Below are 115,871 nucleotides of genomic sequence, written 5' to 3'. Positions count from 1 at the left end.
GTTATCTACAGTACAGCTCATTCTGTACCCCAATAATATAGAATAGTACAGGTTAGTATAGCATATTACAGTTAGAAATATAATAACCATTAGCAAAAATAATAAAACAAGTACAGGATCTTTCCTTCCAGTTTATAACTTCACTTCTAAGGCCTGAGTAGAATGATGTTGCTAACACTGAAGGTGAGTGAGTAATGAATGCCTGCAAGCCAGAGGTGAAAGGTGGGATATAGCAGACATGTTCCTCCTTCTGTTTTCTTTTTATTCCATTGACTCTTCCCTTTGTAACCTGAAAATCTCTTTTTCTTGATTTCTTTTCCTCCTTTCCTTACAAAGACTTTCACTCACTTCCAACTTGTCAAAAACTTCTCTATGATGACTTTCACTGTGCTATTGCTTTTCTTTTTTGCAATATAACTTATCAAATTGGCCAATATTAAAGAAGAGTTCACCAAACATAAAAATTAATATCTAAATAATCATAAATTTCATATCAATAATTTGAAAATTTTGAAATTAATTTGGTGATATATTGGGAGTTTGCCAATAACTATGGCATGAAATGCAGTGCTTGAAAGTGGTGTATTAAACTGGGGAAGAGAGATGGAACCTCAGTTTCAGTAGCATCACCTTTATACTTTACCTTCTTGATGATGTGAACTTCCTTGAGCATCTGATAGAAACATATTTCTTAACTCATGGTTGACACAGCGGTCATATTTTCCAGTTTCCTAGAATCTGAGCACCTACTCTGTTCTGTGAGTTAATTATTCTCTCTTCAGGCCTTGATTACCTGCCACGCCTTTTCTAACAAGCTTACCTTTTCTTCGCCTTCAGAAGTTTCCTTGTTTCATGTTCCCTGTTGGTGCCACGCATTCCTTGTCTTTCTTTGGACTCGGTTTGCTTTCATTGTGAGCAGCGTTCTTCTCGAATTCTGGTATTTCTGGACGTCCTGAAGGCCTCTGCCCCACACATCTGCCATCTCAGACTCCGTGCGATGCTCATATTTTGCATTTAGGAGGATGCTTTGTAACTGTGGGAAAAACTATGAACAAATTGTGAAATTACTGTAATAGTAGTTATCATTTTATGTCATAGTTTTCTTATTCCGTAAGGTTTTTAGTTTTAACTTCCAGTGTTGACAGAGGGCGATTTCCTGTCATTTATTTCCTATAAACTCTTTTGAGTTTATACATTGCCCGTGTTAAAAATGACACTGTCATTTAGGTTATTAGGAAAAATGGATAACTTAGAAATGTTGATGTGGTATAAAATTTCTTGAAAAAGTCTTAAGCATTTTGCGTCATGTAGTTCACAAAACCAAAACTGTTTTCTGCCTGATGTTAAGAGGCTAGAAGATAGCATAGTTTTTATAGTTTGAATTGGTGGAATCAGAATAGAAAATATGGACTACATTTTTTAAACTTAAAAAAAATATAGAGCCATGACAAAGAAAAAAAGACAAACTTAGAAGCTATTGGTGGCACACGTGATGAAAAAAGTGTTAGTAACTTGAAAATGTAAAAGCTTGGATTTCTCTGGTGGTCCAGAGAAACCATGTTTTAACCATGGTTAAAACTCCATGCTTCCAATATAGGGGGTCAATTTCTGGTCTGGGAAGTTAAAAAAAAATGTAAAAGCCTTTTACAAAACAGACAGATAAAGACAAACATCCCACTAAACAAATAAATATGCAATTTTACAGAAATGTGGCTAATAAATACATTAAAAGGTCAAGTGTGCAAATAATCAAATAATGCTAAAAAATATAATAGAGTTTCAGATTGCAAAATGGCAAACTTTAAATGACTCAATAATATCTTTTAATAATTAGAGAGTGGGAAATGAGCACTCTCATGAGAGCTGATTATGCTTATATACATTTAAGGGAAAAAAAATTTAGGATTTTCTTTCTGAGAAGGGTTAAGATATTTATGTAAAATTTCAAATTATCTATGCCACTTGACTCTATAATTCTGTTTCTGGCAAGTAATCATAAGAAAAGAGTCAGGCAAGTAAACGAACATGATAAGGATATTCATTGTATACCTCTCAATTACTAACTGGAGAAGAATGTAGATCATTATGGGGTAAATTAAGTAAATATGGTCCACCTATGCAGCAGAATGTTACAAAGCCGAGAAAAAGCTCTGAGAAGTTCTGTATCAGTTCACATAAAAAGGCAACCACAATCTATTTTTTGACTCAAAACAAAACCAGAAAACTGTGAACCAGATTATAAACAGCATATGCAATATGCCCCCCATATATATTTTATATATACCTCTATATGCTTGTACAAGGTCTAACTTTATGTATAATGGACAGTGTGTGTATACGGGGGATCTAATTTATAATTTATCTCTATAGGTTCAATAATTGTGATGAAATAAATATATGAAAATTGATATTACCATACACTTCTCTATTCTTATCTATGCATTTGGGTTAGGTTTATGTGTTTATTTCTTTCATTGTAGGTGACTGTCTTTTCAGTATGTATCTCTGATATATTATCTTCTTACCGAATGAAATTAAATAGTAGCTGCATGGGAAGAGTTAAGAGACCATATTTTAAAGTGATGTAAATATTTTAGGAGTTATAATATATCTCAGTGTTGTTAAAGTGCTTAAAACATTTTTTTTTTGGTAGAAGTACTTTAAGATGCTCCAACTCTTCCTCTTTAACATTAATCAGAAGCTGTATTCAGAAGCTGTGGATGCTACCAAGAGTCATTCTTCTAACTTCTATTTGTGTTTCATTTCTGCTCTTTATGTCATTTCTTGAAAAGCGATAAACAGTGATAGTAGATGTGTTGGGTATAAGATGGGGGAGATCTCATCTCCTAATACAGGAAGGCAGAGTCTCTAGAGAATCCTTGCACAGAGGTTTGAATCAGAAAGCACTAAGGACAAATCCTGGCTTTGTGACCTTGGACAACTTCCATAACCTCTTCCAGCTGCAGATTTTTCGCCCCTCATATGGGAATAGTATTACCTCCATATAGAGCTGTATGAATTAGATAAGGTGGGAAAAGGACTTAAGTTATAGCTGGAGCTGAGTTACTATATAGTAACCAATAACATAGTATGGTAAAGTACTTGATAGTTGATAGATAATCATTAACAAAATAAAACATATGCAGAATCTTTTCTTCCAACTTCAACTTCTAAGGAATGATTAGAATGATGGTTACTGATATTTAAGGTGGGTGAGGAAGCAAGTGATGAAAGAAAAGTGAGAGCAAGTGAGAGGTAAACAGTGATTTGTAGCTGGCTTTCTAGAGCCAGTGAGACTGAAAGGCAGGCGGCAGGGATCAGATACCCAAATTGGAGAGATTTCGGGTGTTGGTAAAAGTCCACATCCTGAAATTCCAAAAGCAAGAATACTGGAAGTTAGTGTCTGATTAATTCAGTGACAAACACTGACATGAAGTTATTTCTAGTTTTTATTTCTGACCAGCCTGTCTGAAGGTTCATGCTTTGCTGCAGAGATAACAGTGTTGATGAAAAATGCTTCACATACTTCACCAGTACATTCAAAATATTTAACGGAAGTGCCTTTTTCAATTAAAAAAAAAAATTCCAATTTCCAGAAGTCCCAAGGGTTTCAGATAAAAGATTGTAGCTTGTAGATTATAAGTCCTAGGCTACAACTGAGGTGAGGTGGCAGTGATATCCTGAAAGGAAAGAATTTTATGGAGGCAGCTTCAGCGTGTGGACAGAACACAGAGTTCACTCAGTCTGCCCAGGACTGTCTCCAGACTCTCCCTAACTTTGTAACCTCCGAGGCCTCAGTATTCTCAGCTGTGAAATGGGGATAATAATGCTAGTTCCATTGGAGGCTTACTGTGATGACTATTGAGGTAAGCATTTTTAAAGCACATGGCATAGAACTTAATACAGCAAGTGTTTATGTTTTAAGTATGGTAAATACTGAGAGTAGAACTAGAGAGAATGACAGAGTGCTGGGTATTAAAATTAAGGAGCAAAAATAGAAAGAAGGATGTGTTGACGGTATTGGAGAGAGGCAAGACTGGTAGAGTGTAATGACCTTGGGGGGACTGGGGAGGATGGAGGGTGAATGCTCCACCACCACGAGGAATACAGAGGATGCTCCTTCATTCTCTCTGCCACCAAAGAGCAGAGTCCTCAGGTGAAGACCAGGTTCCTAAAAGTTACAGAGCACCTACATAGAAGGAAACATGTGTGTAAAGTTATACCTCAGTATTTACTCTTTGTAATACTGTCTTTTAATCTTAATTCAGTTATGTTGAAATGCCACTCTGGGAATCAGTGCTGAACTATGGCAAACTTTTCATTGGTCAGAAGGAAAAAATGAGAAAAAAAAAAGAACAGTGAGACACGTGTCTCATAATGGAAAGTTTATTCAATTTACAAGACTGTTGTTTCTTCTTAGATTATGTTCTTCCTGATTTTTGGTATTAAATCACTTTTATAAAATTACGGGAAAGGGCATGAACATTGTTCCCACAGCTATTATTGCTGCTTATCATTATTTGGCAAGTTAAAATTGGGTAATTATCTCTTGGTTCCCCTAATTTTTATCAATTTTTAATTTCTGAAGCTCAAATTTCTTGGAACCAGTTTCCTAACATTAGTATTTTTAATAGCCAAGGTGGTGTTTTCAGCAGGTAAGCCTTTTATTATGCCCCTCAGACAAACCAGGGCAACACTGGTCAATTTCAAACATTACACTCAGTGAAGTAACAATGAGGAGGAATAAACTTAACATGCTCCCAGGGAAGAAGGAGTCCAAGAAACCAGCTGCATAGGAAAAGCAACCTGAAAAGGAAAGAACTGTCCTGCATTTTTCCACTTTTTTTTTTTTTTTGCTACAACTCTGAAGTATATTAAAGGAATCTAGGTTCTTTTACACTTTCATCTTTGGAGTTAGCCTCTAAAGAGAACTTGTGTCATGTTGAGATGAAATGTGAATTGGAGGCTCTTCCTAAGACCATTTTAGGTAAATGCATTTGCATCAGATAAAGATCAAGATTAGGCAGCAGTCAAGTTTCTCAGGGGATTATAGACTAACACTAGGCAGGATTTGGAGTCAAACTTCAGTTGTCTTGCATCATCTACAGTTTTCAGTCTCATATCTACATTAGACCTTTGTTTATAGGCTTTGAACTTCTCTAAGACATTCCTCAAATTAAAGTCTGTCTAATAAACAAATTCCCCAATGGCTAAGAATGTGAGATATTCCTCAGTTATGATGAAAGTGGGAGAAAGATGCATTAACGATGCTCTGTGGTCTTTCCAGTGCCCAAAGTCAGAAACTTGCTAATAAGAAGGGGAGAGACATATTTTGTACTCTTGTCTCTTCAGATTAGAGTCAAGAGGTAACCAAACACAAAGCAGGGTCAGAGTGTTAGACTATAAATAAACAGCCCTAGGCATTGGCCACTTTGATCAATATATCTAATTTACAGTCTAAGCAGTTCTTCAAGTTGGTGCCTTACTGAATCAGTTCTTACCTTGATTCACCATACAGTCCATTTGTATTTAACAAGTATTTCTTAGAAATGTGTATAACTTGAAATAGATCACCAGCCCAGGTTGGATGCATGAGACAAGTGCTCGGGGCTGGTGCACTGGGAATCCCCAGAGGGATGGGGTGGAGAGGGAGGTGGGAGGGGGGATTGGGATGGGAAATACATGTAAATCCATGGCTGATTCATGTCAATGTATGGCAAAAAAGACCACTACAATATTGTAAAGTAATTAGCCTCCAACTAATAAAAATAAATGGGAAAAAAAAAAAGAAATGTGTATAACTGCTTATGGACCACTTTGGGGGTGAGAAACTGTACAAAATTAAATTTCTCCCATCACAGCCCAGTGTGGGTAACATATCTTCCTTCTTTATCCCTTCACTAGATCTCAGGCAGACCCCAGAGCTGTCCAGTCACTCTGCGTGTTAAAAATTTCCATTTTGATCTACACTAATTTAAACCCATGATCTCTTTCAAATCAAGTATCTGCATTCTCGCTGAACCCAGACTAGCCAAGCCTCAGTTTAAAACTCTGGATTTTAGGGAATGGCATGTCTGATCAATTATTCCTTACCTCGCCCTCCTTTTCTGCTCTACCCCATAGACAGAAGAGAAGAAGAAAAAGAGCACAATCATTCTGTGCCCAGTTTGGTTCCTTGGAACCTTCATTCAGTGGCCATGACCTCTGTGTATGAGCTTCTAACAGCATCCCACTCCTGCATCACATATCTGGGGGCCGCAGGCATCCCTGCAGGACGCATCCCACCCCAGCTGCCTCGTCCTTGAGATCAGTGCTGGTTTGGCCTTTCCAGCCTCCTCCTCAAGTCCTGTGGGATGTGCCTGACTCACCCTGAAGTGGGAGGCCTGAGGAAGGGCCAAATCAGACTGGCCTCCCCCTGGTCTCCAGACCTCATGAAACTGATGCATCTTTGGCACCTGAATCATTGACAGTATGGTCTTCTCTCCCCACTGGCCCATTTCTCCTCCCAGGCATCTCTCTCCATTTCTACTTTTCTCTGCTTAACATGGCTTTCCAGGTGGTGTTAGTGGTAAAGAACCCACCTGCCAATGCAGGAGATGTAAGAGACGCAGGTTCAATCCCTGGGCGCAGAAGAACCCTTGGAGGAGGGCCTGGCAACCCACTCCAATATTCTTGCCTGGAGAATCCCACAGACAGACGAGACTGGTGGGCTACAGTCTACAGGGTCGAAAAGAGTCGGACACGACTGAGGCGACTTAGCATGCACGGACTACTTTTACAAACATAAAGCAGGTCAGCAAACAATTGAAGAAGCAGATTTAAAGAGGTAGCCCAGCTTGAATCATCTGGCCAGTACCTTCTTCACTGGAGTAGTTTCCTGAACAAAGGACCCCAGAAGAAAAGTCTGCCTGGAGAGATTCTAAGGAGAAGTCAAGAGAGGTCAGCTGGAGGGGTTCACCCCATGTTAGGGAACTGAACAGTGGGTGGACTTCCCCGAAAGAAGCCACATGTATACCTCATCACTGAGCCTACAGTTGGGCTTCTGTCACAATGAAGACATTGGTCATCAAGACCATGACGCTACAAGGCCTGAGAACAGCTTTCTTGTCTTTATTAGTATTCTCTTTGTTCTTCTTCCATCCTGGAGGTTGGTTGGGGCTCCAAGTAGACACTGGGAGTGAAAGGAAGAGGCCTAGGCCTGGATGGCACTGACTGGGGTAGGAAAGATAAGATGACTTAACAGGATGTGATTTTAAAGTTTTACTGTGAATTAGACCTTATCATGACTTCATAAACTTTGGAAATTGAATGGAAAGTAGTAATACCTTTCCACCTTTCTTAAAAGGTGGAGAAGGGAGAATCAATAGAGTAGATTTGCCTGCTCTAGGAGATAAATAGTAAAGTTTTTTTATGTTTGTGATGCACCAAGTTCAGACTGTCCCAAATCTAGTGACATATTCGATGGGCCAGACTTCCTAATCAGACTAGAAGGAAGGATGAAGCTAATGACTACAGTTCTGTTCCTTCATGCTTTTCCTGAATAATTTGAAACTTCTTCTCATCATCCCATTATACATTTTCAGAAATCTCATTTATTTCTTAGAAAGTAAATAATAATTATTTAAACAATCACTCAGTACTTCTGAGTACATTCTTAATTTTCCCTTATTTAAGTTTTCATGATCAAAAGTAAATGTACTGTTGATGAAGTGCTCTTCAAAAAGTGACCACTTGATTTCTGGGTCAGTATTTAGGGCTGAGATTTCAAAACATGAAAAGATCAATCTGCTAAGACATGAGCAAGGACTGGTCAGAAAGGATGCTCTTTTGAGAGGTAGTTAATCTGTGGAGATGCCCACCTTTGCTTTTGATTGATCTTTCATTGTTGGATCATGTCAAGGCTTGAGAGGTGTAGGAGGCTCAGGTCAACAGATATTTACCAACCAGCATTTAAGCATTTCATCATTTTCACAATGGAATGGTTGAATTGGTACATAACATCTAAAGACTAGCCCTATCAAGATAAGTGAGCCTATAATTTACTTACTTCTGAAATCCCAGTAAGATACCCTAAAGAGTATCTCTGAAAGATAAAAATGAGATAGGGTCAAACAGATGGAAAACCCTAGGGACAGAAAATACAACCCACATTAAACACAGTGAAGTTTGTAAGAAAGGTAAGAGAAATATTCTTTCCACAGGACCTGGGAGAAATTCTTAATCCCAGAAAAAAACAGTCAAAGAATGAGCACAAGAAAATAATAAAAATGATTCTAGAAAAAGTTTTCTCTGGGCTAAAGAATCTAAACTCCAAATGCAAATGCTTACCAACTACAAACAGAAAAAATAAAACAAAAAATACAGGCACTAAATATAAACAAATATAAAGAGAAGTTCCTAAAAATTCCTAGGAACAGAGGCCTGGAATGAATACCATACTGGGACCAAGCTTCTCATCAGTACACTAGGTCCAAGAAGACAATGGAGTTATGCTTTTGAAGTTGCAAGATAATTTATTTTTGGAAATATAATTCTTGTGAAAATTAAAACTGTAATTGAAATCCTATAAAAAATTGTTTTAACTTTTTGGAATTGTTGTTCAATTGCCAAGTCATGCCCGCCTCTTCATGACCCCAGGGACTGCAGCACACCAGACTTCTCTATCCCTCATTATTTCCCAGAGTTTGCCCAAGTTCATGTCCAATGAATTGGTGATACCATTCAACCATCTCATCTTCTGTCACCCTCTTCTCCTTTTGCCTCAAATAAGAGGTAATATATAATGGATAATTACAGATAGTATACATTTCTATATACTATAATATACAATATGGTGGTTCAGATGGTAAGGAATCTACCTTCAATGCAGGAGACCCAGGTTCAATCCTTGGGTCAGGAATATCCCCTGGAAATGGAAATGGCTACCCACTCCTGTATTCTTGCCTGGAGAATTGCATGGGCAGAGGAGCCTGGTGGGTTACAGTCCTTGGGGTCGCAAAGAGTCAGACACAACTGAGTGACTAACATTTTCACCTTTCACAATATAACAAATGTTTTATTATATTAAATTATAAGTCATATTACACATGATTATATAACAAATTTGTAAATAAAACTTGCATTAGTATAAAATAGAGCAAGAAATAGATGGTCATGGATCATCAGAACCAGGCAAGACAAATCTAGGGAAGTAGGGATGAGGCAATTCTTAGAAAGGAGACCTTGTGCCAAGACTAGGGCGAAGAGGGGATGAAAGATTTGTTGGCTTCCCAGCAAGGCCCAATCCATCCAGACACCTGCTGGAGGGGGGCCAAGCCCCCTTCTGTGAATTCACGAGACTCTGGCTATCTTGCTCAAGTCACTTAAGTTGTGACCTGCATCTAGAAAGGGATGGTTCAAACCAAACTTCAGTCAACAGGTGCGATGAGTAAACAAATTGTGCTCAATTCACACAGTGAAATGCTACCCCAATATCACAAAGAAAAAAGACTAAAATACTGATTCATGCTTTGACATGGATTATTCTCCAAATTACTATGCAGAGTGAAATAATTCAGACAAAAATGAGTATATATAAGGTATAGCTGTATTTATATAAAATGCTAGAAGTACAAACTAGCATAGCGTGACATAAAGCGGATCAGCGGCTGCCTGGGGATGGAGGAGGGCTGAGTGTGTAGGGGGGAGCAGGAAGGACATGGCAAAGGACATGAAGGAATTTGAGGAGATATGTATGTTCAGTCTTGATCTTGGTGGTGATTTTATAGGTGTCTACAAATGTCAAAGCTTATCAAATTGTATAGTTTAAATATGTTCAATTTATAGTTCATTATGAAAAATATTAAATTATGAGCTTCTCTATTAAAAAAAATTAAATATGGGGAGTTCCCTGGTGGTCCAGTGGTTAGGATTCAATGTTTTCATTTCCATGGCGTGGGTTCAAAACCTGATGGGCTAACTGAGATTTCTGTGAGCCATGCGGTGCAGCCAAGAAAAATTTAAAATTACTTAATTAATTATTTTAAAGGGATGGTTCAGAATAGATCATCTCAAAGTCACCTTCAGTTTTGTTATTTTGTACATTTATCACAGCAGACTAACAATTGAATGGACAAGAAACTGTGACCAGCTTGATTTTCTTGGTGTGCGAAGTTTTCTGTCTCTGATTTCACCTCCAAATGTCTGACAGAGAGGGATGCTCTTTCCAGAAGTATATCCCAATAACCACAAAATAAGTGTGAAGTGTCTGTAATTTGGATATCACAATAAGCACTATGATGCATAAAGAATTATTTCTTTTATATACTCATGCACATAAATGAGCAGAAGCTTGTGTTTTTAGAAAGAAAGTTATGAAATATTTACCAAAATAGAATGATATGTTGATCTGGGAAAGAAAGGAGTAAAGTTAAGTCATTTGTTAAATATATGTGAAAAGTGACTTAAAAAACAGAAAGACAAGTATAAAAGTATTAAACTATATGTTACAAGTGCTTATGTGAATCTATAAGCTTTAAGATATTCAGCAGATTTTGTAAGCACTTTGTAGCTTTTTCTATTTTTAAAATGGTCAGTATGATTTCTCTATAGCTTGTGGCACAGGATTACAGAAAGTTACTAAATTGAAAGCATTAAATCAAAATATACTGATGATTTTCAGTGTCGGAAGAGTTGTGTATAAACTAATACTAAGCAGTCTAGGGTGCCTTTAAATTATCTGTATCATCTTTAATCATAAAATGAAGATGAGGGAGTTTCACTCAAGCATAGTATATTCAGAAAAAATTCACTGTTTCAGGAAAGGCTTACCAGCTTAAAGCATTTGTTTAATAATAGAAATGATGTGCTAATATATTTCTGATTTATACCAATCAAGAAATTAAAAAAAAATAACAAGAATATTTTGATATGCATTCACTCTTGCCCCAAAGATATGATTCTCTGATTTTTAAATTTTGATATCTGATTACAACAAACCAAATGTTAGAAGAGAATCAAGCAATTAACTCACTCAGTGTATGGGACCCTCCAATCTTAGGACCAAGAACAAGTTTTCATGTCTGAAAAGCTGGTGAATGTTATACAAAGTGAATAGCTTAACTTATCCAATGTGAACTGCTTAAATTAATTCAGTTTCAAATCTGTGGGTCACACAAAACGTGTTTACCAGCCTCTCTATCATCATTTATCACCTTCATTTCACTTTTCTTTTCTTTTGGGTGTTTTTTAATTTGGACATTTCATGTGAATCGTTGAAAGCCCTTATAAATAATTTTGGTACATCTAATCACTATACTTTAATAAAATAAATGTTTAAAAAATAATATTTTGGTACAATGCAAAAGTGAACAAAAATTAATTTAAGATAAAGTACAGTCATGAGTGACAGTCTTAAAACCCATGTTCTAAACATATGTTAACTGGTAAAATTTCTGACCCAAAATGAAATTGTAGGAGTAGACTTAATCAGTATAAAGAAGCTTACTGAATAATCAAATACTGTTAATGACACCAATAACCTTTCCCATAGTAAATAATTAAATGGGTGTTATAGTCACTCTTTCTCTCTGGTTGATTTTACTGACTCTGAGATCTGAGATCGTATTTCTGGACCACAAATCTGAGCCCCTGACAGTGCGGAGTCACTACTTTGCCCTCCCTGAACCAGGATGTCTCTGAGTACGCCCCAGCCACATGTACATTTTAAAGGAAAAGTATTACAACCACAAAAATACAAAGAGAAGTAGTAACCAAGGACTGAACTATTATAAAGCAATAAAGGGGGGATTTAGAATAATAAAGACATAGGTTTTTTTTTTTTATACATTCTTTTTGGCTTCTCTGATAGCTCAGTTGGTAAAGAATCTGCAATTCAGGAGACCCTGGTTCGATTCCTGGGTAGGGAAGACCCACTGGAGAAGGGATAGGCTATCCACTTCAGTATTTTGACCTGTAGAGTTTGGGATGGCAAAGAGTCAGACACGACCGAACGACTTTCACTTTCTTTATATATTCTTTTAAATTTTCTCAAGAATGCTACAAAGGAGAGGTTATTAACTAGAGACATACAGTGATGTTCAGAGAGTGGAAGCAGCCCAAGATTGGTGTTAAGTTGCCATGTTTCTGGCTCCAAGGTCATGCTGTTTCCATTACATACACGGTTTTATGCTGTATACCAAAGGATGATGAAACTGAATTTAAGTGTTTGGGTCAAATTTGAAGCATAATTTATTTTACATTAGAAGAACTTAGACACATATGACTAAATTTTCTACCCAGCATGTGTTCACTGTGAATCTACTATCAATTTCTCAATCTAAAATGTAGACTTACGGAGAAAATAAATTTACTGTTGAGGAATTCTCTCTCAAGACTTTGCCAGTGACAATGAGTTTGATGGCTTTTCGAAACCAAGGATAAAAGAAAGCATAAATCAAGGGGTTCATAGCTGAGTTATAATAAGCAATCCAAACCAGTATTTCACAAACATACGTGGGAGTGATGAAACCTAGGAAGGCGTCAGTGATGGAATCTAGGAAGTAAGGCAGCCAGGAGACCAGAAACGCCAGCACTGCGACGCCCAGCGTTCTTGCAGCCTTTCTCTCCCTCTTGGCCACTCTGCCTTGGTAGCTGTCTGAGCATCGCCCAGTCTCATTGCTCAGACTCTCAATTTGTCTAGCCTGGTGTTTAGCAATGAGGAAAATCTTGGAGTACAGAACTACCATCACAAGGGTGGGGATGAAAAATAAAAGGAAATTCACCAATACCCAACTCTGATTGACTGCAATTTGACAGCCTCCCACACAGGTGAGAGCACTTACTAGATCCTCCAGGCCAGCTGCATTTGCTCCTGTGCCAAGAAGGGAAAAAGTGTAAATAATGGGAAAGAACCAGGAGAAGGCAATACACAAGCCAGAAACAGACACAGTGACCCTGGCTGGATAGACCAGGGGGTCAGAGACGGCAATGTACCTGTCCAGAGAGATAAAGCACAAGTGGTAGATGGAAGCGTAACAGAATGAGCCTTCAAAACAAGAGTGGAGTTGACAGTAACTCTTCCCAAAGTACCAGCAGCTCTCCACGGACCTCACTGTGCTGAAGGGCATCACAGTCACTCCCACCAAGAAGTCTGCACAGGCCAGGGAGGCGATCAAGAAATTGGTTGGAGAATGTAGCTGCTTGAAGTGGAGAATGGAAATCATTACCAGGAGATTTCCAAATACAGCCAGCACAGTTCCAAAGATGAACACCGTGTAGAGGATGAGGCGGGGACCTGGCGAGTAGGGGGTTTTCACACAGGATCCGTTCAGGTGCTCGTAGCAGAGCGGCACGGCTGCAACGCCGGGTGAGCTGCTGTTCATGATGCTGCTGCCCGTAGCTCGTAACATCTGCAGAAGTTCTGCCCCTTTTCAGTCACACAAAATAGAGCAGTTTATATTTCTGGTGGAGACAAAAGATTTCGTTGCACTGATTACCTTTGTTATAGTTACCAAACATTATCCCCATCACATGTCATATATCCGTATCAATCTGTGAATGTATGAAATAACAATATATTCCATTCAAATGTCCATAAATCTTACCTATTATTTTTCTTATAATTTAGAATGTAATTTGAAACAGTAGTCTAAATCAAATAAGAATTTAACAGAAAATAAATATTTCAAATATGCTTTGCCACAAAAGATTTCTTGCCTTACAATTCATCGACAATTGTTTATTACCTGATCTATATATGGAGAATGTTCCTCTTTGCCAAAGGTAGTAAATGTGTGTAATTTATTATTCATTGGTTACCTTTTGCTACCCAACCACCCTCCCCAGACTGTCTAAAGAGTTAATGACAAAACCCCCCAGGAAGCACAGCCAAATCCCATGTCCAAAATTATCCACAGTGGAGTCCCTATACCGCAAGGTGTGAAGAAGAAACTTACACTTAATAATCTCTAGTTAAAATTTATTGTGTCATGCATGGATACAAGGAAAACTCAAGAAAAACAAAGGAACATTCTCACTCAAAAAAAAAGATACAAACTGAAGCCAAATACATATTAAAAGATGATACATCTTGATTAGAGTGTAAGCAAAGAATGGAATTTTTTCTTTAACAATTCTATAATTCATCATTTTAACAGATTAGAATTCTATGACCATCCAATGAAATGCAGAAATGCGTTTGATAAATTTTACCTTTTATTCACTGCTAAAAGAAAAAATTCTTAGCTAACTTAAAAACAAGAGATCTTTTGTATCTGAAGATACAAAAGGATATAAAAGGATCTATCACATATGATATACCCAGCAGTGGAATTTGAGAGAATTCTCCTTAATATGAGGCAAAAGGCAAAGATGCTTCAGTGGGAGAAGATTTATAGGGTATAAGTCATTGCAAGACATCCATAAATTCACCTGCATTCCATTCATTCATGTAGGCAACATTCATATATGTTTATTTATTTAGAATTTATTTGGGTCAAGAGTCTTAAAGATAGGACAGTACACAAGAAACATCCCCTGCCCTTAAAGGGGGTCTTCATGTAATATGAGAGATAGACAGAAAATACCAATAATAATGTGCTTCAAGCTAAAATTAACACATATGAAAGACAAAAAGTGATGAGAAAAAGAACAAAGCAGGAAGTATCATGTTTCTTGACTTCAAATGATACTGCGAAGCTAAAGTGACACAAAAATAGATAACACAGATCGATGGCCTCTGAATAGAGGGCCCCAAGGTAAACTCACACTTATGGTCAGCTCATCTGTGACGGCACAGGCAATCTATGACACAAATGGGGGAAAGGATGGTCTCTTCAGTAAGTGCTGTTGGGAAAACTTCCACTTCTCAGAGAAACTGATCCTTCAGTTATGCTTGTACACATGGGGCCATGGGACACTTGGGGATTTCTAGGACCTGTCATGACTGCATGTGAAAGGTTGTTGCTGAATGATAAGACGCCGGGATTCTTGGCCTCCGGAGGAGATGAATTCAATCCAGGGCCAGAGACGAGGCTGGATCGCTCAGGGCTTTTGTGTAATAAAGTTTTATTAAAGTATGAAGGAGACAGAGAAAGCTTCTGACATCAGCATCAGAAGGGGGCAGAAAGAGTGCCCCCCTGCTAGTCTTCAGCTGGATGTTATATAGTTACTAGCAGTCTGCTAATGAAAAGAAAGGCATGTCTTAAAACTCAGAATGGCACCAGGCCCCTCATCCATAAGATGCATTTTGGGATAATCTTGGCACCAGATGATTTATCCCGAGCCATAAAACGATTGACTTGAATCTTTTAGAAGGGCAGATTACCATAAAAATAGTTTCATTTACATAGATTAGGGGAACAATATCTGAGTATAACATACTGGTTTGTCAAGTAGGTTCTGAGCCATTTGGTGGAACTGACTTGAAGACAGAGTCTGGGGTAAATGCATAGTACATTAACATAGCTTAAGGCAAACATTTCCATAAGAAAAATGTATTGGTTAACTCAAGGTTTGAGAGTAGTTAGCTTCAGGTGAAACCAGGTGTCATTATGGCAACACAGTATTTTAAGAGAAACCTCCTTTTAAATTTGTATAGAGAAGGAAAAAAAATATCGCTAGTTTGTTTCCTCCTGCCGCTTAAAAGAGAGAAAAATGTCTGACACTTGCAGCCTATTTCCTCCATTTGGAGAGCCCTGGCCTTCCTGCTTTTTACCCTCTCACATGCTACCCTCAGTAGCTCAGAAACCTTTTACTGTCCCTCTGCAGTGGCAGAGCAGTGAGATGATCTGTCAGGCTACATCCATAGACAGCCTAGGTGACCATTTCCTCCCTATGGTCTCCATTCTTATTGGCTTCTGTCCAGAAAATGGAGAATGAGCCTCCCCTACACTTGGATCTTCTCCCTTCAAACATGCTTGACTCTATTAGTTTTCTGTCACTGCTACAAGAAACCCCCACAAACTTGGTAGCTTGAAACAACAGTAAGGTATTCCCTGATAGTTCTAGAGGCCAAAATTATAGAATCCCAAATCAAGGTGTTACCAGGACCACGCTTCTTCTGGAGGGTCAAGGGAAGAAACCATCCCCAGACTCCTTTAGTTTCTGCTGACTGCCAGCATTCTTTGGCTTGTGGCCTCATCACTCTAATCTCTGCTCCTGTAATCACATCACCTTTTTCTCTCTGTAGGTAATCTCCTAGTGCCTCTTCCTTATATGAACATGCAGGATGATGCATTTAGTACTCACTCAAATAATCCAGAAGAATTCTTCCATCTAAATGTTCTTAATCACATCTTCAAGAGCTTTCTTTTTTCAAATAAGATTAGCATTGATGGGTTCTAGGGTTTAGGATGTGGATCTCCATATAGGGCTTCTACAACCAATTACACAAGCTTATCATTTATTATCACTCTCAACTCAGACCATATTCAGAGAGATGGGATACTCTTCCCAATAGACCTTCACTATTTTCTTACTTATTTTTGTTCTCCAATTATCCTTCCTATTCTTATTCCTGGATGCAAGGAATGTTTGCTATTGTCCAGAACTACTTCAAATCTATTGAATATCAGTTCTTCCTGTCCCAACAGAGTCTGGCTTTGCATGTCTGAAGTGTTAGGAAAATAATCCTACTTATTCCCCATTTCAACCAAAGCAATCAAAATAGAATAGATGTTCTAAAGAGGTTTTTCAAGTTTCTCTTATTCACAACTTGACTGTTTATTGTATGGAAATTTTAATTTCATTGAAATTATATTGAAATTTAATTTCAAAATATCACATTTTGAAACATGATGTTAAGAGAAAAATAGGAAGAAGAAAATGAGCATTGAAAATAATAGGGAGGTGAGCATGAAGGGTGAAAATACCAAAAAATTTAATCACCAGAAGACTGGGAAATGGAAAAGTGAAAAACCCTAGCAGTAAGGAAGGATGACCAACATGCTTTTGGAAACACATTTCTAGAAGATGGTTGAAGAAACTCACTTTAAACAATGTTTGTTTCATTGAATTTGAGGAACAGCTTTTCCCAAATTTGAAATTATACCCAACACTATATTCTATGCATTAACAATGGAAATTTTTTTAATTAAATTTCCTCATTTTAATTTCTTATCCAGAAAACAAATTTATATTGATAAATTTTTAATCTTGACCAGTTCTATTAAGTTTTAATTCTCCCCTAAACCAAGGGTAAAGAAAGGAATTTAAAGCTGAATTTTTAAAACCCATTTCAATAAGTTTATTATAAATTTGAATGATTACTGTGTATATGTTTAATATGATTGCTGATGTGTTTGGGTTTTTTTTTTTTTTTTACATGTATAAATCCTTTTATTTTTTTTTTTAATTTTTATTTATTTATTTATTTTTGTCATACATTGATATGAATCAGCCATAGATTTACACGTATTCCCCATCCCGATCCCCCCTCCCACCTCCCTCTCCACCCGATTCCTCTGGGTCTTCCCAGTGCATCAGGCCCGAGCACTTGTCTCATGCATCCCACCTGGGCTGGTGATCTGTTTCACCATAAATAGTATACATGCTGTTCTTTTGAAATATCCCACCCTCACATTCTCCCACAGAGTTCAAAAGTCTGTTCTGTATTTCTGTGTCTCTTTTTCCGTTTTGCATATAGGGTTATCGTTACCATCTTTCTAAATTCCATATATATGTGTTAGTATGCTGTAATGTTCTTTATCTTTCTGGCTTACTTCACTCTGTATAAGGGCTCCAGTTTCATCCATCTCATCTGTAATGGCTGAGTAATATTCCATGGTGTATATGTACCACAGCTTCCTTATCCATCATCTGCTGATGGGCATCTAGGTTGCTTCCATGTCCTGGCTATTATAAACAGTGCTGCGATGAACATTGGGGTGCACGTGTCTCTTTCAGATCTGGTTTCCTCAGTGTGTATGCCCAGAAGTGGGATTGCTGGGTCATATGGCAGTTCTATTTCCAGTTTTTTAAGAAATCTCCACACTGTTTCCATAGCGGCTGTACTAGTTTGCATTCCCACCAACAGTGTAAGAGGGTTCCCTTTTCTCCACACCCTCTCCAGCATTTATTGCTTGTAGACTTTTGGATAGCAGCCATCCTGACTGGCGTGTAATGGTACCTCATTGTGGTTTTGATTTGCATTTCTCTAATAATGAGTGATGTTGAGCATCTTTTCATGTGTTTGTTAGCCATCTGTATGTCTTCTTTGGAGAAATGTCTGTTTAGTTCTTTGGCCCATTTTTTGATTGGGTCATTTATTTTTCTGGAATTGAGCTGCAGGAGTTGCTTGTATATTTTTGAGATTAATCCTTTGTCTGTTTCTTCATTTGCTATTATTTTCTCCCAATCAGGGCTGTCTTTTCACCTTACTTATAGTTTCCTTTGTAGTGCAAAAGCTTTTAAGTTTCATTAGGTCCCATTTGTTTAGTTTTGCTTTTATTTCCAATATTCTGGGAGGTGGGTCATAGAGGATCTTGCTGTGATTTATGTCGGAGAGTGTTTTGCCTATGTTCTCCTCTAGGAGTTTTATAGTTTCTGGTCCATTTAGATCTTTAATCCATTTTGAGTTTATTTTTGTGTATGGTGTTAGAAAGTGTTCTAGTTTCATTCTTTTACAAGTGGTTGACCAGTTATCCCAGCACCACTTGTTAAAGAGGTTGTCTTTTTTCCATTGTATATCCTTGCCTCCTTTGTCAAAGATAAGGTGTCCATAGGTCTGTGGATTTATCTCTGGGCTTTCTATTCTGTTCCATTGATCTATATTTCTGTCTTTGTGCCAGTACCATACTGTCTTGATGACTGTGGCTTTGTAGTAGAGTCTGAAGTCAGGCAGGTTGATTCCTCCAGTTCCATTCTTCTTTCTCAAGATTACTTTGGCTATTCGAGGTTTTTTGTATTTCCATACAAATTGTGAAATTATTTGGTCTAGTTCTGTGAAAAATACCGTTGGTAGCTTGATAGGGATTGCATTGAATCTATAGATTGCTTTAGGTAGAATAGCCATTTTGACAATATTGATTCTTCCAATCCATGAACACGGTATGTTTCTCCATCTGTTTGTGTCCTCTTTGATTTCTTTCATCAGTGTTTTATAGTTTTCTATGTATAGGTCTTTTGTTTCTTTAGGTAGATATACTCCTAAGTATTTTATTCTTTTTGTTGCAATGGTGAATGGTATTGTTTCCTTAATTTCTCTTTCTGTTTTTTCATTGTTAGTATATAGGAATGCAAGGGATTTCTGTGTGTTAATTTTATATCCTGCAACTTTACTATATTCATTGATTAGCTCTAGTAATTTTCTGGTAGAGTCTTTAGGGTTTTCTATGTAGAGGATCATGATGTGTTTGGGTTTAAATGGATTGTACTACTGTTTTTTCTAATCATCAAATTTTTTCTTTGTTCTTTTAAGCCTTCTTGACTTATTTTAATTAATTTTTTTTTATTATTCAATCATTCCCTGCTATGAAATTATAAATATCACTTTTATCATTCTGTTGGCAGGTACCCAAGAGTTTCAATATGTATTGTTGATTAATTAAATTCTCCCATAAATTCATAATTTTATGATAATAGATAATATAATAGATTCATCCCAACCCACTGATGAATTTTTCTGGAATCATGTTGCCAACTCTAATGTAGTCATCTAAGACCAAGGAGGTTATAATGTGGTGTCAATACCATCAAGGCATTGTAAGTTTTTATTAGAAAGCCATGATTAGCATATCTGGAATAGTCACATTGAGTAAAGACTATCATGAAGTGTATGACAGAATCTGATCTCTTGTTTTCTTTTGCTGTATTCCACATACTCACTTCATGTTCAAGTGAATTTCATATTTAGAATTGCATTGAGATTTTGGTGTCATTTGTAACAATATAATATTTTGCTTACCCATAGGATAAATTTTTAAAAGTTTAATTTTCCTTTGGCTTTGTCATATACATTATCTATAATTTAATTTAGTAACAGTGCAATTCTCTGTGACATTTATTCAATGGAACTATAATATGATCCAACTCTTTCACTTAATTTTTTCTATTGTCCTCTATACTCTAAAAATAGGGAACATCATGTCTTTCCTTAAAAATCTACTAAGCAAATCTAATTTATTGAGGATAAGAGTGATAGCATGAAAATGTATTTATTGTTACCAGGCCACTCATCTATTCTTCGTAGATTGCCTTCTCTTTTCCCAAGCCCAATCTTCCACTTAAGGAAATTAATCCCACAATCCAAAACAGCTTTCACACTCCAATCTGCCTATACAAGTTTAAACATGCTTGAAGACACCTCAAAAGTTCTTTCTACTCAAAAATAAGGCCTCTTCAACAATTTTATAAGTCCTCATTAACAATTTTTAACAAATTAAAGCCATGGGACCCTATGTGGGTGAGAAGACAATGTTATAGGAAAGATCAATACCAAGTGCCAGTCTGGTAATAGCATCTAGTCCTCTGCTTACAGGATTTAACATCTATGGTACTCTTCTAAGCCTGAAAAATATAATTGAAAATGCATTGTCCATATTACCCACAAAAATTATTTCCCTTGAGGAAAATACCAGACAAAATACATTTTTTTTTTAATCCTTAGCCATCCTTGACACAGGTACTTGCATATAATTAATGTTTAGTATTTGTTTGATAACAGTGAAAAGACTTGGTGAAAACCGATGAGAAAAATTGCTTCAATCATTTTAACTGAAATGACAGCACAGAACAATTCAAAAGAAAAAGGCTTACATACCAGTACTTTATTACAACTTAGTTTCATTATACAAAATATTCCAGAAATGCATTCCAAAAACTCATATTGAATCAACAGTGTAAAATATTCCAGAGATCAACATGTAAACTTATAGCAGCGGCTTACCTGCTGCTCCAAAATCTCCAGGAAGGATCAGAGGAGATAGAGTCACAGCACATATAAACAAGCAACACATTGTTTGTACTCCCATTAATGTGAAAATTTTTGTAAAAAGCGTAAAATTTTTGACCCAACAATATCCCTGAGAAGGAAATACAGACTACATTTAGGTAAGAAAACTGCTGAGAATAAATGGGGTTGTGAATTACACTTTACCTTCAAGTGAGAAAAATTGGTGCAGAAATGGTCACTGTTAGTGATCATTGCTTTCACGTGCAGATTTTACGTTAGCTAATGATCATCATGCCAGTCTTTTTGTGGTACAATTTTTTCACAATTTTCTACTTCTGTGTAATGTCTGTAACTAATATCTGATTCCAAGCAGAATTACTGCTTCCACAATACTGCGAGTGAACATTCCAAGATTCTGCGCAGCCACTAAGAGGAGAGGCTTACCTGCTGCTCTAGAAGCTCCAGGAAGGTACAGAGGAGATAGTCACAGACCCGTGTGTGTGTGTGTGTGTGTTAAGCTCCTTCAGTTGTGACCGACTCTGATACCCTATGTGGGGCTCTGCTGTCCATGGGATTTTCCAGCAAGAATACTGGAGTGAGTTGCCATGCCCTTCTCCAGGGGACCTTCCAAACCAAGGAATCGAACCTGCGTCTCTTAGATCTCCTGCACTGGCAGGCGGGTTCTTTATCACTAGCGCCATCTAGGAAGGCTTATGTAATGTTGTTGAGCCTGGACTGTCTGATATGGGCTGAATCAGGTCCCCTCACCCGTAATTCATATGTTGAAGTCCTAATTCCAACTATTAAGCAGTATAACTGTATTTGGAGACAAGATCTTTAAAAAGGTAATTAAGTTAAAACGAGTTCTTAAGGATGAGCCCTAATCCAACATGACTGGTATTCTTAGAAAAGGAGATTAGGACACAGACTCTCACATAGCAAGGACCATGAGAGAACACAGACAGAAGACAGCCATCTGCAGTCCAAAGAGAGGGGTCCTCATAAGAAGCAAACTGCTGACACATTGCTCTTGGAATTCTAACCTCTAAAACTAGGAGAAAATAATTTCTGTTGATTAAACCACCCTATCTGTTGATACTTTGTCATGACAACCCTAGTAATATAATATAATGTTGCAAAAGACTAAGAAGGACCATTGAAAGCTATATGAAAGTTGAGCATAAATGAGAAAATTATTACAGATTTGACAATGAAAAATGAGATTCAGGACTCGATGAAATGGGAAAAGACAAGTGTGTGTGGTAAGAGCATGTGCAGAGTGTTGAGACAGGCAACACAGGTAAAGCACTTTATCATTTATTATTTAGTGCAATAAATATCTTTACAATGTGAATATCTTTACATCTTAATTAAAATACCTGCCTGCAACTTCTTTCCTGGCTAACTTGAAAAAAAATAAATATTTCCCCAGTTTTGAAAGGCTTTATTCATTTTTTGTATCTAATTTCATCATCAATTCATAATTTTAAAATAGTCCTTCATTTTTCAACATAGTGCTCTCATTCATTCTGAATATAAACTAATGGTTGATGAACTATCTTTAAAAAATCCCCCACTTAAAATAACTTTCATGGCTTTCCTAAACCAAGGGTAAAATAAAGCATAAATCAAAGGGTTCATGGCTGAGTTGTAATAGGCACCCCAACAGCAAATCTCATAAATATAGGCAGGGGTTATGAAACCCATAAAGGCATCAATTAATATATCAATTGTATATGGTAACCATGAAATCATAAATGCTACTACTGTGACCCCCAGGGTTTTAGCTGCTTTTCTCTCTCTCTTGGCCACTCTGGATTTATAGCTCTCTGATTCTGCTTTGCTGCCAGTGTTTTCAATTTTTAGAGCTTGTTGTTTAGCTACAATAAAAATCTTCCCATAAAGAATTACCATAATGAGGGAAGGTATAAAAAATACCAGAACACTTATCAAAACCCATTCTTGATTTACAACAATTTGACAACCGCCTATACAGTTGAGAGCACTTACTAATTCCTCCATCCCGTCGTCACTGACACCCGTGAGGAACACAGCTCCGCTGTACACCATGGGCAGGATCCAGGCGATGCTGATGCAGACCCCTGACACAGACACCGTAAACTTGGTGGGATAGACCAGTGGGTCAGTCACAGCAATGTACCTGTCGATGGAGATGAAGCACAAGTGGAAGAGAGAAGAGTAACAAAATGCCACATCACAGGAGCTGTGAAGGGCACAGAATCTGGCTCCAAAGTACCAGCAGCTCTCCACGGACCTGACCATGCTGAAGGGCATCACGGTCACTCCCACCAGAAAGTCCGCGCAGGCCAGAGAGGCGATCAAGAAATTGGCTGGCGAATGCAGCTGCTTGAAGTGAAGAACTGAAGTCATCACCAAGAAGTTTCCAAAGATAGCCAATAAAGACCCAAAGCCGAACACTGCATACAGAATCACCCGAGATGCAGGCGAGTAGGGAGATTTAATACAAGATCTGTTCACATTCTCATAGCAGAGCTGCACGGGATCAGGTTGGGAAAGATTGCTGGCCATGGATCTGCAACTGGATACTTGCTTTTTTTCTGCCCTTTGGAAAAATGGTTTAATTCTGAAAATTAAATAAATAAAATAAAACTGCATACTTGAATAGTGCTTTTTAAAACTTCCTCATATTACATCTATTTTCCATTTTGTTATGTAAAAAAATTAAAAGAATTTTTAAAATTCTGAAATTTATTCCTTCTGTGTTTATATAATTATTTCTGTGTCTAAATCTCATAGGTAGTTAACTCTAAGCAAATCTACTATGATTATTCAGAAATCACATTATCTGAATAACTGAAGAAATTTAATTTAAATACCTGGCCCTTTACACCTGTGAACTTCTTCCTTGCAAAGGAGTCACATGCAACAATTGCACATTTAAAAAGTCACCTCTTAATAGACCTCCGCCCTCATGTTGTCTGAAAAGTTAACACCTAGGGTGCTTTAGAAAGCCAGCCAATAAACTTTGCCCATTATAAATTCCTCACAAGCAATCCCTGTAGTGTAAGGTGTGACTGATGAAAAGAAACTTACTTTTGTTAATTATAATTTAAAAGTTTTTCTGCAAAACATATTTTTCTGTGCCCTTTTACTTTATCAAAACACTTAGAATTTTCACATCCAAGCAATCTATTTTAATTCAACTGTTCCAAAATAGCCTCCTTCTGTATTTGGCAATAATGTTACCTACTCCCTATTTATAAGACTGGCTGCATAGTTTGCAGGGTCTGGGACAAAATAACAATTTGGAGATCTTTGTTCAAAAATAGGAAAAATAGTGCCCTTACATTCACAAGTTTTTTTCCCTTCTCTGCAGTTTCTTGCCAAGATATTTGATCTTTGCTGTGGAATGCCTCACTCCCTTGGACGTGGAGGTATTAGCAGGTCAAGTGCAGGTCCTCACAGGTGGCTCACAGGTTCCGCAACTCAAAGGCCCACCCACCGCCAGGCTCCCCCTCCCACCAACCGCTGAAACAATAGTCCTGGCTCTGTTTGGGGTGAGGAAGCCGAGCCAGGCATCCGCGCTTCTCCTGGGCCTGCCACCTCAACCAAAGGCAGATAGACAGCCCCCTAGGAGGGCAGCCTCCCCATCAGGACCCACACAGTGCATGAATTAGGGGTAGGTGAGGGGCTTGGCCCGCTGAGTCTCTCCTGGCACGTGCTGCGGCCCTACCAACCTGAGCTGGGATGACACCTGCCTGCCTACAGTGAGACTGCGGGAGTGCGCGCCTGACCACCGCCTCCCCGACGGCACGTCCGGTCCTCGCACAGGGCGGAAAAGGAATGGCAGTGCTAGAAGGTCAGAGTGAGCAAGGAGACGCGGGGCTGGGCCCAAAGGGCCAGGGGGCGAGGAGCAGGTGGATGAAAGCCCCTCCCAGGGAGAAAGGGGCATGATGGAGACCATCATAGGTAATGTGATTCCAGGTTCCAGGCCCCCACACGTGCTCCATGGTCCCTTCCGGCTTCACATACAAAATACAATTCAAAAATAAAATTATTACAAATTCCCAAACTGCAGCAACAGACCTCAAAGCCCGATAGCAGGGTTCAGTGCTGCTGGACTAGCGGCAACCCATGGAAGGGCCCTGTCTGATTTGCTTCTGAAGCTAAATCATCTCTTTGTAACAGCAACTAAATGAAGCAAAGAATGTCAAGCGGAGGCAACTACCAAGCTATCTGATGGGAATTGGGAGCTGAGGGCCAGGCAGTTCTGATGGTAATAGACTTTCTGGACACAGAATTTTGGGGTATCCACAGGAAATCAGAGAATTACAGAGGAAGACTAAAGACTGTAAAGTGTTAACCACTCAGTCTTGTCCAACTTTTTGGGATCCCATGGACTGTAGCCCACCAGGCTCCTCTGTCCATGGAATTCTCCAGGCAAGAATACTGGAGTGGCTGTGGTACTGTATTAATGTACTTTTCAAGGTACTGTACTGTAATATTAAAAATGTTTTCTTTATTTTTTGTGCTTGTGTTTGTTTGCCTTTTCTGTATTATTTCTGTGGAAAGTATTATAAACCTATTACATTACAGTACTATATAACCAATTATGTTAGTTGGGTACCTAGGCTAACTTCATTGGACTTAAACAAATTTTGAATATGCTCTTAGGACAGAACTTGTTTCTATGTAGGAGATTAATTGTAATTGTATCCCTCATCTAAAATAAAAAAGAAAAATGATGTGTTTGTCTACAGAAAGAAAAAAAAAATGGATACTGGAGTGGGTAGCCATTCCCTTTTGTAGGGGATCTTCCTGACCCAGGAATTGAACCCCAGTCTCTTGCATTGCAGGCAGATTCTTTACCGCCTGAGTGGTACCATTCTGAGCCACCCCATTAAAGTATTTCAAGTCTGAGGAAAAAAGCTACCTTTGATCCTTTAAAGCAAATAGGGAGCAACCCTGCAAAATAAATGAGTGATGAAGAATTTTTTCCTTTACAGTATGTTTAACACTTAAAAATAAAAGCATAATCTGCCATTAAGGATAAAAATAGTGAAAATAGCTTCATATAAAAATGAAACAGATATTAAAGATGTGCATGAAAACAATTACTCAGTTAATTGCCATCCTAATTCTTCTGGGTAGTGCTATCTTTTCTTCACTCTCAATTCTCAAACCTAACTTGTTTTCACCCCACTCTTATTCAGTAACCTTGCCTCCCTATTTTCTGATAATATAACATACAGAATTTAAAGACTGAGCGGATATAAAGATTTGGGGTGCATAATGGAAGCAGGAATCAAGGATGATTCCCAGGTTTTTAGCTTGCCAAAAAGAAAGATACAGTATGTAGGACAAAAAGTACATTTGAGGGGGAAGATGATGGATTAAGTTGGGATTGAGGAGGGGGACATAAAGCTGAGGTTCTTCCATGAGTAGTTTAGCCTGCTTACTTTTAACTCAGGAAAAAAATTGTGCCTGATATGATCATGTGGGATTCCTCAACATACTAGTGTTTTTGTGGGCATAGGAGTACATGTGATTGCCTGTTATCATCTGCCATAAAGCGTAGGATATATCTGATGCTCAGTAAGCATACAGAAAAGATCTTCATGACCCAGATAATCACGATGGTGTGATCACTCACCTAAAGCCAGACATCCTGGAATGCAAAGTCCAGTGGGCTTTATAAAGGATCTAGTGGAGGTGATAGAATTCTAGTTGAGCTACTTCAAATCCTGAAAGATCATGCTGTGAAAGCGCTTCTCTCAATATGCCAGCAAATTTGGAAAACTCAGCAGTGGCCACAGGACTGGAAAAGGTCAGTTTTCATTCCAGTCCCAAAGAAAGGCAATCCCAAAGAATGCTCAAACTACAACACAATTGCACTCATCTCACATACTAGCAAAGTAATGCTCAAAATTCTCCAAGTCAGGTTTCAACAGTATGTGAACTGTGAACTTCCAAATGTTCAAGCTGGATTTAGAAAAGGCAGAGGAACCAGAGATCAAATTGCCAACACCCATTGGAAATCATCGAAAAAGCAAGAGTTCCAGAAAAAAACATCTACTTCTTTATTGACTGTGCCAAAGCCTTTAACTATGTGGATCACAACAAACTGTGGAAAATTCTTCAAGAGGTGGGATTACCAGATGATGTAACCTGCCTCATGAGAAATCTGTATGCAGGTCAGGAAGCAACACTTAGAACTGGACATCGAACAACAGACTGGTTTCAAATCAGGAAAGGAGTACATAAAGGCTGTATATTGTCACCCTGCTTATTTAACTTATATGCAGAGTACATCATGAGAAATGCTGGACTAGATGAAGCACAAGCTGGAATCAAGATTGCTGGGAGAAATATCAATAACCTCAGATATGCAGATGACACTACTCTTATGGCAGAAAGTAAAGAACTAAAGAGCCTCTTAATGAAAGTGAAAGAGGAGAGTGAAAATGTTGGCTTAAAGCTCAACATTCAGAAAACTAAGATCATGGCATCTGGTCCCATCAGTTCATGGCAAATAGATGGGGAAACAGTGAGAGACTTTATTTTGGGGGGCTCCAAAATCACTGCAGATGGTGACTGCAGCCATGAAATTAAAAGACGCTTGCTCCTTGGAAGGGAAGTTATAACCAACCTAGACAGCACATTAAAAAGCAAAGACATTAGTTTGCCAACAAAGGTCCATCTAGTCTAGGCTATGGTTTTTCCAGTAGTCATGTATGGAAGTGAGAGTTGGACTATAAAGAAAGCTGAGTGCTGAAGAATTGATGCTTTTGAATTGTGGTGTTGGGGAAGACTCTGGATAGTCCCTTGGACTGCAAGGAGATCCAACCAGTCCATTCTAAAGGAAATCAACCCTGACTATTCATTGCAAGGACTGATGCTGAAGCTGAAACTCCAATACTTTGGCCACCTGATGGCAAAGAACTGATTCATTTGAAAAGACCCTGATGCTGGGAAAGATTGAAGGCAGGAGGAGAAGGGGACGACAGAGGATGAGATGGTTGGATGGCATCACTGAGTCAATGGACATGAGTTTGAGTAAACTCCAGGAGTTGGTGACGGACAGAGAGGCCCAGTCTGCTTCGGTCCAAGGGGTCTCAAAGAATTGGACACAACTGAGCCACTAAATTGAACTGAACTTACCGCTGCTATTGTAAGTTCTTCCTCTGCTCCTTTGAGATGTAAATCTTTTTAATAGCTTCTTCCTATTTTACAACCCACTACTGTCTTTCTATAGTACCTGACAACCACCCCTTTGAAATGTTAGCATCAGCTCCCTATTTTCCATTTCAGTTCACGTCAGTTCAGTAGCTCAGTCATGTCTGACTCTTTGCAACCCCATGGACTGCAGCTAGCCAGGCCTCCCTGTCCATCACCAACTCCCGGAGTTTGGTTAAACTCATGTCCATCTAGTCGGTGATGCCATCCAACCATCTCATCCTCTGTCATCCCCTTCTCCTCCCGCCATCAATCTTTCCCAGCATCAGGGGCTTTTCCAATACTATTACTAGTGTGTTTCTGCTTTTTTCCCAAGTGCAGATGTAACACTGAAGAGTCATCCTTCAAGGCTGATACTTAAGTAGGTTGGAATGTGTCAAAAATGAAGAGTGAAAACGTAATGAAGAGCATTAGAGCTGAAGAAAAATAAACAGCAGCTTCAAAGGTTGTAAACATGGGAATCTGTGAAATTCAGGTAAGCATCAATTACATCAGTAACAGAAGAAGAAATGTTGTTACAGCAGTGACCAGTGACACTGACAGTCCTCCAAGAGAAGCTGTATGCTAACGATGGTCTATTTTGTCTCTGCAATGTGTTACTGATGGATGATTCACTGCCTTGATGCCAATGGATAAATTTGCTCTGATTCCAACCAACACTGAAGCAAATGACAGCAATTGTTCTATAACTTTCTATTTCTGAACACTCCATTTCAATATTTTTTTAATATACAATATTTTTTAAAGTAGCAGCTGTACTTTTAGTATCAACCGATTAAGAAAAATACATGTTAGACAAAAACAATTATGAATTCAATAACGCTTTTGTATAAATGCATGTTTTATTAGTAAAAATAAACATGCATTTTAATAATAGTACATATATGTGAGAGACATAGTTTTTATGAAATCTACAACCTGGGGAATAAATGGATTAATTACATCTTGTAATAAGTGCCTCTTTCCAACTTTGGGGTGTCTTGTTCCAAATATATCCATGTCTCTGCAGCAATTCTGTATGCAGCTAACCGAGAAATTAATCTATTACTTGTATAAATAAATTAGATGTAGAAGAAAGGAGTGGTGCTAAGGTCATCATCGAGATAGTTTGGGGGTACATACCAAGTGTTGTGTTTTTTCAGCCAAAAGACTTTTATGAAGGACTTCTAGGAGAGTAGAAAAATAAACAAAGAGTACATTTGAAGGGCATTCTTCACTTACAAATGTGAATAAGACCTTAAAAACATCACTGGACAGTGTTTATTTCTGCAATCAGTTCATCCAATGATTGCACTCTGCAAAGTGCAAGTGAATACAACAGTGTATTTATATACATATATATTTTTTTAAGTCCCCCAGATCATTTTCCTTATTATATATGAGTGTCACTGTCAGTTTACACTTGCAATCAGGGAAGGAAGGAACACACATCTCTATGAAGACAACATTATTGATTCACTATTGAAGGGACACAGTTTTGAGCTCTTCTTTGGAGAGAGTGTGAAGGACCTTAATTATGATCATTTGAAAGGTGACCTGTAGACCTGTTCAGTGACGTCATGTCTGTACCACATAGGTGTTCTGCCATGAAGACTCTGCATTCCCTTCATCATTTTTTATCTTTATTTTTTTTCTCCTAAATACTGTCAGCTCTATTGAAAAGTATTAATGCATAGATGTGAAATAGCTTAACCTTCTGTAAAGTATTTCACAAAGTTTTTTTTTAATAAAACACACAACATACAATGTTTATATAACTCTGCTTAGTTATCTCTTCTTTTCATCTCATAAAATACGTTTGTTATAGAATAGTATGTGAAAATGAGTGACCTAAATAAAGACTTAAGGCTGTGATTCAAAGATTTAAGAAGGCAAATGACCCTATTCTTGGTTTTTCAAATTTTTCTCCGTCTCAAACACTTGACATACATGTTTAAAATGAATTAAAACTCATGTGAATAAGAAATGTTATCAGATGAGAAAACTAAAGATCTTCCTAGAGTCTATGATACCAACTTGGGTACTTGCTATTTTGAAATAATCCTTGGTTATATTTGGGTAATTTGGCTGTTATTATAATTCAGGTAATGTATATCTCCAAATACAGTGTCTGATACAAAGAATGAACTCAAAAGTGGAAAAAAATGTTCATTTGAATTAGCTTTTGGTGGATCAAACAGTAAGGAATCTGCCTGCAATGTGGGAGACCTGGGTTCAACCCCCGGGTTGGGAAGATCCCCTGGAGAAGGGCATGGCAACCCACTCTAATATTCTTGCCTGGAGAATCCCCACGGACAGAGGAGCCAGGCGAGCCATAGGGTCGCAAAGAGTCGGACATGACTGACTAAGCACATCACAGCTTATCCAGATTGTTAAAAAAGCAGTACCATCTTTTTGTCTACATGTTCATTTGACTGTGATAAATTATATTCTCCAATAGTAAAATGTTCTGTAATCATATAATTACTGTACATGTTTTCTGTGAACCCAGTGTCTATAAAATGGATAGAACGTATGACCAGGATTTAGAAAACACAAAAATTCAATCTTTAATTCACTAGAAAATTTCCATTGCACCTTTTGCTTTTTCCCTTTTTCTAAAGTCCTTTTTAGATTAACAAATTTCAAGAGTTTGTAATCTTACATTAACTCTCAAACAAAATATACTTTAAAGAAGATTTTTGTTCCCAAAATCTAATTTCAAGTTAGGCAGGATTTTTTTTAGCCTCTATATATTTTGGACAACTTAACATTGGTAACAAATAGAAAAGAATCTGCAAAATTCAAATTATTTGAAGAAACAATGAGAAATTTCAGAGGCTAAGGTAGAGAATCAGAAAAGCAGAAAAGAATATGAAATGAGAGGCAACATTATTAGTTTATCACTAAATTCTAAAATAAATGCCAAAATATAAACACATGAACACAGCAATATTTTGGAACAACTAACTTTTAAACATTAATACCCTCCTGGTTGGCAAATGATTATACTTGCATCTCTACACCCAAGTACTTAATTTTGCCCTTGACCTTACTTCCGTGTTAGTTTTAAGTTCCTGAAACAATCTTGTCAATCTATGTCTGCTTCCTCAGAAAATAAATTAATTGTGGATGAATCACTTCTTAAGACTTGGCCACTTATGATAAGTTTTATTGCCTTTCGAAACCATGGATAAAAGAAAGCATAAATCAAAGGATTCATAGCCGAATTGTAATAAACACACCACACTAAAATCTCATAAACATAAGGAGGAGTTATAAAATTCATATAAGCATCAATCACAGCATCAATAATGTATGGAAGCCAAGAGACCAGAAAAGCTGCCACGGCAATACCCAATGTTTTAGCAGCTTTTCTCTCTCTCTTTGCTACTCTGTCCTTGTAACTCTCTGAGGAGCACTGAGCTTGGCTGGCTGTACTTTCTATCTTCCTGGCCTGATATTTAGCCACCAAAAATATCTTACCGTATATAAACACCATGACAACAGTGGGTATAAAGAATAGGAGGAAACAGAGCAGAACCCAATTTTGATTCAACGGAGCCTGGCAGCCTCCTACACAGGAGAGAGCAACTACTAGGTCCTCAATCCCTTCCTCATTGGCCCCCGTGTAAAAGACAGAAAAACTGTATGTGACAGAAAAGAACCAAGAGAGAACAATGCATAATCCTGAAACAGAGACCGTAAACCTGGCTGGATAGGTCAGAGGGTCAGTCACAGCAATATATCTATCGACAGAGATACAGCATAAATGAAATAAAGAGGCAAAACAGAAGGAAGTGTCGAAACAAGTATGAAATTTACAGTAGCTCTCCCCAAAGTACCAGCAGCTCTCCACCGACCTCACTGTGCTGAAGGGCATCACGGTCACTCCCACCAAGAAGTCCGCACAGGCCAGCGATGCAATCAGAAAGTTAGTGGGTGTGTGCAGCTGTTTGAAGTGAAGAACAGCAACGATGACCAGCAAGTTTCCAAACACGGCCAGCACAGCCCCCAAACCGAGGACTGCATAGAGAATTGCCCGAGGACCTGGTGTGTAAGGAGTCTTAACACAGGACCCATTCACGTTCTGGTAGCAGAGTTCCACAGCTTCGGCGTGGGAGAAATTGTTCACCATTGCCTCTTGTTTGAAAGAGTTTAGTGTTCTCCAATCCCCTATTTCAGCAATTTAAAACAAGAAGGAGATGGCAATTTTAAAAGCTTCTGGAAGAAGGAAAAATTTCTGGTTAAAATAAACGAAAGTTAGTAACTTTTCTCCTATTTGGGGAAGCATATGAACTCTAACCTCTTGGTCTTTTCAAAAACTATTCCCAAGTTTTTAATATATTTAGCGTGGAAATTTGTTGCAGAGAGTCATTAAAATACAGTCAGTTTCTTAGTCCAATGATATATTTTGTAGCATGTAATTAGCTAATCGTTAGAAAGTCCCTTTTTTGTGTGTTACTTTACCTTTTGAATGAATACTTGCCTGTAACCTCCTGAGCGGAGAACTATTTACCTTTTGAATGAATACTTGCCTGTAACCTCCTGAGCAGAGAACTAATTAGGCTACCAAAAGCTGAATTTTATCTACTAAGTCATCTCCCCTGATTAGTCCACCTGTAATGATAAACCGTACTTCATTTTTTCAAGAAGGAAGAAGTAAATTACATCACCTTCAAATTATAGCCTCAAAAATCCCTATAGTATAGAGTGTAAAGACTAAGGAAATATTTACTCACAATAACTTGCTAAACTTATTTGGAGAGTGTATTTCCTCCACTGCCTATATTATTAGAGTTTTTTGGGTTTTTTTGTTTTTTTGTACTCCTCCATGGTTTGGATTGCTTGAGATGAATAATTTGAGATTATTCTTCCCAAATTGATACTAACATATAATCAGTGTATAAGTATTATTTTGTCTAACAACCAGTTTTAGAAGTCTAAAATCAGTAAGATTGATTAAAATAAGCAATAACTCACCTAGCCCCTCACCTTTCATCCTTAAGAAAACAGAGGCCTATGTAACACCTGGAATGGTTTGGGTTAGGGTGGGGAGGTAGTTAGATTATCTAGGTCTCTGGTGGGAATGGATTCATTCAAAGGCATCCAAAATTCAAGGAGATACAAAGTTTGTTTCTCCCAGTGTCTGTTTTTATTTGCTTGTTTCTATACTGAAGAATACAGTGTTCAGACACTTTACAAAAGTCACCAAACAACCAAAAAAAAAAGAGAGAAACAAAAGTCACCAAACAATTTAGTTCAGTTCATTCTCTCAGTCATGTCCGACTCTTTGCAACCCCGTGGACTGTAGCATGCCAAGCTTCCCTGTCCATCACCAACTCCCAGAGCTTGCTCAAAGTCATGTTCATCGAGTTTGTGATGCCATCCAGCCATCTCATCCTTTGTCATCCCCTCCTCCTCCTGCCTTCAATCTTTCCCAGCATCAGGGTCTTTTCAAATGAGTCAGTTCTTTGCATCAGTTGGCCAAAGTTTTGGCACTTCAGCTTCAACATCAGTCCTTCCAATGAAGAGTCAGGACTAATTTCCTTTAGGATGGACTGGTTAGATATCCTTGCAGTTCAAGGGACTCTCAAGAGTCTTCTCCAACACCACAGTTCAAAAGCATCAATTCTTCGGCTTCTTTATGGCCCAACTCTCACATCCATACATGACTACTGGAAAAACCATAGCCTTAACTAGATGGACATTTGTCCATAATGTCTCTGCTTTTTTAATATGCTATCTAGGTTTGTCATAGTTTTTCTTCCAAGGAGCAAGCATCTTTTAATTTCATAGCTGCAGTCACCATCTGCAGTGACTTAGGAGCCTGAGAAAATACAGTCTGTCCTTGCTTCCGTTGTCTCCCCATCTATTTGCCATGAAGTGATGGGACCAGATGTCACGATCTTCGTTTTTTGGATGTTAAGTTTAAACCAGTTTTTCACTCTCTTCTTTCACTCTCATTGATACTCTTTAGTTCCTCTTTGCTTTCTGCCGTAAGGATGGAGTCATCTGCATATCTGAGGTTGTTGACATTTCTCCCGGCAATCTAGATTCCAGCTCATGCTTCATCCAGCCCAGCATTTTGCAGGATGTACTCTGGATATAAGTTAAATAAGCAGGGTGACAATATACAGCCTTGATGTACTCCTTTCTCAGTTTGGAACCAGTCTGTTGTTCCATGTCTGGTTCTAACTGTTGCTTCCTGACCTGCAGACAGGTTTCTCATGAGGCAGGTCAGGTGGTCTGGTATTCCCATCTCTTGAAGAATTTTCCACAGTTTGTTGTGATCCACACAGTCAAACGCTTCAGCATACTCAGTGAAGTAGAAGTAGATGTTTTTCTGGAATTCTGCTGCTTTTGCTATTATCAAATGAATGTTGGCAGTTTGATCTCTGGTTCCTCTGCCTTTTCTAAATCCAGCTTGAACATCTGAAAGTTCACAGTTCACGAACTGTTGAAGCTTAGCTTGGAGACTTTTGAGCATTACTTTACTAGCGTGTGAGATGAGTGCAATTGTGCAGTAGTTTGAGCATTCTTTAACATTGCCTTTCTTTGGGATTGGAATGAAAACTGACCTTTCCCAGTCCTGTGGTCACTGCTGAGTTTTCCAAATTTGCTGGCATATTGAATGCAGCACTTTCACAGCATCATCTTTTAGGATTTGAAATAGCTCAGCTGGAATTCCATCACCTCTACTAGCTTTGTTCGTAGTGACGCTTTCTAAGGCCCACTTGACTTCACATTCCAGGATGTCTGGCTCTAGATGAGTGATCACACCATTGTGATTACCTGGGTCATGAAGATCTTTTTTGTACAGTTCTGGGTATCCTTGCCATCTCTTCTTAACATCTTTTGCTTCTGTTAGGTCCATACCGTTTCTGTCCTTTATTGTGCCCATCTTTGCATGAAATGTTCACTTGGTATCTCTAATTTTCTTGAAGAGATCTCTAGTCTTTCCCACTCTGTTATTTTCCTCTGTTTCTTTGCATTGATCACTGAGGAAGGCTTTCTTATCTCTCTTTGCTATTCTTTGGAACTCTGCATTCAAATGGGTATATCTTTCCTTTTCTCCTTTGCCTTTCACTTCTCTTCTTTTCTCAACTATTTGTAAGGCCTCCCAGACAGTCATTATGCCTTTTTGCATTTCTTCTTCTTAGGGATGGTTTTGATCACCATGTCCTATACAATGTTATGAACCTCCATCCATAGTTCGTCAAGCACTCTATCAGATCTAATCCTTTGAATCTATTTCTCATTTCCACTGTGTAATCACAAGGGATTTGATTTAGGTCATACCTGAATGGCATAGTGGTTTTCCCTACTTTCTTCAATTTCAGTCTGAATTTGGCAATACGGAGTTCATGATCTGAGCCACAGTCAGCTCCTGGTCTTGCTTTTGCTGACTGTATAGAGCTTCTCCATCTTCAGCTGCAAAGGATATAATCAATCTGATTTCTGTACTGACCATCTAGTGATGTCCATGTGCAGAGTCATCTATTATGTTGTTGAAAGAGGGTGTTCGCTATGACCAGTGCGTTCTCTTGGCAAAACTCTGTTATCCTTTGCCCTGCTTCATTCTGTCCTCCAAGGTCAAACTTGCCTGTTACTCCAGGTATCTCTTGACTTCCTACTTTTGCATTCTAGTCACCTATGATGAAAAGGACATCATTTTTTTTTTTTGGTGTTAGTTCTAGAAGGTCTTGTAGGTCTTCATAGAACCATTCAACTTCAGCTTCTTCTGCATTAGTGGTTGGAACATAGACTTGAATTACTACCTTGAGAACCCCATGAATAGCACCAATCAATAGTAACTATATATAACTTCATTTAACCATGAAAAGTTACAACCTTGAACCTGAATCTTAATTGAACTAGAGACTAGATTACTTGCTTACTTTACTGCCATTACACTGTCGGCTTTCCAGGTGGCTCAGTGGTAAAGAATCTGCCTGGCAGTATAGGAGACACAGGAGATGTGGATTCGATCCCTGGGATTGGAAGATAACCTCGAGAAGGAAATGGCAACCCACTCCAGTATTCTTGCCTGGAGAACTCCATGGACAGAGGAGCCCAGCGTGATACAGTTCATGGGGCCACAAAGAGTTGGACGCGCCTGAGCGAATGAGCACACACAGCACACCTATCTCGTAGGTAGATTTGGCCTCTGTTGAAAGTGCAGGTTCTTTTTAAAAAAGCTGGGTGAACACACTTGTGTGTATGTGTATCTTCTGTCTATATGTCTATCCTCTGTAGTTCATAAGCTTTGCTAATCTGTGAATTATAAATGTATGTGTGCGGCATGTGTGTATATATGTCTGTGGCATTTTCAGGCCTTACTAGTCCATGAGTTTTAAATCAATTCATTTTTACTTTTATTTCTGACGTTTATCCTTATTTAAGTCCTCACTGGTTCACTGGCATAAATCTAAGTCTCCTCCTTAGAACAGATCTCATAGTTACTCCTTGGATTCCCAAGGTAGGTGCATGCATGTACTCATAAGCCAGTTTACCCAATAAAATGACCATCTGACACATCCCTGTTTCCTTCTTCTGCCACATAATCGAGAAATTGTTCATTTAACAAAAGTATAAATTATGATGCTTGAAATCTAAATCCCTGAAATAGTAAGTAAAAGTATAAGGGGATTGAGGCATCTTAACTCATTATTTCTTGGCAGGTCTTTCTTACTGATCTATTTCAAGGGTGATAATGGCTCCATTCTGTGACACTTTCATTTTTCCCTGTACTCTGCCGCCCCTTAGTGGTCACTCTGAGCAATACTGGGCTGACCAAATAAGATTAAGTTAAAGCCCAGAAAGTGTTTGTTCAAAATGTCACCACCAAACCCCCTCCCCAAAATAAGCTCCACACCAAACACTTTGAAAAGAGTCTCTGTGGTGACTCAGATGATAAAGAATCCACCTTCAGTGCAGGAGACCCAGATTTGATCCCTGGGTGGGGAAGATCCCCTGGAGAAGGGAATGGCAACCTAACCCAGTATTCTTGCCTGGAGAATTCCAGGGACAGAGGATCCTGGCTGACCGCAGTCCATGGTGCTGCAAAGAATCAGACACGATATAGCAACTTAACAACAAACACTTTGAAAGCATGCCAGCTAGAGACTACCCACTTTCTCCCTTCCAAGCTACCCCTCCATACAAACAAGACAAAGAAAGATTTTTGAACTTGTCTTCATGTTCAAAATCACGTGAGGTGCTTAAGATTTCAGGCCTCGCACCCAGAAGTTGTAGGACTGTGGTGAAGTGTGCTTTTTAAGTCATGCACCGCAAATGATTCTGGCATTCCACAGAACATTTCTTGAGAAACACTGCCCCAGGGGAAGCAGCCCCGGTAGAAAGGAAAATGCTCTCAACCCAATCAGAAAAATCAGGTCCATTCTTTCCACTCACGCTTGCTAAGCACTTTCTAGAGCCAGGCATCCATGTTTGTGCTAAGAATGCAGATAAAAGTCACAACCCCTAACCTGCTCGTGGTCTAGTTTGGGAGAGGCCAAGTAAACAGTTACAGAGCTGAGATAAGACCTGGAGAGAGGGAGGAGGAGCATTCTGGGGAACAAGGAGGGGGTGGGGGGGTCCCTGGGAGAGGCAGGTTGGTGTTTTATTGCAGAATGTTCTCCAGTCAGAGACTCTGCAGTGAGTAAGGACAGGTTGTATTCAGGTTTCTAATTTCTCTCACCCTGAACCCATCTTCAAACTCTCTGGCTTTCAGTTTGTTATCTGTATGAGAAAAAGGCAGATTGCACACGTGTCGATGTGCCCATGTGGTTTTACTCACACGTTCAGCTGCTTCTGGCACTTCTCACTGTTACTTCACGGTGTGCTTACACTTAACACTAGTGGCAGTGTTTCTAACAAGTACAGCGACCCCAAGATGTGGTTCACTGTCTCCAAACACCTCCCACCCAGTGTTTTCCGGTCCTATTTATGTGTGTGATCCAGGCGCCTTAGGAAGAACTATTAGGAAGGCTATTCTTTCAGCTAAACCAAGGTCCTATTTTGTCGTTAAGTTGTGCCCGACTCTTTCGCGACCCCATGGACGGTAGCCCACCAGGCTCCTCTGTCCATGGGTTTCCAGGGCAAGAATACTGGAGTGAGTTGCCATTTCCCTCTCCAGAGGATCTTCCCGACCCAGGGATTGAACCTGCACCTCTTGCATGCATCTTGTGCGTTGCAGGCAGATTCTTTACAACTGAGCCACCGGGGAAGCCCAAGGTCCCAAAGGCTCATTGTATTTCATTATTAATTCATAATAATCTAACAGAAATCGATAATGCATTTTTGTTTAATCTAATCATTGATCATGGCACTTCAGTGAATCCCAAGAAAGGTCCAAATGGAAAATAAAATGAGACAACGTGAGATGAGGGGAGATGAGAGTAACAGAGAGCAAAAGGCAAATGATTGATAAACAAAGGAAAAGATGAAAGAAACAGAAAGAGAAGTGATTCCCCGTCCCCACTGCACATTTCAGTTTCTCTTCCTCTTTCACATCCCAGCATCACAAAACCCTCCTCCTCCCGAGGTCTTTCCTGAAGCCAGGTCAACATCTCTGCACGCTGCTTTAATCCTGGCCATGACGCCTACAGTAGCAAGAACTAACACACACAGAGTCCATACCCTGTGCTGGGCCCTCTCACAAATGTTTACATTGTTAATTCATTTAATCACTAAAACAACTGTATGAGGTAATATGATTTCTACTTGACATAAGAAAATAAAGTACACAAACTTTGAGTAATTTATGCAAATTTAGGGAAAATAGGTGGCAAAACTAGAATTTCAACAAACCTGTGTCTTTGTCTTCAACTCTTTCTGTAACTATCTGCGGACAGATTTTTAGTCCCTTTCTCTAACTCCTTAATTCAGTGGCTTATGAAAAAATGAGGCACCAGAATTATATCGATGACTTCAACAAGGAAAAAAGAACTTGGAGGGGAAATGCTTTAGCAAGTTTTGAGGAGAATACCCACTGAAGGTCATAACTAGGAATATTCAAAGCCACAGCTCAGCTGGATTATTTCCTAAAACTGTAAACTAACTGAGTGGCTGTTATAAGAATTTCTTCAATGTTTTTAACATGTACACTTTTCCTTTAACAGTCTTCAATAATCTTCCATTCTAATTAACACCAGATTTTTTAAGTTGAGGTATAATTGGTATAAAGGTATAATTGACATATACCATTTTATTAGTTTTAAGTGTGCAACATAATGATTTGATATAAGTACATACTGTGAGGTAACTTCTAGAATAAGTTAAGTTCACACTTATTGAATAGCTACAATTTTTTTCCTGTGATGGGAACTTTTAAGATCTGTTCTCTTAGGAACTTCCAAATATACATTACACTATTTTTAACTATAGTCACCATATTGTACATTGCATTTCCAGGACTTTATTTTATAATTGGAAGTTTGTACTGTTTGACAGGTAAGTAAACTGAGGCACAGAGAAGGTAAGAGAGTTGCCCGAGATTACTGTAAGTGCTAGAGCTGGGGTTTGAACCCAGGCAGCCTGATTCCAAAGAGCATACTCTGAATCACCACCTGATGGTCTGCCTTTCCATTGTCTTCATTAAAGCCACACTGTTGTCTGTGTGCAAATATCCTCAGGGAATTCCAATGACAGATATTTATTTTGTTCCCAAATGCCTGACACTTAAACTCATATTGTGACATGTCATTTCAGCACACGTGTCCAGGCATTTCCTCAGTATAGATTTCTAAAGGTGTTGTTGATGGGCTGAAGAGTTAGTGCATTTTTAAAAGCTTGCAGAAAGGCTGTGTCAATTTATCGAGCTGCCTCACTGTAAGGGAGCGTCGATTTCCCCACATGTCTACCCCGTTAGCGCTATGTAGTACCATTCCTATATTCCCAGTCTCCCATGTGAGACAGTGTTGAGCCCTTTCTTACACAGGTAAGATCACAGATGCCCTCCCTGTTTATGTTTGACAAGGTGGGACAGACTAGTTTCAAATTCCCATTCTTAGCCTCATAAATGATTGGCTGAACTTCCAGTCTCTACAAATCAATCAGAACAAAATGCTTGTTTTGTTCAAGCATCAGTTAAGATTCCATCTTTCCCCCAGGTGCCTGAACTTTGGTCTATCCTCAGCCTTCCAACAAACGGCCAGCCCCTCCCTAACAGCCTCTCCCAAGAAAGGACTGGCCTCGGGAGAAAACACTTTCTGATCTTGTCACTCCCTTTCATTCCCAGTCCTGATACCTAGTTCTTAGCCTCGTTTCCTCCTCTCTAGTAAAGAAACAGCCTGTTACCTAACTCCCGAGACCTTAGAGATCTTGTGATCTAAAGGCTCTCCTCTCTGCAACAGCTCCTTTCTCTCCACTGCAATAACTTTCAAGGAAATTCCCTTTTCACTAAGTCCAGATTTGTTTTTTCAACAACCACAAAACAGCTTGCTTTATTTTGCTTTTCCTTCTGTACTTTTGTTGGCTTTTCAAGTATGATTATTGGCTATTTTGATTTCTTCTCCTGCAGTTTAAAAACTTTTCCAGATATGCTCAGTCCCAGGTAATTTCAGCCATTTGTTTCCAGGAGATCCAACCACCAGGAACAGTCCAACACAGCTGTGTCTCTCTGCCTCCCAACAGTGAGTCTAGGTTTCTGCAGAGCTTCTAGTCTCTACATGCAAAGTTACCTAAATTTTGGTTTGCTGACATGGCCTCCTGGGCAGGAATGTCTCTATCTTGGACTTAGAAATGCATCTCAACACTGCTAAGAGACTGGACCTTAATTATTCCCACCATAAAAAGAAATGGTGATCACATGACGTGATGGAGGTCTTAGCTAATGCCACAATGGCAATCATAATGCCATACAAAAATGCATCAAGTCAACATGTTGTACACCTTAAACTTACACAGTATGTGTCAAACGTATTTCAATTATAAAAAAAGTTTCAGCATATAAAATTTTGCCTTAGGCTCTCCTTTTTGGGAAGCTTGGACTAAGACCCTTCTGTGAGTTGTCTCTTCTGAGCTTTTGCTACTTTTTCTAGTGTGAAGTCTTAGGTTGGTGTCTCTAGATGCAGAAGCTGAACTGGGGTACAAGAGAAGGTGAGAAGAAAGTGTAGAAGAGAAAGGGAATAAGGAAAGGAGGATGAGCCAGGGGAAAAGCAAGAATGTGGTCTCGGCTAGAGACTAGCTTCAGTCCATCCCACAGGGAAGTCCTGGAGCAGAGTTTGCACTAGAGAATCAGTTCTACCACAACTCCAGGAGTTCAGTTCAGTCAGTCATTGACTGAGTCTATGGGGTCAGTGCATGCGGGCTTCTGAACGGAACAGCTCATCTTGAGTCAAGGCTAACTCTCCAAAGACAGTTGTGATTTGTTCTTAGCCAATACAGCCACTGTGGTTTGGTTCCAGTAGCAATTAAAGGGAATTTGATTGGAGAATCAATAGCCTCCTCCCTATGAGATTTGTCTTTCTTATAAATGATGAGGCTATGAACCATTTGTGTTAGAATTTGCACGTATTTTCTGTTCATTTGTCATTCTCTTTAATTGTGCTCATGATTTTAATAAAGAACTTATAAATTTTTCTGTGAAGATAATCAGCACCCCAAAATAGAGACTACTTTGGTATAAAGAATATTTTAAGCTGAAAGCATTTGAGATTCAACAGATGCAAAGAAAGAAGAAAAAAAAAGTAAGCTTTCTCAAAGCTTCTCTTATCTGTTTAAAAGTAGTAAATTCTGGGAAATTAGGCTGCTGTAAAATTCCTCTTCAGGGCACTTCTACTCCAAGAATGGAGAACTCAACTATGTGTGTGCTAAGTCACTTCAGCAGTGTCCCACTCTGTGCGACCTTATGGACTGTATTGTTGTTTAATCATTAGGTCATGTCCGAGTCTTCTGTGACCCCAAGGACTGTAGCCTGCCGGTCCTCTGTCCATGGGATTTCCCAAGCAAGAATACTGGAGTTGCCATGCCCTTCTCCAGGGGATCTTCCCAACCCAGGGATTGAACCCACATCTCTCATATTTCCTGCATCGGCAGGTGAGTTCTTTACCCACTGAGCCAGCTGGGAAGCTTTATGGGCTGTAAACCTACCCCAAGTCACTTCCTCAAAGGAGTTTTAGTGTTAAGACCATTTATGCCTACATAGACAAATATTAACCCAAACTTTTCTACCGCCAGTCTGTTGTCCCGAAAACCTATTTGTCTTTCCTAAAGAAACCTATTTGTTTTCTAAGAAGTTTTTTCTCCTCCTTACCTTTCCCCTGTGGAGTTAAGCATAAAACCTTTGTTTCTATCTTTGTTTGTTAACATGTAACAAACCAGTGACTTCCTTTGTTTGGCCCAATATTCATGCAAACTAAACCTTTTGTCCTGTTAATCAGTCTTCTGTTAATTTAGTTCACAAGGCCCAGCTGCTGAACCTAAAGTGTTAGTCTCTCAGTCCTGTCCAACTCTTTGGGATCCCACGGACTGTAGCCCACCAGGCTCCTCTGTCCATGGAGTTCTCCAGGCAAGAGTACTGGCGTGGGTAACCATTCTCTTCTCCAGGGGATCTTCCTGACCCAGGTATCGAACCCCAGTCTCCTGCATTGTAGGCAGATTCTTTATCAACTGAGTCACCAGGAAAGCCAAGAGAGTAAAGAGAAAGTTTTTTTCTCTACTGCTACATCTGTCATAAATATAAATCATCCCATTCTGCGTTCCTTGCCTTTTTCACCCCAAGATAAAAACAGTCATTAAGGTATATGCAACATGACATAAACCATAAACTTAGATCTACTCAAAGAAATGAAGAGATTCAGGAATGGAATATGTGAAGGTAAAGTAAATGTTTTTCTCATTTTAAATTGCTCTAAAATATGGATGACTATATTAAAACTGTAAAATACATATGTTTTTATAGCATATTTAAAGTGGAATGTATGACAATAACAGCACAAGGAAAGAGAAGGAGGACTTAGGAAGACGCTACTATAATCCTTAGAAATATTACCTGAAGGTAGGCTCAAATTAATTTTTATCTCTTTTTTTTTACTTTTTAAATTATGAAAGTATGATAACACATTTATAGGATACTTAGAAAATACAGAAGAAAGTTACATATAGCTTCACTGTATATTATAATTTTTTAAGTAGATAAGTTAATATTTTTAGTTGGAGTTTTAATATCAAACTCTCAAAAATCAATAGAATGAAAAGACAGAAAAGTAGAAGGATATTCATAGACCTGAAAAGCACTATGAACCAATTCAATATAAATAAGATTTATACAATTTTCACACAAAAGTAGGATATAAATTCTATTTAATTTCCCATAGACTATAATCTAGGAGACACGGGAACATATCCAGGGATGTAAAATAAGGTGCAAAAATTTCATGGTCTAAAGATATCGAAATCATACAGAGTCTGTTCTCTTATCACTGTGGAATTATGTTAGAAATCAACATAAAAAGGTATCTGAAAATAACCCACATATTTTCAAGTACAAAATGACATTTATCAAGGCTCAAATTAATTTTAAAAATGAGACAAAATATTTCTAAAAGAGATATGTGTGAGGCTGCGCCATGACAGGCAGCCTAGATTAGGAGTAGGCTTGGTTTTCCAGGGTAACATGATTATCAGGCCACCTGGAGCCAGCCAATCAACATGCGCCTAGCAAGAAAAAGGGAACCTATCAGGGGAAAGCTGAAAAGCCCGCGAACGCCCAAGTTTGAACAAAAGCCCACGAAAGTTTGTACCAATAAAACTGCTTTGCAAACATGTAACCAATCTGCTTAAGCCAGCTACTAACCGCTTATGCACACCTTATAAATTTGGGTAACCGCCTCTGCTCAGGGCTTTCTGACCCTGCACCACTGCGTTGGTTGCAGCAGTAAGCCCTGACTCGAGTCAGCAATAAACTTCCCTTTTTTTGCGAGTTGCATTGTCTTGGAAGCCTTCTCTCTTCCCGCTTGGGGATTCGGACATCGGGCATAACAATATATGTCAATAAAAGAAATAAAATAAAATTATTAAAAATTCTTAATTAAACCCATAAAAGAAAGAAAAAGGTGAACAAAAAAAAGAATAAAAGGACCAAATAAGCAATTAGACAGGTGGTAGACTTTAATTGAAACATATCATAGATTTAATTCAAACATACTTTAACTGTGAATGATCCATACATGTTGGTTAAGATTAAGTAAAAAATACATTTATAACAGCATCCAAACAAATGAATACATTACATACGACTTACAAAATATGTTCAGGATTTGTATACTGAAAATGATAAAACACTTATTAAAAATAAAGAAAAGAAAAGCTATATAAATGTAGAGATATACTGTGTTCATGAATTGAAAGTTTTGGTTTTGTTAAGGTGTTAATTCTCTTCAACTGAGAAAGCTTCCCTGGTGACTCAGATGGTAAAGAATCTTCCTGCAATGCAGAAAACCTGGGTTCGATCCCTGGGTCAGGAATATCTCCTGGAGTAGGAAATGGCGACTGACTCCAGTAATCTTGCCTGGAGAATCCCTTAGACAGAGGAAGGAGCCTGGCAGGCTACAGTCCACGGAACTGCAAAGAGTTGGACATGACTGAGCAACAAATTCTTTACTTTCACTTTCCTCTTCAGTTGATTTTTGACAAGAGTGCTGTCTACTTAAGATTCGCAACATGAGAGTTGCGAATTGAGTCTTATGTGGGGCAAAATGAGGACTGCTGACTGGGAGACAGCACCTCAGATAAATCTGAGAAACTGCTCCAAAGAGGCAGTAGGGGAGGACAGCATGTATATGATTTTGTTGAAAGGAGAATACATGCAATCAGGCACATGTTTTTCCAGAAGGCTTTTGCTAGTCTTATGAAGCTTTCTGCTAGTCATGAGAAACAGTCATCACCATGAAAGATTTTAATGCTTTTCTGGATATGAGGAGCTACAAGAATTGGGCTCATAAAATCACCTCCTGAGAACATCTATCTGAAAACCTGTCCTGCCAGTTTTTCCCAAAGAGAGAGCCTCATTTCTCTACTCCCCTGAACTCCTTTCAGAGGGATGTTGAAGGTCAGCAGCTACAGCAGGACATGAGTTAGTCTTTGTAGAGGTAGAGGCAAGTACCCACAGCACATGCCAATTTCTAGCTGACAGTGCAAAGGCAACTCAATGGAGAAAAAAAATCTTTTCTACAACTGATCCTGAAACAATTAAGACATCCATATTTAAAAAAAAAGAAATCAAAACTTTGATATACACCTCATACAAAAATAAAAGTTAATATGTATTGTAGATCTAAATGTAAAAGGTAAAACTATAAAACTTCAAGAAAACAATTTAGAAGAAAATCTGTGTAATTCTGGATTTGGTAATGAAAAGATTCAACAACAATAGCATGATTTATAAAAACAAAAATTTGGCAAATTGGATTTTATAGAAATTAAAATTTTTTGCTCTGTGAAAGACACTGGAAGGAAAATAAAAAAGACAAGCTAAAAAAATAGGAGGAATATTTGCAAATGACACATTTGTTACAGCCCCAGAAAATATAAAGAACTCTTAAAACCCTAAATAGGGAGACAATCTAACAAAAAACAAACAAAAAAAAAAAATGGGAAAACGATTTGAACAGATACTTCAGTAAAGAAGACATATGGATTTTAAATAAGCATATAAACATGTTCAATATCATTAAGAAAGTGAAATTAAAGCCACAGTGAGATGCCACTACACACCTATTAGTTTGGTAGTTCAGTCACTAAGTCATGTCTAACTCTTGTGATCTCATGGGCTGTAGCTTGCCAGGTTCCTCTGTCCATGGGATTTCCCAGGCAAGAATACTGGAGTGGGTTGCCATTTACTTCTCCAGGGGATCTTCTTAACCCAGGGATCAAACCTGTATTTCCTGTATTACGGGCAGATTCTTCACTGCTGAGCAACCAGGGAAGCCTATACATCTATTAGAATAGACAAAATTAAAAAAGAAAATCTAACAATATCAAAGGTTGATAAGGAATTAGAGCAAAAGAAATTCCCATTCATTGCTGGTGGGAATGCAAAATTATATGACCACTTTAGAAAACAATTCATCAGTTTCTTATAAAATTAAACATATAAAACCCAACAAACCCACTTCTAGATATTTACCTAAGTGAAGTGAAAACAAGAGGGCTTCCCTGGTAGCTCAGACGGTAGAGCATCTACCTACAATGCGGGAGACCTGGGTTCGATCCCTGGGTCGGAAAGATCCCCTGGAGAAGGAAATGGCAACACACTCCAGTATTCATGCCTGGAAAATCCCATGGACCGAGGAGCCTGGTGGGCTACATACAGTCCATGAGGTCTCAAAGAGTCAGACACGACTGAGCAACTTCACTTCACTTCACTTTTATCTAAACCTGCACACATATATAAGTTTTATTTGTAATTGCCCCAAATTGGAAACAACCAATAGGGGACAGAATAGCATTACATAATGATAGTGGAATACTACTTAGCCATGGAAAAGAACAAACTATTGATTCATACAACAGTGTGCATGTATCTTAAATGCATGCTGCTAAATGAAAGAAGGCAGACCCCTTCTATGATTCTTTCTCCCAACCTTACACAATCCCTCACCCCTGCCCATTCCATGCACTTTTATTTCTAAGAAGTACATTTGAGGGCAAGTGGCAATCATGGTGATGACATGAAGCCTGAAGTAATATTTTCAGATTTGTGCTTCAAATATTCAGTGCTGGCTTTGAGAATAATGACATTGAGTGGAGTGAAGATACAGATGCCAGTGGATTGGACACAGACCAGGAGAGACAGAGATAAGAGGCCACATATTGACAATATTTAGGAGGTAAAATTAGAAATGAATGTACCACTTGTCAGGCTGTCATGCTGTAATTGTCCATGCAAGATTTCTTTGGGTTGTCTATTAGCTCTATGTTTAAAAGTGACAGCAAAATCTGCTCTGTGCTTGGCATTTAACTAGGCAGAGGGTGGTCTTAGAAAACAAAGAGACTGCCAAGGAAGGTGAGGGGTGCCTAAAAACAAGGCACAATGAAACAAACTTGTTTATTAGATATTAATTTCAGCTGCCTCTTAATCTAGGACAGAGTTCTTAAAACAGCTGTGGTTTTCCCACTAATAAAACCAAACTTTCACAAGTACTCTTGTACCTCTCATTTATCAATAAATTCCTTGTCTTGCTGTATTTTTCTTTTTGTGTCTTTTATTTATCTAGCTGTCCCACAAGATCACATGGTGGTCCTTTAAAAAATTTTTAGTTCAGGGGCTATCACGTGAATGGGCAATTATGTCCTTCTGTTTACTAGAATTACTATTCTAAACACTGGAGATACAGCAGTGAAGAGTTCCCTAGCCTACATGGCAAAGGTTATTTAGGTAGTATTTATATTAATAAGGACACTAGTATGCAGATAGCAATTCCCACTCAGAAACTTATTTCTGATTGCCTTTCAAAATCTTTCCAAGAAGACCCAAATCCCCAAAATTGCTAGCCCTGAAAAATCCAACTCACAAGCCTTCAAACACAGGTAATTTCTGCAAATATGAAGGATTTGTTTTGCAAGAAGTGAAATGATAACCTGTAAAATCAACAGAATTTTTGAGCCCTACTGGATTCGAGGCACCTGGCTGAATTTTACCAGGGCCTTCCCAGGTGGCTCAGCAGGTGAAGGAAGAATCCACTAAGAAGCAGGCTGATGTTCAGATTTGTTGTTGTTTAGTCGCTAAGTCATGCTCAGATGGGATACCATAAACATCAGGAACTCTTTCATTTATCTTCTGTGTCTCTAAATTTTGCAAGGCTACCTAAAGTACATCTGTTGATGTACTTGAATGCAAAGGATATACAAAAGCGTGAAATCTTAGTTTTCAAAAGAGCTGGAAGAAATCCATTTGTAATATATTTTAACATATGGGAAGTTGGAAGGAGCCCAGGATTCAGACAGTTGATCTTTGGTTCCGGTTCAGTCAGTAATTAACAGGGGACCTGAAGAGGCTACCAAGCCTCCACTTCTAGGTATTTTGTGCTTGCCCCAACCACAGCCCAGGATTCTACCAAACATGATAGGATGTGGAAAGTACAGCAGATGTCACACAGATATAAATTCTCTGCAATGATAGGTTCTTGAATTATTGAAATGCCTCTTCCTAAATTCCAAAGTCCAGTCACTTCCTAAACCCCAAGTCCGATGCACAACTTTTGGTTCTTAATTTATTTGAACTTCCTGTGACATGTGCTGTCATTCCCTCCTTTTTGGAAATGTTTTCCTTCATTCTTCACTACACCTTTTCGTGGTTTACTTCCGATCTCTCTGATTACTCCTTTTCAAGGGTTTTCTTTCTCTGCCCTTCCTTAGACACAGAAAATTCCCAACACCCCATCTTTATGGTTAGTGACCTCATCTCTTCCCATAGCTCCAAGCAGAGCTCCTATCTGGAACACCAGCTCACATTCTCAAGTACCTAAAAGACACCACACATCTCAGATCCCCAGAATCTTCAACACAGAAACTCCCAAGCTAAACATGTCGTCACTTTGCCCCCTCATTACCCCACCTCCCTGCTCAAACTGCAATCGCTTTATCGGCTTTATGTCTTAGATCGCAGCTACATCATGTTCTGCTTAACAGTTACGTGTCTTAAAAAGAGGAGTCATCTCTTTCATTCTCCACATCTAACTGATTTTCAAGTCTTCTTAAATATTTCTCAAAGCAGTCCTCACCTCCTCTTCTCCAGTGTATTTGCCTTACTGCAGTCCTTCAATACCTCTGTTATTGGAGAGATTCTTAAATGGGGGGATACGCCTATCGCAGCAGCCTGCTAGGTAGTCAAATCTCTCTCTCTCTCTCACTCTTCCATGTGTGCGTGATAAGTCACGTCCCCATGGACAGCAGGCCTCCAGGCTCCTCCGTCCATGGGATTTTCCAAGCAAGAACACTGAAGTGGGTTGTCATTTCCTTCTCCAGGGGATCTTACTGACCCAGGGATCAGAGCAAGTTCTCCTGAATCTCCTGCATTGGTTCAGTTCAGTTCAGTTACTCAGTCATGTCCGACTCTTCGCAACCCCATGGACTGCAGCATGCCAGGCCTCCCTGTCCATCACCAACTCCCAGAGTTTAGTCAAACTCACGTCCATTGAGTTGGTGATGCCATCCAACCATCTCATCTTCTGTCGTCCCCTTCTCCTCCCATCTTCAATCTTTCCCAGCATCAGGGTCTTTTCAAATGAGTCAGTTCTTCACATCAGGTGGCCAAAGTATTGGAGTTTCAGCTTCAACATCAGTCCTTCCAATGAATATTCAGGACTGATTTCCTTTAGGATGGACTTGTTGGATCTCCTTGCAGTCCAAGGGACTCTCAAGAGTCTTCTCCAACACCATAGTTCAAAAGTATCAATTCTTTGGTGCTCAGCTTTCTTTATAGTCCAACTCTCACATCCAGACATGACTACTGGAAAAACCATAGCCTTGAATAGAAGGACATTTGTTGGCAAAGTAATGTCTCTGCTTTTTAATATGCTGTATAGGTTGGTCATAGCTTTTCTTTCAAGGAGTAGATCAATTCAGTTCAGTCACTCAGTCGTATCTGACTCTTTGCAATCCCATGAATTGCAGCACGCCAGGCCTCCCTGTCCATCACCAACTCCTGCAGTTTACTCAAACTCATGTCCATCAAGTTGGTGATGCCATCCAACCATCTCATCCTCTGTCATCCCCTTCTCCTCCTGCCCTCAATTTATCCCAGCATCAGGGACTTTTCAAATGAGTCAGTTCTTCACATCAGATGGCCAAAGTATTGGAGTTTCAGCTTCAGCATCAGTCCTTCCAATGAACACCCAGGACTGATCTCTTTAGGATGGACTGGTTGGATCTCCTTGCAGTCCAAGGGACTCTCAAGAGTCTTCTCCAACACCACAGTTCAAAAGCATCTATTCTTTGGCACTCAGCTTTCTTTATAGTCCAACTCTCGCATCCATACATGACCACTGGAAAAACCATAGCCTTGACCAGGCGGAGCTTTGTTGACAAAGTAATGTCTCTGCTTTTTAATATGCTATCTAGGTTGGTCATAACGTTCCTTCCAAGGAGTAAGCGTCTTTTAATTTCATGGCTGCAGTCACCATCTCCAGTGATCTCGGAGCCCCAAAAAACAAAGTCTGCCACTGTTTCCACTGTTTCCCCATCTATTTGCCATGAACTGATGGGACCAGATGCCATGATCTTAGTTTTCTCAATGTGGAGCTTTAAGCCAATTTTTTCACTCTCCTATATCACTTTCATCAAGAGGCTCTTTAGTTCTTCTTCACTTTCTGCCATAAAGGTGGTGTCGTCTGCATATCTTAGGTTATTGATATTTCTTCTGGCAATCTTGGTTCCAGCTTGTGCTTCTTCGAGCCCAGTATTTCTCATGATGTACTCTGCATACAAGTTAAATAAGCAGGGTGACAATATACAGCCTTTATGTACTCCTTTTCCTATTTGGAACCAGTCTGTTGTTCCATGTCCATTTCTAACTATTGCTTCCTGACCTGCATACAGATTTCTCAAGAGGCAGGTCAGGTGGTCTGGTATTCCCATCTCTTTCACAATTTTCCACAGTTTATTGTGATCCACACAGTCAAAGGCTTTGGCATAGTCAATAAAACAGAAATAGATGTTTTTCTGGAACTCCTTTGCTTTTTCGATGATCCAGTGGATGTTGGCAATTTGATCTCTGATTCCTCTACCTTTTCTAAAACCAGCTTGAACATCTGGAAGTTAATGGGTCACATACTTTGAAGCTTGGAGAATTTTGAGCATTACTTTACTAGCATGTGAGATGAGTGCAATTGTGTGGTAGTTTGAGCGTTCTTTGGCATTTCCTTTCTTTGGGATTGGAATGAAAATTGACCTTTTCCAGTCCTGTGGCCACTGCTGAGTTTTCCAAATTTGCTGGCATATTGAATGAAGCACTTGAACAGCATCATCTTTTAGGATTTGCAATAGCTCAACTGGATTCCATCACCTCCACTAGCTTTGTTCATAGTGATGCTTCCTAAGGCCTACTTGACTTCACATTCCAGGATGTCTGGCTCTAGGTGAGTGATCACACCATCATGATTATCTGGGTCATGAAGATCTTTTTTGCGCAGTTCTTCTGTGTATTCTTGCCACCCCTTCTTAATATCTTCTGCTTTTGTCAGGTCCATAACATTTCTGTCAGGTCCATACCATTTCTGTCCTTTATTGAGTCCATCTTTGCATGAAATGTTCCCTTGGTGTCTCTAATTTTCTTGAAGAGATCTCTAGTCTTTCCCACTCTATTGTTTTCATCTATTTCTTTACACTGATCACTGAGGAAGGCTTTCTTATCTCTCCTTGCTGTTCTTTGGAACTCTGCATTCAAATGGGTATGTCTTTCCTTTTCTCCTTTGCTTTTTGCTTCTCTTCTTTTCACAGCTATTTTTAAGGCCTCCTCAGATTGCCATTTTGCTTTTTTGCATTTCCTTTTCTTGGGGATTGATTCCTGTCTCCTGTACAACGTCACAAACCTCCATCCATAGTTCATCAGACACTCTGTCAATCAGATCTATTCCCTTAAATCTATTTCTCATTTCCACTGTATAATCATAAGGGATTTGATTTAGGTCATACCTGAGTGGTATAGTGGTTTTCCCTGCTGCTGCTACTGCTGCTAAGTCGCTTCAGTTGTGTCCGACTCTTAGCGACCCCATGGACTGCAGCCCACCAGGCTCCTCCATCCATGGGATTTTCCAGGCAAGAGTACTGGAGTGGGGTGCCATTGACTTCTCTGAGTGGTTTTCCCTACTTTCTTCAATATAAGTCTGTGTTTGGCAACAAGAAACTCATGACCTATGGCACAACCAGCTCCCAGTCTTGTTTTTTGCTGACTGTATGGAGCTTCTCCATCTTTGGCTTGTAAAGAACATAATCAATCTGATTTCAGTGTTGACCATCTGGTGATGTGCATGCGTAGAGTCCTCTCTTGCATTGTTGAAGAGGGTGTTTGCTATGACCAGTGCGTTCTCTTGGCACAACTCTATTAGGTAGGTGGATTTTTTACCACTTCGCCATCTGGGAAGCTCCTCTCACTCTTATTTCTCTTTATTTTCCCCCATTCTCCAAAGTCTTCTTCATACGATGGAATTATGAGCACATCACACCTTTGCTTTCATACTTTAACTCCTATTAGGTATTCATGAAACATGACTTTCATAATGTTTTCATTATGTAAATTCCATTTGACTTTCTAGTCTCATGCCCGTCCATCCCACCCACTTTGCTTTATCTAATTAAAGTCATAAGAGATCCCTGAGAGTTTGCACTTGCCTATGATTTTATGTTTTATGTGTTCTTCCTTTTGACTGGAATGTCCTTTCCCATCTTGTCTCCCCAGTAAACTCTTACACATTTTTCAGGATTCTAGTAACTCTTCCTTTTTTGGAATGGTTCCTGTTCCCATAAGTGATCCTCATCTCTGGACTCCCTTGGCGCTGTGTACAACTCTTTATCACAGCATCTCTTGCAGTGTTCTGGGAAAGATCTCACTCCTTGAGGGAAAATACTGTGTCCCCATTTTGAGATTTGCAGTGCCTCACACAGCACCTAGCACAGGGCAGAGCGTCCGTGAGTATTTGCTGAATGAAATAAAGGAAGAAATCAAGATGCTGAATTAGGTCACCTGGACCTGTGCTTCTCATAAGTATTTGTGTGATTTTGATGATGCTTCTTTGGGTTTCAGATTTTTTTCATCTGTCATATGGGGAAATAGAGCTAGCTTTTCTGGTAGGCTTTCTCCAGCTTTAATACTCGATGGCTGAAATTATCATCTATTACAAAGGCTGAAATACATATTTTATTTGATTACAGAATGTTTTATGAAAAGGTTAAGAATACTGGAAAAAAATTTTCACATAAAAATCAGAATTCCCACTATATCTCAACAATGCTGAGAATTTGATTATATTGGGCCAATATTCCTAAAAGTCTGCAATCGGCTCTAGCTGAACCATGCTGCCCCTTTAGATGTGGGTGTGTGCATTTTGTCTGACAATCCTGCCCATCTTTTTCTACTGTCCGCTCTTAACAGAGGGAAAGTATAATGTGCTGCCTATTGTCACACTTATACCACAGTATTCTTCAGGAAAAATGAGAAATAGAAAATAGTTCTTGGGGACTTTCCTGGTCATCCAGTGGTTGAGAATCTGCCTTTCATTGCAGGGGATGTGGGCTCGATCCCTGGTCAGGGAACCAGGATCCCACATGCCATGGGGCAATGAGAGAAAGCCTGAGTGCTGCAACAGAGATGCAATATAACCAAAAATTTTTTAAAAAAATAAAATATTTCTTGTTCCCATTTCTCTGTTTAAAGGAGAAAAACGAAAAATAAATGGAGAGCCTCTTATATTTCTTATCCTTGGGTGACCTCACTCACTTAAGTACATTTGTATGCATAACTACAAACAACCTAAAATTTGCTTGTAAAGTGAAAGGGACAGTATTGGCCCCTCAGTCATGACCAGCTCCCTGCATTCCATGGACTGTAGCCTGCCAGGCTCCTCTGTCCTTGGAATTCTCAAGACAAGAATACGGGAGTAGGTTGCCATTTCCTTCTCCAAAAATTTGCTTGGGTGGTACCAATTCAAAGTATTCTGGCTTTAGATTTCTTTTCCACCTTAGTTCATCTGGGTTTTGATGTCCTGGTGATCCTTTCAGAAAATACTGTTGCCTTAATAAAGGCAAATATGTGCCTTGTGCTCAGTCGGGTCCAACTCTTTGCAGCCTCAGGGACTGTAGCCCACCAGGTTCCTCTGTTCATGGAATGTTCCAGGCAAGAATACTGGAGTAGGTTGCCACTTTCTATTCCAGGGGATCTTCCCAACCCAGGGATCGAACCTGCGTCTCTTGGGTCTCCTACATTGGCAGGCAGATTCTTTACTACTACAGCACCTGAGAAGCCCCAATAAAGACCTCATTAATTAATTTGGTATTTCTTTCACCGGAAGCAACTGATGCTTTTTATCTAATGATTACTTTATATTTGAATATTTATCATAAGAACATTCTCTGCTCACTTCAAATCCTGTGAAAACTACTTCCTGACTTTCAAGGATGCTATGAAAACTTGTCTAAGAGAGCACAAGGAAATTACTCTTCGTTTATTCCTTCATTGTTCCTGTTAGAACTGCAAGAACTGCATATTTATACCTTTGCATTTTTTTAATAGACCTGCGAATATGGTCTACTGTAGAGTTAAGTGTTGGGAAACAAGATAGGCATGAGTTGATGATACGGCCTGAAGTCTAGGGAGGCCGAAATCACCCGATAAAGAAAACAGCAGCCCTCCATTCCTTCTTGTTTTTTACACGCAAACGAGGGCGTTCGCCATCCGCACTTCAGACCTCAAAGAACACCTCCTCTGTACTGTGCAATTTTGCAGGAACCCTTATTTCTTAGCTTAGAACCAGAGGGGGCGGGGAAGGCCGCTGTCACTCAACTCCTCTGGCCAATGAGAGGGGAGAAAGCCCCGCCTCCTTCCCTGGGAGGTATTGCGGGCATGCGCAGTGGGCGTTCCAGCGCCACCACCCATCAGCTGAGAATCGTAGCTGGGGGCTCAGGGGCCCTTGGGTCCCCGCCGCCAAAGAAGGAGAAGGAAGCCGAGGAGGTCGGGGTAAGAGGAGCCTCGGGAGGGGGTGTCCCTGGCGGGGCGCCCCGAAAGCGCGTGTCCCCTTAGCTGCCGCGCCACCTTGTTTTTTGTGCGCGTTGTCAGGTGGCCGCCGCCCCTGCGCTTTGCGGCAGGCTCCCGGGAGTCGGAGGGCCGGCGCTGACCCTGCCCCGGGATCGCGCTGCTCCCCACGCCCCGCGGGCTGGCGCGGGTGCGCCTCCCGATCAGGCGGGTCCCGCCGGCCCTGCCAGCCCGGCCCGCCCAGCGCCGGCTGCGCTGCAGCCTCGCCTCCTCCCCCGGCCGGCCCGGCAGCCCCGGCCGCCCTCGCTCAGGCGCACCGGCGGGCTGCGCGCTCCGGGGCGGGGCTGGTGCCCTGGCCGCTCCGGCCCAGTTCTGGAATCCAGCTTCTGCCTCGGGCTGGACACCAGTTGACCTCTTCCTCTTTTTAATGCACGGATTTGGAAAACGCGCTTTAAAGTTCTCCCCTCGAATACAGAACAACTGAAGACATATTTCTGTAGGAAAGGAGCCGTCTGTTTATTCGAAGGCTCATCGTGGTTGGTTTTCGGTTTGGCAAAGAGAGTTTGACATTGCAGCCTTTCTTTGATCTTTTCAGTGCAAGAAAGGGTTAGTCGCTCTTTCGTGTCCGACTCTTGTGCGACCCCATGTACTGTAGCCCGCCAGGCTCCTCTGTCCGTGGAATTTTCCAGGCAGGAATACTGAAGTGGGTTGCCATTCCCTTCTCCAGGGGATCTTCCCGACCCAGGGATCGAACCCATGTCTCTTGCATTGTAGGCAGATTCTTTACCGTCTGAATACCTGCCCTTAATTGGCTTGCAGAAAGCCCTTTGCAGGTACATAAAATATTCCAGGATGCCTCCCTACCCCGTTCCTCATGTTTTTTAGGTTGTTACTTTCCTTAAATTCAGACAAAAAGAAAAAAAAAAAAATGCCCTTCCAGTCAAATGCTGTATATTTTTTTCTCTCAAGTTTCTTACATTTGCTTGGCTCTTGTAGACATAGGTTAATTTTTGTTTAATTCAGATCAACATATTCTGACCATAATTATATATCATTAAAGCTTGCACAGCATCTGGAAGAAAAGGAAATGGTTATGAAATGCTGTGCTGTTCAGTGATATTGGAGGTGAACGTTTCTTCTGGAGTTGTCCAGATCACCGCCCCCACCAGGGCAGAAGTGTTAAACTGTGTATTGTGATGTGGACAGGCCTCTGCTTTGCAGGCTGCTTTAAGAAGTTTATCCCAGACTTTTGACTGGTTAAGAATTATGCTCTAGTTCAGATTTTCTGAAGGAGTTAACGTAACATCTACAATTTTCTTCAGATATCTTACTTCTGCTGTTCCTGATCTCAAAACCAGTCTGAATTTTTATTATGATCTCAAACTTTAGCCAGCGGCTGCTGGTTAAAAAATAAATCGTATAGAACACCTGCAGTAAGTCTGAGTAAAGTTTGCTGTAATTCCATTTAATTTGAAAGCCTAGTGCATGAAAGGGTGAAAAATAATTCTTGGTATTGTGGACCAAACCGAGATGGATAATTTAACGGATGGAGGAGCTGAGCTAACAAATGCAGTTAATGCAACTTATGTTGACAGTGCTCATGCTTGTAGTAGAGTGATCACCCTCACATCTGTGAAACATTTTCTGTGGCCCCAGCACTTGTGAATTCCACAAGACTGTTAAACTTGTCTCTCTCATCTTTATATTCTGGAGGTAGGAATAGATAATAAATGATGTACTGACTAGATCGTTTTAAATGATGATTAGCAGTATGATGCTGTAGGTTAAATCAGCAGAGTGGCAGAATGGTGACTTCTTACTTCAAATCAAAGTGACCGTAGAATACTTCTCCAGCCATGTGACCCAACTTTCCAAGAGAAAAAGAGCAAGTCATCGAGGGAGGGGGTGGGGGTCATGGGGCGAGCCCTCCAGGGAGAAGAAATAGCATGGAGCAGTGGCCCAGGTCAGCGACAAGTCTGGAACATCCTGGATCTGAAAGAAAGCCCTCGAGTTCACTGTTTTAGCAATGGTTATATTAACCCTCAGACTGGGTGTGTGTTCTTAGGAAATAGGTGCATTTATTTTACAAATATTTATTAAGCACTTATTATATATACGGATACTGAAAGCAGAGCAGTCTATGCAATAGACCAAAAAAAAAAAAAAAAAAACCCACCAAAAACAAAACAAAACAAAAACCTGCCCTTGGTGGGAACTTATCATTTTTGGAGCACAGGTTGTAGGGAAGTACTGCTGATGCTCACCATTAAGAAAGTGAAACTGACTATAAGCTATTTCTATTGCTTTATCCACACTGAATTTACCGAGCATGACCTTTATGTTAATGAGAATTGTAAGGATTCCGCACTGCGTCCTATAACTAGGAATAATGTTTGATGCTCAAGATTCCTTTTAAAAATCCCCTTTGTTCTTTTATTTGTGCTCTTTAGAAAGTCTTAAGATTCTTAGTACAAGTATTGCACTTTGATCCTCTCTTCCCACCTTTCCCTTTATAATGTTTATATATCCTCATAGAATGCTAATTTTTGAGATGTTTGGTGAACAGTGTTCAATAGAACTTTGCTGAAATGGAAATGTTCTACCCCTGAGTCCAAGCCAGTGGCCACACATGTGCGAACACTTGATAGTGCAAGTTTAGATAATGAGGTATAGTTATTCTGAGCCATAAAATGAGGAATTCTGAATGATCATAAAATAAGTATACAGCATGAGTGCTTTGGTGCATTTTAGCTCTGGGCGAAGTGCTGGATGGAGAGTGACATGTAAAGCAGACATCAGAATAACTTGGTTGATTGTAACCTGTGTGCAAAGATCATACACGTTTAAATCAGTTTACAGTTAGCTGTCTATCTGTTTCTATGTATTTTACAGTATAGTTGGTGGTTTGGACCCTTTATTTCTCATAGCTCATCATCAGGAGAGCCAATCACCGTTGTCTTTTAGACATCACTGTGAGCAGAATAAGAGCAGATGAGGAAGCTATGAGCCGTGTTACCGTGATTCATCGTGAAGTCACCCCAGGCCTATTTCCCCATCTTCCTTGACTTTAGCCAGATTTCATACAGGGTCTGCAGAAAGGTGGTAAATTTGGTGTTTCTCAATTGAGTGGGCTCACCCGTCCTGAATTTTGTTGTACAGGGCAGCAACAACATGGTTTTGTGTTTTAAAATATAGCAACAACATGGTTTTGTGTTTTAAAAATATAGTAGGCTCTAAGATGTAGTTTCAAATTTTGGCTCTTTTCCTACATTAAGCATGTTGCTTATTCTCATTATGCCTGGGTTTCTTCGTGTAAAAAGCCATAATTATTGTTGTACCTATCTCCGTAGGCTTGGTGGAGGAGTCAACTGAGAAGATAAACATGGAAGTCCTAAACACAATGCTTAGGAAATAATGTTAGCGATGATCTTGTTGAGTTTTCCTTTCCCTTCTATCCATCACAGTTTCTTTTCATTCTTAGCTCAGCACTGAACCAAGAGACTCACCACTGCACCCTTTCTCTAAGGAAATGCCAGCCAGTCCAGCAGCGGCAGCCCTTTTGGATGAATGATGCTTAGTTGTCTCACCAACAGGAACTTCCTCAGATGCAGGCACTTGAGTAAAGGGGTGAGGAAAACCGGTGGTTTGTGGCTGTTTGGCTGATTCTCTGAAGAGCAGAAAAGGAGACCATAAAAGAAAGCAGTGGGAAGGCTTATCCTAGGCTTGTTGAGTCTTGAGGGTTAAGGTTAATGCTACAATACGAGGTGGCAGTCCGCAGGACTCACTGATCATACTCCCCCTCTGGGGGAGAAAGCGGGCCTCAGCTAATCCTGTGGTCGGGTGGTCCGGAGACAGGGAAGGTGGTTATGATCTGTTGATGTTGCTCCTGCAGATGCGAGAGCAGAGCTGTCCTTTCTTCTGTGTAGAGTAGGAAAGCGCTTGATCCCTGGATGTGCCTTATCTCATTTGGATCCTGGCAGCAGGCCCAAATGTTAAGTGTCTTCCTCAAAGTAGAGACTTCCCATTTTTGCCAGTTCCACTGGCAGCAGCAAAGGCAGTTGGTGAGTTCCTGCAGCTTCAAAGACATAGAGATACTGCAGAGAGTGGAGAGTGTGACTTACAGGCGTGGATGTGAGACTCATCTGTGTGTGTGTGGATGGAAGAGCACCCCCAAGAGGGTACATAAAGAAGAAGAGGAACAGTTCCTCATCTAGTGTGTTTGTGTTGGCCAGGAGCCTGGTTGATAGAGGGAAAGGAGAAAGAAAGATATCAGTGAGCCAGGAGGACGTTGCCCCTGTCTGTACAGTAGAATATTGTTTGGCAGTGAACAGGAAGGGAGGAGGCAATGGCATCCCACTCCAGTCCTCTTGCCTGGAAAATCCCGGGGACAGGGGAGCCTGGTAGGCTGCAGTCCATGGGGTTGCGAAGAGTCGGATACAACTGAGCAACTTCATTTTCACTTTTCATTTTCATGCATTGGAGAAGGAAATGGCAACCCACTCCAGTGTTCTTGCCTGGAGAATCCCAGGGACGGGGGAGCCTGGTGGGCTGCTGTCTATGGGGTCACACAGGAGTCAGACACCACTGAAGCCACTTAGCAGCAGCAGTAGCAGTGAACAGGAAGGAAGAATCGATACATACTGCAACATGGATGGGCCTTGAAATGCTGAGAAAAAGAAATCAGTAACAAAAAGAACACATTGTATGATTCCTTTAATATGAAATGTACAGAACCTGCAAGCCTGTAAAGACATAACATAGATGAGTGGTGGCCTGTAGTTTAGGAGCTTGTTGAGAAATGGGAAGTCACTGCTAATGGGTATAAGCTTTATTTGGGGGGTAAGGAAACGTTCTAGCAGTGACGTGGTGGTTGCACAGCTTTTTATTATGAGTATTTAAAAACCCCACTGGATAGTGCACTTTAAGCGGGCGAGTGCATGCCGTGTGAATCGTGTAAGTAAAGCTGCCGTGCTCAGGTCCATCTGCTCTTCAGCCCGCAGCCCATCGGGCTCCTCAGTTCACGGGATTATTCAGGCAAGAGTCCTGGAGTGGCTTACCATTTCCTTCTCCAGGGGATCTTCCTGACCCAGGGAGTAAACCCGCATCTCCTGTGTCTCTTGCATTGGCAGGCAGAATCTTTACCCCCTGAGCCATCAGGGAAGCCCTTTTCAACCCCCGAGCTCTTATTGGGGGAAAAAAAGATGCAAAATTTAAAGATCTAGTTGGTGTTTTGTAGGGAGCTTGAGTAGTGTTGATGTCGCTGAATCCCAGGTCCAGTGTAGTTTGGGTGCTCAGCTCTTAGGTGGCTGCGAGCCCAAGTCGAGGGCTGCCTGGGAGTAATCTTATTCCTGCCGCCCTGCTGCAGTGCTTCCACTGTTTGAAGAGAAGTTTGGTTTACCTTTTATGAAATTGGTTTTGGGTCTCTCTCAATGACTTAGTGAAGTCCAAAGGGCTCAGAATAGATGAACTGGACCTGTCGATCAGGGAGAGAGAACGGAGAGCATCTGAAACCTCCCAGAGGTTCTAGGGTGGCCTCGATACAGCAGAGCACAGGCATGACCCCAGTACTGTTTTTCCTGTCTCAGCCTACCAGCACCGACCATTAGATCCAAGACACATATTTCCTTGTGGTCTCTGCCCTCCTGATTAGCAGAAATCTCCAGTGGATTCTTCTTGCAACATATTCAAACCAAACCTAGCATCCAGAGCCCACCCTCTTCTGTGACATCAGTGTTACGGGGCAGCAGGGACAGGTAGTGTTAGAACCAGAACCCTGGAATTGAATCCCATGTCTGCCTAGTGGGTTGTTTGGGATACCTTTCCAGTTACTTAATCTTCATAAGCCACAGTTTGCTCATTGGTAAAGCCAGGTTCATTTGCCACTACCTACTTTAAAGGGGAGAACTTGAACATTAAATTAGGCAGTCTGTGTGAAATGCTTTTCATTTCACAGATGTGCAGTGAATGTGAGGCCATTGCACTCCTTCCTTCTCTGTGTCATCTCCTGCTTGCCCGACCATGAGGCATCTGATCCAGGGTTGACCATAGATTCCCCTTGCTCTGGGAACTGACACCCTGCCTTCATACTGCCCACGTGGTCTGGGTCTGTCTGCCTCGGCTTTATGTCTTTGCCTTTGTTGTTTTTCATATAGTCATACTCAGGTATCCAAGTCTCATGCCTGTTTCATAAATTCTTTTTAGAGAAGGGTGATAGTCATGTTTCCTTTTCCCCATGCCTATCACTTTTGCCCAGCACATGACTTTCTAGTGACCCAACCCACCCACCAGCAAAGGTGGGATTCACTTCCAGGATTCTGGTTCTAAAGCTATCCATCCTTGCTGCCCCATAAAACTAATGTCACAGAAGACGGCAGGCTTGTATTGCTTTTATTGTTTTACATTATTAACTTTGTCATTCTCCTAAATGGCAGACTTGATTTGAGCATTCTTTGGCATTGCCTTTCTTTGGGATTGGGATAAAAACTGTCCTTTTCCCGTCCTGTGGCCACTGCTGAGTTTTTCAGGTTTGCTGGCATATTGAGTGCAGCACTTTCACAGCATCATCTTTTAGAATTTGAAATAGCTCAACTGGAATTCCATCACCTCCACTAGCTTTGTTTGTAGTGATGCTTTGTGAGGCCCACTTGACTTCACATTCCAGGACTCTGGCTCTAGGTGAGTGATCACACCATTGTGATTATCTGGGTCATAAAGATCTTTTTTGTACAGTTCTTCTGTGTATTCTTGCCATCTTCATTCCAATTCCAAAGAAAGGCAATGCCAAAGAATGCTCAAACTACCGCACAATTGCACTCATCTCACACACTGGTAAAGTAATGCTCAAAATTCTCCAAGCCAGGCTTCAATAGTTCGTAAACCGTGAACTTCCATATGTTCAAGCTGGATTTAGAAAAGGCAGAAGAACCAGAGATCAAATTGCCAACATCCGCTGGATTATCGAAAAAGCAAAGGAGTTCCAGAAAAACATCTACTTCTGCTTTATTAACTATGCCAAAGCCTTTGACTGTGTGGATCACAACAAACTGTGGAAAATTGTGAAAGAGATGGGAATACCAGACCACCTGACTTGCCTCTTAAGAAACCTGTATGCAGGTCAGGAAGCAACAGTTAGAAATGGACATGGAACAACAGACTGGTTCCAAATAGGAAAAGGAGTACGTAAAGGCTGAATGTTGTTACCCTGCTTATTTAACTTAAATTCTGAGTACGTCATGAGAAACACTGGGCTGGATGAAGCACAAGCTGGAATCAAGATTGCTGGGAGAAATATCAATAACCTCAGATATGCAGATGACACCACCTTTATGGCAGAAAGTGAAGAAGAACTAAAAAGTCCCTTGATGAAAGTGAAAGAGGAGAGTGAAAAAGTTGGCTTAAAGCTTGACATTCAGAAAACTAAGATCATGGCATCCGGTCCCATCACTTCGAGGCAAATAGATGAGGAAACAGTGACAGAATTTATTTTTGGGGGCTCCAAAATCACTGCAGATGGTGACTGCAGCCATGAAATTAAAAGATGCTTGCTCCTTGGAAGAAAATTTATGACCAACCTAGACAGCATGTTAAAAAGCAGAGAGATTACTTTGCCAACAAAGGTCCATCTAGTCAAAGCTGTGGTTTTTCCAGTAGTCATGTATGGATGTGAGAGTTGGACTATAAAGAAAGCTGAGCACCAAAGAATTGATACTTTTGAACTGTGGTGTTGGAGAAGACTCTTGAGAGTCCCTGGACTGCAAGGAGATCCAACCAGTCCATTCTAAAGGAAATCAACCCCGACTATTCATTGGAAGGACTGATGCTGAAGCTGAAACTCCAATACTTTGGCCACCTGATGCGAAGAACTGACTCATTTGAAAAGATCCTGATGCTGGGAAGGATTGAAAGCGGGACAAGACAGGTCGACAGAGGATGAGATGGTTGGATGGCATTACCAACTCAACAGACATGAGTTTGAGTGAACTCTGGGAGTTGGTGATAGACAGGGAGGCCTGGCGTGCTGCCATCCATGGGGTCCCAAAGAGTCGGTCATGACTGAGTGACTCAACTGAACTGAACTGATTCGAGCAGATACTTTGTCTTAATTGTTCTGTTTGCTTGTTCGCAGCTCCCCAGGCCCTAATGTAATGTAGGGTGTGTAGGAGAGTCAGTGACTGCCCACACACATCTTTACAGTGTTCCGAGCACACTCAGTGAGACGATAATAGAGGAGTAGTTGAAATTCTTTGCTGGGCAGAGTCCTATCTACAGGGACACCCCTCTTTATCCTTTTTCCCTAACCATGACTGATGTGTGGTATGGACTAAAGAAGACCAGAGCTTCATTTTACCTCCTTCCTGTGGCAGCCGCCCCACTTAGCTTCCTGTTCTAAGATACTGGCTTCCACAGCAGAATCCTCCTTGCTCTGTCAGGGAAGTGTGTGTGTGATGGGCATTTTACAGGGTATTTCCTGTTTTCTTAACTTATTGGCTCTGCTCTTTCACATTGAACCTTTTTTCCCATTAAAATTAGAGACCCATTAGTGAGCTGTTCCTGGGTAAGTTAAATGAGATGAAATTTCTGGGGAAAGCCTGAAATCTGTGTGCTATATAATTCATAATTGAATTCCTCTTCTCTGCCAGGAATTATTTTAAATGTTGGTGAAAGAAAGATAAATAGTATGTGGACCCTGGCCTATAGCTGCTCGCAGTTTAGTTAAGGAGAAAATATACAAATGGTTAAAATGATACACAGAAGAGGCACTGACTAAGTCATCCTTCATGAGATCAAAGATGTTTCCAAAGGGAACGGACAATTTGAACCTTATTTTATTTAACATGTTTAATTCAGTTCTGTCCTATAAAGTCCATTTTTAAAAATATCAACATGTGAGTTTTACTCTTTGACATGTTCCTTTGCTAAATTTCAACCCTGTTAGGTTCATCAAATTCGTAATAAGGAGAAACATTAAAATAGGTATAATTATGTGACTTCTCTTTATGTTATTTAGGTAACTGCTGAGAAAACTGCATTGCTTACCAACAGCTGATGAAATTAGCGAACAAGCAAATCAACCATGTCTTACACTCCAGGAGTTGGTGGTGACCCCGCCCAGTTGGCCCAGCGTATCTCTTCCAACATCCAGAAGATCACACAATGCTGTGAGTTGAGTTTTTTTGTTTGTTTGTTTGTTTTGGTGAGTTGAGTTTTAAATTGACTTCACTGTTTGTTTTCAATTCTTTTTTTTTTGATGGGAAAAAAGAGTATTTATTTAGTCTCTGATGTATGTGGTACATCTTTATTTTATTTTATTTTTTTCATTTATTTTTATTAGTTGGAGGCTAATTACTTTACAATATTGTAGTGGGTTTTGTCATACATTGATATGAATCAGCCATGCATTTACATGTATTCCCCATCCCGATCCCCCCCCCCACCTCCCTCTCTACCCAATCCCTCTGGGTCTTCCCAGTGCACCAGGCCCGAGCACTTGTCTCATGCATCCAACCTGGGCTGGTGATCTGTTTCACTATAGATAATATACAGGTTTCGATGCTGTTCTCTCGAAGCATCCCACTCTCGCCTTCTCCCACAGAGTCCAAAAGTCTGTTCTGTACATCTGTGTCTCTTTTTCTGTTTTGCATATAGGGTTATCATTACCATCTTTCTAAATTCCATATATATGTGTTAGTATGCTGTAATGTTCTTTATCTTTCTGGCTTACTTTGTTTTCAATTCTTTATGGGAACTTGGTGGAGATTCAGAAATGGACAACTAGTGTTCCTCCAAGAAGAGATTTTAAAAGGCTAGACCTCTTTAGAAGGAATGTAAGAAATAATTACATTAGAAGAGACCAGTTAACTGCATTTTTCTGTAGTGTGTTAGGCAGCTAATAAACGTTCATTAATGAAAGATTTAAAAATGTAGATACCGAGGTTTACTTTAAAACTATCTGATTATAGATGAGATGATCTGATGAAATCTCATAGCTTTGGAGCTTGGAAGCACTATCAAGTTTTAGGAACTTTTGTTTGTTAAAAATAAAATCTGACTGGATATGATTTAGGTTAATTTTGTCAGGGGCAAATCTGTGGTACATTATTAAGGACAGGAATGAACTAAAGCGGGGGGATTGCTATCTCCTGAGGCAGGTGTAGAAGATAACCATCTCGATTCCCCACAAATTATCCTTTGTTGTACTTGTCAAAGATGGAATACTAGAAAAATAGTTTAATGTGGCATATTGTTAGGAATTATTACTCCTCAGAGTATATATAATAAGAATTTAAAAAAAAAAAATCACAGATCTGAGCTATAGGTTTTTTTGACTTTTTGTTTCTGAATCACAGCTAATCCTATACCTGGATTATTCTGGTCATTTTGCAGTCAGTATTTTGGTCATCCAGACATACCTAAACTCTTTCAGGATATGTTAATCTACATAGTTGTATTTTTCAGCCTACTTCATTAAGGCTTCTCTCTTTACCAGAATACTGATGCACTGGAACATCTGAAATGTTTTCAGATGACCAGCTGTGTTTCTGTAATCATTAACTTCCCAACAGTTATTACTCTACCTGAAAGATTGAAGTGAGATATCAGTGTGTTTTGGAGTCAAAGGGGGTAAATTCGATTACAGATGATTCTCAAAAAGTGCTGCCATGTTCAGCAGTGTAAGGTAACTCATATTCCGACTTGGGGTAACTCTAGTTTTCCTTGGCTGTCCGTGGAGGAGCAAGGAAGGGAATGGCATGGAGGTCCCACCTTGCCCCCTGCAGAGTCCGTAGGATCGGTGCCCTGACGCTTGTTCCAGTTTGTCCCAGGGCGCCGGTGTTGGCTCCACCTTGCTCTTCTGGCTTCAGATCTGTTCTCGTAGTTAACTGCAAGGGCCTCTCCTTTTATGGCCCCCTCACTGCTGATTAGAAATAATGCTAGTCTGCCTCAGGCTACCTGTGGGAAGATAACATGAATTTATAATTTTAATTTGCATATGTGGAAATTCAGGACCTTTATCCAAGAAAGGAGGCCAGGAGGTCTTTTTCCACAGGATAGGATTGGTATCTTACGTTGGGAAAGCTAAATGGTGTCAGGAATTCTGGGAAGAAGATGGGAATGACTGTAATGCCCAGAGATTACAGAAGTGTGCACTTAGGATGAAGGATTCGTGGATTGGAATTGGTGTCTGAGCTTGAACCGGAAGGAAGGTAGAGTTAACTTCAGTTAGGTCACACTCCCTCAAGGCCACCCAGACGATGTGAGGTAAATTGGACCAGACTTGCATACTCATGGTGTGGTTGATAGCTAAATATGTGACGATATTGTGGTTTGGGGCAGTCTTGGGGTATGTGGGAGGCTGAAGAGAAGACCCGAAACTCTTGTTTTTAACAGCCTTGTGAAGAGCCGTTAGAGACGGGGCTGTTCAGCCCCGGGAAGGTACAGTCATCACCTTCAGACATTTGAAGCACTGTCTTGTCTGAAGCACAAGGGATTTACCCTGCTTGATCACAGAGGCCTCCACAGATGAACAGAACCATGGTAGTCAGTCTTCAGCTTGCGAAGGAGTAAGGACTTTTGAACAATCCTGGTTGCTTAGCGATAGAACTGTCTACCTCAGAAGCAGCGCAATTCTGAGCAGCATATGGTGGTAAGATATTTCTCAGGTCTGTTACTTGGAGTTTTAGATACCTGAATAATGGTTCAGACTGAGTGACTTTAAAATTTTGATATTAGGTCTTTATTCATTCAGCAAATAATTTATTGAGCACCAGCTGCTTGCTTGGCACTGTTTAAGACCCAGGGTATCCAGCAGTAAACAAGATCCAAAAGGTCCTGTTCTGTAGTTTCCAGTGTGAAGAGAAACGGATGGATTTTTATAAAAAAAAAATTAATGAGCAACTTAATTTCCCATGAAGAAAAAAAAAATAATGAGTGTGATATGGGCGCAGATGATTAGGGAGAAGCTGCCTTAGCTTAGAGAATCCTCTGAATGCAGAAGAGGAGGGGTTGGTAGGGAGAAGATGCTGGGGAAGAACAATTAGTTGGAAGCCACAGCTGGTAGTTTTAGAAAGCAGTCCAGAGCTTAGGGTGTTTGGAAAACAGGAAAAAAGAAAAATCCAGTGTGACTGATGCACAGCACTTGAGGCAAGAGGAGGCAGAACTGGGAGAGGAGGCCAGTCAGGTCACCCAGAGCCCTGGAGGCCACGTGAGGCCTTGTGGAGCTTAGATTTCATTCCAAGAGGCAGGGAGGAGACACAATCGGATCTGCGCTTTGAAAAGATTACTTTGGCTGCTGCTTAGAAAGTAGACTTCGAGGAACTAGAAGGAGGACGCCCTGGCCGTGGCAAGGTTTTGAAGAGAGAGATGTTGCCTGGCCCCAGAGTGGTAGCCAGGGCGGTGGAGGGAAGTACTGGATGTAGTGTGGAGGCACAGCCAGCAGGACTTGTAATGCTTGGGGTGCAGCGGGGGCGGGAGGGAGAGAGGAGACCTGCATGATGCCATGGCTTTTGCGTTGAGCAGCCAAGTGGATGGTGGTGAGTATGTCCTAAGATGGGAAGAACGAGGGTTCAGGAGATGGGGGAGAGTTTTGTTTTGGCCAAGTAAATTTTTGAAACGTCTTTTAAACCTCTAAGTGGAGATGTCAAACGTCTAGTTTAGGTATACGAGTTTGGAGACCAGAGTGGCATCAGAATACAAATGGTATTTGAAACTATAAATCTAAAATAATCACACAGAAGGGAGTAGAATTCAGAGGGCTGGAGCATTAAAAAACAATGTAGAAGTTGGGAAAGCAGGGGAAAAACAGCATAGTCAGGGAAGGAACGACCATTAAGGTAAGAAGAAAATCAATCTCTGCTGCAGTTCCAGAAATTAAAAAGTTTCAAGAATGGGTGAGGCATCATGTGTCTAATGTTGCCAAGACACTGAATAAGATGAAAGCAGAGAATTGAATCTGGCAAACTGGTGACTTTGAAAGAATAAATCCCTGGATATATTCCAGGGATGAAAAGCTGGTTCAGCCTCCGCAAATCAGACCATGTGATGCATACAATGCATTAACAAAATGAAGGATAAAAATCATATGATCATTTCAGTAAATAGAGAAAAAACATTTGACAGAATTTAACATCGATTTATTATAAAAACTCTCAACAAAGATGGGTATGGAGGGAACTTACTTTAACATAGTAACATCCATAGTAACAGGCCTGCAGCTAACATCATACTCAATGGTGAAAAGCTAAAAGCTTTTCCTCCAAGATTAGGAACAAGCATAAGGATACCCATTATTGCCACTTTGATTCAAAAGTATTGGAAGTCCTGGACAGAGCATTAGGCAAGAAAAATAAATAGAAGGCATCCAAATTGGAAAGGAAGAAGTAAAACTCACTATTTGTGGATGACATGATATGTATATATAGAAAACCCTTTAGACTCCATCAAAAAACTAGTATAACTAGTAAAATATAGAACTAATATAAACAAATTTAGTGATGTTGCAGGTTACAAACTCAATACTACTCAAAATCCATTGTGTTTCTATACACTGAAAACAAACTATCAGAAAGAGAAATTAAGAAAATCCCATTTACAATTGTATCAGAAAGCAATAAATTTAACCAGGGATATATATTGCAAAATACCAGACATTAAGAAAAGAAATTGAAGGAGACACAAGTAAATGGAAAGATATTCCATGCTTATGGATCAGAAGAATTAATATTATGTCCATATTACCCACTGTAATCTACAAATTCAGTGTAATCACTATCAAAATTGCAATGGTATTTTTCATAGAATAAACAATCTTAACATTTATGGAATTGCAAAACATCCTGAATAACCGAAACAATCTTGGGGAAAAAAAAAGCTGGAGTAATCATGCTCTCTGATTTTAAAATATTACAGAACTATAGCAATTAAAACAGTATGGTATTGGCATTAAAAACAAACACATAGGTCAATGAAAAAGAATGGAGGGTCCAGAAATAAACCCATGTATATATTATCAATTAATTTACAATAAAGCCAAAAATATACAGTAGAAAAAGGAGTCTCTTCAATAAACTGTGTTGGGAAAACTGGACAGACACATGGAAAAGAATGAAACAGCACTGCTATCTTACACTAATACACAAAAATTAACTCAGAATGGTGTAGACTTGAACATAAGGCCTGAACTATACAACTCCTAGAAGAAAACATAGGTGGTGAGCTCCTTCATATAGGTCTCGGCAATGATTTTTTAAATTTGACAGCAAAAGTGAAACCTACAAAAGCAAACACAAGTGGGACTACATCAAACTAAACCACATAGCAAAGGAAACCAAAAAGATAAGAAATAACAGGTGTTGGTGAGCATGTGGAGAAAAGGGAACCCTTATTCACTGTGGGAATGTAAATTGGTGCAACCACTGTGGAAAACTGTATTGGAGGTTCCTCAAAAAAAAATGAAAAGTAAAACTACCATTGTGCAGTTGTGTTAGTCACTCAGCCATATCCAACTCTTTGCGACCCCATGGACTGTAGCCTGCCAGGCTCCTCTGTCCATGGGATTCTCCAGGCAAGAATACTGGAATGGGTTGCCATTTCCTCCTCCACGGGATCTTCCCCCCCCAGAGATCAAACCCCAGCCTCCCGTATTGCAGGCAGATTCTTTAGTGCTTGATCCACCAGGGATTCCCGTATGATCCAGCAGTTCTGCATCTGGATTTTTATCCAAAGAAAACAGAAATGCTAGCTTGAAAGTGTATCTCACTCCCACGTTCATTACAGCTTTACTTACAATAGCCAAGATATGGAAGCAACCTGTGTCCATCGATGGCTGAATGGATAAAGATGATGTGGTGGATAGATAGATATACACAGTGGGATATTATTCAGCCATTAAAAACCCCCAAAATCTTGCCATTTGTGACCACATGGATAGACCTCAAGTGCACTGTTTTAAGTCAGAGAAGGGGGCAATTACTGTATGATCTTTCTTGTATGTGAAATCTAAAAAAGAAAAGAAACTCAAACCAAAAAACCCCTAAACTTCTGCGTATGGAGAACAGATTGGTGGTTGTCATGGGTGAGGGGTGGGAGGGTTAAAAGATAAAAAAAAATGTATATATATTTTTTTAACTAAAAAGAAGATGGTTCACAGATTTGGAAAACTCAAAGAAGAAGAAAGAAATGTGGTGTCCTGTGCATGTTCCAAACGTAGATGGAGAAAAGGAGGCAGAAGAACTGACCTACCTGTTCCACTTAAAGGGACTTCCCAGCACCCTCTCACCTCTGTGTATATTACTGACCAGAGTTTAGAGTCACATGGCTACTGCCAGGAAGGCCGAAAGCATCTTTTAGCTGGATTGCAGTGTGCTCACTAAAAATGGGGATTGCTCCATTTGAGAGAGAAGGGAGAAATCAATTATTTAGGAGGCAACTAGTAGATTCTACCACAGAAATACAAAGATGATCAAAGAATAGGTGCATTTTTTTCCCGCTACACAAAGGAGATTCTGGTGAGAGTGTACTTGTGAAAGAATTGTCTTTGCAGGTGAGAGGCTATGGGGAATGGACCACTGGTAAGTGGTTTGCTTTTTTATCCACTGTACAGATTTGTTACAAAGTGTGGTGTGGACTCGGAATTTGATGGGTAAAGATGGAAAGTTTCTGAGTTCTGAACAAAATAGGAAGCACAGGCATCAGATAGATAGTGGGAGAGAAAGCTGTTAGAAGTTTAGAGAAAGAAGAGAAAGTAAACTACTTGAAGTTTTAACAGTTGAGAGAATGGGTGTACCAGGGAAGCAGAGGAAGGTTGTCTTTTTTAAATTCTGAGATTAAATGTTTAAGTGATGGGAAGTTTAGATTTAGGTAGAGCAAGTTACTGCTAAAAATCTAACCTACCATCAAGTGTGCATTACTGATAAGGGCTCTGCAGAAATCACATGGAAGTGAAAGGGAGAAGTGTGAAATTTCAGTTCACTTTTTTCCCCATCTGGTAATGCTAATAATATTGAATGTGATTGAATAAGATGATACTTTGCACCACATTTGGGTGCTTCTCTTCACACTACATTTGCATCTTTTGAATTTGTGTCAGTACAAATTATCTAATTTTACAGAAGAAACCAAAAGAGAAGATGCTGTAAGTAAGGAAATAACCTCATATTTAGAATATGTACATCTATTCAACTGAAGCTAAAGTCTTTCCTGAGTATTGCAGTGGGAAAATTTATTTTCATATTAGTTTTGATTAAGATCAATGAAAACATGTAAAATACTAAATTGTATGGTTTTATTTATACCAAAAAATAATATTGAGTTGTATGGTTTAATTTATGCCAAAAATAGCAGTCAAAAGACTTGATTCTTGGAGGAACCCCAAAATAGCATTAAGTAAAATTGGAATTTTGTGAGTTTTCAAAACAGTATTCTGGCAGTTCTGTTTTGCAAAATGTAGGATAGATGAAACAAAATGTTTTTAAACTTAAGTGGGTTTTTTTTTTCCTCCCTATTAAGCTACTTTTTATTACAAATAATCTCTAGTCTTATTGATTTGCTTTACTCATGATGTATTTAAACCACATTACAGTAATATAATTTATATTAAGCATAAAATATTTAAATGTTCTAAATATGTAAATGTAAAGTATATTGGAAATAAAATTATATTAAAATAATATCACTTTCTAAGTATATGTAGTAGATAGATATAGTAAACTAGAACTTTATTAGAGATTTCTCTGTGGAGCATTTAAAATGATTAAGAACCTGTTTTTATCCTAAGGGAGAAAGTGTCCTGTTGACTGTGAGTCAGCAAGGTGTTTATGCCCCACTTTGACAGTATTCTCTGTCGCTGGCCTTAACACGGAATTAAATCTTTCTTCGTGCAGTGTTCTAGGCAACCATTCCCAGTAGACTGAAGTTGACGTACAAATAAAACCTGTTGTTATCCAAAGACCAGAAGATCATAGTGCGTCAAAGACATGTTTAGATTTAGTTCTCAAACTGTAGATTTAGTTCTCAAGTTATTTTTTTTAAAGAGTACCATTTTCATTAGCAGTATGAGGAAAGGAGATATACACTCATTTAGCCTTTAACATCTGTATTTTGTTTGAGACATCCTACCTGTGACATCCAGGACAAGGATAAGCAAGTCTCTGTGGGTGGAAAAGGCTTGAGCCTACTATATGAGGTGAACCAGAAGAGGGTGTTTCACAGGGCCCCTCCATCCTGGTGCAAACACACACAGTTCAGAGAAGGACTCAGGACACATGGAACACACAGAAAGAATGCATGTTTTTGAAAGAAACAGATAAATACATTGACATTGTGTTGCATAATTAAAGACTTTTTTTAATTTTAAAAAATAGAAGTATTTTTTAAATACTTCTATTTAAAAATACACGTATTTAGAGAGAGTTGCATAGAAATTATTGGTGTAGCTCAGTGAATTATGTTACAATACCACACGTCAGGAAGTAGAACGTTGCCAGCCTCTTGTAGACCTTCTCATGCTTAAAGCCCATCCATACTGCCCAGAGATGACCAGCATCCTGACTTCTAATGCCACCGATTAACCTTCCTAGCTCTTAACTTTATCTAATGGAATCAAGTAATTCATGTTAAAGTTCTTCCTCCCGTCGGGTTTGTGCAGTTCGTCTCTGCTGTTGCAGGTAGCTGTCAGCCCTGTTTTCGTTACTGCATTCAGACATACTGTATCTAGTTTTTCTTTCTGCTGTTGCTGGACGTTTGGGGTGTTTCTGTGTTTGCTGTGTCTGGTTTTGTGTTTTTCCTTTCATGAACAACGCTGAGCACCCTTGTACACTGTTTCGTTTCGTGTGTGTGTGGGAATTGGGTTGCCATGTCACAGGATAACATGTATGTTCAGCTGTAGTAGATACAGCAAACCAGTTACCCCAGTAGTGGCCCCATCAGCCACTGTGTCAGCTTACCTTGCTGCAAATTCTTGCCGATATTTGACATCCGCAATCTTTTAAATTTTACCCATTTTAGCCACGGTTGTGTCCCATTGTGATTTATATTGCAGTTCCCTGATTAGAACCAGACTTTGCAGGATTTCGCTGAGTGGGGAAAATCAATGAGACAGTAGGAAAAGTTTCTACTTAGGCAAGCTCTGTGTGCGTGCATGCACATTTCCTGAAATCAGATCCAGAGAGCAGCGTGACCTGAGTAAGCTGTCTAGTCTTCCAGGGCATGATTTTCTTACGTATTTTTTCTGTGGCCTGGATTATGGTCTCTTCTAACTTTAACAGGCTATAAGTTTAACCAAGTGAAATTGGTTAAACCAAGTAAAAAGACAAAAGTCCTGAGAGCTCTTCTGTCATGTGTGAGATTATTCTCTTGGGTATTAAGAAACCAGTTGCCATATCTGGACCCTTCATGCATGCTTTTAAATTCCCATAATGGAAACAGTCATCCATAAGTTACAAGTGGAATTCCACTAAGAGCTATGTATTTCTAAATATTAAGAGGTGGGAGGATTGCAGTTACACGGGATTCTGGAGTGAATCATGTCAGAATTAACTAAGTTATGATTTGAAGGAAATTGATATGTAGAAATAACCACAGCTGACCATGAAACACATTTGTTGAGGTAAATGTTTACCATACATATATATTACCGTCAGTCTTACCAGTGTTAATAAGAATTCTGGCATTTGAGTATTGGTTTAAAGAATAATCTAAAAGAGGAAGTTGGAGAGTGGCTAAAGCTTGCCTTTGGAAAATGAACAAAAAAAAGATCCATTGGTAACTTTGTAAAATAGGAATGTGTATGTGTAGAAGTTTTCTGCTTTTTAGCAGAAAAAATATGTGCGATATGTCATATGTGTTCCAGAAGATTTGAGAAATCAGGACTTTGTAGGGGGGCATAAAATGTGTGAACTGAAGCCCATATTTTAAAGGTTAAGAGAAGGTGACTGAAAATTTGTGTTGAATCTTCATTGTTTTATTTTTTTAATCATATATCTCCTATAGATTAAAGCTGTTGATCCAACACAGATTTGTTTAGATTTGAAGTAAATATTATTGGTTTCTCTGTTGTGATTTCTTTCCTTGTTTATTGAGAAGGATCAGTGCCTGGCTCTTATTCTCAGAAGATCCGTAGGACTTTGAGATACAACATAAAAATCTCTAATAGTGTGAGCCCTTTTGTTTCTTTTGAGAATGAATGCAGTTCTTTTAACTAAAGTCTGGTGAAGGATACTCTTTTTGCATCTTAACACATGACTGAGAAAAAGGGAAACTGGTATCATCAACTTCTCCTTTTTGGTTGCCAGAGCAGACTTTTCTTTAAAAAGGATCACCAGTCCTGAGAAGTTAATGAATTGATTGAAATGGTGTATTTACCTAGGAAATGGAGGTGTTTTCCCAGGGTGATTGGTTGGTGGGTGTTGGTGGAAGGGAAGGCAGTTTATAGAAGGAAAGGAGTAGAAAACATGTTATCTCTCTCTCCCCCTCCCTCCCTTCCTTAAAATGTGATTTGTTATACCTGCATCTGATGTCACATGTCTGGAAATACCTGGTTGAATTTCTTTCCTCTTGAGGAGAAAAGCTTCAGTAGCTTTGAATTCACTGTTGTGATTTTCTTCACGCCTCAGGTGTTGACATGGAACACAAGTAGGTGTAAACATTAATGTCTTAATCCAAGGGAGTCTGAACAAAGAGCAGCCACCCTTTCTTCTCTCTGGTGATTTTGCCTACGTGACCAAACACGACTGTGGGTTACAACTGAATGTGGGTGAATGCTTTCTGTTTGTGTTAGGAACTAAAATTTATTTTATGAGCTAAAATAAAGATAGGGCTCCAGGGAGCTCTGTCCCTCACGGCCCCCGTATGTAAGCCATCTGTCCTGAACATGAACTTTCTTGGTCCCTTGGTCCCGACCTCAGTCCCTAGTTCTGTCTAGTCTTTCCTCCCCATTTGCAACCTAAATGTACATCCTGTTGGTCCCACCTGCCACATTTGTCCTTTCCCCTCTGCCTCTGCGGTCACCACGCAGGTCCCAGCTGCTGCTCTTTCTTCTCTGGGTGACAGCAGCCTCTGAATTGTGCCCCCAGCTTCCATTCCTGCCCGCCTGCAGTCTCTTCTCCATACTGTAGCCGAGGTGAAGGATGTCAGACCATGTCAGCCCACCATGCCCCACCAAAGCCCCCACGTCTGATCCTGCCCTCGCTCTCCGGCGCCTACCACTCTCCCCCTTGTAGATTTCAGCCACAGTAGCTGCCTTTCCCCTGATTGAACAGTTGAGCTGCTTCTTAACTCAGAGGAATTGCACTTGCTTTTCCTCTGCCTCAGACATTTTTTCAAATCTTCGCACAGTTGGCTTCTCTTTGGTGTTCAGGTCTTAGCCCAAAGGTTGTGTCATTACATATATCTTCCCTGACCTATTGTTGCGCTTCCTCCACTCATTCATTCTCATTAAACAGTTTTGTTTCTGTGATGCCTTTTTCATCAGCAAGTCTGTTGTTCAGTCAGTCATGTCTGACTCTCTGCGACCCTATGGATGGCAGCATACCAGGCTTCCCTGTCCATCACCAACTCCTGGAGCTCACTCAAACTCATGTCCATTGAATCAGTGATGCCATCCAACCATCTCATCTTCTGTCATCCCCTTATCCACCTGCCTTCAGTCTTTCCCAGCATCAGGGTCTTTTCCAGTGAGTCAGTTCTTCGCATCAGGTGGCCAGAGTATTGGAGTTTCAGCTTCAGCATCAGTCCTTCCAGTGAATATTCAGGACTGATTTCTTTTAGGATGGACTGGTTGGATCTCCTTACAGTCCAAGGAACTCTCAAGAGTCTTCTCCAACACCACAGTTCAAAAGCATCAATTCTTCAGCACTCAGCCATCTTTATGGTCCAACACTCTTCAATTTGATTGGTGTATTAAACTACTATAATTGTCCACTTATTTTCTGCATTCTGTACTGGAATGCCAGCTTGTAAAGAGAAAGGACTCCATGTGCCCTGTTCATAGCTCCATCTGTCCTATAAGAACAAATGAATAGTCTCAAGTAGGTTACCCTTTATCTATATAAGTATGCATGTCATGTACTAGCCATTATAAATGTTTATTTCTTTTCTTACCTTTCACCTTATGGCAGGAATCTCTTCTCACTTATTTGGTAATGAGGTGCTGGCTTGTGAATTCTTCTGTATTTCATCTTTATGGTTTTCTTCTAGGTGCCAACATTTTTTCCTTTGCTACCAGAGTCTCTAATCTCTTCTGTGGCAGGGGATCATAGTTTTATGCAGAATTATATCCCTCAAGAGCTTTGCATACAGAGGCTATTAAGAATCCATTGAATGACAAAGGATAGAACAGAAAGGCGAGAATAGAAAACTTCAAAGAAGAGAATGTTATGATTTTAAGATGTGACCCTGGAGGGAAGGAACACAGTTTGATAAGATGGGAAGCGCTCAGCAATCCTGACTACAAGGCTACAATGTAAAATCAACTGAATGAGGAGAAAACAAGTTTTATAAAGAAATCTTAGTGCTCACTTTGGCAGCACATATATTAATATTAAAAATGGAATGATACGGGGGAGATTAGCAGGGCGCCTGTGCAAGGATGGCATGGGTGGAAAAAAGGTATCTTAGAAATCTTAAAGGAAAGCACAGTACCTTTCTATGAGCCTGATTCTGGGGCGGGGTGGGGGGTGGGGAACCAGTTGTTGAATGTGAATAATGGAAATGGAGAGGGGAATGATAGGGTACAGAAATCACTCTATGATGCATGGATCCATGCAGCATTTGGGAATACTAGGAACATTTCATCTAGAGGGGCATTGGATTGCTGCTTCAGATAGTTGAAGGAATGTCAAGAGGAACCAGAGATCAAATTGCCAACATCCGTTTGATCATGGAAAATGCAAGAGAGTTCCAGAAAAACATCTACTTCTGCTTTATTACACCAAAGCCTTTGACTGTGTGGATCACAACAACTATGGAAAATTCTTCAAGAGATGGGAATACCAGACCACCTGACCTGCCTCCTGGGAAATCTATATGCAGGTCAAGAAGCAACAGTTAGAACTGGACATGGAACAACAGACTGGTTCCAAATAGGAAAAGGAGTACGTCAAGGCTGTATATTATCACCCTGCTTATTTAACTTATATGCAGTACATCATGCGAAATGGCAGGCTGGTTGAAGCACAAGCCGGAATCAAGATTGCCAGGAGAAATATCAATAACCTCAGATATGCAGATGACATCACCCTTACGGCAGAAAGCGAAGAACTAAAAAGCCTCTTGATGAAAGTCAAAGAAGATAGTTAAAAAGTTGTCTTAAAGCTCAACATTCAGAAAACTAAGATCATGGCATCTGGTCCCATCACTTCATGGCAGATAGATGGGGAAACAATGGAAACAGTGACAGACTTTATCTTTTTGGGCTCCAGAATCACTGCAGATGGTGACTGCAGCCATGAAATTACGACGCTTGCTCCTTGGAAGAAAAGCTATGACCAACCTATAGAACACTTAAAAAACAGAGACATTACTTTGCCAACAAAGGTCCATCTAGTCAAGTCTATGGTTTTTCCAATAGTCATGTATGGATGTGAAAGTTGGACTATGAAGAAAGCTGAGTGCCAAAGAATTGATGCTTTTGAATGTGGTATTGGAGAAGACTCTTGAGAGTCCCTTGGACTGCAAGGAGATCCAACCAGTCCATCCTAAAGGAAATCAGTCCTGAATATTCATTGGAAGGACTGATGCTGATGCTAAAGCTCCAATACTTTGGCCACCTGATGTGAAGAACTGATTGATTAGAAAAGATCCTGATACTGGAAACAATTGAAGGCGGGACGAGAAGGGGATGACAGAGGATGAGATGGTTGAATGGCATCACCGACTCTCTGGACATGAGTTTGAGCAAGCTCTGGGAGTTGGTGAAGAACAGGGAAGCCTGGCATGCTGCCATCCATGAGGTCGCAAAGAATCGGTCACGACTAAGTGACTGGACTTGACTGAACTGTCACATGGAAGAGGATCTCCTTTCCTTTTGTTTGATATTAAGGAGAGTAATTGAGAGTTGAGTAGAAGAAATTGCAGCGATTATGAGTGGTCCTTCCGGCACGGTTTCCTGAGGCTGCTGTGGACTGGTACAAGTTACTCATTCATCGAGGTGTCTGAGCGTACTTCAAAGATACTCGACAAGTATCATAGTTTATTCTTTTTTTTTACCTTCCTCTCTTGTTAGCTCTGTCAATTCCTTGTTATGGACTGAATTGTGTTCCCCTATTCATTTGTTGAAGTCCTTATCCGCCGTGTGACTGAATTTGAAGATAGGGCCTTTGGAAAGGTAATTAAGGTTAAAATAGGTCCTAAGAGCGGTGTCCTAATCCAGCGTGACTGGTGTCCACATGAGAAGGGGAGAAACACCAGGGCTGCCCAGGCCTCCAGGAGTAGAGGACACGGCAGGAAGAAGGCCATGTGCAAGCCGGGGAGAAGCCTCAGGAAAAGCCAGCCCCCTGCCACCTTGACCTTAGGCTTCTAGCCTCCATCCCGAACTGTGAGAAAATAAAATTCTGTTGTTTCAGCCACCAGTCCATGGTATTTTGTTATGGCAGCCTTCGCAAACTAAACACAGCCCTGCATTCCTTGGCATGTTGCACTGGGATTTAAAGTGCCAGGAAACCCCGATAATGCTGACGTTGGCTTTTGAATCCCAAGATTCTACACTTTGTTGTAATATATTGTATTTCAAAAGTAATGTGGGTTAGTGTGCTTTAGGCAGGTATTGATATAGTATGAAAGAAGAGATATTTATATTAACTTCTTTGATTTTTATGAAAAACTCAAGATTCTGAAAGATGTTTTCATTTACTGAATAGCACATTAGGAAGAGTAATTCATGGATAATATAGAAATACCTTTATTAAATAGTCCTTTGTTGTAAGATTTCTTCCCTTTGAAGTGATTACTGATAATGACCATAATGATAAGCCAAGGCTGACAGTATGACATTAGTTGATTTTTCAGCTCTTACCTAGCAAAATCCCTAACTCGGGCTTTTACTGTGGGTAGAACCAGGCTTTTGAGCATGTAAATAAATGGAACTTGGATACACAGCTAAGAGAATGCTCTCATTTAGGTATCATTACACTAGGTATTTTCTCTATATAGAACTCGGAAGGATTCATTTGTAAAAACAGCATGAGTGATAAGTTCCCCCACTGTTAAACTTACAATCTTTGGATAAAGTCTCCATGAGCAGAGGTTTGGTAAGTGCTATATGGCACCGTCATATACTAGAGGACGCACAGTATTGGGCTCAGCTAGAGTTTTGGATTTGTCAAGCGGTTGAGATGAGTGGAGGGAGGGACTCGGGGACACGAGCAGGGAGTGAAGATGATGATGTTTAGGCTGGCTGTGGAGTGCAAGTTGGGTCAGGAGGCCAGTGAACCTGGGGGTAGGGGGAGGTTGTGTGAGGGAAGGTGGCAAAGAGGCAGGACCGAAGGGTTCTAGGTCCTGGCAGTTGACAGAGGCTTGTTGGGATCTGGGTACCAGTCAGAGAGCGAGACATACAGGAGGTGGTGATTTGTAAGTCGTGTCTATGAAACTAAGGTTATGGAAGAGTTAATGGTTGTTGGTAATAAGGCATTCGGTTAGATCTTGGAGTGTGTGATTTTGAGAGGATGGAGGATAAGCTCATTTTGAAAGAAGCGTACAAAGAACTGGGACTTCCCTTGTGGCTCAGCTGGTAAAGAATCTGCCTGCAATGTGGGAGACCTGGGTTTGATCCCTGGGTTGGGAAGATCTCCTGGAGAAGGGAAAGGCTACTCACCCCAGTATTCTGGCCTGGAGAATTCCATGGACTGTATAGTCCACGGGGTTGCAAAGAATCGGACATGACTGAGATACTTTCACTTTCGTACGAAGAACTGAGGCCAGGATTGTTCAGTTGCTCAGTCATGTCTGACTCTTTGCGACCCCATGGGCTGCAGCCTGCCAGGCCAGGGTGGTGGGTGGGTTATCAGCATGGGTATTGAGATCACCAGGAGCTGAGAGAGAGTAGTCAGAGTGGCAGTGAGTCTGTAGCTAAAACCATCAGAAAGTTGAGAATGTGACCTGAACAACCCAGAATGACGCCCACTTTCCTGGGGCTCCTGCTTTCTGTGCCTCTAACCTGACCTGTCATTTTTTCTTCATTGCAGAAAAGAATTCTAAATTCTTTTTCTTCCCCAAGTTCCTCTAGTTCTGCTTCATTGGTGCCTATTATCTGGCCCTCTCGCCTAGGAGCTATTTTGTGATCTTCCTTTAAAACTGCAATTGCTTCACTGAGTTAAAAAAAAAAAATCAGTGCTATTTTGGGTTATAATTGTCACCTTATCCACTTCTGTGGTTACATTTTTTTTCCTGCTGTCTTCTTCATAGGGAGTTTTGCTGTTCTTTTCCACAGTTTTTTATAGTCCTCTGCATGGCTGCTCTATCTGTTCTTTCTGTTGTTATTCAGTGGAGTGAGTTTGCTTTTCCTGGCTGTGAAGGGAGAGGCAGGAACCCAGACTTGACTCCAGGGCCCCTTCTCTCTGTACTGCCCTGAGGCCCTGTTTTTCCTGCTGCCTCTCAGAACCTCGCCTGGTGTAGGAGGGTTTTCCTCTCCAATCGTGGTGTCCCCCATCACTCCATCGACTCCCCAGTGTTCCGCTGCTTCTTTCTAAGGTGCCCCTTTCCTCTTAGAGAGAGGTGACGCTTTCAGAGATGGGTGGCCTGGTGGCCCAAGGGTGGTCCCAGCCTCCTGTTTCTACCTCCCCAGCAGAGTGCCACCCCGTTCCTTCTCAGCCCTGCTCCTGGACCCCCCACCTTGGGGTGCAGTCCTTGTCTTCTGCTGGTGACATTTGGGAGCTCTGCCTCCCCTGTTCTCATCTGCAACACCCCCTCACTCCCTATCCACACACATGGCTTCTCACCCAGGATCTGCTCTTTTCTGTTCCTTTTGGCCACATGTACCTATTTTTGAGAATTTATATGTTGTCTTAGTTTCTCTGAAAATATAACTTGTGTAGGTTTTCTTCCCCCACCCGCACTCTGTTCTTTATGGCCTGGGGAGAGAAGAGGCAATAACATGAGTAGCAGGGTGTTGCAACTGAAACTCATCAGGAATTCAGGCTTCCCCGCTGGCAAGCCCCCACTGTGTTAGCTGAGTACACAGACCACCCTCTCAAGGGGCCGCGTCCTGCTCTGGGCCTCTGTTAACTCCTGATTCTAGACTCCCCCCAAGCAGGTCAGCTGGGCAGGCCCACCGTGACAAAATGTTAGATCTGAACATCTTTGCTAAGTCAGAGCTTGCAATGTTCTGGCCACCTTCGAATTCCAAAGTACTGTTCACATACAGTTTGCAGATGACTTGCACTTTTGTACTTTGTTCATTTTTAAGACCCATGACTTGAGATTTAACTTTTTGTTAGCCTGCAGGAGCTTGAAAGTGCCCGAAATTGCGACTTTGTTACACTGTGTGCCTTTCTTGAAATATCTGGGAAGAAAAGCAATGAGGAATTTAAATGTGTTCCTGTCGGGGAGACTGCTTGGTGGAAGCAGGACTTGCCTGGGGGTGTTGGAGTCTCAGGAGGGAGAGCACAGTAAAGCAGAGGCCTTGGCCCCGGCCACACAGGCGTTCACCTTCAGCGTCTCAGCTCAAGGCTCGTTCTTTAGAAGATCCTTCATTGTCCTCCCCGCCCTGCACATCAGTTCTTTCACTCATGAAGACGATAAGCTCCCTGTTCAGGTCACAAGACAACATATTGGGGGAAAAGCCCATAATTATTTCAGTAGTTTTCTTTCAGATTTTCTAAGGAGTTTTTCTACTTGCCATGTGCTTTTTAGAATTACAGAATACTTTTCTTGGTTTTTCCTGGTATACGAAAATAAACGTAGGTCACTTGATTTTTTTTTTTTTTCCTCTTCAAACCTTTTTGTGTTCAGACCTACTTTCAACCAGCTGATACAGGTATTTTCTCATGGTACATTATCTTATGCACCTTGTACCGTGTAATGATTAGCCCAACCTACTGATTCTAACTCTGATTATCGTAAAGTTACCAGTAATAGCATCTTGTGTTCTTTTACTAGGTTGGTACAAAAGTAATGCGGTTTCAGACTGTGAATTTTAAATCGTTATGTGTTCAGTTCAGTCACTTAGTCATGTCCGACTCTTTGTGACCCCACAGACTGCAGCACGCCAGTCTTCCCTGGTCATCACCAACTCCCGAAGCTTACTCAAACTCACGTCCATTGATTTGGTGATGCCATCCAACCATCTCACCCTCTGTCATCCCCTTCTCCTCCCACCTTCAATCTTTCCCAGCATCAGGGTCTTTTCCAGTGAGACAGTTCTTTCCATCAGGTGGCCAAAGTGTTAAGAGTTTCAGCCTCAGCATCAGTCCTTCCAATGAAAATTCAGGACTGATTTCCTTTAGGATTGACTGGTTGGATCTCCTTGCAGTTATAACTATGCTCAAACACATCTGTATTAATCAGAATAGGAACCATTACAATCAACCCCTTCTTGCTTATTTGAGAAATAAGTTTGTATATTCCTGTAGCATAAAAATTCATGCTTCAGGATTCAGCAAACTCTTGGAAAGCATTTTCTGCATCCTGCTGGTTGTGAAAGCATTTTCCCTGCAAAAAGTTGTTGAGATGCCTGAAGAATTGGTAGTCGGTTGATGAGAGAGGTCAGGTGAATGTGGCGGATGAGGCAAAACCTCGTAGCCCAATTTGTTCAACTTTTAAAGTGTTGGTTGTGCAATGTGTGGTCGGACATTGTTGTGGAGAAGAATTGGGCCCTTTCTGTGGACCAGTACTGGCTGAAGGCGTTGCATTTTTCGGTGCATCTCATCGATTTGCTGAGAACACTTCTCAGAGGTAATAGTTTCACCGGGATTCAGAAAGCTGTAGTGGGTCAGCCAGGAAGCAGACCACCAAACAATGACCATGACTTTTTTGGTGCAAGTTTGGCTTTGGGACGTTTTTTGTAGCTTCTTCTCGGCCCAGCTACTTAGCTGGTCATCGCTGGCTGTTGTGTAAAATCCATTTTTTGCCACACCTCACGATCAGATTGAGAAATGGTTCGTTGTTGTTGAGTAAGAGAAGACAGCACTTCAAAATGATGATTTCTTTGATTTGCAATCAGCTTATGAGGAACCCACGTAGAGAGCTTTTTCACTTTTTCAGTTTGCTTTGAATGCCGAGTGACTGTAGAATGTAGATGCTGAGTTCTTCTGCAACTTCTCATGTAGTTCTAAGAGCATCACCTTTGATGGTTGCTCTTAATTGGTCACTGTCAACTTCTGATGGCTGGCCACTGTGTTCATCTTCAAGGCTTTCGTCTCCTTTGAGAAGCTTCCCGAACCACCACTGCACTGTATGTTCATTAGCAGTTCATGGGCCAGATTGTTGATGTTGCAAGTTGTCTCCACTGCATTACGACCCATTTTGAACTTGAATTAAAAAATTGCTTGAATTTGCTCTTAGACTTTGAGATGATTGAATGACATCACCAACTCAATGGACATGAGTTTGAGTAAACTCCAGGAGTTGGTGATGGACAGGGAGGCCTAGCATGCTGCAGTCCATGGGGGTCTCACAAAGAGTCATACACAACTGAGCTGAACTGAAAAATAAATATAAAGTAAACAGCAAGTAATGCATTAGCAAAAAAGCACAAAGCAATAAATGGCCATTAAAATAATATGTAACATAACCACATTTATTTAAGAATGTATTCCAATATCAAACAGCAAAGTTCACCAATGCAAAACCACAATTACTTCTGCACCAACCTAGTAGAAATCTATGCCATTCTGCAATGTTTTTACATATACCATCTTCTATAATATTGATGCTTAAAACCACCCTTTAAAATAGACGGTTTGACAGATGAGGAAAGCCTGGAGGCTAAAACAGTTTGTTTTTATTGAGAGTTTGTTTAATATTTAGGTGGGTTTTTTCCTATTAATAGTTCAGTTTCTCACTTGTGTGTAACTGCTAGACATGGTCACTGTCAGGCAATAGCTGACTTCCTTCCTAACTGGGGGTTATAACTACCTTGTCTTGATTTATATGTGTCATTATCTCTACAATTCTCATAACTTTATCAGAGTTTATTAGATTTCAACACCCTCCTACAGCATGTTTCATGTTAGTTAATATATGTTAATAAGAATATTCTTCTTCTTCATCTTGTTGTAAGAACATCACCTTCAATGATTGCTCCTAACTGGTCATTGTCAACTTCCGATGGCTGGCCATGTGCTCATCTGTGACTTCCAGAAGAAAAACATTAAGTCTCTTCATACTATTCTCTCTCATTTAGTAAGCTCTTTCTGTTTCCAGTACAAAGCCCTTAATGTACATTGCCCTGAGTTGAAGTTCATGATGACTGAGGAAGAGGTGATTTTCCCTCCACTTGACTGTGAGGCAGTTATAGCTTGGAGAGATGAGGTCAGTTGCCCAAGGTCAGCAGCCAGGAAGGAGTGAGGTCAGGTTTCCAAATCAAGCTGTCTGGCTCCCAGACTACTCACTGGTCAGTGTTAAACTTGACTTCCTCTGTGTGATGTGGGTGAGACTTGAGTCAGAATCTCTAAACCACTTGCCCACGTGTTTTTAACAACCGTTATTTTTTTCCGCGATTGACAGTTTCAACTGAGTTATTTTGGATTGAGCAACAGAGCTATTTTGTGCTGAAAGAGCAGGTGGTTGTATTCTGTTCTCCATTATTTGGAGACATTTCTTTGAAGGTGGTCTGTGTGTCTTTTAGGGCTGACTCGGGGTGTCCCCGAAACCTGGCTACTCTCACTGGTCACGTCCTCCCTGGTCCCCTGGGAACTCTGACAGGTGGAAACAGTACACAGTCTCTCATAGCAACTGCTGCCTACAGTTGTACGGACAGAAAAAAATAAAAATAAAAAACTTTGCTATGAAGCAGTTTTTTTCCTTAGGTCATCCGCTAGATGGCAGCAGACTCTTACGGAACACAGTGGGTGTTTGGTACAGAAAAGAATGAAGAGGCAGAAAGGGCACGGTTTGAGTTCTGTATAAATAATAATGAACTTTTCCTAAATGTGTGGGAAATGGTGTTCTCCTTGTGTTATGGAAAATGTAATATACTTTAATGTTACCTCTCTAGTAGTAGCAAATCGTTGTAGATTGTCAATAATGCAAAAATAATTTGTTCATTGTATTCTTGTAGTGGTGCATCTTGATTTAATCCTATCTCAGTGTATTAGGTGAGTTTTTCTTCAAGTAACTGTTTATGGTTATGGAAAGAATTAATTTCTTAATTTTCATTTTTCACAAGGGTTTTTTTTTTTCTTTCAAATTAGACATTTGCCAGTAAAAATGAATATGACTCCTTCAAAAATTCACAATGCCCCAGGCAAGGTAATGAAACAAAACCTACTAGACATGACTTGGAAGAAGCTAGGAATGATTATCAATTATTTTAGATCACTATCCTGTTTGTCACCTACCTAGAAACCTTTTTTGTCTCTCTGTCTCTAAGGCAGTTTTTTGTAAACGTTTTTGAACATGTCAACATGAGTAAGGCAGAAGATCACATGAGCCACCATCCTAAAACTAGGAGATAGTCAGAAACTGGAGAGTAATAAAATGGTAACGATACATCAGTTACTCTGCAAAAATGTTCATCCAGTAAAATGAAAAAGTAACCATAATTGTTTCTAAATCAATGTCAGAAGAGCAGCAGTTAAAAATAATAGCTGACACAAACCAGAGCCTTTAATGAATCGGTATCAATTTGTTGTTGTTCAGTCTCTCAAGTCATGTCCAACTTTTTGCGACCCGTGGGCTGTAGCTCGCCAGGTTTCCGTGTCCTTCACCATCTCCTGGAACTTGCTCAAACTCATGTCCATTGAGTCGGTGATGCCATCCAACCATCTTGTCCTCTGCTGTCCCCTTCTTCTGCTGCCTTGTATCTTTCCCAGCATCAAGGTCTTTTCTAATGAGTCAGCTGTTTGCATCAGGTGGCCAGAATATTGGAGTTTCAGCTTCAGCATCAGTTCTTCCAATGAATATTCAGGACTGATTTCCTTTAGGATTGACTGGTTTGATCTCCTTGCTGTCCAAGGGACTCTCAAGAGTCTTTTCCAACACCGCAGTTCAGAAGCAACAATTCTTCAGCACTTAACCTTCTTTATGGTCCAACTCTCACATCTGTACATGATTACTGGAAAAATCATAGCTTTGACTCTATGGACCTTTTGTTGGCAAAGTAATATCTCTGCTTTTTAATATGGTGTCCAGGTTTGTCATAGCTTTTCTTCCAAGGACCAAGCATCTTTTAATTTCATGGCTGCAGTCACCATCTGCAGTGATTTTGGAGCCCAAGAAGATGAAGTCTGTCACTGTTTCCTCTGTTTCCCCATCAATTTGCATGAAGTGATGGGACCAGATGCCATGACCTTAGTTTTTTGAATGTTGAGATTTAAGCTGGCTTTTTCACTCTCCTCTTTCGCCTTCATCAAGAGGCTCTTTAGTTCCTCTTCACTTGCTGCCGTAAGGCTGGCGTATTCTTTCTGAAAATAGCAGAAAATCAGCTTCTTATACGTGTAGCTCAGTGGAAGACTTGCAGTATTGCTCAGTTTTGCGTGAAACAGACTTAGTAGCATAGTCTGTACTTAGTACACTCAAGTACCATACTGAACTGAGCTATGATTACAAAGTTTTAGTAATTTTTACTAATTTAGGACAAGGGTCAGCCTGTTTTTACTATAAATGGCCCAATAGTAAACGTTTTAGGCTTTGCAGCACACATACAGTCTCTTGTGTATTCATCACTGTTGTTTTGGTTTTTATTGACCTTTTAAAAATGTAACAACCATTCTTAGCTGGAGGGCTGTATCAAACGAGGCTGAAAGCCCCCACAGGCCATATGTGGCTGACACTGATGTAAGAGGGTGTTGCTGGTCATATATAACGTGATGTCTATGGAATCTTGCTCATACAGCCTGAAGAACGGACAGGTGTTTATTTCCTCATCAGCTTCAGCGGGGCAGAAGGCTGCTTGTGGTCCGTGGTAGGCCTTGAAATGTACTTTGAACACCACTTGAAACACCAGAGTGTCTCAGATCAACTGCTTCAATTTTGCACACGTATTTTTCCTGTCTTTGCTTTGGTAGCTATCATACCTGGATTATGAAATAATCTTTTTAAAAGTCTTTTACTCTTAGCCATTTTAGTGCTCTGAAAAATACTGTTTTAGAAATGAAGACGTCTACCTTCTTATCCCAGCTCTTCTACTTAAAAATAGCCATAGTTTCTTGAACAAATTAGTTATTCTGTCTGGTTTTCAGCTTCATGTGTATAATAAAATGGGACTAATACCATATAATATTTCTCCTAAATTTGATTCAGTGATTTCAGATGTGCGTTTCTGTAGGCTCTTCATCACCTGATCAGAGGATCCCTTCACTTGTTCCTCACGTTTGGGTGCTTAGTCACTCAGTCATGTCTGACTCTTTGCGACCCCATAGACTGTAGCCCGCCAGGCTCCTCTCTCCGTGGAATTTTCCAGACAAAAATGGTGGAGCCTGTTGCCATTTTCTCCTCCAGGGGATCTTCCCCACCCAGGGATCAAACCTGCATTTCATGCGTCTCCTGCATTGGCAGGTGGATTCTTCACCACTGTGGCACCTAGGAAGCCTGCTCCTCAAGTTTAGAGCTGTACAGATTAAAGAAACAAGAATGATTGTTGCTGTCCAGAAATCCTGGTGGATAGTAGGTACCCAGACCATGTTGAATGAATGAATAATTGAATGAATAATAAAGGAACATACCTACCTCTCTTAACTTTCTTCTTATATATGCCTTGTGTTTTAGAAATACATAAGGCTTCTTCTATAAGATTCAGTCTTTCTGATGATCTTTTGTGGCTCAGTTTAAAAATATTCATTGAGTGTCAACAATATGGTAGATGCAAGAGATCTGATAATGGACAATGAATACCTAGTTCTTTCCTTTAAGGAGTTTATTTACCCTTGTGGTTGGGGGAACCAGTTGGTAATCTGAACATTTCAAGTTACGTCTTAAGTGTGATATCGAGGTTCGAATCTCCAAAGTAAAGTGTCTGGTATCTTGCACTTCAAAAATAATACAAGTGCCTCCTCCATTAAGGCTTTTTGGATTGTCCTTCAGTAGAAGGCGGAGAAGGCAATGGCACCCCACTCCAGTACTCTCACCTGGAAAATCCCATGGACGAGGAGGCTGGTGGACTGCAGTCCATGGGGTCCCTAAGAGTCAGACACGACTGAGCGACTTCACTTTCACTTTTCACTTTCTTGCATTGGAGAAGGAAATGGCAACCCACTCCAGTGTTTTTGCCTGGAGAATTCCAGGGACGGGGGAGCCTGGTGGCCTGCCGTCTATGGGGTCGCACAGAGTCAGACATGACTGAAGTGACTTAGCAGCAGCAGCAGAATGCCTATACATAGGTCCTTGTTTGAAACATTATTAGAGCATTTATACTATGTATTGATACTTTTTCCCCTCCTTTTCTAGATTGCATACTGCTTCAGTGTAGGAGGCCTTGTTTCACGTTTGCATTCATGAAAAACATCGAGCACTCAGTTAATTAAATGCACTCTATTAGGCAAAGCTGAATGGTTGCCTTTCTAAGAAACTTCATTTTATGAGATAGTGTATTATTCAAATTATTGTTTTAGAGTGAAAAGAAAGTTGTCAGCTAAAGCATTTGACTTGTAAGCAACTTTGGTATTTATGGAACCTCAATAGCATTAAGTCAGTCTAGATTTTGATTACAAGTAGCTAAGCTAGTTTTATGAGTCTGGTCTTTCTTTTTTTGTGATTGTTGCTGGGACTCTGTCATTATTAATCACCTGCATTACTCATAATGGAGGTCAGCAAAGCTCAAGGACTCAGAATGGTTTTGTGACTGTACTGTCCAGTTTGTTCCCTCTAAGGACTGGTTCTGTAATGATACTTCCCAGTGGTGATATTATAAACCAAAAAGATCCAGTGTCATAAGAATTTGGGGTATCAGATGGCCAAAAATATCCATTGTAATTCATCTCTTTTGTTTTCTATAATGAACATATTTCTCCTTTTTTTTCATATTGAAGCTTGAAAATATTAAAAAGCCCCATTTAGCATGGTGCTGCTGTTGCTCATACAACCCGACCTCCTCTCCCATCTCCACTGACAGGTAAAACCAAGACGTGTTTATTTCCTGCTTCCATTGCCAGGTCTGTTTGGTGATTTTCAGTCTATTCCTCCTCTGATTCAGCAAGATGGGGGTCACAGTATTCCCTTAGTCTGTGGACCAGAGTTTAAGTGTAACTGCTAACAACATGCCCCTATGAAACAGTGGAGGATAGAGATAGGGAAGGGGACAAATAGTTAAAATATCTAAGCATCTACATTACAGAGCAAGGAAGAGAATATTGCCAGGTGCTGTAGTCTGCTGCTTAATGGCTGGAAACAAGCCTGCAGTTTCTATTAATCCTTTTCTCCTGAAGAGCTATTCCGTGTTCCTCTTTGCTTCTTCTTGTACCTCGTATCCCAGACTTTCAAACCCGGATCCTTGTTGCTCCTGCTCACGTGTTAGATCATACTAACTTTTCTGATTGAAGACGGCAGTACTAGCTAGTTCCCTCCGGTTGTCTCCCAAGGTTTGTTTACACCTCTCCCTCTGACCTTGCCCTGGGCGCACTTTTACTTCCCCTTGGTAATGACCTCAGTGGACACTGTACCACCCTGGCCCCAAGTGGGCCCATGTACTCTCAGCCTCCGCTCAGGTGGAGCCCCGTTACACTCCTTACGTGAATATTGTCTCTAAATCATCCTAAGGGATGGAAGAAAGTTTGCAAGTGGGTGATTAGATGTCAGTGTGAACTATTTCTCTTCACTTTCACACTTTAGGTCCTAAATCTGAGTTTTCTTTGTGGATATGGGTGAAACAGCGCCAGAGTGGAGTGGGTCTTTGGGAGCCTAAAGGTCCCGTGGGATTGCACTCCAGCTTCCCAAGATACTGTCTCTCAGGTGACACCATAATTGGGTCTTCAAAAGGCCATTAGACATTCTAGAAATTCAGTAGCTTCCAGATAAAGGAGTACTGGCAGACCAAGAAATTCTTGGCCTTTGGAAGCTCTGTTATATTATATATATATATATATATATATATTTTTTTTTTTTCTCTGTTAAATTGAGTGTCTTGATCAGGAGCACTGGTGGGTAGAATGGTTGTGATTGATACATGGATTCAGAAGCCGGTGGGATCATGGGGGGAGGGCAGTAGAAGAAGTATACAAAATCCATAGTGTTGCGATTTCAGTCAATATAAAGCTCCACCTCCACCAAGATAGAAGGGCTCTAATCGTCTTGCTCTGCGTGACTGGCTCATAACCCCCAAGAATGGTGCCACATTGTATATTTACTTTTGATTGCTGTTGGCTGCAAAATGGTATGGCATTGTCAGTAATCATGTTAATCTGAGGGAAGTCCATGTTGGCAAAGCTTGTATGTAGTTTTTAATTCTTAAACCATTGCTGGTTGTTTATTCCACTGAACAACTGCTGCAGAAGCTGGTGTGAGGCACGCTGACTAACATAAAAAATCTAGAAAGAGATACACCAACAAGATAGTGAAAGTGTTTGTCACTCAGTCGTGTCCGACTCTTTGCAACCCCCCAGACCGTAACCCACCAGGCTCATCTGCCCATGGAATTCTCTAGGCAAGAATACTGGAGTGGATAGTCATGTCTTCCTCCAGGGGATCTTCCCGACCCAGGAATCGAACCCAGGTCTCCTGCATTGCAGGCAGATTCTTTACTGACTGAGCCACCAAGGAAGAACCTATCAACAAGATAACATAACACCTAATATGTAGCAGGCAACTCAAGTCACTGGGTCACCTGGTATATCACTGTTTACTTTTTATCCAAGAATCAGTAGTAAGACTAGAACTATTCCTCAAAAGGGTAATATTGGCTTGACAAAGAGCATCATTTTGCTCAATGAATCTAAGGGACTTCTTTTGTTTTTTTTCCTAGTGAGCCTTGCCACTAGTTTTATACAGAACCCTGAAATTGCACAGGTTCTGGAGTTACCATGGGATCAAGCAGGTCATTGAAGCCAAGTTGTAGATCTGCTTGTGCCACCACTTGAACTAGAAGAATAGCCTTTTCTGCTGGAGAGTTGAAGCCAGAGCCAGCAACCTTTGAGGGCATTCAGTAAAATGGATTAGAGCCACATAAAAAGTATCACCAAGCTGTATTTTCCCATTTGTATTTGAGACTGCAAAGAAAAGCAATTTGTCATTTCCTCTGTAGGAGTGTATCAGTGATCCATACGGATCAATGGACCAAGATTCTTCACTAAGGAAACAGGTCTCTGCATTAATTTATCTTCTGTCTGCTGGCATACTTCCGTCCTTCCAAGGCACCTACGAGAACATGTGGCTTCTCACTTTGCAGATGTTAAAAGCATGTGTAAGCAGTGTATTGGACATTACAGTGTAGTGTCCCGTAGGAGGAGAGGATCAGTAATCTTGACACCTGACTTGTACAGTGATAAAGAGGGTGTATAACCCTAAGATAAGACTGAAGGCTTGCCGCCCACCCCATCCAGCTGAAAGCATACTCCTCTTGTTTTCTATTTTTTAGGATAGAGCAAAAAGTGTTTACTGTATCAGAAGGTTTGTACAAGGCGCCAACGATTTTGATGATGTATTCTAGCAAATAGATCACATTTTGAGGAGCATCACAATGGAAGTCACCATTTAAAGAAACCTGTGCTAGCCATCCTTACTTCCCCATCCTTAATGTTTGCCTTCCCCATCCTCTGGACAAACCAGGCAAATGGGAGTAGGAGAGGCTTCCTAGCTCTCAGCTCATCAGGTCTTCCTGACATTTCTGGGCAGTGCACAAGAAGAGCTGTGGCTGATGGTCTTCTGTTTTGTTGAAATGTAAAGCCCTGGGCTCCCAGTTATGTCCGCTTTTGCATATGAGTCCTTTCTCAGGGAGAAAGGATGAAGACTGGGGTTGCTGAGTGTATCTGTTTACAAAAACCAGGGAAATAACCATTTGGTGGACTTAGGCTCCCTCCCACTGGGTCTATGAGAAGCATGTCTACTTAATTTCTTTTTAATGGCCGAACAATTTTATATAGCGTTCATGCATTAAAATTATTTATCCTTTTAGGATTGACACTTTTCAGTCTTTTTTTCTTTCTTCTTTTTTTTTTTTGCTATTCATGTTTTCAGTGAATATTATTAAAGGTCCTGTTCCTGGCCTACTTTTGTACTGGTTTGTCTGACCTTTCCTCAGTTATTTCTGATTCTTTCTACATGATGGATATTATTCCTCCCTATGTCTTTACCTTTATGAAGACTTTCACTTATGATTATATTATCATCCACTTATTTTTCTTGACTTTCTCCAATCTGATATATGAAAAGTTGATTATCAATGAAGTTGAACTTCTCATATGTTTATTTGCTTGTCATTATTTTAAGATGATACCTTTTACCTTTTTTTATTGGACTATTTTTGTATTTCCAACTTGTAGAAGTTTTTTTTCTATATTAAGAATATTAACCCCTTTACTTATCTTTTGCTGCAGGCATTTTCTCCCGTGTACACACACACATATGTTACTTGTATGGATTTGTAATAAAGATACATATTTTTCATATAACATTTAAAATTTTTGTGTATTTTTTGCCAGTTTGATAATATTTTCCTTCATGGTTCTTAGTTTTGTGTTATACTTGGATAATATTTCATACCTGTGCCAAAATCGTAAATAAGATTGTATAATAAGTACATTTTTATAGTTTTATGTAGCAGTTTAATAGTTTCCATTTTTAATGTTTAAATTATTAATTTTTTACAGATTTATTTTGCTTCATGAGGTTACATTGAGTTCTCTGTTTTAACCCCCAAATGGTTGGTCAGTTTTCCTCATGTCATTTATTGAGCAGTCTATTTTTTTTTTTCACTTACCATGGCCTTTTTAAAAGACAAGAATCCTCTCGAAATAATGATAAATGTCTGCATCAGTTTGTCTTACAGCATACTTTTTCCAAAAGTGAAAGCTTTAAACCCCTATAAGGTAGCTTAGGAGAATCCACTAAGGTTGAGAAGGAAATATATAACTTATTGTACAAAGCAACCATAAGTTTAAAACAGCAAAGTCTCTCACCTCACAAAAGAAAACATCTATTACCAAAAAAAAGCAAAAAGAAATTCCTTTGTAACTAGCTGAATGGTTAACAGTTGCTATATATTTCCTCTCCAGTATTTATATTTTCCATCTTTGACTTGAAAGCAATATTCATTACATCATCCTGAGTGAACAAAAGTAATCCTGTGTTTTGGAATACAATCATTCCCTTGATCCCATAAATAAACAATGACTTTTTAAAAGCATTTAAGCTATATAAATAAACGACTTCTTTTAAATGAAAAAGAATGGGTGGGTTGGATCATTTTTCCCTAGTTCTTGGAAATGTGAAAGTTCTTTACTTTGAAATGGATTTTCAACTTATCTCTGCTTGACATTTTATTTGTGTACATAAATGCATAAAGCTAGAACCTTCCCCTTTGTAAAGAGCCTTTTTTTTTAATTACTAGTATTACAGTGGTAGACTTCTGAGTGGGGAACTCAGCATGAAATATTTAAAACCTACAGAAGAGTAAAAATATAGTACAGTGCTCTTTTTATATACCCTTTACCTGGGTTCACCAGTTGTTAACATTTTTCAACTTTTGTTTAGTCTTTCTCTCTCCAGATTCAATTCAGGTTTCTCTGGTTGTCTCTGCAACTTTTTAAAAATAGTTTTTGTAGGTTTTATTTATTTTTTTTCCTGAATCAGAAGCCAGTCAAAAATTGTATACTGGGTGTTATTTTATGTTTTTAATTTAAAAAGTATTTTGTGTTTTTAATTTAGAAAGCTTCCTGCTTTTATATATTTTTTTCTTTTGTGATATTAATATTTTAAGAAGTACAGATCAGTCGTTTTGTAGATTATCACATAATCTAGATTGGTCTGATTTCTTTCTCATGATTGTGTGTGGTGTGTGCTCTGTTGCTCATAGATTCCAGTTAAATATTTTGGCAAGAAAAATACATAGGTCATTTTGTGACTTTCTTGTTGCATCATGTCAGGAGGCTCATAATGCTAGTTTGTACGATTGGTGATCCTAAATTTGGTCATTTGTTGTAAGCAACAGATTAATCTTCTATAAAGTTAGCCCAAGTTAATGACATCTATGTGATGATAATTTAAGGTCATGTGAGTATTCCCATGGTTTTAGCATCCTTTGATTCTTGCTTGATTTGCTTATTACATAGACAGTTGAAAAATGGTTATTCTAATTTTGTTATTCCTCATTCATTTATTAACTGTAATTCATTCACTTTATATCCCAGTGAATCATATTTTCCTCACAATTTTTGTGCCAGTAGAATTTACGTGACCGTCCATGTGCCATTGTACCAAATGTCCTGATGGAATAGGGAAGAAGATAGTATTTTTGGATCATAGTTACAGTTTCACATGTTAAGGTACCCACACAATTCATTGTCACTAATTAGATTTGAATAAACCATTGATTTTTTTTTCTCAACTAATATTTTCTATATTTATCTCTTTGTTTTTCCTGTCTTTTTCTAACTGTCCTATTGCTTGTGTTAACTTCTAACTTAATTTCTAATGGCCTAACGTTTGTAATAATTACTATACATTTACTTTCTATCATAATAGCTGCGGAAATACAGAGGACTCTGAATCAACTTGGAACACCTCAAGATTCACCTGAATTGAGGCAACAGCTGTAAGTATTTAGTTAAACATCAAAAAGAAAAGAAATAAAGAGAGAAAACCACCGATTGTTATGTTCGTTTGATAGTGTGTAGTGTTATATTTATTGGAGAAAACAATGAAAAATTAATACTTTTTTTTCTGCTGCCTCATTTGTACTCAGATTTTGTGTAAGTTTTTCCCTGTCCAAAGTGGGCAGCTGTTTTTCTTTATTTTAAAGATCTGGCTTTCTCTATCAAAGCAGAACTTCTTTGGTTATCTAATACTTTTTAATAGGTTGTTTTTGATGGCTTTAGAAAAACAGTACTCTAAGCTTCTCCCTGTGTGAGTCACTTCTCATAGCTAACAATCCCTGTGATGATTTTTATTTATTTCACTTAGATTTCGTTGAACATCCAGTATGAACTATGCCCCCGCAAAGTTTATCTTTACATCCTTGAATTTCAGAAAGCATTAGCCTCTGTTTAAAAAATAAAGGATATAATCAAGTAACGTACTTACAGATTTGAGTAACATGCTATAGAACAAGAGCAACAACACTTTGTGGTGTTACAGATTTTACAGTGTGTTTATACCTTTTCTCATAAAACCTTACAGAATCGCAGTGAGCTAGATAGATCAAAAGAACTATTTCCATTTTACTTATAAGGAAGACATTTCTGTTTGGGGTTTGATGGTTTGCCCAACATTATTCTAAACCTGAATCATTTTTAAATGTTAATTTAGCACGATTGCCAGCTACAAATTTCAAGTAGTGTATATGTAATAAATGAAATGCCAAACATTAGCTACAGAAGGAAAAGTTGCAAAAAAGAAGAAATTAAAAGATAGGTAATAATAATTCATATTTTTTGTGAAGTACAGTTTGAGGAATTTATAGTTGTCTTATAATTTATATTGCATTTTTCTGCAGTGGATAGATATCAGGGGGATAAACATGTCCCAAATCTAAATAATAAAGCATCATTTATTAAAATAAAGTAAAACAGAACAGAAGCCATAATTCTTAATAGTTAACAATATTTTGCTAAGGTTAAGAGTGGAGATTCTGAATATGTAGATATCATTAAAGTCTTTTTATAATTTTATTACTTTTCATAAAGATTTACAAAAGGCATATAAAGATAGGGCATTTGGTAAACATATATAAGTGTGGTATAATTCCTCATCAGTCAAATATAGATACCTATATACTAAAAGATATTATCATATGCTGCTACTGCTAAGTCACATCAGTCGTGTCCGACTCTGTGCGACCCCAGAGATGGCAGCCCACCAGGCTCCCCCATCCCTGGGATTCTCCAGGCAAGAACACTGGAGTGGGTTGCCATTTCCTTCTCCAATGAGTGAAAGTGAAAAGTGAAAGTGAAGTCGCTCAGTCGTGCCCGACTCTTAGTGACCGACTCTTAGTGACCGCATGGACTACAGCCTACCAGACTCCTCTGTCCATGGGATTTTCCAGGCAAGAGTACTGGAGTGGGTTGCCATTGCCTTCTCCGATATTATCATATAGTTTCTCATTATTTTAAAGGACCCAAAGTGTGACCAATACACAGGAAACTCAAACAGGAGCTCTGTATCAACCTAGAGGGGTGGGATGGGGAGGGAGATGGCTGGGAGGTTCAAAAAGGGAGGGGATATATGTATACCTATGGCTGATTCATGTTGAGGTTTGACAGAAAACAGCCAAGTTCTATAAAGCAATTATTCTTCAATAAAAAATAAATTATTTTTTTAAAAGAAAAAAAAAAGCGAAAGGCAAAAAAAGAAACAAATAAAATGAGAGATAATATATATGAGAGGTACTGAGGTTGTGACCTGTAAAACATGACATGAATACAAGCTTTTTTTAAATGTCAACTTCTTTAGTTATAGATCTTACTTTTCACTTTATAAGCTAGTTAGCAAGATAGAAACAGATAACTATGTAATTTATCTTTTTCACTGTGTTTGGTTTTTTTTTTTTACAGAGAAGTGCTATCATTTTTTTTCCTATGGTGAACATAGATACTAGTAAATTTGTACTATTATTCATTGTGACGTCTGCTCTTTTTTTTTTTTCAATAAAGTATCTATAAGATATAAATACTCAGGTAGAGAAATGAGAGAGGCTGGCTGTACCCTGAGAACGAGACAGCGTTTTAAGCCCCCACATCCGCCAGATCTCAAACATCAGACATTTTACAATCTCTCGTTGGCTTTAGTCATCTTCTTTTCTAAATAGCTGCTGATATTTATTTCTCAAAGCTTGGTTATCTCCATATGTGAGTAAAGCACCTTCCACATAGTATTTACTCAATATTTATAGAACCTGAGAAGTTTGTTTTCATAGAGAAAATTTGAGCCAGTCTCTAAAAAAAAGTGATTTTTCTAAAGCTGTTCATCAGGGTTGAATCAAGTGGCAGAGTTAGAGTTTCAAGAAATACCTTAGTTCTTTAACTGTGATGCGTGTTTTCTCACTTTAGCCAGCAGAAGCAGCAGTATACGAACCAACTTGCCAAAGAAACAGATAAGTACATTAAAGAGTTTGGATCTCTGCCCACCACCCCCAGTGACCAGGTATGAAGCTTTAAGACACAGTGTTGATGTACTGAATGGGAAAGGCAATCAAATGCGTTGTAGGATCTTTGAACTGATCTTTGTACTAGAAAGGAAATCAGGGGGGAAAAAATATTTGAGATTAGTTCAGAGAACACAAAACTGTATTTAATTGCCCAGGTAGTATCCTGTGGTTCAGTAAAGCAAAAATTATTTCCATGCAGTTGTCCTGACCCATAATTAAATAAGTGCTCAGAAAATGCTTCCTGACTAATTGTTTCCTGGCCTTCCAGGACTGACTTCATGCAACATGCATGCTCATTCAAGATGTGAGGTTTCCTCGGGGCACCCGTTTTTATTACCCTGCTTACTTAGTGGAAGTTATTACTTAGGTGAATCAAAGGTTTTATTTCCATTAAAATAAAGAAGAAGAGGAATTACTTTATAAGTGTGGCCTAGTGTTTAGGATGAAAACTTGAGGTGAAAAATCCAACATTATGGGCCTTTGCCTCAAGATAAATATGCACAGTGTTTGAACACATTATATATTTGTTTGAACACATTATCAAATTGAGCAAAATGTTATTGAGTGTTAATCAGTAAGGCCCTGTAATAGAGTGAGTGAAATTTTCAAAATTAAATAAAGAGCCAGCTAACTAGCAAAACAGCTTTTGCAAATTCTGCAGAACTTCACAGCTTGATTCTAGCAGGTTTCTTTTCCCCGCCTCTCTAGCGTCAAAGGAAAATACAGAAGGATCGCTTAGTGGCTGAATTCACAACATCGCTGACAAACTTTCAGAAGGTGCAGAGGCAGGCTGCTGAGAGAGAGAAAGAATTTGTTGCTCGAGTAAGAGCCGGCTCCAGAGTATCTGTGAGTATTTAAAGCAGCGTGTAAACCTGAACACGGTATTCCCCGGGGTGTGAGTATTTAAAGCAGCGTGTAGACCTGAACACGGTGTTCCCCGGGGTGTGAGTATTTAAAGCAGCGTGTAAACCTGAACACGGTGTTCCCCGGGGATCCTGTACACACTACATGGCATGGTTTTTGAGTCTTAAAGACCTGTGACTATCTTGGAAATCGGTGTTGAATATTTATTTTCAGGAGTTTCTGCTCAGTTTTTAAAAGGATGATAATTGCATATTATTGTGGTTATTCTGTCCATGTCATGGAACAAAAGATTACAGATTATATAAAAATACGGAAACGTTCTGTCAGAGAAGATTAAGAATCAAATCCTGATTTGCACCTGAGGCTGTTACTTTGTATTCCTGCTGGAGTAGAAGACTCTTGACTCCTGGGTTATATGAAGATGATTTGAAATGAACAGAGTGAATGTATTGTGTGAATACTGAAAATGAACTTAGACCTGGAGAAGATAAATGGAAGGATAAGTTAGAGTGGAATTTTGATTTAATTTAATTTTAAATCTCCCTGGAACCTCTCATGCTTCCTTGTTCCTTAATGTAGAGGTTCTAAGGCTACATTCTGTTTTAATCAAATAATATTTATTATTTGGCTCTTGAGAATATTTAATGAATTCCTCCCATGTCAGCTTAGGGTATAGTTTTATTATTGCTTGAAGTAATTGACTTAAAATATTAGAACAAGAATCTTTCTCTTTTCTTACACCTCTCCTCCAGTGTGGACATAAATCGATTTAAATTATTATAAAGGAAAATATGAGTGTTGTGTGCTTTTCCTTTGTGCCTTCTCAATCCATTCTCTTACTAAATTATTCAGGGCGGTTTTCCTGAGGAGAGCTCAAAAGAAAGGAATCTTGTATCCTGGGAAAGGTAAGAAGTATAAAACAGTATACAGTGTAAAAGATTATTTTTCATATTTGTTTTTTACATCATGGTCTTGGGCAAAATTAGCTTTCAATATATTATATCATGATTCCTAAGTTATTTATAAATAGAAAACAATACATTTGAAAAAATTTTTAAATAATTATTATAAAATATGTAAAAATAGTCCAGTATACTAATAATACTCTTTAAGTAGTTATTTATCCAAATAAATATTATTGACTTAATTTTTGATTAAAATTATTTTTGATATAGATTATTCCCGTATGTGAGATTTAAGTCAACCAAGAAGAAATACTGACTTGCCAGATGTAATAGCTTCCAATAATTAAGTAATAACTCTAAAAAAAAATCATTGAAATGAAAATGAATAAAATTTGGTTAGCATTTCTGTTATACTTTTAGAATTTAAGTGAGCAATTCTGTGACTTTGAAGCAAAAATGTTCTATTCAATAAGTATTTCTGTAATAAGAAGGAAGCGCCCTTGTTTCCATAGCAGTTTTTCTTTTTTTTACATAGTCCTTTCTTTTTAATAGCCAAACTCAGCCTCAAGCTCAGTTGCAGGATGAAGAAATTACAGAGGATGACCTGCGCCTTATTCAGGAGAGAGAGTCTTCTATCAGGCAACTCGAAGTAAGCTTTACATTGTAGGATTGAGCTGCCTCCGTTAGTGAGCTTGTTCTCAAGATGCTTAGGTGATGGTGGGAGAAGGGTCAAGAGAGAAAACTAAATAAATATCAGTTCGGTGGCATTTCTCATATAAGTTAGAATCATTGCTTTTAAAAAGAGTCATCTCTTTAGAAATTATGCTGGGATGAGAAAATATACTCCCCTCCACTCCAAATTTTCTTTCTTTTTTTAAAAATTCTGTTAAGTCATCTGACCATTGAGAAAAATATCAGTCTAGTTCATTCAGAGAGTCTGATGAGTCTGGATGGCTTCCATGGCACATAATACACATCACACCTGCATGAATCAGATTTCTTCCAAGGGCTTTAAACGTATTTTATTTCCCTTTAGTACATGTAGGATATCGAAGAGGTCTGAAAGGTTTATAACCTTAGTTCATAGGGAACCTACCGGTTCCCTGGAAATTGGCCTGATAATAGCTAACAATAGCTACCATTTATTGATGGATTCCATCCATCAAGCACTATGTGATAAATTGTTCGTGTTGTCTCATTTAGTTTTCATAAAAGTAACTTAACTGTGTCATTATTATTCCCCATTTTACAGATGAGAAAGCCAAGTTCTAGGATCAATGTGTAAATCGCCCCACTCTTCCTGAATAAAGTACTTACATGTTACTCTTTAATCAGGCAAAATAGTAGTTATATATGAAAGAAAATTAAATTTATAACTTATTTATTCATCACTATTCCATTGTGTATTCAAGTTTATTAATTTGAGAATTTGAATTTACACCTCGTTTTATTCTTTTAAAATGTCAAATCGAGGGACTTCCCTGGTAGTCCAGTGGTTAAGAACCCACGTTCAGTGCAGGGGACATAGGTTCAGTGTCTCGTCAGAGAGCTAAGGTCTCACACGCTGTGAGGAAATTAAGCCCACGTGCCACAGAAAGACCCAGCACAGTCCTGAGTGTCAAATTGACATACAAATTTTTACTAGAATATTCTCAGTGTTTTTGAGGAAATACTGCTTGTGATAACAAGACTAATCAAATTGCATGGTGTAAATTCAATAACGCACCACCCTTCTCTATTACATAGATGGTTCATTTCCATTCCAAATCACCTGATATTTTTAACATTACAAACTTGTTTTAGAGAAATGGTTACAGTTATTCAGAATCTACTTACTTGGGATTGCCTATGGTCAAATAGTTTTCTCATATGCCCAAAATGTATGTTATTAAGTCCAGATGCATGGTCACCTAGGTATGAGTATTGGTTTGGGTTTTTTAAAAATTTTCCTCCTTTGCGGATTGGGGACTGAATTTCTGATTATAATAAAATGTACTTTTTTTCTCTTAGGCTGATATTATGGATATTAATGAAATATTTAAAGATTTGGGAATGATGATTCATGAGCAAGGAGATGTAATAGGTAAGCCCTACATGTGAAATTTCATGAGGTGGAAGCAGGCCATATGCAGTTTCCCTGTGGTAGCTTCTCAAGCCAGAGTAACTTACCTCCTTTTCCCTCTTTGAGTCTTCCTGGAGTCAAAAGTACCATGTCTACAACAGACGAAGCACCCTTGGCATTATATGAAACAGATTAATTTTTGGCTCCTACTGGTTGAAGTGACCAATTTCATGTATTTAAGAAGTCCCAAATTTAATCAGGGTCTGCTGCTGCTGAGATCATGGAAGGTTCCATGTAGCATCATGCTAGCTCATTCCCAGGACCTCTGGTTTCTGTCTTATCCCCAGTTTAATTCTCATCACACCAAGGCTTCAGAGAAAATGTCTTTTCATAACGTGCACACTGTCTTCTCTTCTCAAGTAGAGGGAATAAGTAGCCATTTGCCTAAACATTCATTCTCATAACTTTTTTAGCATATTAATTTAGTAGTATTACTTAATTACTGAGAATTCTTTTAATTCTTTTTTATAAACTCTGTAAGACTTCCTTTAAATTTTAAATGTAATTCATATAGGATATAATTATAAGCATTGATCAAGATTCTGACCTTCTTTATCATTTTTAAGTATGAAGATATTTGTGAGTATACTAAAGATATATTTAATATGTTTTCTGAATTTGGTGTAGTTTAAATACTTGAACCTATAGTTTAATTATTATTTTTCTATTCTTACCCTCTTCTGTAGTCCCAGTAGATCACAGGGTAAAACTTAAGAAACCATTCATTCATCCAATAAATATTTATTGAGTGCCGACTACATTCAGGCATAAATCTAGGCATTGAGGATTCAGCTGAAATTAAACAACAAATAAAAGATATTGTAATCTAATTGGAGGAGAGAGACAATTAAAACAGAAAGGAAAGTAAGTGGTGATAAGTGTTTATGGGGAAAATAAGGCCAGATTGGGGTGGGACAACAGGTACTGGGGGAGACGCTGCTTTTCAGCGTAGAGTCAGTAAGGGCAGGTGATGTTTTAGTGAGGACTTCACGGGAGTAAGGAAGCCAGCAGGAGAAGAGATGCCAGGCAGAGGGACCAGCAGGTGCCCTGGCCTTTGGGCAGAAGCATGCCTGACATTTTAAGTGAAGGGAGTGAGCACGCGGAGGATGGAGACAGTGTCCGAAGTCACACAGGACCAGATCACATGGGCCCCCGAGCCGTCATGAGAAAAGTTTTTGTGTTAATAGAGGAGAAGCCAGAGGAAGGTGTGAGCAGAAGGGCGTGATCATCCGACTTGGGTTTTAAGAGGCCCACTCGGACTGTTGGGTTGAGAACATAAGGGAAGGGGAGGTGTCTGGGCTGGGGTCTTAAATCTGGGCATCTTCTGCCCATGGATGGTATTTAAAACCATGAGATTAGGTAAGATCACCTGGCAAATAAGTAGAGATAGAGAAGAGAGGGGCTTCCCTGGTGGCTCAGTAAAGAGTCTGCCTGCAATGTAGGAGACCTGGGTTTGATCCCTGGGTTGGGAAGATCCCCTGGAGAAAGGAATGACGACCCACTCCAGTATTCTTGCCCAGAGAATTCCATGGACAGAGGAGCCTGGCGGGCTGCAGTCCATGGGGTCACAAAGAGTGTGACACAGCTGAGCAAGAGGAGGTTCTAAGGACTTGTAAATATTTAGAGCACAGTCAGCAAACTGCGTCCATTCATTTATGTGTTGTCTAAGCAGGTTTTGTACAACAGAGGCATAGTTGAGTATTTATGACAGAAACCATAAGAATGAACTGCAAAGCTTAAAGTATTTATTATCTGGCACAAAGAAAAAAGTTTGCCGATCTCTGATTTAGAGGCTAGAGAGCCAAGGAGGAACCAGCAAAAATGACCAAGAAAGAATAGCCAGTGATGCAGAAGAAAACCACGTGAGTGTACAGTTTTAGGATGGGGTGGAGGAAGCATTTCAGGGCGATGACCCTTCTCTCTCAGATGCTGCTGTTGGGTTAGGTGAGCTGAGGATTAAGAGCTGACTGCTGAATTCAACAACATGTCAGGCATAGATGACCTCAGATTAGAGCTGTGCTGGTGAAATCGTGCAGATAAAAGCACGATAAAGTAGGTTCCAGAGAGGCCGGGAGGAGAGTGACTGGAGATAGTAAACGGAGACAGCTTTTTTAGGAGTCACGTGAGGTCCTAACCGCCAGTGGATGTGGCATCAAGGAGAGATTTGAGGGTTGGCTTGTGTTTAAGATGGCAGCGATAGGATTGATGAGAAAGAAGTGTTGAGTGTGAGAGGGAAGCAATTGCTGGCCTGAGGTTGTTGAGCTAGGCAGCAGGAATGGGATCAAATGCACGCACAGAGGGGTTGGCTGTCGCTGAGCACAGATGGGTCCCACTGGGCACAGAGATGGTTGCATGTGGTAGTGGGTAGGGTCAGAGGAGATTGTGGGAGTGTCTTCTGATTGCTCCTGTTGTCTCAGTGATCTAGAAATAAGGCCCCTGGTGGAGAATGACAGTGAGTGAGGAGGCGTGGGAGATTAGTGGAGAAAGTGTGACTTATCTTCCAGGAGTTGGGGAGATGCGGCAAAGTGCTCTGCAGTCAAGAATTTAAAGTGAAATAAGTCAGCCCTGGTGACTTTTTTGTACCCACATACAGTGGCACAGAATAGGTTGGGGTTTTGTCACCTAAGTGTGACTGCAATGGGGGGACGAGGGCTGACGATGAGTGCAAGAAAGCAGTGGCAAATGACTGTCCGTGGAGTCGAACGTAAGGAAGAGGGAAGTGAGGACGTGACGTATGTAAGGGGCCATGAAACAGGGGTAGGGTCACTAATGTTGGGGTCTTAGAAGGAAAGAACTCGCAAGGTACCTGGTGGTGATCAGAGAGGGAGACCTGGAATGGAGATTATAGAGAAGCTGCAGTTGCTGGTAATGACAGGTTTGGAATGTGACCATGGAAGTAGATGGCTCAGAAAGCATTACAGGCAAAGTCGATGAAAAAAATGTGTGTTCAAAGATTTGAGAGGCCTGGGTATTTGAGGGTCAGCAGTTGGCCATTGGGATCACCAATATGGATAATAGTAGAAGCATTGAAGAGAACATCAGTGGAGCAGGGACTCCACTCCAAAACATTCAAGGAAAAAGAAAAGACATCTCGGGATGCCTGCTGCCCTGCGGAGTGACAGAGGTAGGCGTGAGCTCTGACCTCGGCAGGGAGGAGGAGGAGACAGCAGTCGTCCATCCTAGAGATGCAGGATGTTCTACCCCCAGTTCGGAGGAGGGGAGGAAGGAGACCTGTCACCACTGGAGAAGGCTGTGGGGACTCTTAGGAGCCTCGGTTTCCAGCACAGAGGGAGGTTGATGCTGGCCACTGAGCAGATGATGGTTTTCAGGCCTCCCTCCCTGTTTCCCCTGAACCAAAGCTCAGAATGCTTTGCTTGGTACTGAGTTGGCCATCACAGGATGCAAACTCAGTGACAGTACTTTTGGGGTTTACCGGGTAGAACTGGAGTACGCTGCAATGAAGGTAATCAAGTTCATTTTCTTCACATTGTTTCTGTATGGTTTGAGGCACCTGAGAAATACAGTTGCTAAGAGAAAATTCAGCCGTATGCATATAAACCTTTGAATAATGAATGTATTTAGTCTTAACCATGAATAAAATTAGGTGATTTGCGCAGCTCTATGACTAGCAAGGCAGCACCTGTTTAACAGTTTTGTGTGTGTGTTTTATTCTAAAGATAGCATAGAAGCCAACGTGGAGAATGCCGAGGTGCACGTCCAGCAAGCAAACCAGCAGCTGTCAAGGGCGGCTGACTATCAGGTAATATCAGCTGAGCTGAACTGTCCTGTAAATGAGACTTAAATGTGTATATGTGTGTGTGAGTGTAGTAATCATGTGGCTGGAGATGTTAACATCTAAAATCCCATGGAAGACAGGCCAGAAATATGCCAGTCCTTTAAAACTGGGTTTAGCCTGTCTGTTTTCAGGATTAAACAAGTGTTGTGCCCACAGGAACGGGCAGTTTAGTATTTAGAGTCTTGAGGGGAGCGGTAGACAACTCCAGTCTTTTATGGCAGCTTCTGGTCTCCAATGTCATTTTCACATTTCAGTCCAGAAACCTGTTTGATAGTGATTTCCCTCCATTCCTCGCTGTTCCTTTCTGCCTTTCTTTTTTGTCTGTGATACTTTGGACTGAAGAGGCTAAGATCCTTGTCCCAGAAAGATGTCTCAGGGCCTGTGGAAAATTTATTAGCTTGGAGTGTCCTTGACCAATCAATGGGTATTCAGTCAGCATTCAGCAGACCCTTCACTAGCAATCACATGATCCCTAAAGTGAATCAGGTTAGTATAGGAAATCCATACATATGAGTCAAATATAAATATATACCTAAGACTACAAATATTAGTACCATGAACTATATCATTTAGTATGTAAATCTTTGATGTTTAACAGAGATAAGTTCTTTTGGGGAACCCCTAAATACCACCCTAGCATTTTATTTCCCTTTTAAAGCTTCGTTATTTGTTGATGTAGTTGTTCATAATTATTTTCTCAGAAATTGTCACCTTCCTCTAAAATTTCTAGACCTGTTCAGTCGCTTTTCAGTTTTCTCGCTGATTTTAGACGTTCCCTTTAGTTTTAGTACAGTTTTTCACTGGACGAATCAGTACACATTCTGTCGCATGTCAGGAACGATGAAGCTGGATAGAGGATGCTGAGTTACACCGCTGGTTGTGCTCACCAGCAGAGTAACTCTTGTTTACTGTCTTCATGCATGAGATTCAGACATGCAGCTCAGCAGACTTAATGTCACCGCATCGTAGACTGGGGTATCATTCATGAATAGTTGAAGACACACACACACACACACAGAGTAATCTGTAACTGTTAAATCTGCTCAGATAGAGTGTTCAGCAAGATTCATCAATGTCATTTCATTTTGCTTTTGAATTTTAGGGAGATGTAGGTATATCTCCAAATTTTACTTCTCCTCTTCCTTGTGGAAGGAAAACCTGCAGCTGCTCTGGGGAAAAAGGGGAACACATCTTCCCGAGCTAAACCTTCAGAGCCAGAACTACCCCCACCCTTAACCCCACAGGACCTGGTGGTGGTTGTTTAGTCGCTTAGTCGTGTCCAACTCTTTGCGACCCCATGGACTGCAGCCCGCCAAGCTTCCTGTCTTTCACCATCTCCCAGAGTTTGCCTGAATTTATGTCCCTTGAATCGATGATGCAGTCCAATCATCTCATCCTCTGTCGCCCCTTTCTCCTGCCTTCAGTCTTTCCCAGCATCAGGGTCTTTTCCAGTGAGTTGGCTCTTCGCATCAGGTGCCAAAGCATTGGAGGATTGGCATCAGTCCCAGGGAATACTCAGGGTTGATTCCCTTTAGGATCCACTGGTTTGATCTCCTTACTGTCCAAGGGGCTCTCACAGGACCCGGAGGGATGAGAAGAGAGCCATGCAGCACAGGGGCTGGGAAGAGAGCAGTTTCCCCGTAGTCCTTGGCAGCCTTGATATTACATGATGCCTCTGCAAAATGCGGTGTGGTGCTCCTAAATAGTTTGGATAGATTAAGAACATAAAAGAAGGTGGAAAATGTTCTCATCACCATAGCACCCCAGAGTCTTGCCACCCCTGGAGATGGTGCCCCAGGGAAAATAAAATTCTCTAGTGGAATAGTTGTCATTGTTGATGAAGGCACATTACACATGCGTCTGTGGTAACCAGGTAGAGTCTGGGGAAAATACATGGGCAGGATGAAATTGAAATGAACTGTGTTTAAGATATGAAGAGTAGTATTTTGTTGAAAAATTAGATGGCCACGTGGAATACTAAGCAGTATTAATAGTTTTTAAGAAAAATTGAGTCAGAAACATATCATTTTGGTAAATTTTACATTACTTCTGGTTGACCCAAAGCAAATTTACAGACTTTTCTACTTTGTAAGAAAAAAGATTCCTGGATGTTGTCGTGAGATAGACAAGCCATTAGAGAAATACAGAAATCTACAGCTGGGCCAGGAATGAAGAATGGAGCAAAGCTCAACCTTTATAATTTAAATGAGTGTTTTTTAATTTTTTTAACTGTTTTTAAAAATTTATTTGTATGTTGAAATTCTGAATGCAGTTTCCATTCATATTTAGGGATGAGAACGATTTAGGAAACTTAAGTAAACTTTAGGAAACATTGTCAAATATTTGCTGATATGGTCAGAGAACTCATTTTGAAGAGCAGTTTTTGATAAAAGTTTAAAAATTGATATCTTTAAGCTGTTTTTTGTTTTCACATATAGGTAAACTCTGTCGCTTCATTTTTATTTCTCTGTATCTTTCCCAACCACACATCTAGAAAAAGCACCAACAAAAGTTGAATAATTATCCCCTGAATTAGTACCATTAATTCAAGAATATATTTTGAAAGCATAGTACTATATGTATTGAAAAGCAAAAAAAATATAGCCCTAAATTTGAGGGTGAGAAATTACCATTGATTTTACTCTAGAAATGAACCAAATGATGTTCACTTGCCATCGAGATGCTCCACTACATCTGTAAACATGTTTTGTTTTTTGCATCTGCAGCGCAAATCCAGAAAAACCCTCTGCATCATCATTTTTATCCTTGTCATTGGAGTTCTAATTATCGGTCTCATCATATGGGGAGTGAAAGGCTAAGATGATACAGAAGCACACTACTGCACTATGTTATGTAAATTATGTAGGAAGATTCCTTTAATCATGGTGGGTTTTTTTATTATATTATTTTAAAGCAGTTGCCTAAAGGATGGTTCCCGTACTGTTATTTTTATTTGGAAGAAAGTTTTCTTTGGATTAAATCTTATATTTTCTAATGCTGAAAGTTTTCCTATGTATCCCTGCTGGCATAACATTCATGCTTTTCGATCTAATAATCATTCTGCCCACGTTGTATTTGCCTTTCATTTATAATTTATTTTTCCTGTTGACTTAGCTTTTGGAAATGAGTAAATTTAAAGGTGTGTGTGTGTTTCCTGTGTGCATCTTTCCATCACAATGTAACATGCACCCATGTTTGTGTTACTTTGGTTACAGATCTTCAGTTTGATTTGTGCCAGCAGAGGAAACATTGTCAGTGACTTTAAAAAGTAACATATGTGTTTGTGTTTTGTATTTTGTTTTTTTCCTGGTTCACAGCAGCATAAGTTGTCTATTTAACTTTTATATTGGTTTTTCTCTTAAGACCCTTGTTGATTCTCAGTGAAGTCAGTGAATAACTTCCTAATATCTCTTTCACTCCTGATGTGTGGATAGTAAGCATTTGTTGTAGACTGCCGAGTAAAATGCTAAGGATAGATTGCTTTTATATAGGTTCTGCTGAGCCTGACATCCCTTTACAAGGAACTGTGTTGTCCCTGTAAATGTGTAATGTGATCTGGAGGAAGAGTGTGACAAATCAGTACCTATTGTGTTAGAATTCTAAAGATCCCAAACTTGTTCTGCTGTGTATCTCCACAGCTGTTATGATGGAACATTAATTACCTTCCCTTTTGTCCTATAGAATAATGATTACATTTGTGTCCTTGGGTCAAGATTACTTTGGGGAAGTAACTTTCCCACAGTTATTGTTTTCGGGCACCTAACACTTAAAATTCTGGGTTTCCTTTGCATATCATTTTGTACCATCCTGCATTAGCAAATGAATTGGATGTTTGCCAGTTAACTCACTTGCCTTTTTAAATCAATGTTGTTTTAATGCACTAATCTGAATACTACAAAAAAGATCATCTTTATAGTTTGTATTTTATAATGTTCTTACATAGCGGTTTGATAGTGAAGGCAATGTTTTACATGGCAAGCTATGAGACTTCAGTTGGGAACAAATAAAATATTAAGTAACTAAGTAAATTGTATCTTTGCAAGCAAAATAAAGATGATTTTAAAAGTGCCTGGAGAGTTTTATTTCAAGAGAATTCCGCTTCTGCGGGACTTTATACTCACCTCACACTTTTGCCACTGTACTGCCTGACATCGCAACAGAAGAAGTGTAACCACATGGCTACCGTTTTGCATCTTGCTGGAGTACCAACTCACTCAGAGTTTTTATTTTGGCCCTCTTTTGCTGCTAATAGGTAGAAGCTGTTTTGCTTGTTACCAAAACACAAGAAGAGCCTGTAGAAAACTGTTTTGTGAGCGAATGATTAGAAACGTCAAGACTGTGTTCATTTACATGAGATTGCTTTATTGAACAGGATGGGTGATGCAGGCAGGTGAATTCTTACAAATTCTGCCTATTCTGAAGGCAGTGCAAGCCCATCAGGCCTGCTGGAATGTGATCCTTCTCCGTAAGTGCGCAGAGAAGTATAGTAAGCCAGTCTCTTAGGACTACCTATGGATGCCACATATCAGCTCAATTTTCTGCCGTGATTATATTGGATAAAGTGTTTATTCTCATACAGGCAAATGCAACTACTTCTGTTTATTTCTTGCTGAGTTCCCAATAACAGCAAAAGCACTTACTTTGGGAGACATGAGTTTAAGCACCTTAATTTAAAATATAATATTTTATAAATTATTTTGACTGGGACACAGATCATTGAAAACAGGAGCCCGAGTGGTTTGTACTCTTTTTAAGAAATTTATTAACTTAAAAAATTTTACACAAAATATTTGGAATACAAGAGAGAAAAAAATAAAATGAAAAATGGTACAGTATTCAAATTTTTTTAATTAACAAAGTTTTCCTTTAGGTGAATTTTAGAATCTCTTTGAAAGGTAATGCTTACTTGCATGACTGTCAACATATCTGAATCTGTTTGAGTCGAACCAAGTCTCAAGCTGAAGAAGTTTCCTTATCAAATGACACATCATTCCTTTTAGTGTGCTTTGAAGACATACTTGCACAACCCCGACTGTGATTAACCAGCCTCTTTGCTTAAATTGAATGACAGTGTCGCAGGAAGGGTTTGACCACTGTATCAGTCGTTAAATATTATGGAAATGTTTTGGTTTTGCACAGTGATTAGTGGTAGAAGACTGTCTGGTGCCATTCCAACAGAATGCAGCTTGTCTTTAGTAGGCATGGGATCAACCCTAGAAAATACAAATGTGGACACAGATGGAGCTTGATCTCAGACAGCAGACCGTGGAGACAGCCTCTGGAGTCAGGCCTCTGCTGGGTGCCCAGCAGTTGGTTTGAATTGTTCACTGAGAGCACTGCATCTTGAAGAGGCTGCAACAGGGTCTTCTTCTTCGCTGTCCTTGCTGCTTTTGTTACAAAATAGTAAATTCAAGAGGGAGGGGAGTCTGTGTATACCTATGGCTGATTCATGTTGGATGTTGGCGGAGACCAGCACGATTCTGTAAAGCAATTACATGCTTCAATTTAAAAAAAATTAAATTTAAAAAAGTGAAATCTCATGCACAAAAAAATTTGTTTTGAGTACTGATTTAGATAGATTGACAATGAAAAAAGACTTTTTTTATTTTGAAGGCTTCTCGTTCTGCACTTTGTTCTGGTTAGGAAAATAGACTTGTTTACCATAGAGAAACAGAACTGCTTATTTTTTTTTTCCCACCAACTCCTAATAGAAGAGAAGAAAAATCCAAGGCTCTCTCCTTCATAGTTGACTTGTTCCATCTGTCAGCATTTCACCACTGTGCTGGGTTGTCCATCACCTCCGCATCACCGTCTCCTCCCGTGTAGTCCTTTGCAGTGCAGGGAAGCCAGAAGGTATGTTTTTCTAGAACCAGAACCCCCTTTGTTTTCTGGTTCTAAGAGTGGTCCAACGAGAGGCATTCCCAGGACCTGAGGATGCAGAGAAGGGCCAGGCGGCCCGCCCTCAGACGCCATCCAGGCAGTAGTGTATGTGCAGGCTGCGGGCATGGGCATCACAGCGTCTTTGAGATTTCTCACAGGTCGCCTGCTCTGGCGCTGTCAACAGCCAAGACGGCCGCTGACAGCTCCTTGAGACTCGGCTGGCGTCCGTGGTGCAGGCTGGGGTGACAGGAGTCTCCAGAAGGCTTCCAGATTCACAGGGTCTCCGGGATGCGCTCCCGAGACCCGCCCAGGGCGGTGCCGCAGACACACCTTCCCTATCCCCCCTTCTGAAGTTTCAAAGTCACCACACTGAAACCCTTCAGGCTTTCGTCATCACGTGGCCGTTCTGACTGAACCAAGGTGCAGAGGTTGAAACAGCGTGATTCAGCCTGAAGGGAAAACAGGTTTTCTGCATGTCTTGTCATAGTGAAAGGCATGCTGCTTCACCGAGCCTATTGACTTTGTTAAATCCAGCTGAAACGAAGAAAGACGAACCTGCAGGGTTACATCCAAGCAGTTTCTTTACTTCTTACGTGACAGCACTTTTGAGGACACAGATTCCTAAAAAAAGGTGGAGGAAATGGTTTTATCTTCACTGAGTGTGGGTGCCAATCTTGTTAAGTATCATTTCTCGCTGAGAAATAACAAGGTCAGGCTGCTCAAATCTTAGGTGTACCAAAGAGGTCTGGGAGCCAGAGCACTGAGCCGTTTCCTCCCTCCCTCGCTGTCTCCTTGCTCAATAAATGTTTGAGTACTTAATTTGGCATTTATTTTGTGTCAGGTTGCTACTTGCCTGAGCACAGAGGCTATTAGAGTGAACCAAAAGAATGTGGCCCCTGCCTTTAAGGAGCTTACATTTAGCACTTGACATTAGGGAAAAAATGGTGGGTGAGAGAGGGAAGAGGTGAGGGAATGAGGATGGATTTGTCATTCTTTGGACCACCTATACTTGGGGACCACTCATTCTTGAGGACTGGCTTCCTGTGTATCATGTTCCCTCATTACCAAGTAACTGAATTTCATTCATTTTTCATACTTAACAGACTACTAGAAAAGTGTCTGAAGAGTAACTACTAGTTTGAGAATTGATCTGTATGTATTGTCTCTAGTAGTGAAACTTCCATCTTTTGATGGCAGCATCTGAATTTAAAGCTAGTACATCCTGATAGGACTGACATTTATAGGAGTTCTACAGAATTATTGCTCCCAATATTGGAAAGGAAGGAAAATGAAAGGGATTTTGGAATCTATGTTTCTTCAGAATACACTCAAAGTCAATGCATTTTGCATGCTCCTTGTAAAATGTCCCTTAAAATACTTTTAATTTAACCCTGCCCTATCCCTTGACTTTTTTTTGGGGGGGGGGGGGGTGGTGGGAGGGGGATGGGCATAAAGAACAGCCTCAATGGCTCGTGTTAACCCATTTTCTCCTAAATTAAGCACAGTTTCAATTTGTCAGTTTTAATCCTTTTTCTTGGCAATCCTTTGGTTAGCAGTAAAATCATGAATGTTGGACATGACTTGGCAACTGAACAACAAAATTATGAAATCTTATTTCTCTCCAAATCTAATTTTAAATGCAGAAATAGAACTAAATAACTGACACACTACATAGATTTTTATAGACCCTGTTGCTTCTGGCAGGTTTTTAAGAGGTTGGTCACTTAATTACTCAGAGTGGGATTCCTGTAGGTTTTGTGTAGTGATGGCATTCCTGCTTAAAATGTAAGTGGTAGAAGGCAAAACCAGATTTCCTGTGCAGTCGTTACATGCACAACACCCTTACTTGTTTTGGAGGGAGTCTGCTAGAACTCAACTGAGTCTTTAAATAAACTTGAAAGGGCATTAATTCCCACTTTGGCAAACCCAAAGTACAAATTTTTAAGTGTTTACTGTAAGTACTGTTAGACAGTAGTTACTAACTCCAGTATCTCTTAGCATTGGTGGAAACTTATAAATGCAGTATTTAGCCTCAACAAAGATTTACTGATACTAGTTTCAGTTTCTAGTGCCTTCTGGAAGTTTCATACCAATGTTGAATGGTACATCTGAAATACTGAAATCAGACCAGGATAAAAGGAACCAAATTCACATCTTCAGAAACTAGAGTTTTAGCCCAAGAGTGAGGGTAACTTGCATAGCTGAAGACCTAATCATGAAAAGCTTTCATGAGTAGTTAACTGAAAAGTAAGGCATAACTGTAGCAAGGACAGACAAGGAGATAGAAAGTATGAATGACAGGTGATGAGACCTGAAGGGTTGAATGAGAAGATCTAATCAGAGTCTGAAATGGAAGGAGGTGATTGCTGAGAAATTGCAAAAGCTAGTCAAAAACATGACTCCACAAATACAAGGAAAAAAATGTGTATCAAACAGGATAAGTAAAAGGAAACCAATGTAGTTGCCATACAAGGAAACTTAAGAACAACAGACAAAGCGATCTTAAAAGCAGCCAGAATAAATAAACATCACATACAAAGGAATGATAAATTGACAGCCAACTTTTCAATGCCAAAAATTGAAGCCAAAAGACAGTAGAATAACATCTTCAGGTACAAAGTGAAAATAACTGTCAATCTGAAATGAAGTTATCTTTCAAGAATAAGGGTAAAATAAAGACAGTTTTTTTTTTTTCAAAAAGAATTTATGACCAATAAATATTCATTTAAAAGAATAAGGATGTAATAAAAAATAAAATAAATGAATAAGGATGAATTTAGAGTAGGCAAAAATGACTAGAAGAAAGGTCTGAGATGCAGGAAGGAGTGAATATTAAAGAAGGTTTCTATGACCTCTAGGGAAATTTTTCTTAGAAACCACTTTTTGTTTAAAACCTCTTTGAAAATAGCACTGTTAACTCTTTAAGAAATCCCCAAGACCAGTCACCTAATCAATGTCTAGTTAAAAATCTAAAACTGCTCTATACAATGCATGTCATCCCTATCTTAGCATCCCTTCCCTAAGAAAAAGACCATAGTGTCCACTGGAACTAAAAAAATTTTTCCCAGCCAATTCAAAGCAGGTTTTCCTTAACTCTTAAGAGAGAAAGAATGGTTTCTAACATATAAGTTATATTTATCAGTTTTTCATTGAATCCTACTGAAAGTAGAAATTACATTGTCAGTATGCCTTAGTTGCCTACCTAGAATCCATGCAATTCTTGCCCATTTTGAATGGTCTCAGACTTTCCTTTGGAATATTCTTTCTCCTCTCTTGGGTAGCAGCCACATGCTTTGGGTGGAATTGACTCCAACCTGACTTCAGAGATGGTGGGCACTACTTTAGATAAATTGGTCAGCCTGTCCCATTCCTTTTGCCTTGTTCAGGGATGAGCAGAAACGCAATCCAAACAAGCAGCTCCAGGATTACTCTCCTGCAAACTGTAATCACATCTGGGCAACATGTGGGGTCTGGTGCACCGGACGTGAGGTTGGACGACAACGCAACATTTTTAATACTATGAGGGATGACACAGCTTCAAGACAAAGACATGAGGTTGGGTAGAATCATTCATTTATTTATTCAGTAAGAATTTGCTGAATGCTTAATAAATACTGGGCTCTAAGAAAAAGAAAAATCTTAATTAGCAAATTCTGGCACTAGGGACAATGAAATGGTTCATAGCTTCCACAGTTCATTAGAAACATCCCTTAAAACTTCATCCTTGTATCTAGGAAGATTTCGCTTTTCCAATCAGGAATTTTAGTTCCAGAAAGAAAAAAAAAAAAAAGACAATGAAAATGTTGTATGAAAGGTTTCTTTCAAACTTTCCTCAATCAACAGTTTTTACCCCAGTCATCATGATGCTGAGAGACTTCAGAAACACAAGTGACTCTGTGTTCAGACCAAGTACTTTGGCTTCAGGAAGATGAATGATCAGACCTACTCACCATATGATTATAAGGGTCAGGTAGTTTAAAAAGAAATTACAATCTGAATTGAACCAAGGATGAACAGTGTTGCTATTGAGCTTCAAATCCCAGCTAATAAGCATAACCTTGTAAAGAGAGGTTAGTGTTTGGGAAACTGCATGTTCTTGCAGAAGGGCAAAGCTTTTGCAATATAAATAGTTGTGAGTGTACTAGCTTTCATCTTTGATGCCTTAACCCTCTGTGTTTAGAGTTTTCTTTTCTTTTTTTTTTTTTTTTAAATCCAGGCCTGGAATGAGAATTGTAGAAGCTCCAGATACTAAAAAGACTGTGATGGCAACCCCAGATCTAATTTTTTTTTAATTTATTTTTTCAAAAGATCATAAAGCTCACCTAAATACTGAAATTATAATGGTTTTTTCTAGATTTCCTTACTTTGAAATGTTGCATAAGTTCATCACAGTTAAACTTTGTTAGTAATTTCTGGTTCATCTACTTTTTTGGTATCTTAAGCACTTACTTAGCCTGTTGGGTAATAATTCAGCATCAATTGCATTATAAATGTCATAATTTTTATGTAATTTTAAAAATATAGACAAAGGGGAAGAGTTATTTCAGAGAGGGATTCGATCACTCACGGCAAACAATATGCTTTGATTTTGGGGTCCTTTGTTTTAGTTGCTAAGTTGTATCTGACTATTTTGCAGCCCCATGTACTGCTGCCTGGCGTCCCTGTCCATGGAATTTCCCAGGCAAGAATACTGGAGTGCCATTTACTTCTCCAGGGGATCTTCCCCACCCGGGGATCGAACCTTGGTCTCTTGCATTGCAGGCAGATTCTTTACCACTGAGCCATTGGGGCACTCTAGACTTAACTTTTTTCCTAGGTAGTTCTAGTAAGAAACAACCTTTAATCCCAAATATATCACACAAGGACAAAACAAAAATCCTTCTTTTATTTTTTTTTTTTTAAGATAAAGCAGGTCTTATTTTGGTGCTGTGCAAAGTTTGGTTTAAATTAAACTTGGTTGGAGGAGACACTTAGGTGTGTAACGGTCACTGAGATTCATGGGTCAGGCTTTTTGCTGATTTGCTTTTCTAGGACTTGGTAATGTATCTCAGAGAACTAGGGTAAGGTTAGCCAGTAATTTTTAACTAAAGAATGCTCAAAGGTCTACTTTTTGCTAATTCCCCAAAGCTATTCATGATTTGTAAAGTAGTATGTTTTAGCCTTTTTTAAAAAG

General features: G+C 39.7%; 4 protein-coding genes and 1 pseudogene across 4 annotated transcripts; 2 read left to right on the top strand and 3 right to left on the bottom strand.

Annotated features, from left to right (window-relative positions):
* Positions 1–850: 850 nt before the first annotated feature.
* Positions 851–13,361, bottom strand: LOC122433829 (trace amine-associated receptor 7a-like). Its single transcript, XM_043456786.1, has 3 exons — positions 12,493–13,361; positions 12,334–12,400; positions 851–1,045 (listed from the first exon to the last, which is right to left on the bottom strand). Exons 1-3 carry the CDS (start codon positions 13,359–13,361, stop codon positions 851–853), a joined length of 1,131 nt encoding a protein of 376 aa, XP_043312721.1.
* A 9,032-nt stretch (positions 13,362–22,393) lies between these two features.
* TAAR8 (trace amine associated receptor 8) lies at positions 22,394–23,419 on the bottom strand. The gene has a single exon (XM_043457324.1). It carries the CDS (start codon positions 23,417–23,419, stop codon positions 22,394–22,396), a length of 1,026 nt encoding a protein of 341 aa, XP_043313259.1.
* Positions 23,420–31,157: 7,738 nt separating this feature from the next.
* TAAR9 (trace amine associated receptor 9) lies at positions 31,158–32,216 on the bottom strand. The gene has a single exon (XM_043457279.1). The coding sequence runs from the start codon at positions 32,202–32,204 to the stop codon at positions 31,158–31,160; it is 1,047 nt and encodes a 348-aa protein (XP_043313214.1). The 5' UTR covers positions 32,205–32,216.
* A 22,410-nt stretch (positions 32,217–54,626) lies between these two features.
* On the top strand, positions 54,627–108,886 carry STX7 (syntaxin 7). Its single transcript, XM_043457079.1, has 10 exons — positions 54,627–54,743; positions 63,766–63,916; positions 94,512–94,581; positions 97,034–97,127; positions 97,840–97,977; positions 98,848–98,900; positions 99,453–99,549; positions 100,911–100,983; positions 104,700–104,782; positions 107,545–108,886. Exons 2-10 carry the CDS (start codon positions 63,832–63,834, stop codon positions 107,635–107,637), a joined length of 786 nt encoding a protein of 261 aa, XP_043313014.1. The 5' UTR covers positions 54,627–54,743; positions 63,766–63,831; the 3' UTR covers positions 107,638–108,886.
* On the top strand, positions 76,258–76,370 carry LOC122434250 (annotated as a pseudogene).
* Positions 108,887–115,871: the final 6,985 nt, after the last annotated feature.

The sequence above is a fragment of the Cervus canadensis genome, chromosome 33 (genome assembly GCF_019320065.1).
Source record: "Cervus canadensis isolate Bull #8, Minnesota chromosome 33, ASM1932006v1, whole genome shotgun sequence".
Classification (NCBI taxonomy): Eukaryota; Metazoa; Chordata; class Mammalia; order Artiodactyla; family Cervidae; genus Cervus; species Cervus canadensis.
The sequence above is the reverse complement of the archived record's forward strand: the minus strand, read 5'-3'. Positions and strand labels throughout refer to the sequence as shown.

Coding starts and splice junctions, on each gene's coding strand:
- STX7 (XM_043457079.1), top strand. CDS start 63,832: ATGTCTTACACTCCAGGAGTTGGTGGTGACCCCGCCCAGTTGGCCCAG. Junction 98,901..99,452: donor AATCTTGTATCCTGGGAAAG/GTAAGAAGTATA, acceptor TCTTTTTAATAG/CCAAACTCAGCCTCAAGCTC. Junction 99,550..100,910: donor CTTCTATCAGGCAACTCGAA/GTAAGCTTTACA, acceptor TTTTTCTCTTAG/GCTGATATTATGGATATTAA.
- LOC122433829 (XM_043456786.1), bottom strand. CDS start 13,361: ATGAACAGCAGCTCACCCGGCGTTGCAGCCGTGCCGCTCTGCTACGAG. Junction 12,401..12,492: donor CTAGGTTTCATCACTCCCAC/GTATGTTTGTGA, acceptor GGTTTCGAAAAG/CCATCAAACTCATTGTCACT. Junction 1,046..12,333: donor ACAGTAAATTTATTTTCTCC/GTAAGTCTACAT, acceptor ATTTGTTCATAG/TTTTTCCCACAGTTACAAAG.
- TAAR8 (XM_043457324.1), bottom strand. CDS start 23,419: ATGGCCAGCAATCTTTCCCAACCTGATCCCGTGCAGCTCTGCTATGAG.
- TAAR9 (XM_043457279.1), bottom strand. CDS start 32,204: ATGGTGAACAATTTCTCCCACGCCGAAGCTGTGGAACTCTGCTACCAG.